This window comes from Drosophila albomicans, chromosome 2R (genome assembly GCF_009650485.2).
Source record: "Drosophila albomicans strain 15112-1751.03 chromosome 2R, ASM965048v2, whole genome shotgun sequence".
Classification (NCBI taxonomy): domain Eukaryota; kingdom Metazoa; phylum Arthropoda; class Insecta; order Diptera; family Drosophilidae; genus Drosophila; species Drosophila albomicans.
In genome coordinates, this window is record NC_047631.2 from 34,033,368 (window position 1) to 34,175,862 (window position 142,495).

At 40.8% G+C, this 142,495-nt stretch overlaps 14 protein-coding genes across 16 annotated transcripts in view; 7 read left to right on the forward strand and 7 right to left on the reverse strand.

Annotated features, from left to right (window-relative positions):
- Window positions 1-2,464: 2,464 nt before the first annotated feature.
- Window positions 2,465-76,390, forward strand: LOC117573899 (myb-like protein AA). Of its 3 annotated transcripts, none has more exons than XM_034257407.2 (4): window positions 2,465-3,860; window positions 59,465-59,548; window positions 73,284-73,772; window positions 74,340-76,390. In XM_034257407.2, the coding sequence occupies exons 3-4, from the start codon at window positions 73,365-73,367 to the stop codon at window positions 76,323-76,325; spliced, it is 2,394 nt and encodes a 797-aa protein (XP_034113298.1). In that variant the 5' UTR covers window positions 2,465-3,860; window positions 59,465-59,548; window positions 73,284-73,364; the 3' UTR covers window positions 76,326-76,390. The 3 variants fall into 3 exon arrangements, with proteins under 3 accessions (XP_034113298.1, XP_051863804.1, XP_051863803.1); XM_052007843.1 differs by lacking the exon at window positions 2,465-3,860 and adding an exon at window positions 52,524-52,579; XM_052007844.1 differs by lacking the exon at window positions 59,465-59,548.
- Window positions 76,391-79,772: 3,382 nt separating this feature from the next.
- On the reverse strand, window positions 79,773-81,592 carry LOC117574481 (uncharacterized). Its single transcript, XM_034258318.1, has 2 exons — window positions 81,161-81,592; window positions 79,773-81,101 (listed from the first exon to the last, which is right to left on the reverse strand). The coding sequence occupies exons 1-2, from the start codon at window positions 81,590-81,592 to the stop codon at window positions 79,773-79,775; spliced, it is 1,761 nt and encodes a 586-aa protein (XP_034114209.1).
- Window positions 81,593-82,309: 717 nt separating this feature from the next.
- Window positions 82,310-84,637, reverse strand: LOC117573900 (uncharacterized). Its single transcript, XM_034257408.2, has 2 exons — window positions 84,209-84,637; window positions 82,310-83,807 (listed from the first exon to the last, which is right to left on the reverse strand). Exons 1-2 carry the CDS (start codon window positions 84,635-84,637, stop codon window positions 82,491-82,493), a joined length of 1,746 nt encoding a protein of 581 aa, XP_034113299.1. The 3' UTR covers window positions 82,310-82,490.
- On the forward strand, window positions 83,792-84,200 carry LOC117573911 (PI-actitoxin-Afv2b). The gene is made up of 2 exons (XM_034257420.2): window positions 83,792-83,941; window positions 83,995-84,200. The coding sequence occupies exons 1-2, from the start codon at window positions 83,872-83,874 to the stop codon at window positions 84,174-84,176; spliced, it is 252 nt and encodes an 83-aa protein (XP_034113311.1). The 5' UTR covers window positions 83,792-83,871; the 3' UTR covers window positions 84,177-84,200.
- A 65-nt stretch (window positions 84,638-84,702) lies between the features above and the next one.
- LOC117573906 (tabinhibitin 2-like) lies at window positions 84,703-85,780 on the reverse strand. The gene is made up of 3 exons (XM_034257413.2): window positions 85,571-85,780; window positions 85,113-85,513; window positions 84,703-85,056 (listed from the first exon to the last, which is right to left on the reverse strand). Exons 1-3 carry the CDS (start codon window positions 85,763-85,765, stop codon window positions 84,765-84,767), a joined length of 888 nt encoding a protein of 295 aa, XP_034113304.1. The 5' UTR covers window positions 85,766-85,780; the 3' UTR covers window positions 84,703-84,764.
- Window positions 85,781-99,553: 13,773 nt separating this feature from the next.
- LOC117573905 (myb-like protein X) lies at window positions 99,554-100,883 on the forward strand. Its single transcript, XM_034257412.2, has 2 exons — window positions 99,554-99,676; window positions 99,733-100,883. Exons 1-2 carry the CDS (start codon window positions 99,589-99,591, stop codon window positions 100,599-100,601), a joined length of 957 nt encoding a protein of 318 aa, XP_034113303.1. The 5' UTR covers window positions 99,554-99,588; the 3' UTR covers window positions 100,602-100,883.
- A 3,556-nt stretch (window positions 100,884-104,439) lies between these two features.
- Window positions 104,440-113,959, forward strand: LOC117573897 (ankyrin repeat and SAM domain-containing protein 1A). Its single transcript, XM_034257405.2, has 12 exons — window positions 104,440-104,848; window positions 106,966-107,844; window positions 108,831-109,146; window positions 109,201-109,652; window positions 109,722-109,950; window positions 110,016-110,994; window positions 111,049-111,260; window positions 111,320-111,634; window positions 111,958-112,126; window positions 112,186-112,359; window positions 112,419-112,550; window positions 113,178-113,959. The coding sequence occupies exons 2-12, from the start codon at window positions 106,968-106,970 to the stop codon at window positions 113,331-113,333; spliced, it is 4,011 nt and encodes a 1,336-aa protein (XP_034113296.1). The 5' UTR covers window positions 104,440-104,848; window positions 106,966-106,967; the 3' UTR covers window positions 113,334-113,959.
- A 2,243-nt stretch (window positions 113,960-116,202) lies between these two features.
- On the reverse strand, window positions 116,203-116,714 carry LOC117573910 (kunitz-type serine protease inhibitor 2-like). Its single transcript, XM_034257418.2, has 2 exons — window positions 116,601-116,714; window positions 116,203-116,530 (listed from the first exon to the last, which is right to left on the reverse strand). Exons 1-2 carry the CDS (start codon window positions 116,701-116,703, stop codon window positions 116,349-116,351), a joined length of 285 nt encoding a protein of 94 aa, XP_034113309.1. The 5' UTR covers window positions 116,704-116,714; the 3' UTR covers window positions 116,203-116,348.
- Window positions 116,715-117,461: 747 nt separating this feature from the next.
- Window positions 117,462-117,895, reverse strand: LOC117573909 (kappaPI-stichotoxin-Shd2a-like). Its single transcript, XM_034257417.2, has 2 exons — window positions 117,742-117,895; window positions 117,462-117,673 (listed from the first exon to the last, which is right to left on the reverse strand). Exons 1-2 carry the CDS (start codon window positions 117,854-117,856, stop codon window positions 117,477-117,479), a joined length of 312 nt encoding a protein of 103 aa, XP_034113308.1. The 5' UTR covers window positions 117,857-117,895; the 3' UTR covers window positions 117,462-117,476.
- Window positions 117,896-133,400: 15,505 nt separating this feature from the next.
- On the reverse strand, window positions 133,401-134,692 carry LOC117573907 (40S ribosomal protein S3). The gene is made up of 2 exons (XM_034257415.2): window positions 134,525-134,692; window positions 133,401-134,269 (listed from the first exon to the last, which is right to left on the reverse strand). The coding sequence occupies exons 1-2, from the start codon at window positions 134,558-134,560 to the stop codon at window positions 133,565-133,567; spliced, it is 741 nt and encodes a 246-aa protein (XP_034113306.1). The 5' UTR covers window positions 134,561-134,692; the 3' UTR covers window positions 133,401-133,564.
- A 274-nt stretch (window positions 134,693-134,966) lies between these two features.
- LOC117573904 (E3 ubiquitin-protein transferase MAEA) lies at window positions 134,967-136,777 on the forward strand. Its single transcript, XM_034257411.2, has one exon. It carries the CDS (start codon window positions 135,084-135,086, stop codon window positions 136,266-136,268), a length of 1,185 nt encoding a protein of 394 aa, XP_034113302.1. The 5' UTR covers window positions 134,967-135,083; the 3' UTR covers window positions 136,269-136,777.
- A 132-nt stretch (window positions 136,778-136,909) lies between these two features.
- LOC117573908 (ras-related protein Rab-8A) lies at window positions 136,910-138,390 on the forward strand. Its single transcript, XM_034257416.2, has 4 exons — window positions 136,910-137,273; window positions 137,357-137,649; window positions 137,720-137,833; window positions 137,898-138,390. The coding sequence occupies exons 1-4, from the start codon at window positions 137,150-137,152 to the stop codon at window positions 138,006-138,008; spliced, it is 642 nt and encodes a 213-aa protein (XP_034113307.1). The 5' UTR covers window positions 136,910-137,149; the 3' UTR covers window positions 138,009-138,390.
- Window positions 138,391-138,588: 198 nt separating this feature from the next.
- Window positions 138,589-141,655, forward strand: LOC117573898 (serine/threonine-protein kinase Nek8). The gene is given in 8 exon segments (XM_034257406.2): window positions 138,589-139,333; window positions 139,473-139,611; window positions 139,670-139,953; window positions 140,006-140,173; window positions 140,232-140,910; window positions 140,975-141,160; window positions 141,222-141,454; window positions 141,514-141,655. Coding segments are annotated over 8 exon segments (2,532 nt in total). The 5' UTR covers window positions 138,589-138,632.
- An 18-nt stretch (window positions 141,656-141,673) lies between these two features.
- The window catches only part of LOC117573902 (zinc carboxypeptidase), a 1,475-nt gene continuing 653 nt past the window's right edge, over window positions 141,674-142,495 (reverse strand). The window contains exon 1 of the mRNA XM_034257410.1: window positions 141,674-142,495. This exon is cut by the window's right edge and continues 653 nt beyond it. Within this exon, the coding sequence (XP_034113301.1) occupies window positions 141,696-142,495 (800 nt within the window). The 3' untranslated portion in view covers window positions 141,674-141,695.

Consider the following 142,495-nt stretch of genomic DNA (forward strand, 5'->3'; position numbering starts at 1 on the left):
CAACCAAGCTGGAGCAGGAGCAACAACCACAGTCGCCGCCAGTCGACAGTCGTTTTACACTTGTCGCCGGCATTGACCAAAGTTGGCAATTGCCGCGCCACTTTTATGTGGTGGCCTCCGCCTGGGGAACAGCGGATGCATCAAAAACCTCGCTAGGTGCAAACGCCGCACGTCAATTGCTGTATTAGAAGACAGTCCCAGACCCAAGCACAGACACAGTCCAAGTCGAAGTCGAAGTCTCATTCGCAGTCCAATTCGAACTGCGATCCCAATCCCAAGACCCATCCCAGCAGCGACCAAACAAGTTGTCATTGGCGCGTTATTTATGACAATGTTCAGAGATGTTTCTGTTTCTGTTTCTGTTTTTATACCCTCCATCCATAGGGTCGAAGGGTATTATAACTTTGTGTATGCATCGGGCAGACGGATATTTTATTTACTAAGAAATACTTTTACATGGGCTGACAATCTGGTATATTTTGCACTCTATGGTAGTTTAAATGTGGTACTATATCAATATACCAAATATTACTTTTGGTATACAATCTTCAATCTAGTATTGGTTGTACTCTATGGTATATTTTGAATGTAGTACTATTTAATATACCAAATATTTCATTTAGTGTATTTTTAGTATTATTGCGGTATATCGTTTGGTATATTTTAAAATTTAAAACTGTGTATTTCAAACGTAGTCCTATATCAATGTACCAAATAGAATGTTTGGTATATTTTTAGTATTTTTGTGGTATATTAATTTGGTATATTTTAAATTTAAAATTACACATTTTATATTATAAATGGAATACAATCTTTGGTATATTTTTAGTATTTTCGGTATATTAATTCGGTATATTTTGAAATTAATACCGTACCGTTATGCTTTAATTCACAATGGGTAGCGGGTATCTCATAGTCGAGCTCACTCGCCTGTAGATTTCTTACTTGTTGTGTTTGTCTTGGTCTCAGTCGCAGTCTCAGTCTCAGCTCTCTTTCCCTTTGCTGCCCCCAAAAAACTGTTATGTTAATGCAAAGTTCGAGTCTGTCTTGCTTTCTACCACCCCTTGCAACAACAGCAACCACAACAGCAACAACAACAACAACTGACAGCGCTGCTGCATTCAAGTGTCCGTCAATTGGCATCGTTAATAGAGTTCGAGTTCGCGTTCGAGTTGCAATCGGAGTTGGAGTTGGAGTTCGTGCCGCTGACCAAATGCGGCGGGCGTGTGACAATTAAATTGTCAAGCGCAGGCCTTTGACATTGACGCGTGGCAAGTGTCAGCTTGTTGTTGCTGTTGTTGGTGTTGCGCGTTGCACGTTGCACGATGTGTTGTGGCATGTGCAACGCTTCGAAGGAAGGCGCACTTTTCAATTATGATTTTCATCAACAGCCAACTTCGAGCAACAGCTTTATTCGTTCTTTTTCGTTTCTCACAAGAAAATTGGCAATTCTTTTTACTTTTTTTTTTTGTTGTGTGCTGATAAATGAGCCTTGATATGATTCAGTTCGAACAAGTCGAAAGGCGTTGCGGCATTACCTGCGAAATTATGCCATAAACAAGAACAACAACCAAAATAAAAGTTTGAGCTTTTTGGCTAATAAAATTCACATAATTTTATTCAATTTCTTATCAGCCAAATGGCCACGAGGCTGCTTAAGTTCTCTCTCTCTCTCTTAACAGATCTTTGCTTTTGCTCTTCGGGTCGTTGAATCGTCGTGTCGCTCACGCTCTCTCTCTCTCTCGCTTCGACGACTGCGCAGTTGCTGCGCTGCCTTCCAGTGACGTCGCCGAAACCTCTTTTTATTGGTCAAAAGCTGATCGGCAACTGATAGCGCAGCTGTGTTGGAAATGAACCGCTAGGTCAGACAGCAGCGAGCTGGAACTGGAAAACTCACCAACGAAATTCAACAACGTCAACTCGAAGAGAGACGGAGAGAGAGCGAAACAAGCTGAGAGAGAATAGCGATCGTCGATAAACGAAGCAACGAACGACGCTGGCAGAGAGACTGAGACTGATCGCAGCCAGCTCAACAGGTTTTTTGCGTTTTAGCGGCTTTTTTTTTGCCGTTGCTCCGTTCGTATGTTCGGCTCCTCGGCTCAGAGCAGCGACTCAATCGTTGCCTGGCTGTTGCCTGTTTGTGGTTGCTGCTGTTGATGTTGTTGTTGTTGTTGTTGCTGGACTGTATTACTCGGTCAGTCGGTCTTTGAGAGGTTGTTGCTATTTTAGCCACTTTTTTTTTGCTTACTTTGCTGCGCTTCGTTGGTGTTTTGCAACTTGTTGTTGTTGCTGTTGTTGTTGTGACTGTTGCTGCTGCACCGGCAACAGCAACGGCAATTGCACTCAACGGCTGCCGCTGCTGTCGCTGCCTCAGCTGCTGTTGCTGCTGCGGCGACGACGACTTCGGCTCGAAGCTCGAGCTGCTTGCAATTTTCATCCTCTTGCAGTTTCTGTGCGACTTTCTTGCGGGACTGTTTAAACTTTTTGCGGGTTGCGCGCGTTGCAAACACAAAAAGCGAACAACTTGATTGTTTTTCCTCCTCTTCAACACACACACGAGTTTTGCGGAGTCGCGTGCGCGCGTTTCAATTGCGTTTTGCGTGCGTTTTGTGTGCGTTTTTTTGCGTTGCCGAGGGAAATACTCTTCATACTCGTATGCAAGCAGCTGCATCTGAGGCTTTGAAATCAGTTTTATGTTTAGCTGCTGCTCTAAGCCAAATCACTCATAAAAAATACTAAAAACAGCAACAGTAAAAAGCAATTCAAAGCTGCCATAAAATCAAAATGATCATCCAAGTATATGCATTCATTTTGTGTTGTATGTAATTAAATATGTATGTACATGGGATATGCCCTTCGTTAAGCTACCAAATGTACATAACACTCTATATATGCATATACATATACTATATATAAAGTTATATGTATAGAGTAGTATAATCAAAAGAGACAAACTCGTTTCCATCAACGGCAACGCGCAGTAACAAATATAAAACAAATTAAATTAAATTAATTTTAATTGCCGCCAAAAGATCACATAAAAAGCGTGCAGTTAAAAGAAAAATATCAGCAAATTAATTATATTGTATATAGAAAAACATGATGCGATAAAAAAGTTTACGATTTAAAAATAAAAAAAAGTTTATACACACAACAACAAAGCAGAAAACAACAGAAGCGATAACGCAACAGGCGCGCTCTAAACAAAAGACTTAGGCAACGAACTGGCTGCCGTTTTCTCGTGTTGCGAGTGTGTTGTGAGCCAGATAACGGTGCTTCGGTTCGGTTGATAGCAGCAACAACAACAAACAAAATGCAACAAGCAACAAACTAATTGACAAGTCAAATCCTGCCTGCCTGCCTGCCTCACTGTTGCAAGCTGGCAAACAGCTGGCATCAAACAAGGAAAAACACAAACAAAAACGAAACGAAACGAATCAAATCGAAAACGTAGTGAGGAGAAAAGCAAAACAATCGACGGACAACTCGTCGTCGTCTCCGTCTCCGTCATCGTCATCGTCGTGGCTTCAAATTCAACTTCAACTTTAATCAAATCACTGCCGAACGAACGAACGAACGACAATTGCAAGTGTGCCTCTTAATGTCTTGCCACAAAATAGCAAAGTAGAGAGAAAAAAAACCAAATAAATTTACATAAATATTTCACGTGCTGCTTTTTTGCAACATCCGTGTGTCCATAAAAACTTTCTGTGTGTTCTACGCAAATGTGAGTGCAAGTGTCTGTCTCCTAGAGAATACCTGCTAAATGCCATTGGCACAAAAGTTCAAATAATACTTCAAATAGAAAACAAATACAAAAGCAAAGGCAAAGAAAGAGAGTTTGCAGTGCGTTAATTGCGGTAAGTAATTGTTTTCAATTCGTTCAAAGTTATTATTTAGTTTTATGCGCCTTTAATTGCACTTTATGTGTGCAGCATCTCAGCATCTTAGCTCTTGACTTCAGATGCAAAATAGTCATTAAGAAGACAGCTTCGCAGATTCATCAATTAACAGGAGACGCAACAATTTCAATTACAATTAACAGACAGAAAACAGCTGCCACCAATCTGAGAGTTGTTATTGGTGCGTTCGCGTTCGGCTATAAAACCGTTAGTTAAAACTTTACCACAGCCATTAATTGCAGTGATTTCAGAGCCAAACAGAGAGAGACAGAGACAGAGAGAAAGAGACAAAACGGGCCACTTGGCTTTTAAGACTGACTATTTCCTAGCTTTATGTAAAACAAATCCAAAGAGCAACCGCAGCAGCTACTAACATACAATATAACAACCCGCGATTGGGGAGTACGCCATAATTACAAGTTCAGTTGAGCAATTTAAATAAAAACACTTCAACACTTTAACAATAGACGGAATCAACGTCGCCAGCAGCAACACCAACAGCAAACAGCTAAAGCTACAGCTGATTGTTAACTGTGATGCAATTTATTGGAAAAACGTTTTATTGCCATGCTTAATTGAAATTACATTTCAATATTTACACGCACAGCATGACTTATTTTTTTCAAATTGCAATCATTATTATTATTATTATAGAATTGTTTATTCTGTGACTTTCGTTTGGAAATTGGTTAAGCGGAAGTTATGTGTGATATTTCCCTGGCTATAGTTTGCATTCGTTTTTATTTTTTGTATGCTTCAAAGACAATTAAAATGCACTAATTAAAGCAAAGGCAAAAAAAAAAACGTAAAATTAATCAACATTAAGGAAATTACATAAAAATACAAAATTGCAAATAAATATGCAAAGAATTATTTAATTCTCACAATTGCGAAACGCAAGTCACGAGATTCCAGATCCAATTGGGCGTGTACACATAAAGCGAATTAAATTAAATTTATTGTCAGCAGCAGCATCAATAACACTAAGAACAGCAGCAACAGCAACAGCAACAGAAGCAACAACAACAAAAGTCGGCAATTGTTTAATTGCAATTGCTGACAAAGAAATTGCCGAGCGCGGCAAATGAGCTCAACAAGAAATGTGTTTTCTTGGTAACAGCCTCAGCCTCAGTCGGAGTCGGAGTTGTTAATTGTGGGCCGGACTGCGATGGATGAGTCAACAAGAAATTTCCTTAATAGCCGTCTGTCTGGCTGCATTTTGTTTTTGTTGCTGTTGTTACCGTTGTCAAGTTTTTCTCGCTATGCTTTTTTAATTAATACTTTTTTCTGTCGCTGCCATAATTTATTAACTTTTTTTCACTGCTGCTGCTGCTGCCGCTTTGTGTGCAATTATTGTGACTGATTCAAAGTGCTTCGCGCTACAAAGTAACGCGTTGCATTTGATTTGCTTTGCTTTGCCTGTAATTGTGCTCATTATGCCCGCTGCTTTTTTTTGTGTTTAGTTCGCGTCATTACACATGTTGTCTAGGCAGCAGACACACTGTCTGTCTGTCGGACTGTCTGTCATTTGCTGATCGTTTGCACACGTCCGTCAGTCAGAGTCAATCTTTCAGTCTGTGTTAGCTTTGATTTCCAGCTAAACGATGTTTTGCCCTTTTTGTCTATGTGTGTTTTATGAATCAATGACGCACTTTGGCTGACATTTGTTGCCAGCTTCTGATGTCATCGCCGTCATCGGCTGACAGCACTTTAAATGTCACGCAATGAATGCAGTTTACACACACACACGATTCTAAGCAGCGTTACTTCAAGTTTGCTGCCTAAGTCTTTTGTTTCGCCATTCAACGGAATTCCCGGAATATTTCGATTACGACAAGCAAACCAACTGTAATGAGCCATGCGCAAATATTTCGTCTATTATGCAACAAGCAACAAATCGATGAGCTAGCCAGAGTTGGTTGCTTGCTTGTTGGTTGGTTTCTTCGTTTTGTAGGCGCCAACACAATATGCATACATATTTTTTTTTATTTTGTTTGGCTCCTCTAAGCCAACTTCATGCCACAAATGTGAAGAGTTTTCACTAATTTCAAGTTGCTGCGAAACAAAACACGCGAGTGAAACAACAACAACAGCAAACAACAAACAGCAAACAATCAACGTTGCTGCATAAATAAAAGTAAATTTAATGACAAGCAAAATATTTCTTGTCATGCCTATCAGATTACAAGATTTCTATATGAACTCGCAGATGACGCGCCTGTCTGTCTGCATACGAGTGTCTGAGTGTGTGTGTGTCGTTAAAACATGATTACTGGCGCTCACACACAAACAGAGTGCGACGAAGACACAGACAGAACCGTTAGTGTCATTTGAATGTGGTTGTTGGGTTGTTCAGAGTGTGTTATGATGCCTTCAAGTTGTCCCAGTCCGGAGTCCGACTCCAAGTCCGAGTCCCAGGCGTCAGCAAAACGGCGACATTGAGATTTTGATAAAAACCACTTCAAAGAGAACGCTCCTCGACTCTTTCTGGTGGATGTGCAAATCGCAGTTGTTTCGCCGGAATACAAGTTAAGTCGAAGTCTTTGCTTGTGGTTGTTAATCACAGTTAGACTTTTACACTAATTAAGTACTTGCAACAGTTTCCCATGATGAAAATATTAGTGAGAAAAGCTCTCTAGGCTCCGATTGCGATTGCCAATCATAATCAATTTCACACAAACAACGCATGAAATTGCTAATTGTGGCGGAAGGGCCCAACCCTAGGCCTAAGCCCCAAAATGAGAGGCCGATTGAATGCCTTTAGCACCAAAAATCGACAATTAAAATCGTAGCGAATTCCCAAACAACAAAGAAAATTTAATTACACCGCATGTGGCGACCCTTGAAACACACAAATCGAACACCAAAACAAAAAAAAAGGGCAACAGTTTCGGGTCTGAGACCTTGATCGTCTGAGTCGTGTAATCAAGTGAGAAATTTCGTGGCCTAATGAATTTTTCTAGCCCATTTAATTTAGCTACAAGCCAGAAAATGGGCGTAGTATTTCTTATTAAAATCCAAATCGGAATCTGAATCAAACTCTTAATAATAATAATAATAATAATCGTGTAATGATGATGCCACCGCCATGGGATTCGAAAGGAGGTCGCAGGCTTTCCCAACATTAAATTGCTTTGCTCAAACTTCGAATGAATGAATGAATCAGAAAAGTAGAAAATCAGATGAGAATTAGACAAGTTTACGAACACTATAATTATCGATAAATACATGCAGATTGATAAGATGTGAATGCGAATGCGAATGCGCGAAATGATTAATAGATAATTGGCGAGCTTGTCGACATTAATTTACTGCATTTTGCGGATGTGCCAGCGACAGCTCTTAATTGTCAGCCGTGAAAAATTCGTGCAAATGCGGCTTCTCTATGTTCGTTAGCCAAATATGGCTTCATTTGCGAAACATCTTCGATTGGTTTCACTCACTTTGCATTCATAATTTGAGCGACGCAATTTTTATACCCGCTATAAAGCCTTTGCTATATTTCTTGTATTTGTATGGTATATTAATTTGGTATATTTTAAAGATTAGAATGTTTTATTTCAATATACCAAATATGTCCTTTGGTATAATTTTTAGTATTTCTGTGGTATATTGTTTTGGTGTATTTTAAAATTTAAAATGGTATGTTTGGAATGTAGTAATTCTAAATTTTAATTTGTGTATTTTGTATTTGTACGGTATATTTATTTGGTATATTTTAAAAACAAAAATGATATATTTCAATATACCAAATATATCCTTCGGTATATTTTTAGCATTTTATGGTATATTAATTTGGTATATTTAAAAAATAATAATGACGTATTTCAATATACCAAATATATTCTTTGGTATATTTTAAGTATTTTCTGGTATATTAATTTGGTATATTTTAAAATTTAAAATGGTATATTTCGAATGTAGTAATTCTAAATTAAAAATTGTGTATTTGGAATGTAGTATATACCAAATATAGACTCTGGTATAAATATAGAATTTTGGAATATTTAAAAAATTTGAAATGGTATATTTTAAATGTTGTAATATATCAATATACCAAACATATTTGGTATCTTGCCAGTATTGTTTTATATTATATTATTTTGGTATATTTTAAATTTAATACCACAGCGCTTTTTATTCACAATGCTAAGCTGGTATCTCACAGTCGATCACACTCAAACGCAGCTTTCTTACTTGTTAATTTAGTTATAAATTATTTATACTCGCAAACTTAACATATAGATGAATTTTGATAAACTCTTATCGATGGTTAGCCGATAGTCTAGGCTGTATACATAATTTTAAGCAAATATTTTAAAATGTTGTCTCGTTGAAACGTTGGGAAACAACGTGACAACGACAACGACGTCGCGATGTTGCGACTCTTGAAACATAAATCTTCATGTCAGCGTCGCAGAAGCAGCAACCAAAATAAAAATTCCTCAGCATATTATTGGTGACATCAATTAATTTAGCTTTGATGTGCAGCAGTTTCGAGTAAGATTAGTAGACTATGAGATACCCTCTATTTAGGCTGATATAACAAAGTATATCTCCATTGTTTTATGATGCCTTTTTAGCATGTTTTAATGTGCGCAGGGTATAAAAATCCATGCATACAAATTTCGAATTTCAGCTGCGATAGACAAAGACTATGAAAATTAAATCAAAAATTAGTTTTCTTTTCGTTTCGCTCATTGTTTTTGCTGCTTTGATTTTTTCTGTTTTTTTTTTCGTTGTTGGTTTTTGCAACGTTTTTGATTTGCATATTTCACGTAGGTGGTTCAATGAACTTGTTGCTTTGGTGGTGCGGGTCTCGATCTGTTGGGGGCGTCGCTTGATGAGGAGACAGCAACGACAACAACGACAGCGACGTCGAGCGACACTTCCCAGAGAGCTCGCCTACACGTAATTTGACAAATTTGCGAAAAGATTTGCATAAATCGAGAGTAGAAAACAAAAGGAAACCCAATCAGCAAATATGTAACAAACAAAACCCAATTATTTTAGGCTGTTGCTAATTTCTTTTATAGCCAGCGAAATACAATATGCTACTGCATCTGCATATAAACATTAATGATATGTCGAAAGATTGGGCTCAGCTTTTGGTTTATTTTTACTCAATACAATTCAGTTTATGGTATGCTTTTGGCCATTTCTATTAAAGCCTTTAAAGTTGCTAACGAGCCACCAACTGAGCAAAGAGTAGCAAACAGCATCCAATTGACTCGCTTTTTTCTTTGACTTTTAATTGCAATTGAGTTTCAACATGAGCTGCGTGCATTTGCGCAATGATTTGCAGATAGCACACAGACCATGGGAAGCAACCTGAGTCTAAGTCTGAGACTGAGTCTGAGTCGAGTTGAATTGGCTAATTGATAACGCCTCTTTAATTAATGCGCAAGAGATGCCGCTTAGCTTTGTCTGTGGCATTTGGCCAATGTGTTGAGCACTTGATACTTGAGGAAGGAAAGAGATAAGCGAGAGATTGACAAACGGGAAACGCTGTGACTGCTAAGTAGAGTGTAATTAGCATAGTTTAATCAGAGCTAGACGCTTATTAAATATATTTTTTTTGCTATATTTAAATGCACTTTAGTTGCTTAACCTTGGCTGTAACCTCATAAGCTTCTAGTTCAATTCTTGCTACGCACTTGCTACAAAGTAATCTAAAATGCTAATTAAGCTGCCGGCAATATTTCTGTTCTCGCTGCTTCGTTGTTATTAACGCATGCAAAACTTGTGTTACGTATACGCACCTTTGCCGTCGCTCCATTTGATTTTCGTGTTCGCATTCGCGTTTGAGTTTGCGTTCGCGCTGCGTGCATTAATTAATAAATGTCGTGATGTCGCTTTTGAAGTGTCTGTCATTATGAGATCAATTAATAGGAAAAAATTCTAGATCAAGGCGAAAATGTTCAAAAATGTCGCACACACACACACGCACACTCGGGACAAGCGTGCTGTTGTTGTTGTTATTGATCGACACGCAGTTGTTACATATTGCATATACGACATTTTCGCTGTCCTCCGCTAACATACTATACAACGAATTGTAGCGTGTGCCTCGCGACCCCTTTTCAGATACAGCTTCGATATATTCGATTTATGTTTTACGCTTTGTTTCACGAAACATCCATGACGTCATTATTTCGTATTACATCAGTCGTTAGTTAATGGTCAGCAACTCTAGAGAACTCATCAAGACACTACAACAAAATAAATGCAATTATTAATGGATCGCAATAAATTATACAAATTATTTATACTTTTAGCATTATTAGAGAAATTTATTTGTTATTTAAATGTACATAAAACAATAATTGAAATCACTTGCTTATTTCCAAGTTAAATTTCCATAAAATAATAATCATATCTACTTTAATTGAGTAATTTGAAGTAAATTTCTTATTTTCAAATTTCATTTCCATAAAAAAATAATAATCTTAATGTAATTACTTACTTATTTCTGAACTAAATCTCCATAAAATATAAATAATATTTTCTAAGAAAATAAATCTAATATATAAGAATATCTTACCTTTTTCTATATCTAATTTCCGTAAAATACTAATAATGTTTTCTTAGTAAATGCTTTTATTGTAATCACTTGCTTTATTCTCAATGTAATATCCATTAAATTGTAAAAATATTTCCTTAATTTAGTAAATGAGTTTTATCATATAACTTGCTAATTCCTAAATTAAATTCCCATTAAATTTTAATATTATTTTTCTCAATTTAGTAAATTCGTCTACCGAAATCACTCGTTTGTTTTTAGCAGTGTAATTGTTATTTATGAATTTCAATTTGGAAAATAAAACGCACTTTTTTTGGCATGTTTGGCTCGTGTTGTTGTTAGTTGTTAGTTTGCTATGAGTTGTTAGTTTGTTGTTAATGGTGCTGGTGTTTGTGTTTGTGTTGGTGTTGGTGGCTGTTATAATTAATGTTGTTGTTGATACGAAAATCGCTTTTGCTTCGGTTTGGGCTTTAGTTTCGGTCTCAGTTGCATTTGCTTTGATTTCATGTTACAAACTTGCTGTTTGCCGTTGCCGTTTGTTATGTTTTTTTTTTCTATCTCTCTGTTGTGTGTTGGTTGCACTTGTTGCTGTTGTAAGTGGCTGTTGTGCGTTGTGTTTAGTTTGTTGGCGGTTTTATGTTACACACAAATATTTGTGCTATTGACAAAAACAGCGCAAACTATGCGCACACACAAAATGAATTTGCCTTGCAAATCGCAAGCCGCAAATCGCGATTCGCAAACTAAAGCAACTTTATATAATAGTTGAACTTGATTTTAGTGTCGGTAAAACAAACATGCAAGGGGCGGGAGGTAGAGAGGGAGTCCAGGGGTTGGGTCGCTTGCCGGGGTCAACTATAAAACTGACGCTGTCCGAATGCAGCTGCGCTCAACGGACTGTGCGTGAGAACCGAGTCGAGTCGAGCAACAACAACAACCGCAACAACAACAACTGCTGCCTTATATATATCAAGATTTCAATTTTTGCATTTGTGTACTTGAAAATTGACGCCGCACGGCACGCACGCATTTGTTGCTGTTGCTGTTGCAGTTGCTGTTCGTCTAGCTGGTTAATAAATTTCGAGATACTTATCAATTAGCATACGAATTACATGCCTTGCAATCATAAATAATGCGTAAATTTTGCGCTGTTTGTTTATGAAAACTAAAATTAAGAGAGACCAACAAAACTACAAACAACAACAAAAAACGAAGCTGATGCATTAATGTTGATTTCTAAGCCAAGTTGTTGGGCCGCTTTTGAGAATTGTAATTTATATGCATTTCTACACAGTTTCGACTGTAGGTGCGTGTTTGATTTGTCTTTGATTAGGAACGACAAATAAACAACAAATCATGCAGCACGAAATGCTTGAATTAAATCGCGTTGCGTCGAATCGAATTCGAATCCGAATCTGAATCGCATTGAAATTGAATTGAACGCAATGAAACGAAAGACTTAGACAACGAACTCGGCACCAAGCAGAAGTTACAGTCCCGCCTCGCCTCATTGTTATGCTCGACACTTTTGCGCTATATTTACAAATTGGGCCAATAAAATGAACACCAAGACAGTGAGAGACTAGCAGCAGAACCAGATACCAGATACCAATAGCTGTACACCCCACGAAACAACAGTAACAACAATTCCAGAATTGTAAGACCATAAAAAGCAACCAAAACGGAAAACGGGCACATAACTAAAATCAACTCACAAACTGCTGATGAATTTTTATGCATGTTTATATGATGGTCATAAAACGGACTGCCTTACTGTTCCCACTTCCCTCCCTTCTCCTTACCCCATCCAGTTGTAGCCAGAAGTCAATGATTGTTTAATGAAACAACGAATAGTCTCTTGTCCAGCCATTAAAATAGCTAGCAAATAAATCAAATCCCAACTCGCCGAGCTACACTTGATTATAAGAGATTCGGCTTACAAATCCGCCCGCTTCGTTAGCAACACACTCAACAACAGCAACAACAAACCGACAACAACAACAACCGCAACCGGGCAACACCTGCTGTGCGTCCGCTAGAAACAAATAAATGTCAATGGCGCGTTAATCCCTGTGCCACAAATATAGCTCTCTAACGCAACGAAGATATCTCTCTTCATGCCAAAATGAATACGTTTGCCAAGGGATTAGCGTTTAGCTTGGGGATACCCTGAAAAACAGAAGAAAACAAGTAAGAAAGCTGCAGTCGAGTGTGCTCGACTGTGAGATACTCGCTACGCGTTATTAATAAAAGCTTAACAGTGCGGTGTTAGTTTTAAAATATACCAAATTAAAATACTGAAAAATATCAAAATACACGCAAGGCTATATTTGGTATATTAATATACTACAACAAAATATACCAAATTAATATACTAAAAAATACCACTACTGCTAAGATATATCAAACTAATATATTGAAAAAAAAAAAACATAATATACCCTAGGTTATATTTGGTATATCGATATATTAATACTAAGATATACCGAACTAATATACTGAAAATGTCAAAGTATATCGAAATACAAAAATATATATTGACGTGCTACATTACAAAATATACCAAATTAATATACTGGAAAATGTCAAAATATACCCAATGCTATATTTGGTATATTAATATACTACAACTAAAAATATAAAATTAATATGCCGAAAAAATACCGAAATACATGGTATATCGGTATACTATTGTACTTATAGTGGAAAAATGCTCAAATATACCGAATACTACATTTGTTATATCCATATGCTAATAATAAAATATACTGAAGGCTATATTTGGTAGACAGATATACTACCACTAAAATATAGCAAATTGTTACACTGAAAAAAATACCACTATTGCTCAAATATTTCAAATTAATATACTGGAAAAATACCGAAATAATCAAAAATCTATAATTGATACATCGATATCCTACTACATTCCAAATATACCATAGAGTAGCAAAAATCTTGACCAAACTTGATGTCTGCCTTTTATAATCTCTGAGAAACGAACGGGCGAACATGCCTATATTATCTCAGAGATGACTCCTTCTGCCTTGAGGCACAATGTTATAACACTCTTTTACCCTATGGGTAGCGGGTATAAAAAAATATGGATAGATGGCCAAGTGAGGCCATCGCTAATCTGACGGCGTGAGGCACGCGCTAAAACATTTAGAAATTGGTAAACGTTGATAAATCGAAAAGAAACGCTGGTGAAAAGAAACGAAAAATGACACTGTTATGCCACATAATACCTCCTCCTTGGGTCTCTGCTCCCGCAACATTCTCTGCCCCATGATTGTTTATTAAATACGATTGCGACTCGCACATATTTTATCTATTGCTCCAGATCTCGCACTGAATCTGTATCTGAATCGAAATTCAGTTCGATTGAAATTCGAATTGGAATTGGAATATCTGGCAAGCGATATTGTGTCTCTGCTGTCAGCCAACTTGACACTTTGGGCCATGATTTATGTATGGCGAGCATTTAACGTGCTGTGCGTAGTCTCTGTTTCGGCATTTGAAACAATGTGTTGAGGCAATTACGCCCACCTAACCAAAGCAATATCGAGCAGTACATTCATATTTAAGTTGGTTTTTCGATGGGAATTTGTCATATTGGCAAACGGAATTTCCCATACGCAAAAGAAATGTGTCAAAGCTTTTAATACGACGCTAATTAAAAGTCAATAAAGCAAAAAGGCAACAAACTACAAATCAGTCAGACACAACCAGTTGTCGACTCATCGCACATGATTGCAGTCGCTTCTCCCCTCTCTTCTCTCAGTCTGTCTGGCTGTCTGTTAACTGGCTACGGTAAGTGCTCCTAATTGGCCACCAATCTCGTCCTAAGCATTTTTTGTTGTTGTTGTTGCTTTTCGTTTTCGTTTCGTTAATTTGCGAAACTGACAAACGCTTAGCATCCGTCTAGCCTTATCTGGTCGCTATCTTTTGCAGTTCGCCTGGTCTCGTGGCTTTTATGATTTTTTAAATGTAAGTCACGCTTTTGGCAATTAAGTGCCCCCAACACCGAGCAGCAACACCAACACCAACACCGACTAAGCAACGACACCAACGATGGTCTAAAACCGCATCGACTGTGGCCGCCCTCCAACAGGTGCAGCCTCTCCCAACTGGGAGAGAGAGCAGAGAGGGGGTGTTGGCCATCTGATTGCACTCTGCTTTGACTCTGTTTGCCTGCCCGATTGTTTGGTCTTTCTTTGGTTGCTGCTGCTGCTGCTTTTCTGGCTGCTGCTGCTGTTGGTTGTTGTTGCCTCTGTGCTACGTTTTGGCGACATGCGCCGCATTTGCAATTATTTTGCGGCTCATTAAACTTTTAAACACGTCGCTCACGTAGTGACGCGTCTGTCAGACGGCTGCCATGTACTCCAGCCGCCTCATCTCCCCCTCTCTAGCGCCCTCGCGCTCGCTCATCGAGCTGCCTGTGAAAATGTCATAAAAATCTCTGGGGAGTTTTGCAGTTGGCTGCTGGCTGCTTTGATTTCTGTGCTGTTTTGCTTTTTCCCAACGCTTTGGCTTTGAGCGTTGCGAAATCACAAAAAAGATTTCTTTTTTATCGCACAACTTGCCTCTGCTTCTTGCCTGCCCCCCGTTGGGTTATTGTGCTTGCGGCCGTTTGATTGTTGGCAGCTTTTTATTTTATTTTACTTTATGATTATTATATTTTGTTGAAAATTGCCAGCATCTCGCTGCTCGGCCACCCCGTCACAGTTGACAGTCACACACACACACACAGACTTAGTTGTCGACGCACTAACAAAAGACTTAGGCAACAAACTCGATGTGTGTGTGTGTTGCTATAAATTGCCGCCGCTGTCAAATGCAATTAGCTGCAGTTTAATTGAAAAGCGTCCAATCGCCTCAAATGCCATTGCCCAAAAAATTGAAAAATCAAAATTGATAAATGCTTTTTCTGCACCGCATTCCACGGGACATTTCAATTAATTTTACTACTTCGCCGGCACTTTTCTCTTTCCTTTACGCATTGTTCGCCTGTGTGCCACTTTCTGGCCATGACAGGCAACAACAGCAGCAACAACGACAACGTTTCAATGTCGGCTTGCATTAAAGTGTCGTTCGTTTTCTGGTTCAAGTACGTTTGTGCGCAGATAAGTTGCCCCTCGCTTGCAACAAGCAACGGGCAACAGGCAACAGGCAAGAGTGCAACACGAGCAGATTCCAATTCATGGCCATTTGCATGGAAATCGCTCAGCATTGACTTCGACTTCGTCGTCGTCGACGTCGTTGTCGTCTTCCGTTGTCAATAACGATTTTCATCATCATCAGCATCATCCTGCCTCGTTGGCTGCCCCGGATTGTGGCACAGAATGTGAACCAGTTTAGTGCCACACTGCAGCACAGCAGCGCCATCTAGCGTGCAGCGTTTTCGCCAATCGCATTTTTGCGCGCTACTAATGAAATATATGCGAAAGCTGCCAGCTGGCTGCTGACTGTTGGCTGCTGACTGTTGGCTGCTGGCAGTAGACGATGCCTTCGCTGATATCAGCAAACGTCTTCAGTTTCATCGTCTCGCCTTCTTCTTTTATTATTGTAATTTTTGTGCCGCATCCACTCTGAGAGACACTCGCAATCGCAAACGGTTTTCGTTTTGTCCAAAACTATGCATAATTTATGAGTATCGTTTTGGGTTGCATCGCTTTATTATGCTAATTCCCCTAGTAATTTGTTCGCTTTTGGGCTCTCTGCCAGTCTTCTTGGGCTTAGTGTCACTATTAAGCGACTAATTAATTTGTTGCAGACGCTCAATATTATTCGCTCTCCGCTGTTCGTTGTTCGTTGTTTGTTGTTTGTTGTTCGTCGCTGTGGCGATTCAGCCACCACACAGATGCCATCAATTGATTAGCATTAGCCGGGCTAAGCATGAAGGTGCCAACAGTTCCATCAATCAATTAGTAGCCTAACCAAAGCAGCCGCTTGTCACTCTCTCACTCTCTTGAGTTGCTCTTGCTCTCGCGATGCCCCCACGCTGCACTAAATTTAAACCAAATGCATTTATTTTGTAATAGGCAAAGCCAAAAAACGGCAAATGTAAGACGAACTAAAAGTTACCAACGATGGAATACTCTGATATTGAATTCAACTACGTATAATTAATTTGGATTAAGAATTAAGAGATTAAACTTCACAGCTCAACTTATGTTAAGTCTCATAATAAGCGGAATACTCTTACATAAAAATTTGGAATTTAAATTATTAAGATACTAAACTAGAAACATTATGATAGGACTCCAATATATGTATTACTAATAAGCAGATCCTAAGTAATACATCAAATTGACAAATTAAATGTGTATTTTATCTTTAATTTGTTTTTAAGGGACCAAACTTCAATGTTTCCAGCGCAACTTATATATAGTGTTATCATAGAACTACTTAAGAAAAGAGCATGACCATATCGACAGCATTTGGAGACTGCAAATTCAATACTATCTACAGATTTTTCAACTGTAAAATACGTTTTCATAGCACTGAGAAATTATATTGCTGTTTTATAATTCACTTCAATTAAGAATTAAGATATGAGTTAAGAATTAAAATATTAAACTAGAGTGTTTCCTAGATAAATTTATGCATAGAATCATTATAATGGGACTCCAATTTATTACTAAAAGGCAGATTCCAATTAGCACATCATTATTTAAACATAAATTAAAGATGAAATACACATTTCATTTCTCAATTTGATTAGAAACATTATAATAGGACTCCAATTTAAGAATGATGTTTTACTTGGGATCTGTTTATTAGTAATAAATTGGAGTCCTATTATAATGTTTCTAATCAAATTGAGAAATGAAATGTGTATTTCATCTTTAATTATCGTTTAAGTAATTGAAATATCGAACTTCAATGTTTCCAGTGCAACTTATATATAATGTTATCATAGAACTATTTGAGAAAAGAGCTTAAGCATATCGACACCTTTTAGAGACTGCAAATTCAATACTATCTACAGCTTTTTCAACTGTGAAATACGTTTTCATAGAACTGAGAAATCATATTGCTGATTTATAATTCACTTCAATTAAGAATTAATATATTAAATTTCAGTATTTTCAGCTCAATTACTTTCAGTTTTTGTGTTATTATTATCGCTTCAAAACTTTCATATCACTTGTAACATTCTGAATTGTTTATAACTAATTTTACAGAAGAACTTAAAGTTTGAAGCGCAATATTTTCCTACCACTTTAAGAAAGAGTATCAGTGTATCGACAACTTGTAAGCTTTGCTCGATATTGCAACAATGTTGAGTCTATTGCTGACCACGTCGCTGTGTCTGGGCTGGCAACATAGATCTCAGACCATGGAGCAGCGTGTGTGCCCCCGCGAGAGGTCGTCCAGCCTCAGATCCGGCTTTGCGGTCGCTCGTTCTGTCTGTCCGTCTGTCTGTTTGACTTTAAGTTTGGCAAACTGTCGGTCGATCAGTCGGTCGGTCGGCCTTTTGAGTTATAAAGCGAGCAAACGTCGCACGTTGGAAATAGTTTAAAGCGCTTAATAATATGCAGTTTATTATTGTTATTGGCGTCGTTGTGGCACATAAAACTTGCAATTGGCATTATTAACGCCATAGGCTCTCCATTCAGAGTTTCTCGTTTTGCTTTGCTTTGGATTTGGCTTTCGGACTGATCTGGTCTGGACATGGGCGTGTGTGGGAATGCTCAAAACGATTGCAATATTTTGGCAACAACAAATGACGCTGATTGATTATGAAGCGGGGCCAAAGCTAATGCTCTAAAAAGCAACGCTTTACTCGTATGCCTGTTCACACCTGGCCAAAAAGCACATTAATGAACATTCAAATTAACTGCAACTCTAATTAACCAAAGATATACTATGTGTAGACACAAAAAAGTTAGTCACACTTGGCACGCAAACGAATTCAAAGTGTTATTTTGTCAATGAACAAGCATTTGCATGTTGAGGGGGAGGACAGCAAAGAGAAGTGAAGAGAGGGGGAATGGAGGGAGAATGGAAGGGAGGGGAACTAATTAAAAGCAAAGCATTTGCTAATAAAAATATTTTTTATATAATGGCTTTATAAAGTGCGTGATATGTTCCACTGGGGCGTAATAAACGAAACGTGAATTGAATAATGAAATTCATACGATTACGAATGCGAATACAACGAATACGAGTATGTGAATATTATTACTAGTCTAATGAGTGCACTCTGATAGATTCGCGTGACTCGTAGCTAAAGTTTTTCTGATTTTTTGATTTTTTGATTTCTTTTTGCCGCTGCTGCATGCAAAGTTTACACTTTTGATTATTTAATTACTCATTACTTAATTGTAAATATTGTTTTCTTCATTATATACTTTAGTATATAAATCAATGAAATTTCTTGCCTATTTTATTATGTTAGCGCGAAACAAGTTCTTCAAGTTTTAAATGTATTTTTTATGCTATAAATTGTTTCTTTTTTTTAAATATATTAATTGTATAGACATAGGTCTCTTTATCTTTGTAGAAGTTCTGGTTCTTTGCGACTGATGTTATCATTATTTATTTTAAAGTTGAACTTAGATTTAATGATATGCCTTGTACTGAAGTTGATTCAGAGCTTGCGTCCTTCAGTTTTCTGTTAGCTTTCTCTCAAGACACAAAATTATTATGCTTCGAGCTACAAAAAAAAAAGTTTCTTGACATCAAAAAAAATCAAAATGGAAATGAGTTGTTATTGCCAGTTGAAGCCTATCTTTATAAATTTCTTAATTTTTTGTAGACATATTTTTTTGTTTTGTTTTTTTTTTTTTTTTGGTTTCCGCGTTGTCAAATGTTTGCTTTGAGGTTTGCCGCCAACTGAGGCTGAGACAACACGGCGTATGCGCATTTTTAATTGCCTCAACATGTATTGCAGCGAAGATTGGCAAAGTTTTTTCGACTGCTTTTTTATTATCAAAGAGCTCTCTGAAGCACACGATGTTGCGGCAAATTGAAGCTGACATTTCTCGACTTGACTCAACTGCTTTTGGCTTTTGAGACTGCGCGTTGTTGGCGCGTTAATTTCAAATGGTTAGCCAAAAATGGTCGCGTTATGAATTATCAATATGGTGTGCCGCTGTTGCCGCCCTGGTGACATCGTCGCATTGCAACGTGCAACAAGAGACAGACACCGACACAGAATGTAAACCGTTGCAGCTCAGAGTTTTGAGTTTGAGTTTTGCGCAACGCAGGAAATTGTTGGCTTGACCAATGGCCAAGTTGGTTTGCTTGGACAACGACAACAGCAACAACAACAACAACGACAGCGGCAGCGGGTGCTCCATATACGGTCTAAATATTTGCTAAATCACACGCGCTCCACAGCTTCACAGACTCTGTGCCACAAGACAATACCACAGCAACAGTCCAGCAAACATTGTGATGTTGCTCCAGCTTCAGCTCTGGTCACGATTTTAACATTTTTGCGCATGCGCGCAGCGAGCACCCCAAAATTTTCGGCGTTGCCCATTAATTTTCATTGAAAACGTTTTCATATTTTGCCATAGTTGCTGTGCTGTTGTTGCTGTTGTTGTTGTTGCCACATTTTCGTATAGCACAACAATATTTTCATTGTAGTGTTTTGGCATATATTTATGTGCCGTAAAAAATGCGATCAAGATTGGACTGCGAGGACTGCAGCAGACACCAAACAACAAGGCGAGGTCGTAGTTGGGCAAAGGAACAACCACAAAAGACACGGCAGCAACCACAATAGACACGGCAACAACAACAACAAGCACATTGCTGTTCAACTTTGCACTTCAATTGCAGTTTCTAGTCGTTGTTATTACCGCTTTGGGGGCGCAGGCGTAAATTAATGGATTCATCGAACCAAACTAAGCCACAGAGAGAAGTCGAAGCCGAAGTCGAAGTCGATGTCGAAGTTGTATTTGAAGTTCAATGTTTGTGTTAACAACTTTACACCTATGCGAGAGGAGACAACGACAACAATAACGTAGGAAGCAAGGCAGCGTTTAATTGAATTTTATGTTGAATTTATCAATTAGAGAGTTTACCTTTTTAATTGAGGCATGTGGCGGGCCAAATTAGTGGCCAACAACAACGTTAGAGAGATGCCGAAACAAAGAACAGCCACAAATTGTCTTGGCCATTTTTCGGGGTGTGGACCTGGGCGCGTCCCCCCACTGACGCCAGACCAGAGAGTTTGCTAATGCTAATTATATGACTGAATCTCTCTCTTTGTCTATTTCTCTCTCTCAGGGCAAGGTTATGATTTGGACAGAACACAAGAAGCTGTGGTCGGCACTTCTTGAACATTGTTGCTGAAGCTGAGTCCGACTCTGACTGTGACTGTGATTATGTGGCAAAGCGGCCACGCCCATTTAATTGCCACCTAGCATTTGAGTTAACTAACTGTTCATAAATAGTTATGGCATACACGGACAGCGGCTGCGCCCACAAAGTTGCCACTGCATCAGCAGCAACGGTTGCTCGGGCAATTGCAGATCAGACCAAAAACTAAGACAACTCAGGCAAAGCCAAGCCTCGGTCCATTGTTAGCACAGTCGAGTACATTTATTTTCCCACTCATGGCAATGCTTTGTTTTTCCTTTTGTTGTTGTTGCTGCTGCTGCTGCTACAAAAAAATAGTTAGTTAATTTAGCGCATTTTGTTTAATTTTGGTGCTCCGAGTGCGGCTACCAATTTGATTTGCAGGCCAGGCCATTGATTGCTTTATTAAGCGTTAATTTGGCCAACGTCCTTGGGCCAAGTTAGTGCGCAATGTGGTTGGCAAGCAAAGGCTTCCGCATCTAACCTGAATCAGCTCGTGCTTGTCACATGCGTCGATGACTCAGAACCAAGCACACAGCTAATTGATCTATGCTAACTGAGGAGCATTTCCTTTGCCTGCGACCTACACAAATGTCATAGACAATAGCCAATAATAATCAGACTAATATCAACATGTAAGAAATGTAGAGTTGAGTGAGGTCGACTGCGAGATACCCGCTATCCAAATTGAATAATAGTTAAACAGTCATTCTTAAAATATACCAAATATAATACTGCAAAAATACGAAAAATATTTCAACGGATATATGTTATTTGGTATATTCACATAATACTACATTCAAAATATACCGTTTCGAAATTTAAAATATACCAAATTGTTATACCACAAAAATACTAAAAATATACTCTTGGTATATTTTATACCAACTATATATTATACCATTGGAACTTTTATTACTACTGTATTCAAAATATACCATTTTATAATTTAAAATATATTCAAATTACATACCACAAAAATACTAAAAATATACCAACGGATATATTTGGTATATTCACATAATGCTATATTCAAAATATGAGGTTTCGAAATTTAAAATATACTAAATTGTTATACCGCATAAATACACAAAATATACCAACGGCAATATTTGGTATATTGATATTGTACTACATTCAAAATATACTAATTCGAAATTTGAAGTATACCATTTTGTTATACCTCATAAATACTAAAAATATACCAAGGGCTGTATTGAGTGTATTTTTGTATTAAAAATATACAGTTTTACAATTTAACATGTACCAAATTATTATACAACAAAAATACTACAAATATACCAACGTCTATTTTTGGTATATTGATATAGTTGAATTAAAAATATACCAATTCAAAATTTGAAATATGCCAATTTGTTTTACCGCATAAATACTAAAAATATACCGAGGGCTATATTTGGTATATTTATATACTACTGTATTAAAAATATACAATTTTGAAATTTAAAATGTACCAAATTAATATACAACATAAATACTAAAAATATACCAACGGCTATTTTTAGTATATTGATATGGTAGTACATTCAAAATCACTTTAATACTAAAATTATACTAAAAACTATAATTGGTATATTGATAATGTACTAAATTCAAATACATCAGATATATACCAGATTGTCAGTTCTATGTGTAGCGAGTATAAAAATAATCAGACTAATAACAATGATTCAGACAGCTTAAAATATTCATTTACAATCATTAAAATGCTAAATATATAGATAGTATATTAAGTTTCCATTGAGTTTCTAGTTCCCATCGCCAGGGCACAAGCACAAGTTTGTGCGTTTTCCATTTCCCACTTTAATAAATTCGATATGCCAGGCTCCCAGGCATAAATCACACACTCTGAGAGAGACCCCACACTCAGGCTGAGGCAGTTCTCCCCACACTGTGTGAGTTACTTATGGCGCTGCCATTCATGCGTGGTCTCAGTGGCCCATTCAGAGGTGTCGCTGCTCAGATCGTTTATGCAAATATGCAACGCTCCACACAAAAGCCAAGTACGCCCAGCATGTCAGACTCATAGTCGGAGTCAGAGAGACGCAGTCAGTTGAAGTCAGAGTCAGAGTTAGAGTTAGAGTTAAAGTCAAAGTTAGAGCTGAGGCAGAGGGCGTTCATATTCATAGATCTAATTGCCCGCGTCGGGCCGTGAGATTCTTATGAGGCATTCAAATGCAAAAGCGGCCTCTGGGCATCTTAGCCACTCAGAGCTGCGAGCTGTGAGCTGTGAGCCATTGGGCTTATTGTTATGCAGAGCACAAACACACAGACAGACAAACAGACAGAGATTTTGGCTCACTTTGTGCGCACTTAAATGCAGCAGCCACTCGAGTGCTGAGTGCAGAGCGATCTTTGGCGATCTCTTCAAGTGGCATTAGCATAAATTAAACCACACTTGTTGTTGCCCCGATGCCAATCAGCCGCAAAACTCTGACTGACAGTTGGCCAATATTTATGAGCCAACAACAACACTAACAACAACAACAAGATATTTTTGTTGGCTTTGCATTACGCCTAATGCGTTGGACAATGGCTAGTTTAAAGATGCGTTAAATACATTTGTATATACACCTTATAAACAGATAGATCTTCTCTCCACCGAACATATTTATGAGCATCGAGTGTGTTTGGCTGGCTTTATGAAATCATCATCATCATCACCATCGGAGTCGTAACAAAAAGTGAATGGGTTTTATGCTGTACTTATGCAGCATTCATAATCCGTCAAGAGTCCCAGTCAGTCAGCAATTATGGCTTTAACACTGTGTGTTGGGTTTGGGCACATATCTTATTTTGTTTTTTTTTTTTGGTGGTTTATGAGTTGGGCTATGAACAACGAACGCCTTGGCCTGAACTGACTGCGATTTTATGGCCTACACGCATTTACAATCAGTTTAGAAAAGTGTTGACACTTTTTCAGTTTTCAGTTTTCTATAAACCCGACAGCATATCAATAAACGATCGTAAAGCTCTAATGGTCCACCAGCTATATGATAGAGAACCTGCTTACACGGGGTGTGTCATTTCCGCTTGAAAGGAACTCGCATTGTGAGCTGTGTGTGAAGCTGAAGAACCATAAAATGATGTGTTAGCCTCGTTCAGACTATCTGTTAAGCCCCTCACAAAGGAGACAACTGGCCAAAGCATTGTTGTAAGCTTAACTTATTTAATGGGGACTCTAGTTGTCTAGTCTATTGTACTTTAGAATCGATTCGCAATGAATGAGGCGCAAAAGTTGCCAAGTTTGCCGAGTTGCCAAAGTGAAATCGTCCATGAACTTCTTGGCCATAAAACCAAAGCCAAGTTATGCAGAAAATTAATTAAATTCGCTAGCTAGTGATGTGCCAAACATATGGATTACCTATAGATTAATATCGATCAAACATATAAGTTTGTTTACTTACATTCTGTTAAGTACATCAAATATGAATACTTATTTGTACATTCCAGGCATCAATTAATAACTTGTAAAAAATTTATTAAATTCTTCAGTTAGTGATGTATCAAAATATATCGATATATCGATCAAACATACAAGTTTGCTTATTAATACATTACACTTTATTAAGTTGTATCTTCGAGGCATCAATTTGTAAGTTCGCTTCAGTTATCTGGCTGCCAATCTTAGTTGGCTTTTATTAAATTGCCAACGCTTAGATAGCTTCCCATTTATTGCAGAGAGTTACACCTTTAAAGATTGCTTTTAATGCATTACTTTTTATTAACAATAAAATGTAACAAGCTGATAAATTTCGAGCTGTTACTTTTTGAATCACACTTTTTGCGCATAAAAACATTTTGAGCATTTGGCGATTTGCGATTTGTAGCCAACTAACTTAGCTCGGCGGTGTAAAGTGCTGTGGCTTTGGCGGTGTGTGTTTTTGCGACCAACCCGAAAAGCAATGGCAACAGAGCCAGAAAAAAAGTGCAGAAAACGATTTAGCCATTTTGCCATTTGGCCATTTTGGCAATTTGGTGCAATGCGAGCAACAAAAATGTTGAAATACTTTACAAAATACATGCAGCAAATGCGAAAACAAACGCAACAATAAATAAACGAGGGTTTTTATAGTTTTTCAATTGATTTTGGTGGCCTGCTATCCGGTGGGGCAGCTCGCTGTTCGATGCTTGTGGCATGCGTCGCAATAAATAAAATCGCGTACGCCGTATTATACAATATAATAAATCTGAAAAGAGTGTCTGCTATACAGCAGAGCAGAGCGCAACAAAAAAAAGTGGGCGTGCTGCTCTTGCTGCTGCTGCTGCTGCACTTGCGGCACATTAAAATGCCGCGCATGCGTGCCACACACTGTTGCATGCTGCCAGGATGTGGGCAGTGGGGCAAGCAAGTATTGTGCAATCCCCTCGACGACAAATTTTGCCCCAAACGGCCCAATAATTGCCCCACCCTACAGAGTGGTTCAATTGGGTTGATGGCGCGCCTTTTGGTTGCAGCTCAGCACGTTGTTAATTAAAATTCGATTTTCATTCATAATAAATGCACTTTAAATGCATGTTTTCTCGCACATTAAAAGCGCATAAATAAAAAATTAACACCCAAGTGTCCAGGCAGCCAAGTTGGTGTCTCAAACGCACACGCGCAGCCAGCACGCAGACTTGCCTCATCACTCATACGCAATGAAGACATTTATATGGCAACAGCAAAAGCAAAAGCAAAAGCTAAAACGTTTAGCGCCAGCTGCCGAGCAACGCATCTTCTGCCAAGTTGAGGCCTAGAAAGAGGCAGAGACACAATAGCTGGATGGCAGTGAAGTGGCGAGAAGGGATCAGCTATCGATGTGCCGCTTAGCTCCCTCTCGTTGGACGCCTCTGACTTGAGTTTGCCACTTCTCACGCACAGTCAGCCTTTGCATGAGTCGCAGTCTCAGTCGCTGTCTCAGCGGTTGCCTTCGTCGCGGCTTGCAACTTATCGTCAACGTTTTTTTTTCTAGCCACACGCAATGGGCGTAGTCAGGCACCTGTTCAAAGTGGTTGCTGACTGAAATCAGAGCAAGGCAAAAGCAAAAGCTGGCTACCTGCGTGTGTGTGTGTCTTGTGGCTAAGTCCGATGACAGCATCTTAGGCAGCGTTGCAGTTGGCTTTCTGCTGTTGCTGGCTGCTGTTGAACATGTTAATTCGCCGTGCGTTGCATAAAGAGCAAAACAAGGCAGCCGTTACAAGCTGCTCCTTATTTTATGTAATTGCCAACTAAACACTTTCAGCATCGCGATGATCATCGTCATCATCATCGATGTGCTGTTGCTGTTGTTGTTGTTGTTGTGCGTATTTATGTCTAATTAAAATAGCGCTGCATGCTTCGCATACCCAGAAGCTGCTGTTGCTATTTACTTGAACGAGTTATACTCTATTTACTGTGTGTGTGTGTGTTAATTATAACGTTTTAATGCTTAAACGTTTTGTGCAGTTTACAGTTCACTCTCGCGGCATTTCCTGCTCGGAGGCCACAGTCAAAGCCAATAATAAATCTATGCAAAACTTATTAAAAATCATATGACAAACTGTTCACAAGGCGTTTAATTATCGGTTCGTATCTGAGCCATTTCTGACTGCTGTTTTTACCTTAATAAGCCACGTTGCCTCAATTTGACTTAATTTGCGGGCGGCCACAGGGTCGTATGAGTAACATTTAATTGCACCAACAGCAACAGCAGCAGCAGCTTAACAAGAGGCAACACTTGAAAGAATTTTCGAACTGAAATTGCTCATTACGCGCTCATTTCGCAGAAGTGAAACAACAACTCCGAAAATGGTAGCCATAATAATAACAATAATAATAATTAAAAACCAATTTCTGAGCCAGCAATAATAAAACAACAAGAAACTGGGCTATAATCACACACATGCACGAATTAGTTTTACAAATTTGCTTAGTCAAGCGGCAATAAACGCGCCGTGAAATGGGCGCAGCTATTTGGCCCACGGCTGCCACACAAAAAAAAAGTGCCACACGGCTACGGCCAGAAAATATTATTGCGATTCATAATTTGGCAATAAAACGCTGAGGCCCGAAAATCGTAGCAGCACTTAAGCAGATGCCAAAACAAAACAAGACAACAATTGTGTCTGCATCTGAAACTGAAATCCTGCAACAGCAACTGCAACAACAACAACAGCAGCAACAACAACACAAATATAGTTGCTGCTGTTAAGCAACAATTAAGCAATTTTCATAATTACGAACAATGACCAATTTTTTGACACGCTCGCAAAGCGCGCAAAATTTTTTAACCAGCGGCAAATAGCGACGTTGTTGCAGTTGCAGTTGCAGCTTTGCTGTCGGCAGCATTTAGCATGTAAGCGCGAGAGTGTGTGTGTGAGTGAGTGTGTCTGTGTTTGGTGCATGCCTAATCAGAAATGCAAACAGTATATTAAATGCAACGAGCAGTAAATTTTAGTTAACAGAAAACTTAATACACTACGAAATAAAATAAAAGTACGAAAGCTACAGACGAGTATACTCGACAGTGAAATACCCGCTAAGTAAAAGCAAAAAACTGTGGAATTAATTTAAAAATATACCTAAAGGATACATGTTGTATATTGATTTGGTACTACATTTAAAATATACCAATTTACGTTTTAAAATATACTAAATTATTATAAGAATACTAAAAAATACAATTGAATACAAAAATATACCATACATTGATATTATATTATATTAAATATAAACCCCTTTAAATTGAATACTAAAAATATACCATATATTGATATTGTACCATATTTAAAATATACCGTTTTAAATTTCAGAATATACCGAATTAATATACCATAAAAATACTAAACGCATGTCAATGTCTATATTTGGTATATTGATATACCAAAATATACCATTGTCATAAGAATACTAAAAATATACCAAAGACTATATTTGGTATATTTATATTTCACTATATTAAATTGAATACTAAAAATATACCATATATTAATATTGTACTATATTCAAAATATACCGATTTAAATTTCAGAATATACCGAATTAATATACCATAAAATACTAAAAGTATATTTGGCATATTGATATACTAAAATATACCATTTTAAATTTCAAAATGTACCAAATTAATATACCATAAGAATACTAAAAATATAGGAAAGAGTATATTTGGTATATTGATATTTTGCTATATTAAAAATATGTCAAAGAGTACAAAATATACCTAAATGTCAGCCGAATAATCTACAAAACATTAATTATAGTCTCTTATAGTCTTTGGAATATTCATACGTACGGACAGGCAGACAGACGACTGTTGTCGAAGAAGAAGTGTCGAAGGAGCCTCCTTCTGCCTTTTACATAGATTTCCTTCAGGCACAAAGTTATAATACCCTTCTACCCTATTACTAACGGGTATAAAAAGAAATTGTAGATGAACAAGGCTATAAAGGATTTATATATAAGCAATGTATACATAATGGCAATTTATTGGCACTTATGGCATTTAAGTGGAGGCAATAATTAAGCACTTATTGCATTCGACTTCCAGCTGACAATAATCACGTGCTGCTTCAGGCGCTGCTGCTGTTGCTGTTGCTGTGGCTGCTGATTTTGTGGCCAATTGCTGCTGCGATTTATATAATCAGCAGCGACACAAAACGTAGCCAGACACACTGCATGTAATTTGCCATTGCTTTGGCCCAATCTAAAACAATTTGCGTTTCGTTTTTCGGCAACAACAATTGGCTGCAGCTGTGGCAGCGGCAGTTATGTTGCTCGTGTTGCAATTGCTGGCACCAAGAGCAAACTCGAGCTGCGGCTGCTGGGCGACATCCGAGACATCCCACCCACAATTAATGTATAATAATTGCAAATTAAAACCAGCGCGACTCAAATTGCAACAGGCAAAGCAACAGCAACAAAAAACTACTTGTAGCTAGAGAAAAAAAAGTGCAGCAAGTGTTGCAAAGTCGCAGAGTTGCAAGTCGCGATGCGGTTTTTTGTTGTCTGTTTTGCAGTTTTGTTTTTGCTGCTGTTGCTGCTGCTGTAGTCTCGTATTTGTTAAGAGTCGAGAGTCAAGATATTAAACAATAATTGTAACTGTAAAGTGAGCTTAACGTGAGTGCATCAAAGCATAATTTTCTTGCAACAGAGACGGCGACGACGACGTCGACGACGGGCGGCGCAGACTGTAACAATTCATTGAAGAAAAACACAGACACAGAGACAGAAGCAAGTCGCAAGCGAGTGAGTCTCTCAGTGTGACTGACAGACGGACGGACAGTCGGACGGGGCAGACAAACAGAGAGATAGAGAAGTCAAGAAACTCTGGCTGAGTACGTAAAAACATACCGCCTTATAATTAGAGCAGAAATTCTGACGTTTCTATTTCAATTTTCCAACAAACGCCACGCAAAACTGCCACGCCAAGTGACGTTTTGATTGAGTGATTGGCAACAAGTCAGAGAGTTGTAAGAGGTAGATGAGAGAGGAAGGAGGGGGGTGCCAGTGGTCGGTAGCCAACCAGGCAGCAAGTGTTGCCCACTGTGGTTGCCAGCTCTCTGCTTCGCCTCTGCTCCGATGTGGTTACAAATATCTGCATACCAAGCGAGCACTTGTGGCATGGCAATAACTGAATGAAAAATCATTTTTTTGTTGCTGCTCCTCTTGTGAAAGAAGGTATCCAGTTACCTTTGTCTTGCACTTTAAATCCGGGCAGGTAATTTAAGCACTAGAGAGAAATTTCAGTGCACACAAATGTGGTTGTAGGTCCACTTGTAGCAACATTTATAATTATCAACAGCGGCAATAGCAATTCGCAAAAAAAGAAAAAAACTGTTGCTAGTAGTAGGTTTTGATTACGTGCATTTATTGTTATTGTTGCTGTTGTTGTTGTTGTTGTAATTGTTGGGGGCACACCCACTTTTATGCCATACAAGTTTCAAGTGGTAATTGCTCCAATTTGAATACGTAATAAAAATCGAATGAGCAGCAAATCGATTAGCAATCTAACGCGCGCCCATTGTGTGGTCGATCGAATACTCGTTCCACAAACTCAGCTCCAACATCTATGTTATGTATCTAAGCACGAACCAGACGACCAGACGTTTGTCTACCGGATCGATCGCTTTGCGGATACTGTCCAGAGTGCTGCCTCGGCTGCTGCTGCTGCTGCTGCTGCTCAATGTGAAGGTCAGTAGGTGGCGGCCAGCAACTACAACAATCAATTAGACCCCCTCTGAAAAAAATGAGAAAAAACGGTAATATGCACTAGCATAACATACTATTTTCTGAGATTTCACATGACTCAGGATCGAAGAGAAAGGTGCACTCGTGCCTCGCTTGAGCTTGAGCTTGATCTTGCATTGATTTTGGTTTGGAATACAGCTGAGAAAGCTGTGTTCAATGTCCTTCAACACACATTTTGCTAATAACAACAGTTTTAACAAGTAAGAAAGCTACACTCGAATGTGCTCGACTGTGAAATACCCACTATACATTGTGAATAATATACCAAAGTAATATACCGCAAAATACTAAAATATTCTTTTTGGTATAGAGTGAAACCAGATTGTATTTTTCTTAAAATATACCAATTTAATATACCACAATATACTAAAAATGTACCAAAGACTATATTCGGTATATTGGGGTTGTACCACATTTAAAATATATCGTTTTAAATTCAAAATATACCAATTAATATACCATGAAAATACTAAAAATATACTACTTCTACACTGGAATGTGCTCGAGTGTGGAATACCCGCTTCCCATTTTGAATAAGAGCTAAACAGTGCGCTATTATTCTTAAAATATACCGAATTAATATACCACAAAAATACTAAAATACTCCATTTGGTATATTAAAATAATACTACTTTAAAATATACCATAGAGTGAGACCAGTTTGTATTTTTCTTAAAATATACTAAATTAATATACCACAAAATACTAAAAATGTACCAAAAACTATATTCGGTACATTGAGGTTGTACCACTTTAAAAATATACCATTTCAATTTCAAAATATGCCAATTAATATACCATGAAAATACTAAAAATATACTAAATTGTCAGACAAATCAACGAAAATCAAATTATAACCTCCTGTCTGATATAAAGTTATAATACCCTTCTACCCTATTAGTAGCGGGTATAAAAAGCAGCGGATAAACGTCGTCTTAGCTAATGGTGCTTCGGTTCGATCGAGTTGTAATTGTAATTGTTAATTGCTTTCTTTTGCTGTACAAAACGCTCTCTCGCCCACGACTCCATTGCTCCAATTTGATTTGTGGCAAGCATTTCAATCAGCCTCGGCTTCAGCTTCAAGCTTCAAGCTGACCAAAAATGTTTTGACAGTTTGCAGTTATTGTTTGATGCGCTGTCATGTGATGAGTTCATTAAGTGTACACAATAATTGAGCGTTAAACGAAAAACGTATAAAAATCTCCAACTTATGAATGGGCGTGCGTTTTGACAGTCCAAGAGATCGACTGATAGATTGACTGACTGACTGGCTGACTGACAGACTGACACTGATGGGACTACGACTACGCAGCAAGCTTCAGTTGCTTCAGCTTGAGCATTAGGCAAGTGAAATTGATACAACAACGAAAGTTGGCAAACCCAAAACCAAACTTCCTGCTTTACAGTTGAGTTGTGTATTGTATTTTATGTGCCGCTATCTAATTAAAACAAAGGCTTGTCTTGGCCTTGATAAGAACGATAGGCTCAAAAAAGCTTTTATGCAGCTTGCAGCTGCTGAGGTCGCTCCTTATTCGAAGGTGGCCCGTGGGGCAAGCAAAGCCGAAGTGGAAGTGGAGCGCATTTGTTGTATTGAATTGCCAAGTGAAATTACTGATATTTGATGCTATTAACACAAATCTCAAGTTGCCACAGAGTGTCGCTTATTGTTGTAACAGTGGCCATTTGCCGTCTAGTCTTAGTAAGCGGCATCTCTAGACTCTAGAGTCTAGAGTCTGGCGCCCCTCTTTGAGGTGGGCACAGCTCGAGACACAGCGCGTGGCAGATCGAATCGTATCGTATCGTATCGTATCGAATTGTCTCGGTCTCCGTGTGGTAAACTAAGCAACCACGCAGACCAAACCAAAGCAAAGCAAAGCGAAGTAAACAAGCAGCTAGACAAGCAGCCAGATGAAATAGATCCGCTTTAATATCGGTAATTAGGACCACACCTATTCGTCGATACTCAAAGTGATTTTTATTACAATCTGCGCTCTGTGGTTGTTGGTTTGTTCTGTTGTTTTATTAGCTGCCTTTGGCCAAAACTCGATTAGTTTCAATTTGTTGCTATTATTGATAGACTTGTGTATATTCTTATTGTGTTTTTAGTTTTTCTTTTGCATTTTATTGTCTTGGCTTTTTGCATATTTATGCCTCGCTATCTATATGTGTATATTTTATTTGCTCATAGATAGTTATTTCCACCGGAGTCTCGAATCTCGAGTCTCGAGTCTCAACCTCAACCTCAGCAATGCCATGCAATTACATGTCGTTTTTTTTTTGTTCAGCTGACCTTAAACTTGCCGCGCGGCTTTTGTTATGGGCAAATAGCGAGTTCAGAATGAAAATCAAAATAAATAAATAAATGCAGCGGTCAGCTTCAGCTTCAATGTGCAATTAGTTTTTACTATATAAGCCTTTGCTTTGTTGCTCTCTCATTCGCTCATTCTATGCAGCTGTTTATATGTATTTTACAATTAAATAAGGTATTTCAGTTATTAGGTATAGTTTATATCAATTCGTTGCAAATCGAAAATGCGGAACTATTTAAAGTTGTAATGATGAAATTCAATTTACACACAATTCATTGGGCATCCTTAAATTTTATGGCGATCATTAAGCAAACATAAAAGTTAATCAATAAAAGAAGGAAAGTCTCTGTCCTTTCATTCTCTTAAGTTAGCTAATTAGTTAGGGTATTCGCCAGTTGAGCACACTCCTCTGAGCTCAACTTGTGTTGAAAGTTTTTGTTTTATTTTTATTTTGTTTTTCAGTTCGTTTTTTTTCTCTTTTTGATTTGATAGCCAGGTGAGTGGAGCAGCAGGTGGTCTCACTGTTGCACCGCCGCCAAAAGCTAATTGTGTTTTTCTCACATTTGCAGTTAGGCAGCGCGTTTCCACGAGTTTCAGAGTTGCAGTCGAGCACATGTGAGCCAGATGCGAGTGCGCTTAAAACAAACACACAATAAATTGCCTCTGCACAGCATGAGTCCTTACCCACAAACTCAAGATAGAGAGAGAGAGAGACTCACTGCAACGCGGCGATTCTATTTCATTTTGCATGTTGTAAATTAAAGCAAGTTAGCTTTCACTTAACTCGAGGAAATCGTTAGGATTCAGCTATTAAATACTTGCACATAATTGGCTTTTGTGATGTTTACATCTTTTCGATAAGTTTTCATTCTCATTGAACAGCCAAAGTTCTCATTAGTGCCAAGCTAAATGGCTCGTTGACAGGCCAAGCAACTACCAGTGTTATAATCGGAGTTTATCTGCCATATCAGAACTACAGACAGTTGAGAAATTCTTGTGAGAAATTCAAATAAGATCCGAAACCAGTTTGAGAGCTGCAACTGGGAAAATGAATGAATGAAAACGTCATATATACAGATTTTCACTTTGCATGAAAAAGCAATGAAAGCAAAATTAAATCGCAATACAAAGTAGAGATAGAGAGAGAGATGAAGATGACAGTCAGACAGTCGGACAGTTGGACAGTTGAGCCTACACAGAATGGGAAAACTGAACTCATCACGGCGCACTCATGCAGATAAACAGTTAGGAAAAGCCATAGGAGTGCTCGCCAGGCAAAACTGGCAAGTGGATCACATGTGGACAGCGTTGACCGACTTGACCGAGTTAGTAGTCATCGCATCCGCCAGCTTCATATCAGTTTGCTAGGCAGCCAAACAAAAAAAGGAAGTATCAGCTACCCACAAATATGAGCATACTCCCCCTCTCGACCACGCCCCTTCCCCACACACACACAGTAGTCGACACGTGGAGGAATTTTTCGGATTGTTTTCTTTTTTGCTTCCGAGTCAATTGTGTTTGCCCCATGCAAACAAACAAACAAACAGCCAATCGACTGGCCAAATCGCAATGACACTGAGTCTCTCCGTCTCCATAGAGTCTAGCTTCAAGCTCTCTGTGCTCTGTGCTCGATGCCGCCAAGCAGTCTGCAGCCTGTTGACTATTATTGACTATTGGCTGTTCGCTGGCTGTTCACAGTTGACTGTTGACTGCTGACTGTTGACTGTTTTCAATACCATATTGGTGGCAACTAGCTGTAACATACATGAGCGGGCAGAGCAAACTCTAACATCGCTCTCGTCGTCGCTCCTATTAGTTTTAAATGCCACTGAGCAAACACTTTGAACTGCGACCAAAGCTACAGCTTAGGCCCAAAACTGAAATCAAATAAGGAGGAGCTGTTAAGCCCTCAGCAACGACAAGCTGAATACGCTGCCAAAAATATTTCAAAGGGAAATTTAAGAAAATTAATTGAATTAAATTAATATTTAAACGGAAAGAAGATTTCAAGAATAATCATAATAACTTTGGTAATATTTCAAATAAGTAAAGTGACAGCTAGCTAGTTGAGACAAATATTAGAATGTAATATTTAACACTCTTCTATGGGCAAGAACATCTACTTACTACGGGTCTTAGGTTTGGTTTGCTTTGGCTGACAATCTGGTATATTTTGAATATAGCATATATCAATATACTAAATATAAAATTAATAATGGGTAGGTAACAGTTGATCACACTCGACTCTAGCTTTCCTACTTGCTTTTTTTTGGATACATTCTTAGTATTAGATAAAGTATTTACGATTACTAGAGTTAATTAAATGGCATATCATAATTAAGTAAATAATAGTAATAATTTAGGTAGTTGTATATTTTAAATGGATTACTTTCAGTTAAATATTACAATACAATTGACCTCTAATATATTTGACATTCTCTTGAGTATTAGTAATGTTCGATCCCAAATATATTAGATATTTAATACCTTGATAAATCTGTTCATATAGCAAGTAGACCCATGTTTTCCCTTTACTTGGCTGAGCTCGGTTTGTTGATTCGAACGGTTTAATGCGTAGTGCAAATATGGCCACCGTTTCGACCACACACACACACACACACACAAACACACGCGCAGTTACACAAACACTCTCACATCAATTCAGACATGCAAACTCACACGTAGTCACTGAGTCAAGTGGGAGATTTAGTACTTGGTCACCGTTAGCAACTCGTGGCCATTGCTTTGCTAATTGCGCAGAAAGCAAACAGTTAATAATAGCAGCAGCTGCCAAGCAGCACCTGCTTATTGAGTGCTAATGTAAATTGTTGTCTAAAATGATTTTTTGTTACCAGAATTTCAGTAGTCGACGAAGAGGTTTTCACTTTTTTTTTTACTGCCATGGCGCACGTCATTCCAATAAGGAAATTATGCAAAACGCTGACAACAAAGAAAAAAATAATGAAATAAAAAAAGATAGATAAAAAAAGAGACAAAAAGCGAAAAGGTAAAATGCCAAACTTTTGGCTACTTTCTGCCATTTTTGGGGTTGCTGTTGTTTTGGCCATTGCTTCGGAAAGTTGTAAATTAATAGGCGAAAATACTGAGTGCAGTCAACACGTGAGACTCGAGTGTTCGCAACTGCCTTTTGACAATCAGTTAACGCCCATTGCGGGAACTTTCAGTCAAATGGCCGAAAATGGCGGCCGTAAATTGCCAATGGCCGTGCATTAAATGTGACGTTTTTGTTTTTTTTTTTTTCTTGGGCTGTTGCGGCACTTACAAAACAATAAACATTTATTTTACAATGCGACAGTGATTTGTGGCACTAACATTAACAACTATAACAACAGCTGCTGTTGCTGTTTACAATTTATGCAATTGCATTGGAAGTGGAAGTTGCAACTCTCAAGCTGAAAGATCGAGAACCAACTGGGCGCGACAATGCGGCAGTCAATTTTAATTATGTGTCCAAAAAATAATGACGACGTCAGGAGGGTTGCCCAAAAAAGGCGCAGGCAATCGGGAGATTCCAGTTTTAGGATACCCTGTAGAGGAAGGAACGGATGGAGAGGGTATTCACATTTGAGTTATCCAATTATCTGTCTTCACTTTGCTGGGCAAGTTGCTGTCGAGACGTGCTTGCTTGTTGCGGCTGTTGTGGCAGTTTGTCAGTTGCCTTTAACAGGCTGTAACCGAATCTGAATCGGAGTCGAAGTCGAAGTCGGAGACGGAGACAACTGCAACTAGATTGATTTTGTGTCTCGGTTTGTTTGCTTTGTTTGGCTTTCGGCTTTTGGCTTTCCGCTTTGCACTTGCTTTGCATTCGTGCCCCAAGTTGTGGCAATGTGGGCCAAGCAGGGGCACGGCTGCCATTTTGGGTGGGTGTTGGTGTCGGTGTCGGTGTCGGTGTTGGATTCAACACTTTCGCCAGCCAGCCAGCCAGCCACAGACAGATGAATCGACCGCAAATTGCATTGATTTGTGTGGGAACTTGGCGTCTATTTGATTTGATTAATCAAAGTGCAGGCACAGATTTCACCCGGTTTTATCGGTATCAATATCGAACTTAATGTTTCTTTGGCTATGACAGGAGCATGCGCTGCTTGGGTCGTGCCCAAGCACTGACTTTGTGTCGAACACGAATGCAAAAAAAAAACCAAAAATAAAGAGTGTGTGGTGCATGGGGCCAATAATTCACTCAGGCAGCGTAACGGTTTATTAGCATAAATAAAAATAAAATTGATATGTTTGAACTATTTCCTGCAGCAATGCGCGCTACAATTTTCGTACATGACAACCAACAAGCGACTGCAACAAGGCTGCAACAAGAACAACCTGCAGCCAAAAACGAGCTACAACTAATGCCAGTCTGTGTTCATGCAACAGCAACAGCAGCAGCAACAGCGAGTGCAACTGCAACTGCGGAATTGGTAGCCGGGCAACAAAATGTTGCGCTGTCAGCGGCGCATGCAAATGGCGTGGCCAGTCAGCTAGTCAGGCAGTCAGATAAGGAACCAGCAACTAAAAGAGTGCAAAAGAGTTGAGGGGAGGTGGGGGGGGAGAGAGAGGGGAGACATTGGCAGAAACATGCAGCGTATCTAATGGTTAGACACAAACCCAAGAGTTGCCACTTCATATGGTTAACAGCATTGAAAGTGCACAAAAAATCAAACTCAAACTACAGCGAGAATCACTATTTGCAATAGATTGATTGAAATTGCCTTAAATTTGAATTTACGCCACGCCCCACGCACCAGTTTTTATAAAGCACAGCGAATGACATGTCAATCTAGCAGGCATCAAACTAAACTCAGAGAGTGAGATGGCAAACATGTTTGTGGCACGCACGTTCGCTAGTCACGCCACGCCCTCCGCCTAGACGATTGGGCTGCTGCGATAAAGAAATCATTTATGCAAATTTTGAGTCGCCAGCTACCAGTTGTGTCAGTTTTTTATACCCGGTAACCATAAGGTAGAAGGGTTACCGACATTCTGGTATATTTTGCTCTCAATGGTATATATTGAGTGTACATACCAGCAATAGTTTTTGGTATATTTTTAGTAGTATAGCGTATGTTCAATATATGTACTAAAAATATAATTTAGTATATTTTAGTATTTTACAATATATTAATTTGGTATATTTCAAAAATAATACCGCCCAGTTTTGCTTTCATTAACAATGTGTAGCAGGTATATCACACTATGGTATATTGTGAATATACCAATATACCAAATATAGCCATTTGTTGTATTTTTGTGGTATATTAATTTGGTATATTTTAAAATTACTACCGCACAATGGTAGACTATAGTATATCAATTAAGCCATTAGTGTATTTTGGTATTTTTCAGTATATTAATTTGGTATATTTTAAAAATAATACCGCCCGGTTTTGCTTTCATTAACAATGTGTAGCAGGTATATCACACTATGGTATATTTTGTATATACCAATATACCAAATATAGCCAATTGCACATTTGTAGTATTTTTAAGGTATATAAATTTAGTATATTTTAAAATTACTACCACACAATGGTAGACTATAGTATGTAAATTTAGCCTCTGGTGTATTTTGGTATTTTTTCAGTATATTAATTTGGTATATTTTAAATGTATAGCAGATTTATATAACACACTATGTTATAGTATATTTTTAATATACTAATATAACAAATATAGCCTTATGTAAAGTTGTAGTATTTTTATGGTATATTAATTTGGTATATTTTAAATTTTTAAATTACTACCACACAATGGTATACTATAGTATGTAAAAAGTAGCCTTTGGTATATTTTAATCTTTTCACCATATTGCTTTGGTATATTTTAAAATGAATACTGCACTGTTTTGCCTTTATTTCCTAAGGGTAGCGGGTATATCACAGTCGAGCAAACTGTTGATTTCTTACATGTTTTTGAGTTCCCATCAGTCTTTGATTAGAGCACTTCAAATTTCTGAAAAAGAAATATGTGAAGCATGTCATTTGCATAATCAGTTGAAGCGATCGAGAACTGAGCCAAGTGGGTTAAAATGCAGGCGTTAACTGGACTAAACGCTGCGGTTGGCCAAAAACTGTTAATGACTCACTAAGCCCGAACTGTGAGCTCACAGGCTAATAGCAGGTCTGCCACAGCAGCGAGTCCAAACTCATTACAACTTCAATGTGTGTGGCCCGTGCGGCGAGCAAAGCTAAGCAAAGCAAAGCAAACAGTAACTAATATGCAGTTAACCCACAAATGCCAGTGCAAAAAAGCAACGTGTGCTATTATTAACATTTTACGAAACACAACATACAACAGCGCAGAAGAAAAGACTATCAAAGCTAACGGTCCGCGGTCTCTCAATACTCTGAACTCGGGAACGAACGAAATCGCACAATGCTGGCCATAAGCCATTCAAAGTGTAATTGATGATGGCAAAAGAGATCGATCATATTATGCGAGAGCGCTGGCGCGAGCGCATATCAATCATGGCCACGACAAACTATCCTACTACTCGTATGTATATCGTCTCTCCTTACAGCCAATGCGGCGTATGCGTAACGTGTCGCAACGGAGGCATCGCTACCTGCTGCTGACTGCTGCCCCAAAGCCACAAAAGTCAACATAAATATTAGCTAGAGTCGCCGAGGCAGTGGCAGCGGACATGACAGCGCCGCGTTAAATCTTTAACCCGTGCAAACACACACACACACTTACGAACACACGGTGCGTATGAGTAATGTTTTGGTTTAGAGCCAGCGAAGCTGCAAAACTGTAATAAGCCCCGACATTCCATTAAAACGAGTTATTCATATTAATTGGCCTTTTCATAGCTCAATATATTTCTTGTGGTCTCTTTTGGTCAATTGTTGCTGTAGGCGGCGAGCAACGATAGAGAGGAGGAGGGGGGAAGGAAAGAAGGGGGAAGGCAATCTGTTCTACTTTCCAGCGACTTTTTGATTCGCCTGTGAAGCGTGTCGAAGTCATCGTCGCTAGCTGAAATTGCCATAAGATTACGCAGCAAAACAGTTGACGCCCTTGCGTGCCGCAACCCAAAAGGGCGAAGGCCAGAGAGAGATGGCTAGAACATGAGTGCGACAGAGAGAGCAACACTCTTTCGGTCACTCTTGAAATTTGCAAATTAGCCCGGGGGCAAAAGCCGCGCGCGTTTGCTTCGATCTGCAGCAGCATCTAGACCCAATTTCATGCTGTCTCCCGGCGTGGCAAACTTTTTATTTGCTTTAAGATTTCTTTATTGCTGCTTTTGATTAATTTTTTGTCTGTTTTTTTGCGCTGTCTCTGTGTGAGTGTGTGTGTGTGTGAAGCTGATGCCAAAGCTTCCGTTGTTAAGCGATTTGATTTAAGACCGCTTTCTTAGCGTTTATTGTGAGCGAAGCGCAGAAACCCGAAGCATAACAAATTGGAGCAGAGGAGCTAAAAAACAAAACGGCAATGGCATGTGTTGTCCAATCTCAGCGCTTAGAGCTCAGAGAGCAGGCGGAAATAAATAAAGCAAGAAGACATTTGAGCTCAGCTTAGCTCAGCTGGTTTCAGCTTTCTTTTGGTTGAGATTATTTACGGCGCCAGCTGAGGCAGCTTGGCATCTCATGATGATGATGATAAGTATGCCAATCAATACCAACAAAAAAATAAAGGTATATCCATTTCCATTTCCATAGATATAGATATAGATGTATATTTAGATACACAAAGTTCGATGGCTTTCAATCTGCATAAATAAATCTTTTAAATGCATAATTAATCGCAACCGCAGCGGACTTAAATATCATTTATTGACGATAGCTGCGCAGATTACAAACTGGAGCAACTGCTCATCCAAAAACAGTTGGACAATAAATCTTTCGCGTCATCTCAAAATCAGAGCACTTGCAGGAAAAAACACACTTGAAATGTTTTCGGTTACTGTTTTTGTCGCTGCTTGTCTTACGACCTTCATTTCAAATGCAGAGCTCGCTTCGCCGCTGTCTGCAATTGAAATTGCAATTGCAAGAGGCAAAGAGAGAACCAGTTGTCGGCCTTGTTGCTGTTGTTGCTTGCAAAGCAAAGCAATGCAAAAAAAAAGAGCCGTTAAAGTTATTTTGCATCATTAGTATGATGTGTGCGCTTGTGTTGGTGTTGATTTCAGTGTGAGAGAATTACGAATGCGCATTCTGCTTGTGAGCTCACATATTTTTCAACGTTTAATATCCACCTTGACTTTGATAGGCCATAATGCCATAATGCCGCCACATGCATCGGACTCTCGCAAGTCTCTCAGCTCTCAGCCGGCTAGACTCGAACTCGAACTCGGGACCGGCAAACAGCATCATTGCTGTAAATTATCCGCTGTTAGTGACCCGGCGTGGCTGCATTGGCATATTTCAAGCGCTAAATGCATCATTAGGCCATTTGATTTACAGCCAAAGCCCAGCGAAAAGACACGTGTTCCGATTCGCTTACTATCGATAGTTTGACTTGACTTGGAAATCGCTATCGCTAGAAATTTGTTTTATGGGCAAATGTAAATGCAAATGGCAATCGATTGAGCCGCAAAGTATTCGCAGTATTCCGAGCTGCGAGCCAAACAATTTAATTAAACAATTTCGCCATTGCCATTAAATACATAAAATCAAATCAACGTTGCTTTTGGCCAGCAGCATTTGATCTTTTTTTTTTTTGGTCAAAACAAGATCGCAGCAAGTGGCACGCAATGCAGCAGCTGCAACATTTGGCTGCTGGCTGCTAGCTGTTGGCTGCTGACTGCTGAGATGGTGGCTACCTGATGCGTATCGAGCGGCATTTTACTTGAAGCGATTAAAATCGAACGCCTGCACAGTTACACATTTCGCCAAAGCTGCCTGCCAAGCTGCGCGTATCTTTTAATTCAATCATTTTTCTCACAGTTGGCGCATGAATCATGTGAATTGAGTTACATGAGATCATGCTCACATTGCGCATTCCGCAATGCGCAAAAGGGCGGTGAAAGGGGAGGGCGGGTGAGGCACGTTGCGCATGCGCCGTGTGGGCCGTGGCGATGGTTCATTAGAATAAGCAAACAAATACGAATACAAATACGAATACGCATACCAACAAAATACCATCGAAATACCGAAATTCGAAAATCCAATATTCCAATAGCGGTCAACAAGGCAATATGCGTGTGGAACACCCACAGCTTGGTAAACATTGACGCGCAGCAATTAGAGCCAAGCAGACGACAAGTGAGCTGTACTGGACCTCAGCTCAAGCTGAAGCCGAAGCTTAGACGAAATTCATGGACAGATAGATGGATGGATGGAGCACATTGTAGCCATTGGCTGTGTGCGTTTCTTATTTATGCGCTTGTTTGCCTTTTGAGACACTCGTCGATGCTCGATGCTGTCGATTGTCGATCGACGATTGCCGAATGTCATTGTCATTGATTTATGCCACTAATTGTTATTCATCACGCTGTAGGTGGCCCAGCAATCGAATCGAATGTGCCCATGTGTCATGTGGAATGGCTCTAGTCCTCCTCCTGGAGACTGACGAAACGATCGAAAAATACACAAAACTTGTTCTAGATCGCGTGTAGCCATCGCATTAATCAGTAGCTGTTGCCCCAAAAATCGTATCGCTTCCAATCAAATCAAATACTATATAATAAAATAATAAAAAATGGAAGAAAACAAGCATCTAATGATTTGTTTATGCCTCGGTAATGGGCTACCAACTTGGAGGCGATCGAGCGATCCAACGATGGATGAGCTTGCGTAGTTCGTTTCATTTTCAAGTCAAGTCCAAGTCAAGTCGAGCTCATTTTTATGACCGCCTACGCAAAATGTCGAACGATGTTGCCTCAGATTTGTCTCATGTCAGCATAAATTTGGCTTAATTGATTTTAAATTTGAGCATTTTTAATAGCCTGCAGCCCAATTTCCGACATGGTCAACTCACAACACATACACAAAGTTTTTGCTTAATGGAGGTGCATACCAAATAAGTCGAGCGAGAGAATCTCAATCTGAGGCTCCATCATTTTTGATTGAGCATGAATATGTATGCTAAAAATGCTAATGTTAATTAAATTAACGACCCTTAAAGATTTTATATAATTTATTTTCTCTCCCTGTCTCAGTCTCAGTCTCTGTCTCTGCATCTGTCTCACTTCATTTATGCTAATTGCTTCATTTAAATACTGCTTCATTCTCATGCATGTAAAATTTGATAAATGTTTTGCACTCAGCAAAATTCCAAATCGATCGACTAATTGGTTGTAACTCTGAGATAACATTCTACTGTTTTTGTGTTTGTTGAGTGTAGCTCATCCCATTCATACAATAAAATATAATTCATTGAGGCAACCTTCGAAATTGGTTTACCACTTAAAGCGAATCTGCTCTTTTTCTGCTGATAAGATAATCGAAAGTTTAAAAAAGATGAGTTCCCAGGCAAATTAAAAATTAAGTAGGTGATACCCTCTAAAAGTGGGAAGTTGCTGTTAATTTATTTGTTAAAATAACAATAGTAATAACAAGTATATAAAATATACAAAATACTGAAAATATACTAATAACAAGCAATAAATATAACAAACATATTTACTGAAAAATATTGAAATCAATATACTAAAAATATGCTAATAACAAATTTAATAATACCAAATGAATATACTGAAAATACACAAATAACAAGCAGGAAATATACCGAAATTATATACTGAAAAATATTGAAATATACCGAATTACCAATGGAAGAAAATAATACCAAATACCGAAAATATACTGAAATTCACTAATAGCACGTGCGAATTATATCAAATAAATATACTAATAACAAGCAAGAAATATTCCGAAATTATATACTGAAGAAATATTGAAATATACCTAATTTTCAATGAAAAAAAATAATACCAAATACCAAAAATATACTGAATAGCACGTGGGAATTATACCAAATAAATATACTGCAAAATATGAAAATTAGCCGAATACTAAATTTGGCATATCGATATACTGTAACATTCACATAATACCATAGTGTACAAAATATACCATATTGTCAATGAACGAAAATAAGACCGAACTACAACAGGCGCTTTTGCTAAATTTCGTTTTACTATTCATCATCATTTCATGCATGACATCAATACAAGGATATCTCCAACTATCAGGATTAAGTTAATGATGTAACTCCATTGTAAAGCTCACTCAATTGCAGGGTATGCAGGGAATGAAATAGTTTGTTGCCAAGCACGAGTTTGTAAACATGCTAATAAATTTTCAGTAGTTTATTTATTTACATATATAGTGTGTGTGTGTTTTTGTGGGTTTTATTTAATTTATATTTATTTATGTTGTATTTAAATGTCGTCGGCACTTCGTCGACATTTGGAACAGCAAATTATCAGGCAAATTGCGCCATAAATAAGCGAGGCAAAAATATTTTAAATTATTAACAACAACAGCAGCAGCATCAGCATCAGCAGCTCTCGGACAACAGCACTAAATAAATAATCAAACAACTTGAGATCGCATTTTGGGCAAGTCGAGAGGGGCTAATGGAGCAAGTGAGGGGGGCAGGAGGAGGAGGAGGGTTTGGGACCTGGGTCGAACAGATCGTCGCACGGTTAATGGCGCGAATTATTTACAGATTTTAATGTCAAGCCAATATTCGAGAGATTGCTGCGCCTTTGTGATTATGTGTGTGTGTGTGCTGAGCTGAGCTGCAATACTGTTAATACTGTTTTTTTTTTCTCTGGTTTTTTTGGCGGCAAAGGCGATTGCTTTTATTTAAAACAAATCGTAAATGTTTAAATGCCGCATAGTTTCAACTGGCTCCAAAAGAAGCCGACGCGTCGGTGTCGATGTCGATGTCAGATTCGGATTCGGATTCGAATTCAGATTTCAGTTTCGATGTTTGGTGTCGAATTGAGATTTGAGCAACTCGGGAGTCGGAACGGTGGCTATCAGTGGCAGTTGTTGTTGCTGCTTTTTTTGAGGTGTGTCCCAGGCACAGACTCGAGTCAGAGGCAGACATTATGAAAATAAACAAGAGAGCAAACCCATGTGTTGTAGCATTGAATGCGTTCAATATTGAATGTGGAGCAGTTTGATTTGAAAAGCCCAGTAAAGAAAACAACAATGAAATAACAAGCGCGGCCCAAAAAACCAACAATAAATTTATTTTTTCAAACTTGCTGCCGCTGCTGTCCGTTTGCCTGCTGTTGGCTACTTAAACAAACAGCGAGCTGGCATAATGAAAAATATAGCGGCATCGGGTTAAATAAACTTCTCCTTCTTTTTCTTTTTTCTTGAGATATTTTAATCATAATAATAGATAGACAACAGGCAGCAAAGCTGACAAAAGCCTTTGTTCAAATGTCAGAGTTAATAAAAGCGCAAAAATTTATTTTAAACGTTTTTTAATGACATCGCGCGAGGTGTGCGAGTGTGTTAGAGTATGTGTGTGTGTCTGTGTGTGACTTGAGCAATTTGAATGAGCCACGCATTTCATGTACCCCCGTCAATGACGACCAACAACAACGATCAACGACTGACTTAGTTACATGCCCCCTTTGCATTTCGAGAGTTGCCTTTGTTTCGACAGTTCTTTGAGTCGTTTTTTTTTCTTCTTTAAATTGGACGGCGTGAAGTCGCAACAGTAACAGCAACAGCAGAAGAAACTGAAACTGAATCTGAATCTGAATCCGAATCTGAAACCCAAAACCGACACCTACAACATGGCATCACGTACAAATTTCGTATGCACGATTTTGCACTATTTTGATATTTATCCAACACCTGCGCTCAAAATGAAGATGAAGTCGGGCTGGAGTTGGAGATGGAGTTGGAGTTGGAATCGGAGTTGCATAGAAACAAACAAGAGATTTACGTCTAGGTGAGATGAGTCTATGTTGCCATTGAATGATCACGCTGAACATGAAAAGCATGAAAGACACAACAACGACGACGTTTATTTGTAACTCTTCTAGAGCTCATGCCATATTCAAATCTCCTGCCAGAATTGACAACGCCAAGTCAGAGTCAGAGTCAGGCCAGCTGTGGCCTGTGGGCCTGAGAAACAGCATCTGCATCGGCATCTTCATCGGCGTCTTCAGCTGCTTTAGAGTTGCACATTGATATTTACGACTTGCAGCCAAGTTTGGCAGTCAACATAAAATACAGTTCAAAGTATTGCCAAAATAAATATGATGTAATTAATGGGCAAACGCTTACATTCCGACTTTGACTTAAGACTCAAGTTGCCATTGCCTAATGACACTTTTGCTGTGACAAGTCTGAGAGCGAGCTTCAAATACTCGAGAGTATTTGCTAATGCCAGGCAAATAGTTTTGACACTCGAAACTAGGCAAACATTCAACTCTGAATCTTGTGGTGAACAACATTTCCGTTATGATCAACCACCCGCTACCCACAAAGACACAAAGTCAATTTACAAAATGGAAATGAAAATGTAAAGAGAAGCTTGCAAAGTGTTGAAAGACGAAAACTTAATGCTCTTATTTTTAGCGGAGAAACATTTCTGCTTGCTATTTAAGTGAGAAGCTATAACTTAAGTAAACTCATTTTCTAGGTCAATGCTAATTTATCAAATTGCTAAGGAATTCCTAGGTATGATTGCATGTGGCAGTATTTTTTATGTGTGTGCATAAATCGTATTATTGTGTATTGCATCCAATGCACATTCTTGCGCGCCAAAAAGAGTGTCTATAACAAGTGAGAAAGCTTAAGGCGAGTGTACTCGACTGTGAAATACCCGCTACCCATTTTAAATTTGAAAATAAACGAAATTAATATACCGCAAAAATACTAAAAATACAAAGTATATAATTAGTATATTTTATATAGTACTTCATTAAAAATGTCATTTGGAATTTTAAAATAAACGAAATTAATATACCGCAAAAATACTACAAATATACCAAAGTGTATAATCGGTATATTTTATATAGTACTTCATTAAAAATATCATTTGAAATTTTAAAATATACCAAATTAATATACCACAAAAATACTGAAAATATACCAAGAGATATATTTGGTATATCGCTATCAAAATATACATTTTTAAATTCCTAAATATACTAAATTAATATACCACAAAAATATTAAAAATATACCAAATTATACAATCGGTATTTTTCATATAGTACTTCATTAAAAATAACATTTGAAATTTTAAAATATACCAAATTAATATACCACAAAATTACTAAAAAAAATATACCAGAATTTACATTTGGTATATTTATACTACTACATTAAAGATATACCAAAATCTATCCAAAATATACCGGATTGTGACAATATACAGAAATATATTATAAACAAAATATACCACATTCTCAGGGTAAGCAACTTAAACGGGATTGTCGTCACTTTTGTTCGCGTTGATCAAGTATATATATACTTTATGGGGTCGGAGATGCCTTCTTCTTTCTGTTGCATACATTTCCTGCATACACAAATTTATAATACCCTTCTACCCTATGGTTAGCGGGTATAAAAATGAAGTTTAGAAAACGGCATTTCATGGCTCAATGGCAAGCAGCTGAAGAACTAATAAACATCGACGCCATGTCCATGGACAGGTTGGAAACCACCAGCGGTCGGAGCAACCACAACACACACACACACAACACACAGACCAACTGCGGCTCATAAGCATTATGATTGCCTTCAATAAATTGCAAATAATTTCGACCTCATTTCGCTAGGCGTCGTCGTCGTCGTCGTCATTGTTGGTCTGGCACACGGTCATGGACGGTGTTCATATGGCCAATAGCCAAATGGCCGAATGTGGCCAAATGTGGCCGCCTCTTGCCACCCCCTGCTGGCGCATAATAACGCTGCGTGAATTAATTTTTGAGATATGGACAAGTCAGATCGCGGGCCAATTTTTAGCATTGAACTGGAACTAGACTCAAGCTGGAGTTGGAGTGCAGACCACGCACCGGTTGAACGCATTGCAATAAATTTACTTGGCTTTTATTTGAATGTTCGAGCACTTTTTAATTAAAATACAATCAAATGTCAAGTTTAGCCGGCTGTAGCGCCAGCTGCAAGCTACAAGCTACAAGCTGCATGCAAGTTGCAACAAGCTGCGTCCAAAGCAAACACTTGTCATCTTGACAGCCCAAACAAAGCGTGACTGACGTGCGGCTAAAGCGAGACAGAGGCAAAGGCAGAGAGTTAAACGGGCAAACTCACGCAGTAGGCCTAACGAGGGTCATTCAATGAGTTGGAGCTGGAGTTGGAGTTGCATAGACCCCCACACAGTGAGCGAGACTTTAAGACTGTGTTGCAGATGGAGTTGCAGTTGCTGTTGCTTTTGCTGTGGCTGTTGCTGTGGCCACTCCAGTGGATAATGTGGGCACATGTTTGGACTTGGCTGAAACTCGAGCTTTGGATATGTTGTTTGGGTAAATGCGCGCGCGTGCGTGGTGGCTAACAATTGAGAAACACTGTGCACTGTGAGTACACTGAGTACTGTAAGTCTTTGTCAGTGAGTTTTGGCTTTGTTTTGTCTGCTGCGTTGTTTTGTTTTGTTTTGCTTTTGCTTTGTTTGCTGTGTGTCTCTTGTGTCTCTTGTCTGTCTGTTTGTCTGTTGATAGTTTTGCGGCGATAAGCGCGACATGTCAGCGTCACTAAGGCAGGCAACGAGGCAGTGGCAACGGCCAGCTTTTTAGATTCGAGCACAATATATTTTGTCAGCTCAAATGGTGTACATAATAGCCCAGAGATAAGATAGTAATGGGCCGGTTAAGCGGCTCATAAATCATTGGCATGGAAATTGCTTTTCTATGATAGACAACTTGACTTGTTAGCGTTCGTTCGTTGTTAGCGGCAACTTCCGCAAGGCGAAACCTGCAAACTAAGCTATTTTAAGCAGTACTTTTCACTTTCCGCTAAACACTCGACATCCGCCCAGCACCACACAACGGTAACAGCCAAAGCAGCAGCAGCAACATCGACAACAGCAACAGCAACTCTGACAACGACAACGACAACCGCAACAAGAGCTTCGAGATCGGAGAGCATGGGGAAAAAGTTCATTTTCAAAGTAAATAAACGAAAATAAACTCATTTTCATACTCAACACGCCACAGCCACACAGTGTAATGAATGTGCAGCTTTTTGTGGTATGCGCTTCCTGCGCTGATTTCTATATACTCGCAGCCCAAGTACCTAGAAATATGCTGAGAAAATAACAAACTAATGCCTTGAAATGCCACGAAATATTTCCAGAACGGAAAAGGCCTTAAGCAGTTTTTTTTAACAATGAGCAATTTAAATTGGGATTCTGCTGCCCGCGAAAAAAAACTAGACCAATCAAACAATATTATGAAGGAATTTCAGAGCTATAAATATTTAATATCATTGTAAGCAGCCGATCAAAGTGTAATGTAAAAATGTAGTACAAGATTTAGTCTGAAAACTGTAATTGAAAAATGAAGAGTAAACCACCTTTACTCTTTAGCATGTACGAAAAGTTTCAAATAATTTATGGGAAATTATGCTGGAATTCAAATCATATTAATGAACCATAATTCAAACATTAAATATGAATATGAAAAGCTTTGACTATTCTCTATATTAGATAAGTCTAAAATCCATTATGAATATAAGTGCAATTGAAGATAGACATCTTAAAGATTGAGGGTTAATCATAATTCTGAAGTCAAATTGACTGCAAAGAAATATAAGCTAATTCCCTATTGCTCTTTAAGGTATCTGTTTATTTATGTTATATTATACATTACATTATTATTATATTTTCCTACAGATTTATTGTTAGATTAAGCCTGAACTTTCTTGCAATGCAAAAATAAGCTCCAAAGGCTCACCAACTATTCATAATTCTTATTTTAAATAGAATACTAAAATCCTTTAATCCCAAATGAATTGAAGTGCAATTGAATATAGACATCGTAAAGGTCAAGCGATGTTTATAATTCTTTTCTGATGAACCTTAGTTTCCTGTTGAATTAGACATTTTTGTTTCTCCTTAAACCATCTGCATAGTTTGCTTTTAGCATTACAGAGTAATCTCTAGTCGAGCACTACGAGTGCGCAGAATTCTTAGTTGTTTATTGATACATTTTTGTGTGTGTTTCGGCATTTTATGTGCGGCGGCGGCATGTCGTGCGGCAGCAACTGAGGTATACAAATTTCTTACACTGTAATATGATTGATTGCCCCGTTGACCTGGAAACGTAGCGTATACAGCGGCCGAACTAATAGTTACACTTAACAATGAGCCACAGTCAAAGTCAGAGTCAGACTCAGAAGATTGGAGAGCAGAGCAGAGCAGAGCCAAGTCGAACAAAATGGGTCAAGCGGGGCGGCAGACCAACCCAAAATATAACAGAAAGAAAGAAAAAGAGAAGCAAGTTGAGTGGGCGCTGCATGCCACAGCAAATGGACTTGCAAGGGGCAAGTGGCAAGTGTTTTCCAGGTAGCTCAACTCAGCTCCAGTTTTCGGTTGAAGTTGCAGGGCTGAGTCCATGACGTGGCGCTATTTGGCACAGTTGACGAAAGCGGCAAGTTAATGAGCTGCCTCCATTGTTATTCTTATTATTATTATAGCTACACTCATTTCTATTTTCAATTTCAATTTCACTTTTCTACACATATATCGTTTGTGCTGTACAATCTGAAGAGCTTCGTCTGACCGACTGACTGTCCAGGCAAAACAAAAGACAACACGAGTTGTTGACCAGCAAAAGTTGGGAAGCAGAATCGATGGTAATTAAAAAACCGTTAATATTGGAAACGCTCGTCGCAAGGTGTCAAATCAAACATAAAAGATATTATTAAGAATTCATAAAAAATACTCAAAATTGAAAAACATCTCTCTCTGTGTTTCGGTGAGAAAAAGAGCTGCGATTGCCGTTTAAATGCGCTGCTGTAAAATATCTGTAAGATGCAAATGAGTCGGAGTAAATGGATAGAGAGTAGACAACACACACACAGATGATCAGCGGAGATAGCCGCAGATATGACAAACTAATAAGCAGGGTAATGGCAATGCAACAACAATAACAATAACACAATGGAGCCCCCGTAAATGTAGCGTTAAGTGTTCAAAAGCCCAGCAAACGGCATTAAGCCATAAAAAAACGATATGGCCAAAAACGAAACGAAACTCGACAACCGAAAATCGAAACGGAAGATTGAGCTCAAAATGCATATTGATTGACGTTGAAATGTTTTAAATGGAGCAAAACTCTAACAGCCAAAAGCCAGGTGCAAGTGGTTGTCGTTGTTGCTGTTGCTGTTCGATGTTGTAGCTAATAAGTGGAAGTGAAATGAATTAGTGAACGCTTATGGGGGTCGCGACGTTTGCGGCACTCAAAGAACTGTTCAACGCAGTCAAAGCCAGAGTCAAAGCCAAAGGCTTTTAACAAATCCCCCCCAGTGCCCAATCGCTGCCTGGTGCCAGTTCCAGATCAATGGGCCATTGAAGCGACTCGTCACAACTTCGTTTTGGTTAGAGAGACGAAATCGTAAATTCGAAATCATTGACTAAAAGCTTTTGATAAATTATACGAAAGAGCGAAAGAGATGCACAAGACTGCGACTACATCAATGAACGTTAAATTGTATAAGAAATAGGAAGGAAAAAACACATCAAAAACTATCAATGGGGCAGCATAATTGTGTGAGAAAATATCGTGCTTATTGGAAAGTTTAGAGAGCAGGGCGTGTCCATAATGGAGGCCTTTCGAAATTCTAGAGGTCAAAAGGTATTTTTCTTAATTTCTCTCCAACTGTTTATATTTTTAGCAAACTCTGAAATTTGCACCGAATCCATTCACAAAAATCAAAAGCCCAATCATAAATTGTCCAATTTATGGGGCGCAACGCAACAAATGTTGACAGTTTTATAAATCTATATGCGAGAGCCCTATCTATGCAAATCCCCCCACAAAATGTTGTTACAAAGCTGTGTCTAAAAATAAACCATACTTTAAATTTAACAATAATAACAAAAACCCACTACAAATCAACGGAACAGAGAAGAAAAAAAAGAATCGAATCGAAATCGGAGGCGCACAATGAGAAATGCTACAGCCGAAAATGATTTCGGGGGGCAAACAAAAGACTTAGGCAACGAACAAACATAAAAATAATTGACAAATATATTATACATATATAAATCAGAATAGCTAATAGAGCGCGAAGAGCGCACAGCTAACTCTTAACAAAAACAACAACAGATCGAAACGTTTTCATTGATTTTTCGCTGGCTGCGACGTCGACGGAGACTGCGACGGCGACTGCGACGTTGGCGTCAACGTTAGCGTCCACGAAAAAAATAAAACCTAGGCAGCTTTTATTATCATTTACCGCTTGTCCACACAACAGCAACAACAACAATGAAACACACCAACAGCAGAGACTTTTATGTCTCGCTCTTCCAGTGTTGCCGTCATGCTCTCAGCTTAGCTTGCTGCTCGCTGCGATCGTTGCTGCTGCTGCTGCTGCGAGCCAGCAACTTCTTGGACTTGCTGGCCCGGGTCCGAGCCCGGCGAGATTTAGTTCAGTTTCAAGTGTTTGTGCGTTGCGTGCGCCACGAAGCGGAGAGCGGAGACTTTAATAGCGTTCGTTCGTTGTCATCGTTCGTTCGTTCGTTGTTCGTTGTTCGTTTTGGAATCAACTTCCGTAAACTTCCACTCGCTGTTCATTTTGCCGTCGGCCGACAAAACAAAGTCTCTCGATCACGATTGCTGCTCGTCGTGGGCGTCTCTCTCGGCAGCTCCTGTCGCCAATTTGCCGCGCAAAACCAAAAACGGAACCCAAACCCAAACGCAACGCAACGCGACGCAACGGAAGCCGTAACCGCAAACGGAAGTCGAGGCAGCGATAACGTTAACGATAATTAACGCGGGCAAAATTCAATTAATTTTCCAGAATTTTTAATGAGCTGAAAAAGCATACGAAATGAAAAGTGCAAGAATTATGTATGGCATTGTATGATAAGTTGATAATACTTCTACTTCTATGATTTGTGTGTGAGTGAGTCCAACAATTGAGAGCCATAAATAATTCCCATAATGGGTTGAGAGCCATGTGAGAAACTAATGCAAAAGTGTGAAGAAGCAGCAGCAGACAACAGAATTATTGTCTACGTTATCAATTTCTACATCTATATTTATATACATTAAGAGAGAGAAAGAGAGCGAAAAAAAAACAAAACAAAACAAATAGAAATAAAAATAACCTGGCCGCGATCACCTTTATATGGATTTATTAAGCTATTCAAATTGGATACAATTTCCTACAACTTTAAACTGGTGAGTGCAAGTTCGTTGCCCAAGTCTTTTGTTTGACGTCAGCGAACAAACAAAAACAACCACATACTCGAACCTGGGACGTTGTTGTTGTTGCCATAATCATGCCAAAAAAAAACACACAACTATAAATTTTCTATAGTTCGATATAATAAAATATTTTTTATATAAATAAAATGAGAAAGAAAAAAAGCAAATAATCAAATTTCAACGGCGTCTTATCGCCTGGGCATAAATTTGGATTTTATCTCCATCGTTTTGTAGCGATATAACACTACATCGAACGGATTGAAAATCTCTTTTGATGTGTGTTTAGCATGTTTCATTAATTTTAAATGCTCTTCCTTTGTTTCAGTTATGAGTTTACTCTTCAATGCTTATGTTTCGGCTATTGTCAAAAAGCGAATCTCGTTAGAAAGAGATTTATAGAAATCAAACGAGAAGAGAAATCGCCAAACTGCAAGTGTCGAGTATAGATCTGAATGTATACATATATATATTTTTGGCAAATATTAGTCACTCGGGCCTAGCTCACAATAATTATACACTAATTTAGCGTATAATTAGCTAATTAGAACTGCGCAGCAAAAGGCAAAGGCAAAGCCAAAGCCGAAAAATCTTCCGGCTACACCTTCTGTGCAAAAATGTTTGCGAAAATAGAAAAGACTAAAGCAAGCAGCTCCACAAAAAAGCAATTAATCAAATTTGTTCGCTTTGAGAGTTTCTGTAAATATTAATGGCTTCATAATTGAAAATTTTCGATGTCAAATTCGCAGGAGTTGTCTAATTTATCATTAGCCACAACTGTGCGATGAGATAAGACACTTACTCGAATAATTACTAACGCAAGAATTTATTTATTTATTTATGTTTCCAAGTTGATATTGATAGGGGCAAATGCCGAGCTGGTTATAAACTTTATTTATATGACAAGTAAATCAACTTGTAAAGATTTAATACACAGACAGCAGCTGCTTAATGCATACTCAATGAATACTAAGCAGATGCAATTATTTAAATTCAATTAAACCGAGAGTAGCTAAATCAATAATAATAATGCGGAATGCTATTTGAATCAATTTCAATTAAGATGCGCAATAAACATGCCAAAAAGTTTTCCATCTTATTAATTTTTGGGCACAGCTTTCACGATTTCTATTCGGTGTTGGCTAATCTCATCAATTTAAGATTGTCATCTTAATTATCTGTTGGGCCCATAAAATAACATAGAATGAGTTTTTCTCAAATTATAGCATACATTTGGCAAATCAAAAGTTGTTAAGCTTATGAAATCGAAACTGATTAATTTGCCCATTATGGATTTTTCTAATATTTAATATTAATAATTAATGCACGATACCCGTCGATGAGCGATGGTTTATGCTTGTCCCGTGCTTTTTAGCTGTATACGAGTATAACAACAAATACGCTATTAATGAGTGGACCGAGAGTATGTGTTAAAGCGCTAAAGGCGGCAAATATGCAAATTGCATCTTGGATGTTTGTTCAGTTTCGTTCATAATTTTCTATGAAAAATGTTGCTGTTGATGTTTTAGTTGTTGTTTTCTCACATAAATTTGCCGCAGGCGCAAAATTTCACTCAAATGAAACCGGAAGCGAGCTCGTCAAGTGGAATGGACTAAATGTGTGTGTCGGCTCGACCGTCCAAGCTTCCAAGATTGCTCTAACGGTGGCAGAAACGAACTGTCTAGAGTTTATCAGCTGGTGTGAGTACAACAATAGCTAAAGAAATTTTAATATTTATATACTTACTTACTTACAACGCACGAAACACGAAACACACATTTTGCACTCAGATTTTCTCACTTTCGCATGTCTGTCTTTTTTATTTTTTTCCACGCTCCTCATGTCAGACACTTTGTCAAAATAGCATTTGTTACGCTGCCAAAGCCAGTGCCAGACACCAACGCACTGGACAACAACAGCAACTTGAGGCAAAGTAATAACGAGCGTTATCCAAGCATCATCATTATCAACTTTTAACCATCGGTTTATGTTGTGTGCCACCGAAATGATTTAATTTTGACAGACCTTTTTTTTCCCCCCCTGTTTTTTCAAGTCTCTTTCTCGACTTTTATGTGTGGGAGTTTTTGGATTTTAATTTAAATTTTTTATTTGTCTATTTTGGTCATAATTTTTGTCGTCTTGTTGGCACGCATTGTTGCTGCTCCATTGCTCTCGTTGTTGTACTTGTTGTTGTTACTTTAATTTTATTTGATATGCATTACCAGCTTGGCTTTCGTCTTTGTTTATTTCTTCTACAACTTCTCCTTTTTGGCATTAAGTGCTTGTAAATTGGGTCAGTGGGAAGTTACACTTCAGTCGTCGTCGTCGTCGTCGTTGTCGACATTGTGGAGTAGCTTCGCTTGTTGCTGGCACACAGCAACACCAACAACAAGAGCATGTGTCATAAATTGTTACTCTGACGCTGAGAACTTTTGCCCGCTTTTGATTTTCGTTTCATTTATTTATTTACTTCATTTTCTATTGTTGATGCTTGAAGTGCAATTGTTGTTGCTGTACTGTAAACTTCATGCAATGTGCCCTTTGGGCTTCCTGCATTCCATTAAGTACACATGTTGTTGATTGACAAGTTCGTTGCCTAAGTCTTTTGTTTTTTATAGGGCAAAAGGGTCAGCTTTGGCGGATAAACTGGTATATTTTGGTATATTTTGAATGTAGTGCTATTTCGAAATACTAAATAAAACCTTTTGGTATTTTTGTGGTATATTAATTTGGTATATTTTCAAAATATATCAAAATTCCAAATAAAGCCTTTTGGTATTTTTGGTATATTAATTTGGTATATTTTCAAAATATATCAAAATACCAAATAAAGCCTTTTGGTATTTTTGTGGTATATTAATTTGGTATATTTTCATTTCATTTTAAATGATATATTTTGAATGTAGTAATATACCAATATATCAAATATAGCAGATGGTATATTTTCAGTATTTTTCGGTAGCAGGTATCTCAGAGTCGAGCACACTCGCCAATACCTTTCTTACTTGTTTTCTCATGAATATGAAACCTTCGGTTTATGCTTAATATCCTGAAGACAATGGGCGAGCTTTAAACGATTTGTATTCGATATATTAAAGAATTTATTGCATTTCTGCATTTAGTTGCAACTCATTCGCTATCCTTGGCTTTTGGCTTAGCTCGGTTTGGCTTGGCAATAATATTTACGAGTATGTGCCGCAACTAATACGTTTTTGCGCAAGTCTTTGCAATACTTGTTGCACCGACAAAACAAAACAACAAAAAGCTACAACAGAGCTACAGTCAGCAAAATCCATATCCACATCTTCACAATCATTGCTCGTCCGTTAGAGGCTGGCAGTCAGGCAGGCAGGCAGTCAGGAAGCAAAGCTGCAATGTGAAGTGACTTTGGCTGTCTGCTGTCTAGACATTCTTCGATTTTTCCTGCCAGCTGCAACAACATCAACACCAACCAAACAACGATGAGTAGAACAAGTGCAACAACGGAGGCAGCGTTCAACCTGCTGCAGAATATGCACTCGTATTCGTATTCGTATTCGTAGTGAGTACATCCATGAATGCATTTGCAGTGCTTTGCTTGATTTTTATTGACACAAGTCGTTAACGGACTGCCGACTGCTCACTGTCGGTTGTCGGTTGTCGACTATTCGCTGTTCGCTGTTCGCTTTTCGCTGTTGATTGTCGATTGTCGGTTGTCGGTTGTCTACTGCACGGCCTGGCACACATTTTGCATATTTTACGAGCTCGTGTTGTTGTCGTTGCATTCGTTGTAGTTGATGGGCCTAAACTGTAGTGAGTTGTGAGTAGCAGCGAGGCTTCAACTTCAACCGTGCTTGTGCAATGAGCTTTACTCGAAAATCTTTTGCATAATTACTGTGGAACGTTTTGATTTCGAATTCTATGTACTCTTCACCAGCTACCGCTCACAGACTCACAGATTGCGCGTTAAGTTGCCAGTTTTCATCAATACTCACCGTCTGACCCAGGGGACAGTTGACCCACTTGCTTAGAGCTTGAGTGCTGAGTGCGGTTTATGTAACAAATCAAGCCATGCTCACATAAATCAAGAACAGACATTAATGTACAGCATATGTTTCGAGTATGTATCGTCTGTCCAAATATATATAGATGGATAAATAAATCATGAAGACCCCCTGCCAAATGAGTTTTCACATAAGTACACGGCGATTTCGCTTGTTAACATTAATAATAACTTGTAATTTGCAGTTGTTGTTGAAAATCACTCTCAGCGAGGGCAGAGAAGAAGAAAAACTAATTACAACATTTTTCACATATGTAAACATTCATTCATAATATTAAACCACACACAAGCCAAGCCAAGACTCGACTCAACTCGACTCGAAGCCAGCATAATGTAAAACGGCGAGAAACTAAGAAACCCCGAAAAATATAAGGAAAAAAAAAACTATCCAAAAACGAAAAAAAAAACTGAAATGATTCAAAGACTCACTTTGAAGATCTTCCGCTTGGTTTCTCTCCGCTCTCAGTGTGTTGTTAATTTTTGTTCATTAAGTCTGAAAATGGCCAAGTTTAATGTTTGACTGAGGCACAAAATTAATTAAACATTTATCAAAATCAAAGCCGCATCGCAAGGCAATAAACGAGCATCTCCCAAAAAAAAAAAAAAAACGAAATATAAAACAAAAAAAAAAAATCAAGTCGAAAAGCAAAACTAAAATCCAACAAAAAAATTAGATGCCTGGGGATGCTGCGACCCCGGACTGTTGACATTTTGAACACGAGAGCAGCATTGAATTGTACTCATACTCATACTGTGTATTCATACTCCTACTCGCACTCGAACTTTGTTATTATGATCGTCATTGTGTTTTGGTCTTTGTATTAACTGCGTTTTATTTCTTTCGCAATTGCCTTGTTTTTATTACCTTATTAACTTGGCTAGTTAAAATTGAAATTGTAATTGAAATTGAAACTGAAACTGATGTTGCTGAAATTGAAATTGAAATTAAGACGAGTCCCACACGAAGTTCGAAGAAGAAGAAGAGAAAAGTAACTAACCTCTATTCACATGCCAACATACAGATCTCGGTCAGCCAAGAGTTGGCAATGGAAGTGGACATCGACATCCACATCCACATCGACATCAGTTGGCTGTCTCTTTTAAATGAAAAATGCTCGAAAATGAAATAAAAGTAACACAAAAACGCAGAAGAAGCACTCTGTATCGTTCTTCTTTATGTGGGGGCCTTCGTTTTTGCCTGTGGAGTCGCAGTCGAAGTTGGACATCGCCGGGCATATCGATGACTTGGCCCAGCACTTGAACTGCACTTGAGTGTTGTAAATATTTTTTAAAGCTGCCTTATTGTGTCAGGCGCTAAAGTTGAAACGAATATCAAATGCCCTCCACATACCATTTGAACGATAAGCAAGGCTTATTACTCGATGACGACGGCAGCTTTGAAGATTTCACTCGATTCACTTCAAGAGGACGTCACTCCGTCCGTCCGTCCGTCCGTTCGGGGTGGTCTCTCAGCTCATTTAATAATAACTTGAGTAGCATTCCATTTAACCATAAGCACAAGTGCGTTGTATTGAAATCGATTTCAATAATGATAATTATTACAGATTTCCCTTGCCATTGTGTTTTGTTACATGTCCTGACAAAGAAAGGAGTTTTTATACCCTCTTAACATAGGGTTGAAGGGTATTATTACTTTGTGACTCAAGGAAATGTATGTAACAGGCAGATGGAGGCATCTCCGACCCTATAAAGTATATATATTCTTAATACGTCCTCTACGTCTGTCTGTCCGTCCGTCCATTGGTATGAATACCCAGATCTCAGCGACTATAAGAGATAAATATATAATTTTTAGACAGCAAATGTTATGTTAGTAGCTTTGACTAACAATCTGGTATATTTTGCACTATATAGTATATTTATAGTATTTTTGGTATATTTTAAAATTAATACCGCACTGTTATGCAATCATTAAAAATAAGTAGCGTGTATCTCGCAGTCGAGCACACTCGACTGTAACTTTCTTACTTGTTCTTTCTTTTTGCAGAGCATAAAACTGTTGTGTATGTTTTTTGTTTCCTCACTTCGATATGCAGTTGGGACTGTAACTCTTATTTTTTTTCGGGGTTTGTTTTGGCTTTTTGGCAATTTGGGTTACATTGGCTGCTGTCTGAAAAATTATCTGGCACTTATATTCACGCTTAATTGGCATTTTTTATGAAACTCGAGCGTGCTGAAAACAACAAACAACAAACAACAAACAGCATCGAGAGACATTCGTGTGCTTCTGTGTTCCTTGTTTGTCCGACTGTCCGACGGTCCGACTGACAGTCCCGACCCGGCAATGACACTCGCACTCAAAATCAGAGGGACGAAAAATCAATTTAATGAGCAAAACATGCAATAAATTACAATGGCACAAGACGAAAACCATTTTGCAGCGCGGAGCGAAATTCCCTTTTGTCCCAATAATTTGTAATGGGAAATTGGGTCAAACAACAAGTTTTTGTGTGCTGAGCTGAGTTTGGCAGTTGCATAGGAAATGTGTGTGCTGAAATAAGAATGATTTTATTAAAATATTTATTCGTCGTTTAATGACGTCGACAACGCTTAAGAGAAGAGAGCAAACACAGATTATATGTGTATGTGTATTTGGGTAGAAGAAGAAGAGTTAATTTCTGAATTTTGCTAAATTGTCAAACCGGTTTTTTATTTGTGATTTGACCTTTTGTTTATTATTATTGTTTCTACCCTTTGGTTTGTTGTTCTTAATCTTTTTAATTATTTATTTTATATTTATGTTATATGTGCTGTCTTTGCCTTTTGCCTGGCTAATGTTTCTCTCTGTCTTGTTTCAGTGCGAATCCTATGCAATATGTCAGAGTCAGCACCTTAAGCTCTTTCACTTGGCATCGAAAACAACCTAAGCTAAGCAATAAAATGTAAGTTCATCTTTTGCGACATCAATTAGACATATACAGATTGTCCAAATTCCAAATTCCACATCCACATCCAAATCCGATATCCAAATTCCAAATTTAGTTCGAATTCCGGCTTAGAGTTCACGCTATCAGAATGATAGATGAGGCTGCTCTATAAACTGGTTGACCTGCTGCGTGTGGGGGTGTCTTGGGTATTTTTAGTTCACCACAGAGAGAGATAAGCATGTTTGAATCGATTTTAAATGCAAATCTCGCTATATGCTCACGCCACAAACTCGTATATTTTAATTAGTCTAATGCGTGTGGCTGCCTGCCTCTTGAAATCCTCTTGGATTTTTTTTTTATTGATTTCTATTTCGATGACGCGGTGCACCGCTGTGGCGAAAAAATACCAAACAAAAATTAACTTAAAAAGAAACTAGTTTCTTTGCTTAGCTCTTAACAAAATTTTGACTTATATTAATGGATGAGTCGTTGGTTGATTCTTGTGTCTCGGACGAACGGAACCGTGCATCATTGACAAATTGTTAGACAAAAGGCATTTGGAATGATATGGCTTAAGCCTCTTAAATGATAAATGGCTTTTGAATATGACTCGGATTACGCTGTGCGTACATCAGTTAAGAGTCAACACTTCGAGCTGCGAGCTGCTTCCGTCATGACAAAAACTCAATGAACCGAAATTGACAATCGAATGCTCGTTCAGTCGATGAATGAATACGAAACTATGGACTTAACGGAGCTACATAACTAATCACTGAGCTTACACACACACACACTGGGACGGACAAACAAGAGAAACAAGAAGCTAAGAAAACACCTGTTAGCGTTGAACTCATGCCCCAATGGGGTTCGTCTTTGGAGTCTTTGGCATCTTTGTCGCGTCGCAAGTGTTCAATAAATTTCCTCATGTGGTACATAAAAATTTGTCACATAAATTACAATTTGCATGGCTGTTTGCCTGTCCAACAACGAGCAGACTTGTCGCGAATGTTTCGCAATGGTTTTGGCCACACGACAACGTCGACGACGACGACGACGACCCTAATTGCCTTTGAGTGTGTGTCCCGAACTAACTGCTGTCAGGCATTAATTGTGCGTACAACTGGCAACAGCAGCAGCAACATCTCAATTTGCATGGTCAGCGAAAAGAAGAAGATGGGAGACCGTTAGAGCGCTTTTCGCATTCCCAAGCAATTAGTCGGGGGGCAAGCAATTCAATTGCCTATTGCCAATTGGCAAACATCTTCTGTAAGTCCGAACAAATCTTACAAATCTGCAAAATGGAGCGCACATAAATGTCTGCAATTAAAAGAGCATTGAAGTGAGGTGAGGATGAGGATGAGGACGAAGATGAGGCCTGGATTGCCTGACAGATTGACAGAGCAGCAGCTTTATTTACAGCTTAATCTGCTTTACTGCCTCGACTGCAAGATGAATGACTCTCTGGAGTTGCCCGCAGCGATAGGCTGATAAAAAGTGCACAGAAACTGAACTGAACTGAACTGCGGTAGAAAGTAATGCGAGTGACTTTCTTTTCTTTCGGCGCCTGTCAACGGCATCCCCCAGATAATAACATTCCTTAACGGGCTTATAAATCAATCCCATTGGCCAGCTGATAGATGACGACGAGTATTTCGTGGCTTGGAGTCTGCAGTCTCATCATTTTTTATTTGCGCGTGCGAATGGTTTATGCAAATAACACATATCGATTTCCCAGTTTCATAATTAAAACGCACGCAAAGCGGAAAATGTTTGCGGTACCTCGCGCAAACATTATGCAAACATCATGGCTAAAGATGCAGAAAACAACGACGCAAATACCCCCCAAAAAAAAAAAAAAGAAACTCAAAACTGAGACGTGGGCATTGTTGTTGCTGTTGGCTGTGAGGTTGATGTTGTTTTGAATATTAGTCAAGCTGCGCAGCGATTGGTCCACCGAATGTTGGCTCATTAGCATGTTAGGCACACGCCCCTCCGCAGCTCCACACAGCACACGCCTCTCTAGTAGGCCGAGCCTGAGCTTGGGTTGCGGCTGCGTCTGATAATGGCCAAGTATGAAACGGAGACGGAGTCGAAGTTGAATTGAGTTATCTGGCACAGATTGCAACTAAGTATTGCGACTCTCGCTGTTGCTGTTGTGCCAATAAATCAAAATTATTATCCGCACATTTGACTTTTTAAGGCACGTACTCGCCTGCCATCCATTTATGGCACACACTCATGTGATTTCATATGCATAGCTTGTGGTTCCTGGTCCAAAACGAACGAATCCGTTAGCCCGGCCGCGCTGAAACGGCCTTTGAAAGAATGCGACTCCCAACTCCCGACTCCCGGCCACTGCCAAAAAGAAAACAGTGGCGCTGTCTTATCTGCCGAACGCAATCTACAGACTCTTGCCCAGACTCTCCGCATTTGAATATGACGCACGAGTCAGCGGCAGAGTGTGTGTGTAGTATGGTCATATCATGCCATTGCATATCCAACTAGGGTGTGTGTCCAAGACATCGACTACGTCTGCGACTGCGACTACGACTGCCGCTGGCCACGTTCGGTTTTGACTTGTAGGGGCAAGCGCGATTTTCGATGTGCGATAAGAAATTTATAGTTTCGGTTTAAAAGACATTAGAGTGTAATATATTTAGAGCTGCGGCTTCACCCGAGTATCGTGCTCGTATCTAAAAGAGGCCTTTGTGTTGCTAAGGCAATGGCAGTGGGTGTGTAAGTAAACTGAACTGTAAACTGCAAGCTGAAAACTGCAAACTGCAAGCGTATACTAAATGTATGCAAATATTTGCATGCGCATTCCCCCGCACACGTATCATACAAAAGACTTAGGCAACGAACTCGCTCAGTCATCGGCCTGTCATAAAGCCAAGCCGCAGGCTAAAACCATGCAGTAACAAAGTAGTTGTAGTAGGGCTCACCTAGCACATGAAATCGAAGGTGGAATTCTTTAATCGACCAGTCGCATGCAATTACCACTAACGTGAACACACGTAATAAGAACCACCTGAAGTTCCATAATTATCGGTTTTGCGGTTGCACAACAGCGTGAACCAAACCCAACTATATATAGTTTTAGTTGTATTTGTATACCCGTTATCCATAGGGTAGAAGGGTATTATAAATGTATGTAACAGCCAGAAGAAGGCATCTCTGGCCCTAGTATGTATGTATATCCTAGATCAGAGTCAACAGCCAAAACAACATAGCCATGTCTTTCACTTCTTCTGTTGATTAACAAGTTCGTTGCCTAAGTCTTTTGTTTTTTATACTTACTACGGGGCTTAGTTGCTATGGCTGACAATTTTTAACTCTATGGAATATATTGAATGTAGTTCTATAACAATATACCAAACATACCAATTGGTATATTTTTAGTATTTTAGTGGTATATTAATTTAGTATATTTTAAAATTTAAAATGGTATGTTTTACATGTAGTACTATATCAATATACCAAATATACACATTGGTATATTTCTTAGTATTTTAGTAGTATATTAATTTAGTATATTTTAAAATTTAAAATGGTATGTTTACATGTAATACTATATCAATACCAAATATAGCATATGGTATGTTTTTAGTATTTTTGGGGTATATACATTTGTTATATTTTTTCGGGTATCTCACAGTCGAGCACACTCGATTTCTTACTTGTTTTCTATTACGAGTATTTTATAGATTTGTTATTAGTTTTAGACTATGCTTCAGAGAGAATATAGCTAGTCGCGACATTCCTTTGTTGCTTTCGTGAGTGATAAATAAATTGTTCCCATGCTTCGCACTCGATGCAGCATCTGCAGTCGGCAGTAGATTTACTACTTATAGACATGCTATAGTAGTTGGATATACTACTTATATGTAGTAGTAGCTCTTGCAAATTCATTTCTATGCAAATTTCTAGTTTCCCATTTCGGTTCTCTCGAAGTTTCACTTTCGGTTTGCGTTTTTGGGCTTTTGTCACATTTACTCTTCTGTTGTCTGTTTGCGTTTTCTTTTGTCTTTAGTTGAAATTGTGTTTTATATGGCAAAATGCAATTTGTGCAACTTGCAAACGCGACAAACAGCTTGGCTGGAGAAAGAGAAGAAGGGGAGGGAATGGAAGGGAACAACAAATAGCATCCTTTGCTTATACTATGTTATATTGAAAGTGAAGTCTCTTAGCATATTTGTTGTGTTTGTTTTTTGTCGTCGTTGTCGCTGTTGCTGTTGTTGTTGCTGTTTCTGCTGTTGTTTTACTCTGTAAAATTTGCATTTTTGTGCACAGCTGCTTTTTTGTGCTTTTCTTCACTTGCTGTAACAATTGTTGTTGTTGTCTTCTTTTGCATTAATTTTGGCTTCTTGTCGTCGTGGCTTATATGGCTGCCTGGATGCCGTTCGTTGGCCCGTTGCCCGCTGCCTGCTGGCTGTTTGCTGTTTGGTTGTTAGGTTTTTGGGCTTGAAGTCTGTAGGCTCATGTACACAGCATTTGTCGTTAGCAGGCACTGTTTGTGTTGCCACATTCTGCCATTCAGGCGCTTTGTAATTAATGGTTAATTAATTGAAACGAAGTAGCTGACAATCTTAATGATCCGTAATTTGTTATTATGGTAATTTATACAAGCAGCAACGGCAGCAGCAGCAACAACAGCAACAGCTAAGCCAACCAATGCCCACAACAACACAGCACAACACAACACCAACACAATGAAGACTTTGTTGTTGCTGTTGCTGTTGCTCTGCTGTTGTCTTGTAAGACATATGCGAGCACAAATAAAAATTCATTAGCTACTGAGCCATGGCTTTGGCTTTGGCTATATGGGTTTGACGACAGCGACAATTGTCTAATTGCAGTCACGAGCAATTTATGTAGTTTGTCTAAGCATGAGTTATACTTCAAAGCGTTATAGATGCCCATATACGTATGTATGTCTACTCGGTAGTCGACTACGTGCCGCAAGACGCCCACTACAAGTTGAGAAAATGCATCAACCTGGCGACTGGAATCAATCTGTCCCCCTTCCAGGAAGATGCGCACGACTGTCAAGCAACCACAACAGCAACAGCCACAGCAACAGCAGCTGCAACTGCAACATCAGCAGCAACGACAACAAAGAAGACGCCAAGAAATTTGCATCTTGACGAATTTAATGATGATGATGAAAACGACGCCACAAAAATTTTGATCGACCCACAAGACGAGGAAGACGATGAAGATGAAGCCAGGCCTCAAGGAGCCCACAGACAACACACGATATTTGCCAAAGAGAGACTCCGTTTCGGGTATGTGGGAGTGTTGCTGCTGTTGCTGTTGCTGCCGTCGTTGTTGCCGTTGGGTGAAACGGCAACAGCATCAAATTTATGAAGATGCTGTTTGGGTGGCATTGCGGAATGTTTGACGTTTGTCTGCCGCATGTCAAGTGTTGTGTGTTGTGTGTTTGCTGTGTGCCATTTGATGGGCAAGTGAAAATATTTTCATTGCACTTTGACATGACAGCAAACAAATTGCTAGACAAAATCGCATACACACGACACACACACACACCTACCTACAAAGTACAAAGCTTAACAGTTAAATGGCTTTAATGAATGGCAGCCTTCAAAACTGAATACATGGGATCGTCTAACTTCAACTCTTAGCGCCCACCCTTTTGTCTTAGCTTCGAGTTGGAGTTGGATGTGGAGTCGGAGTCGGAGTTGTAGCTTGTGCTGATTAGCCAGAATTCCTGGCGTGCTGTGCTCTGACCTGCTCTTTTGTTTGGCTGCCAAGTGGCGCCTGCAGCGATCACGTCACAGACACACCACACCAAAGCACCACCAGAGCAACCAAAGGCATAAAAGAGCTCTCTGGCTTTATTGTTACTATTTGCTTTTGATTGTTTGGCCAGACTCACGATTCCCTCGGTTTCAATGTCTTTTCAGCTCGTTTGCCAAAAATCAATATAGTTATCATGGCTCAACGTTCATTGTCTGTCTATCTGTCTGGCAGAGGCGTCTCTCTCTCTCTCTCTCTGTCTCGCTCGCATCTGAAACGTTTAAGTTATTATAAATATATGTTATTTGTTGTGATCTAACTGTGCATGCATTTTGAAAGCAGCAAATTAAGTTACTGCCCGACTAGATAGATAGACGTTAGACATAGACAGCTGTCAAAATTGTGGCTCGGCTCTTTGGGGTTAACGCCCACCCAGCCTAACAGACTAAGAAAAATCGAAAGAGCTGAAGAAAAAAAAACCAACAAACTCAATTAACATGTCACGTTTGGGCAATGAATGCAGTTTTTCGTTTGGTTTCTCATTATTATGTCGCCAGTCAAAAGCAATTGAAAGTAAAAACAGCATTAACAACATTAGCAGCAACAACAACAGCAACCAAATTCGTGCGCTACCGTTTTGCAATGGGCTAAGAACAGCAAGAAGGACAACAGCAACGATAACAGCAACAACAACAACAACAAGAACAACAAGAGCACACAAAAAAATTAACTTGTTAAAATGCAAATTTTTGACTTGGGGGTTTGCTCGGCTTTTCGCCTTTTGCGAACTTATTGCCGGGTTGGCATTGAGTCTGAATCTGAATCAGAGTCTTGAGTCTTGAGTCTTGAGACAGCCTTATTGATTTTGATTAATGTCTGCCGATTTCTAAAGCCACGAATTTGGGGCTGGGTATTGAAAAGTTCCAGCTAACTGGCTTTAATTAACACATTAATCACAAAGCTGTTGTTGCTGTTGTTGTTGTGGTTTGCTTGTCGGTTGCTGCGGGTGTTGCTGCTGTGAAAGCAACAGCAGCAGCAGCCACAATTTTCACCTGGATGCGAGAGAGATTCGAGTGTGTGGGGGTAGCATGAGATGGACATGTTCTGATACAAGTTTCCTAGCAAATTCGAAATTTATTATGCTCTCTTGCTGTGGCTGCATGCAGCACGCCAGCAACATCACTCCCAGAGGTAGCAGCAGCAGCAGCAGCAGCACCCACTAGCAATGCGAGTCTGGTTGGCCTTATTTGGCCGGCAAGTCTTTATGCAGATTTCTGTGGCACAACACACACACACACACACACACACACATGTGTGTGGGTGGCCACAAAGCGACACTTTCTACTCGCCAAGAGGCGAAGAGCAATTGGCGATTTGCATTTAATCAAGTCAAGAAAAGGAAACTGTTAAATAGTATTTTATGTTTTTGCATGCATTTTGATTGCTTTATGAGCGTTTGCGTTTCGTTGCGTTGCGTTCTCTTCGCGCACTGAACAAATTATTTTTACAGTCTGTCATAAAAAGCAACGGCAAACTAACTAAGACGTTGCACCTACAACAGCAGCAGCAGCAGCAGCAGCAACCATTGCAATTGGCGGGTTGACAGCGGCAAACGGACAACGAGCCAATCAGCAACATCTTCGTTGTTGGAGTTGGAGTTGCTTTTAAGGCTTTGTCATTAATCAAATCGAATTGAAATGCGCCGCGTGTACATCACACGACAATGTTGTTGCCATTGCTGTTGTGATGTTGTTGCTGTTCTTGCTGTTGTTGCTGGTTCAGCAGCTGAGTTTGGCGCTACCAACATGTAGCGCCCATTTGGAGTTTGCCATTTTTGCGCATTTTAATCATGCTTGTCTCGCCTGAAGTTATTTGGCTTTTTACGTTTCTTGCGTTTGCGTTTGCGTTTGCGTTTGCTTATGCCAAAAGATCTTCGAGCACTGATAAAGCGATGTCTTCGTCGCCAACGCCAAAGCCAATGCCAAGAGCTGAACAGTGGTCGAAATGATTAATACATCTTGATGCGATTTCGTTTGTAACGCAGGCCAATAAAAACGTTGCTTTTGATTGACAATGCCGGGCAGACGAAGTCCGGGAGTTTCTTTTAGATGATGTCCGTTGATTACTTCATTAGGCCTGCTTCGAAAGTTGTGTATCACGGGCTAGAAGAGGGGGAGAATCAATTATGCATTTGCATGCGATTGAAACATAAGTTCAACAGCTGCAAACTCAAAGCGAAGTGGCATCCGCTTATCAAGCAATCCTCTCCAGCTATTGGTCAATTGGTCAATTGGCCAACAGCAGCGACAGGCGAACACAACTGTTGCCGTTACGCGCTTTTAGCCGGTTAGGCCAGTAGCCTTTTGGCCAGCTTTCTGTTAACTACTTCGCTGCTTGCTGTTAGCTGCTGGCTGGTGGGCGATAATTATCTGCTTGAAAAATGATCGACTGGCTTATGGCTGCTTGCAGAGCGGCCTCACTTCGCTAACGATGGACATTTGCATCGCACACATGTGGCTGAAGAAAATAAATCAATAAATAGTTTTTCTGCAGCTGCACACATTATGCATCCATTTATGATGCGTTTTATGACGCCAAAAAGGTGGTAAAACCGAAGGTGTAAAACATCGATATTCTCAAAACTAATTTCTCTTTTTATACCCGCTACCCATAGGGTAAAAGGGTGTTATAACTTTGTGTCTTTGTTTCTTTTTCTGACAATCTGGAATATTTTTGTACTCTTTGGTATATTTTCAATGTAGATATAGTATATGAATATACAGATACAGCAATATATGTATCTATATATTTTTGTGTTATATTAATTTGGTGTATTTTGGGATTAATAAAATCTGGTATATCAATATATACATAGATATAGTATATATTTCAATATACCAAATATACCTTTCGATATATTTTGCGGTATAATTTGGGAATAATACTGCATTGTATAGTTTTTTTTCTCAATGTAGATATAGTATATGAATTTAAAGATACAGCAATAAATGTATGTATCTATATACCAAATATAGCTCTTGGTATATTTTAGTATTTTTGTGGTATATTAATTTGGTATATTTTGGGATTCATAAGATCTAGTATATCAATATATAGATAAAGTATAGTATTGATATAGTATTTTAATATACCAAATATAACTTTCGGTATATTATGCGGTATAATTTGGAAATAATACCGTATTATATAGTTTTTTTTAATGTAGATATAATATAAGAATATACAGATACAGCAATATATGTATCTATATACCAAATAAAGTTCTTGGTATATTTTAGTATTTTTGTGGTATATTAATTTGGTATATTTTTGGATTAATACGATCTGGTATATCAATATATAGATATAGTATAGTATTGATACAGTATTTTAATATACCAAATATAACTTTCGGTATATTTTGCGCATTGTATAGTTTTTTTTTAATGTAGATATTGTATATCAATATATAGATACAGCAACATATGTGTCTATATACCAAATATAGCTCTTGGTATATTTTAGTATTTTTGTGGTATATTAATTTGGAATATATTTTGGGACTAACAAGATCTAGTATATCACTATACATGTAGATATAGTATTTCAATATACCAAGTAGAACTTTCGGTATATTTTGCCGTATAATTTGGGAATAATACCATATTATATAGCTTTCATTCAAAATGTATACAGGGTATCCCACAGTTGAGCACACTCCTGCAGCTTTCTTACTTGTTAGTGCCAAAGATCACAGTCAGATAAGAGCTGGAAATATTATTATTATTGTTCTACTTTAAATTGATTTAACTAGAAGTAAATGTCAGGCCATAAACTTAAAATCGCTGCTGCTTTTTATCTAAATCGAATGTATCAATAAATACTGAGTATTATCGACAAATAGATGGCTCCATTTGAGCCAATCGAAGTGCAATTTGATTGGGCTACGTGAGTCAACTTGTTGCCGCTGTTGTTACCAATTCGCGTCTCTCTTTCGTCTGGATCAACAGGTTTCTTCCTCGCTTCGCCTCTCATTGTCTTTCTTTCTTGCTTTCTTGATGTCTTTGGCAATTTCGCTACAATTGTTGAATTATTTTAATTGATTGCACGATAGAGATAGAGAGAGAGAGAGATGAGTATTGAGTATCGAGTATCGAGGACTGGTTTTCATTCGATTATGTCTGCAAATGGCATCGAAAAATGCACGCATTTTGCCATGACTCTTGCCTATTGGTAATTGAAACTTGTTAGTGAAGACATTAAAAAATCGTTTAGCACGGAATTTAGGTTAAAAATGCGTGGAAATATCGTGAAAAAATCAAACAACATTTGACAAGAAAATGCGGCCAAAAGCAAACACAAAACAAAAGCAGGAGAAACAGAAGCAGACGAGCTTAAGCGTGTGATTTTCTTCAGGGAGGAGGAGCAGGAGGTGGGACAATGCTGGAGAAAATTGTGTAACCACAATATAAAAATTCCTGCACATAAACTAATCTCGACAACGTCAATGGATGTGACGATGACGATGACGATGACTGCGGCGGTGGCTTTTGACTACCGCATTTGATTTGTTTCTTCTTTGTATTTTTGACGCCCCGCTCTGTGTTTGCGGGTCACAAGATGAAGTTGGAGGTGGAGGTTGAGGCATGCTAATCATGTTCCTCGACCCGCGATGCACACCAAAGAAAATGTGCCGAAAATTTCATAATTTTCTTTTGATGGCGTACGCTTTGCATACTTCCATAAATCTTGCTGCCAATTTTCCCAATGCAATTTGCATGCCTAAAAAACAAAATAAAAACTTAAAACCAGCTTACGATCTTAACTTGTGTGTATGTAGAAAAAAAATATGCCAAAAAATCGTTTAATTAAAAAAATTATTGGCGCATTTTTATTTATGGCCCATAATCGAAAAGCAGCAACTCCTCCCCCTCGCTGTAAATCTAACAAAATTGAAAGCATCGCAAAACAAGTTGTTTGCTTAAACTGACATTCAATGTGTCGAATAATTAATACCCTTTCAACTTAACTGAATGTGATACTTTAATCTCTGAAGAGAATCTTTAAACAAATTTCAAAAATATGCTAATGTATTTTGGGAAAATATGATACTGCTTGATTAGGGTGTGTTAATTTGTTTATTGGGTTTAATACTTAATAAGCAAAACAATATTTATCTTGTTTGAAGTTATGATAATAGCCAATTGTATAAAAGAAATATGAGAACCATGAAAAGACTTTTAAAAGCAGATAATCGTCTTATGAAATGTAATCAATAATCATGCTTAAAATTCAGTCTTCTTTATGACTGAGCGCATATTCCCTTTCTCGTTTAGTGTATTCATCTAGCATGCTATCATGTTTTTTAAATGATGCCGCTGCAGGCTGTTTGTATTGGCCAAAATGCGCTAACAATTTCAGCGATTAGGATTGCAATTGCAATGCAGCATAAAGAAAAATAAACTGCAATCGCAATAACAGTTGCAGCTTCACTTGGAGTCGCGGTCCAAGTCGCTGTCGCTGTCTCAGTTGCTGGCACATGCATCTTCATCTTGCCACATGATGCATGTGCTGGGCACATGCACGTACATGATTGGCCGCCAGGCAGCAGGCAGCAGCATCGATCTGAGCAATGTTGCACGTTCCAGCCACGCGGCTGTGTGGCACAAAACTTTCTTTCGCCAGCCAACACACAAAACACAAATCACAATAATCGTAGTCAAATTAGACAATATTTGCGCCCCAAAACGTAGCTGATTATTATTTTATTTAATACGTTTTTTTATGGATTTCATTTCCATACCCCGCGCTCCCTCTCTAAAATATGTATAAAGTAATTTCTGAATTTAAACATCATGATTAACTAAACTACCGAGCAGCAGTCGCAGCAGACTGAAGTCCAGCCAAATAACTACAAATGATTACGCATTTGAGGCAAAAGCCGCAAAAGTTTTTTTTTTTTTTTTGGTGAAATTTCAGAGGCCTCTTTTTGCCTTCTTTGGCCCGGCCAGATGGATGAGCGATAAGCCATGGCAAAAGCACTGAAAACGAGCTCAAGAGTTAAGAGCCAGCTAAAGTGCAGACTGGTCAGATCGTCTTGGCCAAATGGCCTGCACTTGTTGTAGTTTCAGTTGCAGCAACAGCAGCAGCTTCGGCTCTAATGGGTCGTGTCTTTGCAGTTTCAGTTGTTGCTGTTGCTGCATTTTAATGCATTTGGAGATCAGGTGTTGATGCTGCAGTGGCTGCTGCTGCTGTTGCTTCGGTTGCAATGTTGACTCTCGCGGACTGCTGCCACATTGCTGTTGATTTCTGCGTAGATTGCGCTTAAATGCTCCTCGCAAACAGCATCTGAAATATTTATACCATGGCATTTTCTCTTCGCCCTTATCTAAACTATGCTAGAGAATACTTCCTCCTCTCTCTCTCTCTCTCTCTTGCCCTTCTTCTTTCGCTCGAAGTGTGTTGTATGCAAATTTGTTAAGTCATTTGTATTTGTGGTTCTCACGCTGCCACAACAGACCAAGCTATTTTTTTTCCTGGTTGCTAAATGAAATGGAACCTGCAAATCAATTGACAATTTGAACAGTTGCTCGTAGTTCTACTTGCCACACGATTGCGATACGTGAATGGTGAACAAGCGAGTCAAGCAAAGACAACAACAATCACAATCTGCAACTGCAACTGCTGTCAATACGATTTCGTTTTCGATGTCGATGTTAATGTCGATTCCGATTGCTGGCTGCATCGATATCAAACTCAAACTCAGACTCAGACTGACCACTCAACTCCCCCGCCAACCACTTTGGCTCTGACTCTGACTCGATGGCAATTGAACTGTTCTAAATGCCCGAGTTGTTCTGTTCGATTGGCGAAATCTATGCAAATGAAACAAAAATAAAACCACAAATAAAAACACCACAAAAATCGAAGCAGAAACCGAAAACTGAAACTGAAACAGCGTGTCAGGTTTATATATGTTAAAGCTATAGCCAAAGTCCAAGTGCGGCTTCAAGAGATTTACGAGCCGAGCACGCCAAATGTGTTTACACTTTGTCACCCTTCTGTCAGTTTGATTTATTTATTTGCAGATAGCCAGCAAAAAGCTGAGAAGGCTAAAAGTAGCTGGCCAAATTAAAATGCAAGTATTGCTGGAATGCACACAGCCAAACTGAGGCAATATCTGTGAGAGCGTGGCGAGAGGGGAGATGATGAGGGGAAGCCAATGTGAGGCAAGGCGAGGCAACAGCAACACCAAGTGCAAGAAATGGGCGAATGAATGAGTGATTGACTTATGCAGCCAGCTGACAAGTGGCTTAAATAAATTAATGTGAATGTGAATGTATTCGAGTATTCGCTATTCGCTATTCACATATTCGCCGAGTGTTTGAGTGTCCGTTCCGAGGCGTGGATGGTGCTTGAAATCAATGCACTCAGTTCGATTTCAGTTGAACATTCATACAACTAATGTGCTTCATATCACATTTCCCACTTCTGTTTTTTGTACTTTTGATATTGTTTCCGTCACTTGGAATGTTCTGCACAGATATTAGCTGTTATAATTTCAGTCTTTCATTATTAAAGGAGCTTCTTTCTGTCTTTACTTTTATTTAACAACGTTTTTTTGAATGACTTGTAATCTATCTTCTCACAGGCTAAATTTAATTTGTCTCATTTTCAACTTCTAAAATACTCCTCGTTAACTCCATAACTTCTCCTTCTTTCTTTTCAATTCGCATTCTTGATCATTTCTTTATACTTACAGATAATTAAACAACATTCCTATTTTAATATCGAATTACTTGAACAATTTCTTCTAGTCTTGCTAATTTGATTTCTCTCATTTTTTTACCACTCAAATATTCCTCGTTATTCTTAGCTTTAATGAAATGTTTATCCAAAGATTCTCTAAAATTTTCTTACCTTTCTTACTTATCTTTTTTCTTCCTTTTAATTCGCATTCTAAAAGTTCTTGATCATTTCTTTATACTTATAGCTAATTAAACAAAATTCATATTCCAATATCAAATCAAGAAGTCAAAGCATTTTGTTCGCACTGGAAATTCACGGACATCAAATGATTGGCACCGAGGAGATGTCCACATCGACTGGCATGGATATAAGTGAATCCTTTCGTGCCGAGGATCTCTCGAAGACGGACTTCTTCGACTTTGTCACAGCGCCTGACATGGGCATTGGCATCGGAGTCGGCGTTGGCGTCGGAGTCGATGTGGCAGCCTGCGTAGACCTGCAACAGCAGCAACATCATCAGCCACAGCACACACAACAGCCACAACACAGTCACAATCACAGCCAAGGACATCAGCCAAACACGTCACAAACGCCACAGCAGCAAAGAAATAACAACAACAACATGACGCACGATGTCACAGATGGAAGCGGAGGCGGGGCAGGGATTGTGGCAGTCAGCAATCGCAATGGCAGCACCAGCAATGGAGGCGATCCCACGTTACAGGGCTACGAGGTGGGTATCAAGAGTTCTTACAAAGCATTCTCAATAAAGTTATCTTCCAAAAAAAGATAATTAAAGGCTAATAAAATTTGGATTCTTAAAACAATGATTTCAAAAGCAGAATAGCGTACTTTCAATAAACAGTTTGAAGAGTTCTGTTAGTCACCTAACTCAAATCGATCATCTCTTTTATTCCGTCTGAATCAAATTTTATTCCTTAGTGAAAAATGTTGATCTTTTCTTGTTGTTTAAGACAACTTGCTTTCATTTCTATATGTTCTTTCCCTACTCCCTTGCCGTAATAAAATTTGGGAATCCTAAAACAATGATTTCAGAAGCAGAATAGCGTACTTTAATTAAAGATGTTGAATAGTTCTTGTTGTTCACCTAATTCAAATTCTTCTTCTTGTGTATTGTAAAATAAATAATATGCAATCGATAATCATTTTCGACTTAGAAATTTATGCACTTATTCCGTCCGAATCAAATTTTATTCCTTAGTGAAGAATGTTGCTCTTTTCTTGTTGTTAAAGACAACATGATATAATTTCTGTATGTTATTTCCCTACTCCCTTGCAGTTCTGGCACCAGGACAAGGACAACAGCCGCCTGGACTCGAGCTCGATATTCGAGGACCTCGATCGCTACTGCTGGCAACAGCAGCTGGTGACAGCGAGCGGCACGGGGAGCGTGAACACGAGCAGCGTTCGATGTAGCACCCAGCCCAGTCCCACCTCTCCGCAAGCACATCCCTTACAACAACACCAGCAGCAGCAACAGCAACAACACCAGCAGCAACATCAACACCAGCAACACCAGCAGCAGCAACAACAGCCCAATGCGAGCAGCTCGTCGAGTGCGGCGGGCAGCAGCAGCGATACCATCAGCAGCCTGGAGACAGCCGATGGCCAGATCTACACACTGACAGTATTAAACGGAGCCGAGCCCTGGCTGAAGCGGGAACCGGAGCAGCTGCCCAGCTCGCTTGATCTGGACAGTCTGCTAGGCAGCTTTCCGGGCTACATCAAGTCGGAGTATCCCTACGACGACAGCGGCTTCAGCACGGACGGCAAGGATGTGATTGTCAGTGGGGCAGACGCCAATGGTCTCAGCAGTATTTCGCAATCCCAATCGCAGCAATCTCAGCACGGACAGTCGCTACCCTCGCTGGTCACGGCCATCTCTCTGGCGGGTGGCGGCGGCGGAGGGGTGAACGATCTGGGCCAGCAGCTGGCGCAGTTCCAGAACAACAACAACGACTGGCACATGGCCGATCACAATGCGGAAGCGGAGCAGAACTCAGCGGAGTCGTTGCTACGCAGTGCACTTCAAGGCAAAGGCTATGCCAAGGGACTGCAGCACATGCAGAATGGCTTGAGTTTGCCCGTGGTGAAGGACGACGAGATGCGGCGACTGCTTTTCACGCCCGACGATGCTGCCGATGCGTTGGGATTCGCGGATTCGACGCTGAGCACGGCGCAGATGTTTGAGGATGCGCAGTCGATGGGCCAGGTGGGTGGCGGGGGCGTGATGTCTGCGTCGAATCATGGCCAGCACGGCGGCAACGCCACCAACATTATTGTGGATGACATGTTCCTGTCGCTGGAGAACGCCTTCAGCGATGATTTCGAGAAGCTCAAGCGGTTGGCCAACGAGGTGCAACAGTTCTGCAGCGGAGGCAACGGCACGCCCACGCCTGGAGACTACTCGAGCAGTGATGTGCTCATGCAAATCTCGCCCAGCGGCGCAGCAGCGAGCGCAGCAACAGCCCCGCAACTGCAGCCACTAGCCAATGCCCAGCAGCAGCCACAACAACAGCAGCAGCAACCGCCGCCGCAGCCACTGAAGCCAGAGGTATCGACGTCGACTGTGAGTCCAGCCGGAGCAGGAGGTCGCCTAGGAGGTGTGAGCAAGCCGAAGAAGCAGTACAAGCGCAGCAATAGCAGCATCAACAACAACAACAACCCGAGCGTGGCCAACAACAACAATAGCAAGGCGGCCAACGGCAACAGCAGCGTCTTAGGCGTCGTCATTGGAAATGGAGGCAGTTCCTCATCCAGTGGCAGCGCCAGCAGCAGCAGCAACAGTCCGCCCGCCAACTGCAATGCCAGCGGCGGCTCAGGCAGCTCGGGAGGAGGTAGCTCCGGAGGAGGCGGAGGACAGCGCAAGGAGCGTTCGCTGCACTACTGTTCGATCTGCTCGAAGGGATTCAAGGATAAGTACTCGGTGAATGTGCACATACGCACGCACACCGGCGAGAAGCCGTTCGCTTGCTCGCTGTGCGGCAAGAGTTTCCGACAGAAGGCGCATCTGGCCAAGCACTATCAGACGCACATGACCCAGAAGAATAACGGCAGCCTCATCAAAGGCAGCTCCTCGAAGCATCAGCGAGCTGGCGCCAATGCAGCCAACGCGGCTGCGAGCTTAGCTCAACAGCGACAGCTGAGTGCGGTGTCAAGTGCTGTGGCCACACCCAGTCTGATGAGTGCGGGCGTTGTGCTCAGCGGTCCCAATACCCCGCCCGGAGTGTTACCCCCGGCCAATGGGCTTCTGGCGAATCGGTAACGAACCCAACAAAGCGAAACCACACACAACCAACTATTTCTTGTTCCTTACTTACAAAAATACAAAAAAAAAACAAAATGAAAGAATAGACAAAAAACAAACTAAGATTACAACTCGAATACTCTTTGGGAACCAACTAAATCCCGCATCGATCATTGATGAATTCCTATCTCAGCTTTCTGTGCAATTCCTATAAAAAACACACACACACACTAGAAGCACTTCCAAATAAAATACTCAACTTTCAACACACACACACATACACAAATTAATTTTAAATGTGCCAAATTATAAGAAGAGAACATAAAGTAAAATGCAATCTTAAATATATAATCAATTAATTAACTAAAACTACTTATAAAGTAACAAGTTGAAACGAAGCTAAAAAGCAATTTTACGAGTGGTGATATCAAAATGAGGCCAAACGCTTCCTTGCAAACAAAACAAAACAAACACAAAACACAAAAGAATCAAACAAAACTCTATTAACTCACCCACATTTTATTATTGTTAAACCAATTAATTATAAAAATATCATATTTATGAATTAATGAATGTCTTCTTAGCCGCGTTTCCTGTATATTAAAAGTATTTCATTCATTTATAGTTGCTTTGCCCAAATTAGCATAAAGAAGATCGTCTGTGTAAATACAACTACTACTATTAAATATTTCAAACGAATTTGAACACTTCCTAAATTAAATTTAATCTCAACTTCGGCAAGTCGAAGATTAAATACTCTTGCAGTTGCTTCTTAATTGTTTTTCAATACAAATTAAATCTAAATTTGCATTCTTTTGTGAATCGCTGCAAGTGTATTCTTAGCACAAGTTGATAGATTTTAGAATTTATGGTTTATCTGCAAAGATTTCTTAAGTCGCTTAAGTATTGGCTACATAAATAAATAATACTCAAGTTACCCTCTGCTCTGCCAAGTGTTCAGGTACTTAAAAAAAGATCCATGAGATGCGTTTTTTGTTTATTTTACGCATTGCACTTGCCATTAATTTTGTATTTGTTAAAGAAATCATTCAAAATGAATATAATGAAAATATCCACAATGTTTCTTCTCACACTCTCAACACAAACAAAACGAATGTACTATAAAGAAAAGAATATATTAAGTATACGTATAAGTAAAACAAATTAAACGTAGAGTTAGATGTTAATGTATATGTTAATTAAACTGCCAATTATTATGTGATAGTTTTAATACAAATACTATGCAAATATATCTTTTGGTGTTTGGGTTATGTTACAGATATTACGATTAAACAAAATTGTTATACTTTTATGTACTTACTGTGAACTCTGCAATATTCTCTAATTTATTGAATTTAGTTTATGTACATAATAAACAAACTTGAACTTGGCGAACACGAAGACGATGACGAAGATACTCTAATTCAAAATTAAGCTCTTGTTTATACATAAATACTTTATATATATATATATATATATAATCGTACTTGCATTCATACTCCTAATGGCTAAGCAATGAAATTACACTTTTAGTTAAATGTTTGTTAGTTATTATTTATGCAAACCAACCACACACACAATGCTCTAGCAGCTACATAGATCTTACTCGCTAATTATCTAAGTATTTGCAAGCGATTCGATATACAGAAGAATAAAAGCGTTTTATTGACAATTCAATTACCTCTCTTCACACACTTTATAGCTGGCATATCTATTTCAAGCCAAGTCTGTGCTAATTAAACAGAGAGTCAGTCTGCAGATGGAGATGGGTCTTGGCTAGCCAAGATCATCAGGGGCATATAAATAATTTTCTCCAATAAAGGAAGCGCATGAAAGCGCATGCAGCTGTGCATGTCAACAACAACCACGACAACAGCAACAGCTATGGCAACAACCAAAGCAACAGCAACAGCAACAGGCGGCACTTGTCAGTCAAAATCAAAGTGTGCAGCTACTGCTGCATTAACAGCATCATCAGCGTTTTGTGCTGCCGCATACTTGCAGCTAGCAGCTTACAGCTTGCAGCTGGTGGCGGTGGCTGGGGTTGCAACCAAATGCGGCACGCATGCGCCAGCAGCCATCAGTGCAGATTAGAGAAAATGTTTTACTCGCAGCCGCACGGCTGCAACAACAACAACTTGACTGCGCAGTGAGCGGCAAAGTCATTTGAGATCGAAACATGTCGATTAGGGAATTTCAAGAGGCGCCAGTTACCAGCGCAGGTGTCTCACATCATCCGCATCGACGTCGTCGTCGTCGTCGTCATCGTCTTGGTTGTCGTGGCACCTTGGGGGAGCTACAACCAAAGTCGCCAGCCGAACAAGCATCTTAATTGCATTTGATGAACTTTGAGCCACAGACTCACTCGCTCGTTGCCTGGCCAAATGAATATTGTTTGCACAAAGGAAAACACACAGCAACAGCATCTCAATGGGCTTTTCTTGACAAATTAATATCTATCGTGATAACACATACTAGTCGAAGACTGAATACACTCAGTTACTCTTTAGTACCCCTCCTTCTTTTTGGCCTACGCCACAATAGTTACCTTAGCGTCACAGAGGAAGAAAGCACCGCCAGGAAGGCAAAGGAAGACATATAACAACAGCATCTCAATGGGCTTTTCTTGACAAATTAATATCTATGGTGATAACAGATACTAGTCGAAGACTGAATACACTCAGTTACTCTTTAGTCTTCCGCCTCTTTCGCAGCCAATGACACAAGTGCACACTTAGCCACACCTAGGAAGAAAGCACCGCCATGAAGGTAAAGGAAAACAAGTAAGAAAGTTACAGTCGAGTGTGCTCGACTGTGAGATACCCGCTACCCACTTTTAATTAAGGCAAAATGTTGCGGTATTATTTTCAAAATATACCAAAAATACCAAAAATTACTACAAATATACCAAATGGTATGTTTGTTATATCGATATAGTACACCATTCAAAATATACCATCGAATCAGGAATCATAACTACTATAGTAATTATTGTATGCACCAAAATTGGCAACTCTAGCTTTAAAATTACGCTTGTTATTCGATTTTTTTGATTTTCGGGGGCGGAAGTGGGCGTGTCAAAAATTTGAAACAAACTTGATCTGCGTGCAAACATAACAAATGCTATCGAAAAAAAAATTATAGCTCTATCTCTTATAGTCTCTAAGATATAGGTGTTCATACGGACAGACGGACAGACACACAGACGGACAGACGGACATGGCTATATCGTCTCGGCTATTGACGCTGATCAAGAATATATAAACTTTATAGGGTCGGAGATGCCTCCTTCTACCTGTTACATACATTTCCTGCCGGCACAAAGTTATAATACCCTTCTACCCTATGGGTAGCGGCTATAAACACAGTAACAACCGAGGGAACACATGCATCTCTCTAGGCTCTTCTTGACAAATGAATACCTACGCTGATAACAAAGACTAGACAAAGACTGAATACACTCAGTTACTGTTTATTCTTCCGCCTCCTTCGCAGCCAATTCCACAAGAGTTCGCTCAGCCACACGGAGGAAGAAAGCACCGCCATGAAAGCGAATCCATACCAAATGTATTGCAAATCCTGCAGCTGCATGGCGCGGAACTCTCTAGCCGGACTGAGATCGGTAAAGTGAAGTTCTCCCGACTCGACCAGCTCCATGAACGCACTCTGCGTATAATGCGAGGTTAGACCAGTGGCTGCCATGTCGAGTATCAAAGCTTTGAGTGGCTCCAGATAGATGGAGTTCTCTTGCACTGGGAATCCAAAGGGTATATTCTGAAAGAAGCAGAAATCGGTGCGCATGCGAAATAGCGGCTTGGTGAACGTCTTCTGCTGGGCATCGATCACCACCCACTTGGTAGTGGGCATCATGTAGCCATACTCCGTGTTAAACGAATCTCGCATGCTGATGTACGTGCTAAAATCGGGCTCCACATAGAACATGGGTGCGTACTTCCTTAGCGATGCCAGGCGAGCAACAAGCTCATTGTATTCCTCCGCCCAGGCAACGATCTTGAGGTGGGAAGCCAGCACATCGTCGAAGTTGCGGTAGGGCGCCTCCTTGGGCGAGCTGGTCACGTAGGCCGAGAAGTAGGAGTTGTACCAGGCGGTGAGCAGGAAGCCCAGCACACAGATCTGCACGTAGATGACGCGCACCACAATTGGTGCCCTCAGCACCTCGTAGAAGGACTGACCCAGTGCTCCCCTTAGGCTATTCTCGTGCATCACGTAGTCCATGAGCTGCACTCGATAGCCATGCTGTCGCAGCGCAGTGGAGAGCGTCAACGAGGTGAGCACCATGGTGGCCAGGGTCAGAAGAAAGGCAGCCAGCTCAAAGACGCGCACGTAGTACTCCGAGGGAGGAACATCCGCCTCGACGGGCAGCATGAGGCACCAGTGCATCTGCTCGATGGGATAGGCGAAGCCTCGCATAGTCAGACGAAAGGGAAAGGTAAGTGCTAAAGAGAGTTCCACGCTGCCGTTGTTCACAGCGTTCATCACATCCGTGGAGGGCGAAAAGGCGGTGGCATTGGCGGGGAAGGGCTCGACGAAGATGCAATTGTACTTCTGCTGGAAGTTCGCCATGTAGTGACCGACCACGCCCTTGTAAACAGCTTTGCCCTGCCTGTCGTAGTAGCCAATTATGCGGGGCGAAGAGCCACCGATGATGATGGAGAGTTCATAGCCATGCAGGTTTTGTAAACGTTGTGGAAAGATGATTGTGGATGGCTCAAAGATGCGCTCTTCGAGTTGAAAGCGAGGAAAGTGATTGTAGCTGTAGAAGTTTTGAGTCAACTGAAATGAAATACCAATCTAATATTTGAAATATTTATTATTAGTATAATCGAATTCACCTCAAAGTCCTCGAACAACACTAGAACATTGAGCAACTTCTGTCTCCAGCATTGCGTAAATAGTTTGTAAAGAAATGTCTCGTCCACTTCACCTTCCAGCACCACAAAAACCACTCGAGATGTGGTCATCGTACGCAAATTGGCCACCAGAGCCTTGAGCAAACCCCGATGGATATCCAAATCAGTGTTAATCATGTAGACCACTGACAACACTCTATTCGATTGCTTGCTGTAGAGGAAATAACTGACTCGCTCATCAAGCTGCAACACAGGCGTTTCTATTGCCTCCATTAGACTCCTGGCAAAGTCATTTCCTTGCTCATCCATCACAAAGCTGGCGTTGTGGTTTTTCATCAGCAACAAACACTCGAAATTGTCCTGTTTTTTAATGCTGCTCAACAGTTCCAACACTCCTGTGTTGTTCTGCCCCATTGTTGTGCAGAGGCAAAGGCAAAAGCAAATCACCAAGGACCAAGGACAGCCCATGTTGGACATCGAGGCACAACTGCAGGACTCTGACTAATGTGTTGCCTTTTTTAAAGGGTTGCTAATGAAAGCACAGCGTTGTCCAATTAGCCCTGTTGTATTGCGATGTTCAACAAGCGGCGCACAAAAACACGTCCCAAGAGATTACAAGAAATGTCCTTTTGTAATTGTAGCAGCTAATCAAATCGTACTTAAAAGCGTGCCAACAGCATGTCCCCTAATGAAAATTACCAATTAACTGGCCCATATCCTGGCACAGTACTCAATTCAAAGGGAATTTTCGATTCGTATTCAAAAACTGTCCGATATTTAGAACCGAAATTCAGAGTGTTGAATTGCGTAAAAACTTCAGGCCCAATTACAATGTCCTCAGGAACAATAAATTCCTATTCCAAAACGTTCCTTTAATGTTGTTTCATTACGAGACTTTTTTAGCTTAATTTTAAAAGGAATCAAAACCGTAATAGATATTGAGTGAGACTAACATTGCTAAATTCAGGACTTTCGGAACTTCTTAACTAGACGACTATAGCTAAGAGGTACAAGAGGCCAGAGGATTGACTGAATTTATGAGTTTAGATCAATAAAACTTTATTCATTTAATGTAGAAGGATTTAACGAAGTGTGATCAGCTTTAATAATATAAGTAATCATTGTGTTAAATTTACGTTTAACTTAAATTGCAGCTTTCATTAAATTCGATTATCCAGACAAGATCTGAAAAGTTTTGCAATTAATCAAAACGATTATTATCCGTTTGAAATTAATTACAGAATAAGATTATCTAGACTGCTTATTAAAGCAATTAAGTTTTCAATTAGCCACGAGGCATAGACTCTTCAAGTTAGACAAGAGGCAGATGATGTCCAAGTTTGGTTTTGCAGTAGAAGTGTAATTGCTCGAGCAGGAACACGATGAAAGCGAGGGTCATCATCAATGCGCCGGCGATTAAAATGTGGTGCAGATCCATCAGGTGCATGGCGCGGAACTCGTTTGACTCGCTAAGATCGGCCAGACTCAATTTGCCGGCAGTTATCATTTCACTAAACGCCATGTCACGCCAGTGGGCCATTAGGCCAGTGGCAGTCACCTCTCCGATGAGGCGTTCCAGAGGTTCGCGGAACACGGAGTTGGGCGCAATGGGAAAGGCAACCGGGATGCCGCGAAAGGCGCAGAGATCCTCACGAAAGGTGAACAGTGGCGAGGTGAAGACCTGCTGCTGTTGCTCGATGATGTTCCACTTCTCGTGGGGCATCATGTAGCCAAACTGGGTGTCAAAGGAGTCGCGCCTCTTGAGAAAACGCTCAAAGTCCGGCTCGATATTGAAGATGGCCTCGTAGCGTTGCATTTTCTCCGAGTACCTGATGAGCTGCTGGTACTCTGGATTCCAGATGACAATCTTGAAATGAGACTTTAAGATGTTGTCGAAACTTGAGAAGGGTTTCTCCCGAGGTCCGCTTGTGATGTAGGCGGAGAAGTAAGAGTTGTACCAGGCGGTGAGCAGAAAACCCAGCACACAGATTTGCAGATAAATGCCGCGCACAAAAATCGGTGCACGAAGCACTTCTTTAAAGGATTGTCCCAGTGCTCCTCTCAAGCAATTGTCGTGCAACAGAAATTCATCAGGCTGTACTCGATATCCATGTCGTCGCAAACCAACTGAGAGCAGGAAAGAAGTCAGTATTAGAGCGCTGAGAATGATGAGGAATGTATGGAAACCCAACACTCGGCTGTAGAGCTCGCTGTGCGGAACCAGGCCAGGCACAGGCATCATCAGGCACCAGTTAAGCAGCTCGAAGGGATACGTGTAGTTATTCGAAGGCTTCTCCGTGTAAATGGCAGCCAAAGCGAACTGCACTCTGAGCTGCTGTGCTGGCACCAAAGTGGATTCGTTCATGGGCAGCAGTTGCTCCAATCTGCAGTTGTACTTCACTTCGAAGCAGTGCATCAAGTGACCCACAAAGCCGCCATAGAAAAGTTCGTTATCTGAACGTCGATAGACGATGAGCCGAGGCGGAGAACCGCCCACTAAAGTTGGCAGTCGATACCCCTGAAGATCCTTTAAGCGAGGCAGCAGAATGGGATTAGTTGAGTTGTCGATGCGTCGCTCGTCAAGCTGAAATATGGGAAAAGGCGAGTAGCTATAAAGCAGTCCAGTTGCCTAGAAATAAATAAAGCAAAGTTCAATTGAAAATTGACTTACATCGAAATTAAAATTCAAAATCATGAAATTATTTCTCTGTCTGCTGTGCTGCTTTTTGGCCTTCTTGCTGGCCAACCCAGAGAAAACTGAAGGTAAGTCTTGAGCATGTAAAGTTTAGCAAGTTCTTTAGCTTCTTCCAGCTTAGAGCGATGCATGTTTAAGGCGGATGCCGGTCCGTGCAATGCCAAGATCACAATGTTTGCCCATGATCCCTTCGAAGGTGAGTGCATAGAGTTTCTATATGGCGGCTGTGGAGGCAACCCGAATCGCTTTCAAACAGAAGCCGAGTGTCGTAGTGCTTGCAATGTATCAGAAGTGTTCAAATAGAACTCTGCAATAAATCTGTAGTTGAAACTTACCTCAAAGTTGTCGTAAATAGCGATTGCATTAAGCAGCTGTTTGTGTTGCCAACACCATTGAAAGATTGCATCTACTTGCAGCTCCTTTTGCAGTATTAGCAGCAAAGGCGCTGTGCTCCACAATCCTAGATTTAAAGCCACAAATTCCAGCAAGCTCTCAGCTGGTGACTCAACAAAAACAATGCTCATCAAGTTGCTGGAGTGTAAAGTCTCTAATTCGTAGTTCACGTTCGAGATGTTATTAAGCACAATGAAGGGCAACCGCAGCTCTAACCAGAAAGAAGGCTGAGCTCTGGCAGAGTCGCCAACAATCAGTAGATAGTCGAGCTTTTGCTGTCGGTGAATTTGCTGCACCAGCTCAGGAAGAGACAAGCTCCAACTCCCTACAAGCACTGGCAATAGAAAACTAAAAGTGAGCAACTGCCTCATGATGCACTCGATTGAAGTGCCACACGAATTGAGGTCCCTTTATAGCCCGCAACTCGCTCGAGCTGCACGCCAACTGCACATTAGATAGTCGAGAGAGTCCACAAGGAATAGTTTATTGCACTTTACATTAAGGCTGCGAAAAACTGTAGGCGGGGGAGTCGAGCATCCTCATTTCAACGTAAGGTTCGTGATTGTTGTACTGCTCGCCGAGGGCACAAAGATTCTCGTAACTGTCGTCCTGCCTGGCACAGTGAGTGCCAGGAGGCGAGGATATGTTATAGATGGGCTTATCAATCATGAGATCGGTAGCAAAGGTGCAGACCAGGCGAAAGTTGTTCGAAAGACCTCTCACAAAGAAGATGCCGCTGCAGCCCACGTGACTGTTACGATCCGTCATCAGCAGCGCCACTTGGCGCATTCTATCAGAGATTGGAGGGTGATCAGATTGGAACTAATACTGTCTATCCATACACACTTTTTACTCAGACTCGTTGAGAGCTGCAGCACCATGCTCCTGGTGACAAATCGCGTATCCTCGAACCAAACTTTGATGGTTTCCTCTAGTAACATAGGGAGCAGGCTTGATCTGTAGACGCCCGCGAAGCTGACGCCATCGTAGATGCTGCTAATGGTCGTGTATTGTGGCGAGGACATGCATGGCTGTATTATGGTGGCACATTGAGCTACATAAATGGTGGCCAAGCTCTCCAACTCCTCAGACCAATCCATGCGCGCCATTCGCGCAGCGGGCAGCAGAGTTTTCGTGTATCCCGCAGCCACCTTGTTGCGGTAATTGTTGAGCAGATGCAGGATCTGCTGTTGATGGGGCGCCAGGTTAATCAGCTTGGTGCCTGGTAAGCACTCGCTGCTTAATTTCTGTAGAACGGAAGTATTCTAAAGTTCCAGCAGGTGTTTAGTATAAAGCAGACTTACCTTTAAATATTGGCATATTAAGTTGTTGGTGCCGCAGTGAGTTCCTCTGCAAAGTTCTTGATGCTTATCAGCCAAGGCATTAAAGGACATGCAGAGCACAAACAGCAGCTGTTGAGTGAGCAATTTACTCTCCACCAAGGACATGATAGCAACCTCTAGAGCAGCGTGTTCCTGACTAACAAGACTTGCTTCCATTTCTTCTACTTATAGCCAAGCAAAACAGTTGTCGAAGAACATCTAAGTGGAAATGTTATTTCAGCTAAAAAGTATTTACTCATTACTCATACAAACTTATTAATCAACTTTTATGCTAAATAGAAAGTGAAAAGCAGAAGTAGTTAGAGGGGATTCTTCATTAGGGTCGCAGCTGGGGCATTTTTACAGCCATGTGTCGTAAATATTGTTTTATTATTGTCACTTGAGGCAGTTAATCGCATTTAATTGTAAATTTCCCAAGTACAAGTTTATGGCGAGTGAGCACTTGTGGAGTCATAATGAGCTGTTCCAAAGCCACATCAAAGTCATAAGAAAAACTCAAATGAGGCAAAGATCTCGTTCATCTTCGAATGCTGCAAACAGTCAGACAGCAGACAGACAAACAGACAGATGATCACTCTTAATGATGCTGCAAGCGAGCAACAGCAAACAACTCTCATTAAATTTCAAGTATTTTTTATTTTGGTTATTACAAGTTTGGGGTGCACTTCACTCGATTTGGCAGATGCGTCAGCACTTGACCCGTCGTCGATGTCGTCGCTGTCGTTGTCATCGTTCATCGTCATCATCGTTCGAGTTGGACTCTCAGTCTCAGTCGCAGTCTCGAACTCCATCTTCGACTCTGTGTCCCATGCTTGTTAACCGCCAAATTGAGTTGACGTTGACGTAATGCCCCGCCACTCGAGTAGGTCTCACTTTTTGCTGTTACTGTTGCTATTACTGATGCTATTGCTGTGGCTGTTACTTTGTTGATGAAGTGCAGTATCTGAGGCCTCTGTTGTCGGTCAATTAGCTGCGCATATCACAAAGCCGAACAACAAAAACAGCAAAGTAACAGTGCCGCTATGGAAAGCCCACTATAACATGACAGTCCAACTTGCCAACTGACTACGACGGGGTCATGCAGACTCTTTAATTGGCATTGCTTGCGTATGCCACAGCAACAACAACCGCAACAATGACATCCAATTTTTGTGGATGCTCCCGAGAGTTCATTCTGAATGCATCTGCAAAATTCCCCAGCGAGCGGACTGCATATAATTTGTAATTGCCTTTACTATCTTATTATGGAAATTAACATTTTATACCCGCTACGCACAGGTAAAAGGGTATTATAACTTTGTGCTCTCAGGAAATTTACGTAACAGATAGAAAGAGGCTTCTCCGACCCTTTGGCTGATAATTTGGTATGTTTTGCACTCTATGGTATATTTGTAATGTAGTACTATATCAATATACCAAATTCTACAGTCGGTATATTTTTAGTATTTTATGGTGCATCAACTGTATGTAACAGGCAGATGAAGGCCTCTCCGACCCTTTGCTTTGGCTGACAATTTGGGATGTTTTGCCCTCTATGGTATATTTTTAATGTAGTAGTAGATCAATATACCAAATACTACAGTTGGTATATTTTTAGTATTTTATGGTGCATCAATTGGATATATTTTTAATTCAAAATGGTATATTTTTAATGTTGCACAATATCAATATACCAACTACTACAGTTGGTATATTTTTAGTATTTTATGGTACATCAATTGGATATATTTTTTAAATAATGTTGTACAATATCAATATACTAAATATAATCTTTGGTATATTATTAGTATTTTTGTGGTATATTAATTCGAAATATTTTCAAATTAATACCACTCTGATTTGCTTTCATTCACAATGGGTTCCGGGTATATCACAGCCGACTACACACAACTGTAGCTTTCTTAGTTGTTCAATTTAGCTACAAAGATTCCAATTTAATATTAATTAAATGCAAGTTCATTATTCTTTAGAACTTATTCCTCTCTTAGAGAAAAGTTTGAAGTAAATTCTACTTTATTCTGAAGACTTTTTTACACAATAATTCAAAGTTTCTCTTACCTCCCACTTGACCCCATAGTTCCAATAAATAAAACTCTATCTGTCTATCATCTATAATCTCTGCCACACTCAATCGTTTCTAATCTTTTGTGTTGCATAAACTCCGACAACGTTTCTCACTGATTTGAATCAATAATCAAATGCAGACAATAAATTAGCTTGAGCGGCGTTTCACGTGGTGGGCCAAGCCTTAATAAATAAATAGATTATTATTATTCTAATTATTATTTATTCGAATGCAGCAAAAAAGGCAAAGATCACAGAGAGATCACTGAGAGATCATGGACCACACTCCAGTTCTTCTGTATTTTTTTCTGTGTCACATTTGTGTATTTGTGTATTTGTTAGCAACTGAAGCCGTTTGTTTGTTTTGCTTTTGTTTGTCCAGTCATTGTCACAGTTTGTTCCCCAACCACTTCCCCTCACTCTTTTCGGTGGCACGCAGTTCGCAGTTCGGTCAGTGGTTAAGTGGTGCAACAGACAGACAACGGTGGCAACGGTAGCCTTTTTGGACAACAATGGAATTGTTGTCGGAAAAGCGAAAGAAATGGTGAAAATAGGAAAACTGCAAAAGGCCAAAAGTGGCCGCTGACAAAGTGTGTAGAGCAGCAGCGACAGCAGCTACTGCGAATGTATGTATATCGGTCGTATACGTTATATACATACTTTGTATGATAAATGGCATAGTTTAGAGCAAGTCAAGCACTCGAACTCAAACTCGGACTCGAATCAGGCGATTGTCCACCACAATGTAAATTTCAATGGTCCATTTTGGCGTGTGTTGCTTTGGCCTCTAAGTAAACCTTCTGTTGTTGTTTTGGTTGCTGTTGCTGTTGCTGCTGCTGCTGCTGCAGCTGCCCCCATTGGGGCAGTTAGTCGTATTTATGAAAGGGTCTCTCATAATTTACCACAAATATGGTCATAATTTTCGGCTTTTACTTTTCGGGCACAACACAGTTCGTCGTTGTCTGTTGTCTGCTAATGAAGCGGAGGCAATCATGAAACCGAAAACAAAAACCCTTCGAGCTGCCGCTTTTGCTGTTGCTGTTGCTAATTTCATTGGTCGCCCGATGGCCACTTGTTTGGCATCGTCTGCGTCTGTGGCAAGTGGCAACAATGGCAACTTGCCACAGCCAGCATCGTTTCCTAGCAATCAACTGCAAACGTGTCATTCGCCAGTGTCTGGCAGTTGCGGCAGTCTATAATCAACATCAACATTACGAAGCAGCAGCAGCCACTTGGTCGCCTACAATGTGGAGCAGCAACACTGTGTCCACTCTCGCCGATGTCCGGCTGCATCCTGGCCAGCTCTGGTCTGCTCTTGTCTTGGTTGTCTTGGAGTGGCCGGGGGGCGCAGCGTTAAGCCACGCTTCAATAAATGTCACTCCTCGAGCTTTGCATCTAAAAATTGATGACAATAATTTGTTGCATTTGCCCCAAGGGGGTGTGGCCAGGCAGAGACTGCAATCCGGCAATCGGCGGTAACAACAAATTGTCTTGGCAGACAGTTGGCTCTTAGCTGTCCCTGGCAGCGTTGGCGTTCCACATTGGACACGATGCGATGCCCGATGCCCGATGCCCGCCGATGCCCGCTGCCGTTTTCGACACAATTTATACAAAGTGTCGCAGTTTTTGGCGCTTTGCATTTGTTGCTGACAGCTTTGTGCCCCACCAGCCGCTTGCCACTTTACAGCACAGCAGCAGCAGCACCGTGTGGCACGCCCCAGTGTCAGCCCCTATGGCCGCACTTTGCTGCCGCAAACTTTTGCAGTAACAGCGGAAAAATGAAGCATAAATTTCGTCATTTTGTCGCAAGTCGTTTGTACTCGCTGTATACCCTAACCTTACCTAACCCAACCGAACACAAGTAAGAAAGCTACTATCGAGTGTGCTTGACTATGAGATACCTGCTACCCATTTTGAATGAAGGCAAAGCAGTGCGGTATTATTCTGAAAATATAAAAATAGTATACCACAAAAGGCTATATATGGTATGTCGTTGATATATTGAATATACTAAATAATATATCTCAAAAATACTAAAATACGCCGAATACTATATTTAGTATATCGTTTAAGTACGAAATGTACACAATTTTATACCACAAATAAACTAAAATACATGGTATGTCGTTTATATACTGAATATATTAAATAATATACCTCAAAAATACTAAAATATACCGAAGACTATATTTGGTATATCGTTGAAGTACAAAATGTACACAATTTTATACCACAAATATACTAAAATATACCGAAGGCTACATTAGTAAATATTTGAAGTACTAAATATACCCAATACCCAATACCCAATATTATATTGCCAAAATACTAAAATATACTCAAGGTTGTATTTGTTATATCGTTTCGAAATATAACATAGTTGTCATAGAACCCTACATACAATGTAGGTGTCAAAATATACCAGATTGTCAGCATAAGCAGCTAAAACCCAATATAAAAGATTCTAACCGCAATCGTAAATACGTTAGTTACTAATATCTGTACCATAATTCACGACTCTAGCTACCTCTTATATTCTCTGGAATATAGGTATTCATAAGGTTAGACAGACAGACAGGCGAACTGATGGCCATGGGATAAGGGATCGGAGATGCCTCCTTTTCCTGTTACATAAATTTTCTGCCGTCACAAAGTTATAATACCCTTCTATCCTATGGGTAGCGGGTATAACAAGACAACACAACACAAGACAAGAGACAAGTATATAGCAGAGTAGTAAGGTGGGGCAAGTTGCTGATTGCAAAGCGCTTTGCGAATTGTTTTCACAATTCTATGAAAATCAACAGCACCAACCGTAAACACATTTATTTATTTATCTGCTCGCCCAGTTGTTGTTGGTTGCAGTTGCAGTTGTTGTTGTTGTTATTGTTTCGCTTTGATTTGATTTCGATTGCACATTTTTCAATTTGATAAATTTATCGAGTCTGCACTCTCTGGCTCAGCGAAAAACAAATCACCTGCGATGCGAGTGAATGCGATAAGAGTGAATCGAAATTCAATACAAATTATAATGGGCTCTGGTCTGTTTGCCACTTCGGCTACTGCCACTGCCACTGCTGTGGTAAATGGCTTCAATTGCGACCTTTTGGCATTCGAACAGAAACATTTCGCTAATGAAACCGATACCTCAAGTGTCAGCATCGAGTGGAGTCTGTGGTCAGCTTGCAGCTTCTGGACAGTTAGCAGACGTTGCAACCACATTTGCCGCATTCTAAGCCAACTTATGGCGGTCATAAAAATGTTAAGCGCACAACATTTGCCACATTGCCACCTTTTTTTTAGTTTGCAAAGAGGAAGTGGAGCACGCACGTGGCAGTGGCAGTGGCAGTGGCAAGCAGAAATTGGATGCCACCATAAAGTGGTGTCCACAATCGCAGCTGCATATCATTAAGGGGGCAATCATAATTCTATGAGGTGAGAGGCTCTTGTCCGACCTTAAACTTGTTGCACTTCATCAAAAATAGTAGAATCGAACTTGAATTTCACAGCAATTAAATAAATGTATAAATGTTAATAATTCAATTATAGCTGATTGATTGTTTCGTTTAATTGTTTCATTATGTAGCAGACACATCGCACATTAATTACGAATAGTAAGTAATAACTGGATAAACTGCTGAAGTCAAGTCACACAGCTTGTGTGGAGTGTTTGCGTGGGCGTGCAGCGTCTGAATTACAACAATCAAAGCAACAACAATGTTAGCAACAACAACTGGACAACAACAGACATGAGCAACATGCGACGTGCGCTGGCTTGATGCCAATTTCGTGTGGATCCCAAGTTGCCAAGAGACTCAACCCCAGACAAAAATACCAATATGAATACGAATACGAGTATGAATACGAGTGCTGAGTGCTCGTACTCGTAGTCGTACTCACATGCATGTGAACGTGTTTAAACAAATACAATTTGCAATTATATGGCAAGCAAATCAAGTAGAAATCAGCATGCGATTTCCACCTGTGACCGGCGTCATAATTCGTGGCTGTGTTTTTGGTCATAAATCTAACGATTTACAATTATTTTTGTTTTGTTTTCTTTTTGGCTGCCAAGGGAGAAGAGAGATGGGGAGAGAGAGAGAAGGAGTTGAATGCATTTCGTGGCACAGCGGGCAGCTGCAATAACATGCACATGCTGCACGTATGGGGCAACAACTGCAACAGCAACACACAACAGCAACCACAACTATGGCAACTATATAGCGAGTGCTCCTAATGGCCATTATGGTCATTTCGTTATCACTGCCAAACAACAAGGAAACGCCGCTGTCTCTCGCTCTTTCTCCCGCTTCTCTCTTTGTGAATCGTCATAAATTTACATAGATTTCGCAATGTAAAACTGCTAAAATTATTTATGATGACGCTAACGAGCGACGACAGGTGACGCTGAAGCCAAAAGACAAAGTCTGACGTTGTCTGGCAACACATCGCTACGCACAACTCTTTCTCTACCTCTCTCCCTCTCTCTCTATCTCTTTGTGGTGATAACACAGTGCGTGGCAGCAAATTGATTTTGTGGCGCCGCCTGCCCCAACTCTATAGCTCCAACTCCAGTCAGGCGTGCCTCGGGCAACGCATCGCATCGCAGCTTGTCCATATTATGCAAAAGACAAGTGAAAATTTACGTTAAGCGGCGACGTCAGCGCTTTGTATTGATATAAATACTATATAGAGAGGGATTAGCTTCTACTCCAAACACACAGCAGACTGTTAGCTGTAATTAAAAGTGAAATTATTTGGCCGAGGGGTTCCAACGGGTTTCCGTCTGCAACTCCAACTCCGACTCGAACTCCAACTCTAACTGCAATACGCTCTGTGATTGATGGATGAGTTTGAGTTTGTCATGCAAATTTCAGCAGGCTGCACGGCATGTGTGTTGCATGTGGCACGTTGCCCGTTGCCTGTTTGTTCGTCGCTCTGATGATGTTGTCTTGATCTCTCAAACGGCCTAACGAGCGTGGCGCGTGGTCGTCAATGTCTCTAACTCCAACTGCAACTTCGTCACCGACTCTACCTCAGTCTCTACTTCAATGTGTTGTCTTGCTCTTTCTATTGCCATATTCTGATATCATAAATATAAAGCTGTTTTTTTATTAAAAATTGCAACGCAACGCGAACGTAAACGCAATCGGGGGCTGCATTGGCATGTGTGTGGCATAAATATAAATTGCAGCCCGCTGGAATTTTAATGACAGCCTTTGGAAATTAATCTAACGCGGCTGCGAGCAGCGAGTACTTGGCACCTCTTCTCTCCTCGTTTGCCTTCCCTTCGCTTAGCTTCGCTTCCATTCCTGTATCGATCAGTGCATAACATCGTTGTCAAACTAGTTTCAAAAGTGTCGCAGCTGTAGTTGATATTGTTGTTGCTAGTGTGGTTGTTGCTGTTGCTGTTGTTGATTGTTAAGTGATTTGGGCCCAGCACTCGATCAGAGATGCGAAAGAAACACAAATTTAGCGGGAAAACTAAGCGAGAGAGAGAGATGCTTATCAAAGGAGCGCACCATAAAAATAAAGATGCCACCGGCAGCAGCAGCAATCACAACGACAACAGCAACAGCTGTGGTGGCTTTCACTTGCAGCATGCCACATTTGCATGAAAATGGCGCGCCAATTTTGCGCAATTAATCGCATAGCCCAGTCCGATCTGAGACCGCCCCCGTCCCAAGCGAGTCATTTGCATTTCGACTTAATTAAAACAGTGGGTGGTGCTGGCAAAGCAACATTGCTGCGGCACTAGGTTACCGATTGCAGGCGTAGGCCTCGACTCGACTTCGCTTTCTTTGCCAATTTCACTGGGGCAATTGGAATTGATGTGGAAATTCCATGGCACATCTGCCGTCTGGCTCATAACTTAAGCCTAGGCAAATATCGATGGAAGTGAAACACTCAGAGTGAGATCAACTGCAGGGTAAGCTGACAGTGAGTGATGAAGTACGCGCCCAGCTAATAGATTGACCATCCATAATGCGTCAATTGACTGAGTCGACAATTGACAATTGACAATTGGCAATTGCTTTGCAGCCGCAGAACGAATCGCGAATCGAAGCTTCAACGGTTTCTTTTGTGTTTTTGAGCACACAAAAAGTTGTCAATTGATTTTATGCACTATTTCGATTGACCTCAAGTTGTTGTCTTGGCCATTCGAGTGCTTGGAGCAACGGTAGCAACAAAGCAACAAAGCAGCTGAGCAACAACAGTCGCAGCCGGTGCAAAATGAAACGAATTAACAATTTGATGTAACTGTGATTTTGTTGTTGTCCGCCTTCTTTTTTTTTCTCTCTGTTTCTGTTTTTGTTTTGGCCACAATCGCAGCCACAGCAACAGCCGCAGCCGCACACGCCCTCAACAAAACGAATTCAAAAGAAATGCTTATCGTGCTTCACAGAAACCCAGCAACAACAACAGCAACAACAGCAACACAAACATGAAATTGAAAATGCCAAACGCTAAAAGACAACTAGACGATCAGAGAGAGACTCCCCCTCAATGCCCCTGCTGTCCATAGCAAAACTGTAACGAAACTCGATTGAACCCGCCATGGGTGGCTCCAATTGCCAAGTTGCCAAGTTGCCAGTTGCCCAGAGCAATGGGCAATGAGCGAGACGGCAACAGCAACACTGGACCTGGGACATGGACAATAACATGTACGAAAAATTTCATTGCTGGTGTGCTTTTTGCTCTATGCTCTAGGCCACGATTCGGCAGGCAAGCCAAAAGCCAAAAGCAACGCAAGCAGCAACCACAGCTGAAATTTCAGCCCAAATATCGCTGGCGGGCGTTTTGACCATGGCACATGCAGCAGCTGCAGGCTGCAGGCTGCAGACCACAACCCAGCCCAGGCCCAAGTGCAAGAGACATCCTCCAAGAGCAACACAGCCGTACAACAACAACAGCAGCAACAACGACAACGACAGCAGCAACAACGACAAAAGCCCGAAAAAATAATTAATATGCCTCAAACAAAAAATAAAGAAACCGGGCTGCCTTTATGACAGGCGACAAGGGCAGGGTTCGAGGCAACAACAAAAGCAGCAACAGCAACTGAGATCTTTGGGGATGCAGCTGCACTTGGACGCTGGCCGCCGGCAACAGCAGCAACAGCAACAACAGCAGCAGCAACAGCAGTTTAACTAACGGCTTCTGTGCTTGTTGTGCTGCCGTTTCCGCATCTCGGTGTCGCCTCAGAATGTGCACGATTTTCCTTCAGATTCAATTTCAAGTGCAGCAGCAGCAGCAACTGTTGCAACAGCAGCAACAGCAGAGGCAAGCGCCGCTATTAAGTCGACGACAACAACAAGCAATAACCCTAACCGACAGAGCCGCCAGCGCCGTGTGCCTGTTTGCCACTGTCTGCCGCTTCTTGCCGAGATTTCTATCTTTGATCTCTTACTCCACATGCAGCAGCAGCAACAGCAGCAGCCAGAGCAGCAACTGCTGCTGTCTGCTTGTTAAATTGCTCATTTAAACCATAACGAAACGAGCGAGCGGTTGGCTTGACTTTGCTTTGGCTGCTTGGCTGGATGGTTGGGCATGGCATCGCATCGCCTTGCATCGCAGCATGTGCCGCCGGCTGCACTTCCTAGAACTTTGCTGCGATCAGCCACTTGCTGCTGCTGTTGCTGCTTCGCTCCCTATGCGGTGCCCAGGTTAGCTGCAATTTGCCCAATGGCATTCATGCCGTTAGCACTTTTAATTAGCATACGGCGGAAATTAGTTTGCCGACTTTATGTGACATCCAGCGGTGGCGCAGCCAATACAGCCCCCTTCCAACTCCGTGCCACACTCCTTGCCACAGGCTGCATGGAGTACTTGCACCTCTCTAGAGAGACTTGTTCGACCGCGTGTTCGTGGCTCCATCAAATGCCCATGATCTGCGTCATCTGTGTCAAGACTTCTAAGCGGCGTCCACATAAATTATGATCTATGGAATTTATCGCAGACACCACACGATAACGAGCATTGTCTGATCGAGCTTCCCAGGCCAGGCCAGCCCAAGTCAGACCAGACCAGCCGCAGATCGAACATCGACAAGCGCAATTACATTTGATATTTTTATGGCATTTACTTGAATGTTGCTGTCGTTGTTGTCGCTGTCGCCGTTGCTGTTGTTATTGCTGTTGCTGTTGCTGTGCCTGACGGGGATCAGCATAACAAACATTGAAGGAATTTGATTATTACATTGTACTTTTACATCGACACTCTAACTGTTATAGGGAAAGGTTCAATAGCAATAAATACATTCCTTAAAGCAAACAAATAAATATTCGGCATATCAGTAAAATACAAAAGTAGATTCTGAGTTTAAAAAACTTTTGTAGACTTTGGTATATTTTAGTGTTTTGTATTAGAGGTGGAGAACTATCGATGGCACTATCGGGACTATCGATGGTTGGCCACCATCTACAAGCTATCGATAGCGGCACACACTCTCGATAGTAGTCAATCGCTATCGTCGATAGTGGTTGATATTTTTTTCCTACCTGCAGCCTCCGTAGAGTCGGAAAGGGTTTTCAGCAAAGCAGAACAAATCATTTCAATCAGGCGTTGGTTATTGGTTGAAATAAATATATAAATAGCAGTTAAGGTAAACCTAAAAAATAAAAAATCATATTATTCGAATAATAATTATTTATTATTATCAGCTAAAGATTGGAAAACCAATTTCATACTCTCATATTTTAAATAAATATGGATTATTTCAAAAACTAATTAAATTATTTTCTTTTACTGCACTATCGACAACTATCGACGATAGATTTTCCTTTCGATAGTCGATAGTTTATGGAAACTATCAAGCACTATTGATGGCGCAGACAATCGATAGTTCTCCACCTCTATTTTGTATATATACAGTATATAGATTTGATATATTTCACTTCCATTTAAAATGGGTAACGGGTATCTCAAAGTCGAGCACACTCGATGTAGCTTTCTTTCTTGTTTGCTTTTCATGCTTAAAGAAATCAACATAGATAAACATAAAGATAACTTCAAATGTACCAAACTAAGATAGTTTATAACGAATTGAATATTACTTTGCTTAAACTCATTCCCTCAACATTTCTATGTTGTATTCGTAAAGAAATAATTGTGCATATCCTTTGATAAATACAGCTATTAACATGGTTTACATTATGGCAATCGATTGGCGCACAGGAGTCTGTGGCACAGCGCATAACAATGTATTTCATCGATAATCTGATATTCAAATGCAGATACAACTTGCACAGCTGAGAGACTCGGAATGGCTTTTGCTGTGGTTTGTTGCTGTGGTTGTTGCTGTGGTTGATGCTGTGGCTGGTCGCACGCCAAATTGATGTCACAAAACCAAATCATAAATCAGGCAAATTATAGTTATTATTGCATAGCACATGAATAAACATATAAGAGAAATATACTTTTATGTGCACGGCGACAGTTTAAGCGAGAGAGAGAGAAAGGGGGGAGACGGAGAGAGATGTCGATAGACGTGAGCTGGTAGAACAAGCGCCGCCGCTAAATCTAGCTAGGAAAAAGGCCATAAATCATAATGCGATACTCGTCGTATTATTGCCAGCGGCTGCTGCATTCGAAGTGGCAGCAGAGAGGGGCGGAGAGGGGAAGGAGGGGGCTTGGGCATCGTCCATGCTTGACTGGACAATCATAATAATCACAGTCACAACGGCAGGCCGGTTGCTGCTGCAACAACAACAACAACAGCAACCACAGCGGCAACAGCAACTGACAACGGGCAACAAAAGCTACTTACTATGTCTATGTCAAGCCGATATGCGACTGATAAAAACCTGTGCAGAAAACAATCAGAGATTGCGAATACACTAACTGGGGCAGGGTTGATTCAAGAGGGCAACAAAGTTGAGCGAGTTTAAATGTATCCCAATTAAGTAGCAATTAGTATGACATAAATCAAACTTCTTCTTACTATGTTATCTACTCTTTCTATTTATTAAATTCCATGAATTACATAGTCCAGCTTAAACTATTAAAGTTAGTAACAAGCACACTTTAGAGAGTATTAAATTGTCGTCACGTGTGTGCTTCAAATGTTGCCAGCTTGTTATTCATTGTTTTTGTTGCGTCTCTTTTTGTCTCTCTCTCGCTGCATTTCGCTGGCAAAGCAGCAGGAAAATTGACAATTGCGCACCTGCTTCATTTTCTTCTTCTCTTAGAAAGCGGCAACTGCAGCATCAGCGGCAACAATGCCACTGCCACAGTCGCCTGTTTAATGGCACTTAACGGGCAACATGCTCACTGTGTAGCAGTAAACTTTGCCTCATTGCAAAAGAAAACTTTCCAAAAAAAATCCGAAAACTGCCAACTGCAGTTTTGCAGACTGCAGTTTGCTAAATCGAATCCAATTCCGATTCAAATAGTTACGTATATTCGTTTCGGCCCTAAAATCAAAAGGAGCTATTCACAAATGTTGGAAATATTTATGAATATGTTACATATTTATGAGTGTTTCATATAATCTAATTGTATGCTAATCGAGTGGGCCGAAAATAAATCTGTGTGTGCCACAGACACAACGGGGCCCAAAATGAATTATGACTCCAAGCCTTGCCCCCTGTGGCAGCTGCGGCATGCAGCATGCGGCATCTTTTGTTCGCTTTATTTTTTTCAGCTGGCGCTCATTTGAAATTACCAAGTCTATGTCTAAGCATGTCCTGCATGTCGGTTTGGGCCAATTAAGCGAGCCACAAAATCAAATTCTATTCTGGCCAGCAGCCAGATCAATGAGTTTAGCATGCGGATGATGATGAAGTTGTTTTGATAACGTAAATAAAATAAAGCCCTGCCTCACATAAAACGTGCTCAATTTATCGAAATCGGTGCAGAACCGAGGAGAGAGAGGGGGAGAGAGAGGGGACACTTTGCATGGCCCCAAGATAAACATCATAAATGCATTGAAATGTCATTGCCAACTGTTGCTATCTGCTTGCCAGCTACCTTTCGAGTCGTTTGCCTTCTTAAAACTGCCCAAAAACGAGGCAGTCAAGCGATGGCGATAATAATGATTGCTGGGCTTGGTCTTGGGCCAACATTACCAGCAGCAGCAGCAGCCACAGCAGCGGCAGCAGCAACATCAGTTGCGACAGCAGCAACAAGTGCCGTTACTCTTGATGCAATTACGAGTCAACCTGCAATTGCCGAAGCTTAATTAGAAACTCATACGAGAACGCGAACAACTCCGAGTTCGACTTTGAGTTCGAGTTCGAGTGCTCGCTTTGAGGGCAAACAGAACTCTGGACCTGATCTACTCTCAACTCGCTCACTCACTCACTCACTTAGTCAGTCATTCAATCAGTGAAGTCAGCTAGCCAGTTGGACTGATGATTATTTATCACCGTCGTGAGTCGTGCGACAATGACGAGACGGGCCAACAATGAGGGATCCCAGCAGGCCACTTGCACAGTGATTCACTCGAGTTCAACTTTAACTATTTTGCAATTAATGAAGCGAAAAGAAAGTATGAAATAATCATCCCAAAGATACTCTGCATCCCAACGAAAATGGGTTCCTTTGATCAGATCAAATCAGTTATGAACTGCAATCGAGTTTGCAATCACTGTGCATCATTAGCAACATTTTGTCTGGCTGAGATGTAAGCAAGTGTCTGATGGCAACATGTCCAAGTCAATCATTCAATACATCAGAACCTATAGATTATGGAGCAACTGACATACCGTGAGTCTGGGAATTGAGGCTCAGCTCGTAAAGGGAAATGGGTAAATGCTTCCGATCGGTAAACTTTTATGGTTATTTTATTGGCTGTTTAGTTATAGCCTCAGTCAACTTGTTAATTATATGACCAGACTTTCCGAAGAATGCGAGCTGAAAAGCTAGTTGAGAAGCTTGAACCCCAAATCAGTTGTGATTTAACCTCCGGAGAAATGAGGTGCGTTTTGTTCTGTATTATTCTGACTCTCTACGTGGGAGTTAGAGGTGATTCGTTTAAGCGAAAGGCATTTGTCAGGCAGCGTGAGTCCAAAGGATAATTATTCCCTGAGTTGAGCTAAAGTGCACTCCTTTTGTAGCGAAATGCTTGTACTTGGTGGATCCGGGACCTTGTCACGGCAAATTTCAGGTCTATGGCTTCGATCCCTTCGCCAACATTTGCAGCTTATTCACATACGGCGGTTGCGGAGGAAATCCGAATCGATTCGGCGATTATTCGCACTGCTCGAGGGATTGTCTTGTGAGGGCGAAGGAAACTGAACCTGACGATTCGTATGGCGAGGAAATCGAGGAAGAGGAAGAGGAGGAAGAGGAGGATTACGAGGAGGAAGACGAAGAGGAAGACAAAGATAAAGGAGACGAGAAAGAAAAAGAAAAAGAAAAGGAAGATGAAGACAAAGACAAAGGGGATCATACCGACGAAAAGAAAGACGACTCGAAAGAAGTCTCAGAGAAGGAAAAAGAAGAGAAAAACGAAGAAAAAGAAGACGAAGGCAAGGATGAGGATGATGACGACCTCGCAAAAGAAAACACAGACGAAAAAAAGGAAAAAGAAAAACAAAAGACAGATGAAGATGAAGACGAAGACAAGGACAAAGGTGATTATACCGACGAGTACAAGGACGACTCTTTCGAGTCTCCTTTCGGAGACCAAAGCAAAATTAGAAATAAACAAAAACCAAAAAAAAAGAAAGGCCAAGCTGAAGATGATGATTTTGACAACAATGACGAATTTGATGATTTTGATTCTAGTAATGAACAGAACACAAAATTAAGAAATGGTTACAGTAAACAACTGAAGACAAATGATAAAAATATGGAATATGGAAACGACAATCACGTTAACGATCCATCAAAGCGACGTAAAGGGATACAAAATATTGTAGAATTCATTCAACAACATCAAGGCAATGCCAAAAACAATGAAAAAAGCACAGAAAAACAATGAAAAACTTTCTTAAGTATAGTTGGAAGTAAAAAATATACTGTAGAAAATCAAATAACAAAAATAGATAACAAATAATTGTCAACTTTCAATTAGTAAATTTGCTTATTCCTTTGGTTTAAGCTTTGTTCAAACACAAAATTAAGACGAACGATGAAATAAAAAGGAATAAACTTATAAAAAGTGCGCTTTAAAGAAAGTTGAGCTAAAGTAAAAGTTAGAAACAATATGTATAAAGAATAAATATTAAAATAGATTAAAGTAATAAATGAATATTTATTAAAATCTTGATAAGCAAAGAACTCGTTTAGTGCGGAAGTTGGTTTTAAGAGCTCACACACCACACCCCCAGCACCAGCCCAGAAATGGCAACAACTACAACAGCAACATGTTGCATAGCTAATGCAGCGGAACTAAACAATTAACGCCCCGAAACTGTATGTGAATTAAGCCAACTTACGGGCATGATCCGCTAGAGAATATTTAGCTATTTCGTATCGCACATTCTAATGACTTTATTATGAGCAATGTACAGGGCAACAGCCATAAGTTGTTGCCGTTGCTCTGGTTGCTGTTGCTCTGGTTGCTCTGGTTGTTGCTGCACCCAGCTGGAAATGACGTCAGGGGTGCGCCCATAGTCAGAGTCAGAGTCGGAGTCAGAGACGTCGTCGGCTTAGAGCCTTTTAAGTGTGCCGTAAACTGAAATGAATACGAGTGAGTACCCGAAGAGAGGGCAGGCCACAAGTTGTATATCAGTTGACTTTGCCTGCCTTTGACAATTATTTATGGTAATAAATAGAATCGCGGGCACAACTCGCAAGTTTGCAAGTTGCCACTAAATCTCTGGAGACCCAAACTCAATTCTCAACTCTCAGCACACATAATGCGCCTCTAATTGCCGCACTCTGCCAACGAAATTTCTATACAACAAAAATTTACGATCAGCTATGCAAATGTTGCGATTGGCAATTGGCAATTACCACTTCAAGTTGGGCATATTGAAACGTCATTGAGTGCAACTGGCAATTTAAAGCGTGCAATTTATAAAGCCAACAGTCGACTCGTCTTACTATCCGTCTTTCTGTCCGTCCGTCTGTCTGTCTGTCAGTCCGTCTGTCTGTCTGTCCGTTCGTCCAGTTCATTGTCAGCCAAACAAATGGCCAATGTCTCATTAATGCCACACAATGGAGGCAGCCAGCGGCGGCTGCGACGTCCCGCTGCGTCCAAAATATGCAACATTCATCAATCACACTGCAGCCAAGTCGTCTGTCTTTCGGTCTTCGGTTTGTCCAACTGCTGGCCAGGAATGAGAATGAGTTCACGCGCTGCACTTGAGGTCGAATTGAGCGCCAACTGCGGACTCTAGCTGTGTTTTGCTGTTCGCTGTTCGTTGTTTTGGGCCTCAGATTGATTTGCTTTGGCGCATTTTCAAGTCAATTACACATATTTGTGGCATTTGTGGCACTCGAATGTGAATGCGAACAAGCATGCGGTGGGTCGCCCAAAGCACTCGTAGGTGTTGGCCGTCTGTCTGTTTCGCTATGTTTTGCTATTTGCTATTCCTATTCCGTCAGTCTGTCTGTCTTTATTCTGTGCTGCATGCCACAACACAACAACAAACTGAGCTGCATGTGTCCGCCCACAACGGCGCTGGTCAAACAGCGCCACAAGTGAGTCACGTTGCCAGTCATGCGAACCATAATTCATGTCCAATGGCAACCGCGGTGCGATGACTGTGTGACATTTACTATAAAGGGGGCCCATCGAAGGGTTAACGTGTCACGCTTATCATCATCAACAGCTGTTCACCTACTCGTAAAAAGCTGCACACGCCCCACCAAAAAGCTGCGCTCGCAACGCCCCAGCAAAGTTGATAAGAAAGCTTTATGCTTCTCGCGATGCACACAAACAATACAACGCGGCGCATGTGTAATGAGAGAGCGCAGAGAGAGAGAGAGAGAGAGAGAGCAAAGCGAAGCGAAGAGCGAAGAGAGCGACCAAGTGAGAGTGAGAGTGCGGGTGAGAGAGCGCGCGCGCATTGATAAGCTTCAAGCTCAATGCTCCGCACTCAACACTCAACAAACGTAAAGCACAGATTGAAAAGCAAATAACAACAGCTTAGGTATTAGCTGTAAGATAAAGTGCTAGACTACGAGATACCTTCTAATGTATAGTTAAATTGTGTATAGTTAAATTGTTTACCATTTTATATAATACTACAAATATTTCGTTTAAATAAATTAAGATAGTACACCAAAAGATATCCAGTAATTCGCTCTCTATTTAAGTTATTTATTATTTTTTGTAATATTAGAAATATTTCGAATTATAGATGATGTAATTTTATTAAAATTAGTAAAACATAGTAAAGGTGGTAGCACCACAAGATACCCTGTAATAAATTACCTAGTTGAAGTATTCATTATTTTATACAATACTAGAAATGTTAAATGTTGCAAATGGTATAAAAAATGAAAATGATTAAATGAGAAATAGAATAATAAACTACGAGATACTCTATAATGCATTAAGTCATTAACAACTTTATGAAATACTTGTATTAATCCATATTACATATAATCTAAACAGCTATGAATGAATAAAATAAACAAAATAGTATACCTCGAGATACCCTGTAATGGATTTGGCAACCTAATACAATGTTTTAGTACTCATTCGGTTATTTACTACTTTATCCAATGTTTCATTTGATATACATAAATATAAATGAATAACATACAAAATTAAAAAGTTAACCATGCGATATTCTCTAAAGCAATACCTAGTTAAGTTAGTTAGATAATGCAATGTTTTAGTATTTATTACATTTTTTTGTTCTATATGCAATTGATTCATGTCACAGATGATAGAAGTGAATATAAATTAATAAGTAAGAAACAAAATACATACAGTAATGGTAACCTAATGCAATATTTTAGTATTCAAGTTATTTATTCCCTTATGAAAATAATACTATAGAAGTAAATATATTGATATTTCGTTCAATTAGCAAATTTTAATGTCTGTCTTAATTTATAGTCACGATAAAGTAAATGAAACGACTTTTGCCTGGATTCCGATGCATTTAGCACGGGTTTATAAATAACATTGCGACTATATCATATATACAACGATTTGCAGCGATCTGTAGAATTCTTTGGCATGCATCAGCGAGAGATTGACGACGCTCGGCGCCAGATAGTTTTGTATCTTTAGAATGTCAGTGGTGCAACTAAGGCGTGTTCCCTTTGCCACATTCTTTGTCCATGATGACAACTAAGTGAAAAGTTGATACTATTTTTACAACAACGTGTCTCGCACTCTCTCTCCCTCTATCTGACTCGCTGAGAGTGTCAGTTTTGCACATGAAAATACGTAAACAAAAGCATACTATAGCGTAAATAAACACAAATGAAGCAGACAGCAGCTATTCTCTGTCTGCCACACTCTCTCCCGCCGCTCTCTCTTCTATCTTTGTCATCTCTCGGTGGACGCTCTTTGGCCCGCATGGAGAAGCGACAGCAGAAGCAAAACAATCAAGTGAAAGCGCTGAGCAAAGCAAAAGCAAAGCGTAGCCGAAACTTATTGTTTCGTATTTGTATCTACAACTTTCATTGGCTCCCATTTCGCCTTCGCCCAGCAGATACAGATACTAGCGTACTACGAGTACGTTGCACAAGAGCAAAGTGCACGGCGCATGGAGCACGGAGAATGGAGCGTGAAACACGGAGAGCGAGCTGAGTGCGTGTGTGTGTGAAATATGTGGCAGAATTTCTTACGGAACTGCTGCTGTGGCTGACATAGGCCGAGGCCCAGAGTCCCATACGAGACTGACAGCGTCGCAGTTACAGTCGCAGTCAGCAGTCAGTATCGAGCTGGAGTCTCGAGCGTAGTCAGTGTCGTCAGTTGTCGTCAGTCGGAGCCAAAACGCGGGCGTAGCAAATTCATTTCGTAAATGGAAATGTGCTGGAGACGTCAAACGGAGACGCAACGCGAAGGGGAACGGGAACGGCAAAGAGAGACGCAGACGGCGCGCGGCAAGCGAATGAAATGAAATTTATTAAATTAAAAAAGAAGACGTGAATACGTTAACGTTCAACGAACGAACGGAAGTGAAAAGTTACAAGCACGCACACACACAAATACGTATAGCAAATACAACAACAACGACAACTACAAAATAGTTATACAAATAAATATAGTTAAGAAAAAAAAAAAAGAAAAGAGTGAACTCAACGCAAAAAAAAAAGGTAACTAAACACGAATTGTTCACTTGCAGTCAGAAAATGTATCTGTGAAGTAGCTCCCAGAGTGAATGTGTGTGTGTGTGTGTATCTGTGTGTGTGTGTATATGGAAGTACACGCCTTTCGAGTGCAGCAGCAGCACTCAGAGCAGAGTCACAAGCGAAAAAAGTGTGAATAACAAACGAGCTATCAAATTGCCTTTGCACAACAACTTTTCTCAAACAATTTTCATCAATTTCCCGGCTCGAATTTAACAAATGGATGAACAAACAGGAAATGCGTCCCAGACAAACTGTCGTCTGGGAAATTGAACCGACTTTCCCATATGTACACACGCTTCATCCATCCGCCCGTCCGTCCGTCCGTCCGTCTGTCTGTCCGTCTGGCTATTTGCCAACAGCGAAACAGTCACAGACTTACATCCTCTTCTACATCCTCCGCCTTCTCATCATCTTCCTCAAGCGCAGGAGCATTCACTTTGCTTGGCGTCGCGAGCGGGTCAATATCCTTTGACCCAATTATGTTGGACACTATAAATTCATAAGCGTGAAGCCAGCCAATTGACATGCTTCTTCTGCTCTGACTGTGGCTTGTTGTGGTTGTCGCTCTTTCTGTTCTGACAGCGTCAATTCGTTTATAATGTGCTTCAATTTCCGTTGCCTTTGTATTTGGCTTTCTTTGCATAGACAAACAGTTGCCTTTCCTCCCGCTCCACTCAGAGTTTTGCATGCAAAAAATGTCACATTCAGGAGGTGGCAAAGGGAATGGGAAAGGAAGAGGGAAAGAGGTGAAGGCAGTCCTTGGTGGATGGTGGGCGCGGCAGGACACAAGTCACAGTCGCAATCAGAGTCACAGTCACACTTGCTCTCTCTCTCTCTCTACCTCTCTCTCTCTCAGTTTGTGGAGTAACGCACACTCTCAATGAAACTCGCTCTCTCTCTCTCTCTGCAGTTCTCGCAAACCTTCTCTCGGTTGCCCTAAGGACGTGCCTAACCTACCTTTTGTTGAATCCTGTAGTAGCACAATAAGAGTGCGACTCCTCTGAGTGTGTGTGCGTGTGTGTGTGTGTGGGGAAGTTGGCGCGTGTGCGTTCAAGAAGGGTGTACGTGAGTAAGGGCGCGTGTGTAAGCAGGTGATTATCTGTTGCAGTCTTGTATTTATCTCATTGAAGTCCAAGTGACAAGCGGACAGACAGACGGACAGACGGACAAGCTGCCTCATGAACAGACAGCATGCTTTCAGTTTTAGGTCCCCATTGAGCGATATCAAATGGCAGCCACCACCCGCTAAACGGTACAATGGGGAGCATTAAGTCATCAAAATTTAATTCACTTCAAGTTCATTGCATTTGCTTGGGAAATTCTAGTTTACACTTATTACATAAATCAAGAAAACGCTGATAAATGAAAGTCTAATTGCCACTTATTGCATTAACGTTCACATAAAGAAAATGCTATTAAGGTGCTAAATTCAAATTTGAATTGAATAGTGTTCCGGAGTTGCATATATCTCGAATTAAGTAAACCTTTGTTAAGTTAATTCTTTTTCTTTAAATTATTTACTTTCATTTACATTTATTAGAAAAGTATAGCCAATAATCTTTCACTTCTAAGGATTTCTGCTACTGCACTAAATCTGTCACACTTATTGGGAATGTCAACCCTTCAACTCCAGTGCCTACTCTCAATTATTTGGCAGCTTTGGCCCATGGTAGGCGCCAAAGATGCTCACAGATAATTCCGGCGTAGACTCGTAAAAAGCACTTCATCAGCGGCAGACTCAGAGGCACTTCAGCCTCAGCCTCTGCCTCTGCCTTTGCCTCCCACCCACAGGACCTTTTACGCCTGGCCGGGTGTCTTATTGTGTGATTTTTTCTGCTGTTATTCCCTTCGAACGAGAGATAGGAAGCAGGCATTGGAAGCATTGAATGTGTGTGAGGGATGTCGCTGCAAAAGTCATTAGGGCTAAAAGGCGACCCAAGCTAAAAAGCCACAAAGCCAACGGCGTTTTAATGAAGCACACTTCGCAGTCATAATTCGTTTTGAGCAAAATCAACTCGCCTTTCAAAGGCGATTAAATCACTTTCTAAGAGCTGCCATTAATGGTCTCAACGCATTTGCAGACATGGGCAAGGATCAGGAGTTTCTGGAGGCAGCGCGCAATGGCAACATCAGCCACATCGAGAAGGTGCTCTCGCAAAAGGGCAAGCGAGCCGGTCCCTTGGCAAGCCTGCGACGCACTGGCGTCAATGTGCAGGACAGCGGAGGATATTCCGCGCTGCATCATGCCTGCCTCAATGGACACGAGGATATTGTGAGACTGCTGCTCGCCCACGAAGCTTCTACGAATCTGCCCGACTCGCGGGGATCTTCTCCGTTGCATCTGGCTGCCTGGGCAGGCGAGACGGACATTGTTCGGCTGCTGCTCACGCAACCTTATCGTCCGGCCAACGCCAATCTGCAGACCATTGAGCAGGAGACGCCGTTGCACTGTGCCGCACAGCATGGACACACGGGAGCTTTGGCTTTGCTGCTCTCCCACGATGCGGATCCCAATATGCGCAACTCTCGCGGTGAGACGCCGCTTGATCTCGCTGCCCAGTACGGACGTCTGCAGGCTGTGCAAATGTTGATTCGTGCGCATCCCGAACTGATCTCGCATCTCAGCACAGCGGCTGTGGAGAGTGCGACGCCTTCGCCGTCGTCGCCATCGTCGCCCAGTCGCCACATCTTTCCGCACACCTGCCTGCATCTGGCCAGTCGCAATGGCCACAAGAATGTGGTCGATGTGCTGCTCGCCGCTGGCGTCTCTGTGAATCTTCTGACGCCCTCGGGCACTGCGCTCCATGAGGCAGCGCTGTGTGGCAAGGAGAATGTTGTACGTACTCTTCTTCGTGCTGGCATCGATCTGTCTGCCACCGACAACGAGGGACGCACAGCTCTGGATATACTACGAGAGTTTCCACCACACGTGACTAAGCACATAATCGCAGTGATTAACAGTACGTATGCGTAATATATACAAACTTCATTGTCTTAAATAGAGGAATATTAAAAAGATCGCTAGAAGACATTTCATATTCTTCTATAAAGTAGTTCGTTATATTAAAATAGCTTTAAAATAGATAAAAGTAAAATTGCTCATTCCATATACTACATCAACATTACGTATACGTAATATGAAAACTATTAAGTAATGTCATAGTAAACATATAAAACGAAATGCAAGTATGTATAAAGACAGATTAGTTATGAAGTTATATAAATCTAATTGCATATTCCAAATCCAACAAAAGTCAACATTGCGTATACTTAACGTTAACAAACTCAACTCATTATATAATGCAGTATTTTCATGCAGATCAATTAAACAACATCAGAGTCACTATTTAACTTAATTCTCAGCGATTTATTTTCTGAAAATAGTATTCAAGCACACCAACATTGCGTATACATAATGGAACCACAAAGTAAACTTAGAATATAAAATAAAGAGAAGTATTTTCCACAGATCAGTTAATCAATTTCAGCAGTTACTATTCAGCTTAATTCACAGTGATTCATATTATTAATATATAATTCAAGTACACCCACATTGCGTATACGTAATGAAGCGAACGAAGTAAGTTCATAATGAACAGATAAAAAAATGTTTGTAGAACAACTTTAATTCACATAACAATCAGAGCAATTATAATTCTGAAGAACTACTATCAGAAAACAACACGCACTTGCATGCGATTATTTCCCATAAAATGCTGACACATCTGTCAGATCGGAACTCTGAGCGCTGATTACACTAGTTGACTTATATATGATTTATATGTATATGTAATCTATTGGCACAGCTTTAATGACCACTCTCTGTGGTCACAGTCCAGATGTGTCATTTTATATAACTGTTTGACATTGCGTATACGCAATAATCGCAGTGCATAAGCGTTTCACTGCAATCCAATATAAATACATGCAACTCTTCTCTTGATAGATTTTCGTCACCAAATGGAGACAGATGACGGTGACGAAGTCATCTATCGCCAACACTCAAGCTCGGGGCGTGGCAGCCAGGGCGGCAACCAGCCGCAATCACAACAGCACAACAGCTACAATCATTATCACTTCAACTCCAACAATCACTTGCTGAACCACTCACACTCGATGCAACAGTCCGGCTACAGCAAGCAGAGACTTAGCGCTGGGAATGGAGCTCATTACAATGGCGGTAAGTCGCTGGACAGCGCTCTCCAGCCCGAGGACAGATTCTATCAGGAACTCAATGCGCATTCGCCGCTGCACATACAAAAGTGAGTTCAGAATAATGATTTCTATTCACTTTACTAAACTTTTTTGTCTTGCAGTGACATTGGCGGTGGCTACAGCGTGAGTCCTTCGTCCTCGCTGAGCAGCTTCGAGCCAGCCTCTGTGTCGCCGCGTTCCCGCTGCTCTACCGGAACAGGAACAGGCAATCAGCCGCTGCAGATGAGCACCTTTGCACCCAGCGGACCTCCTAAGAAGCCGCCACGTCGCAATCTTTCAGTGTCGCCAACGCACGCTGGACCTGGGCAGCAATTCAGCTACAGCTCGCCATCGAGTCAGGGCACAGCGCAGGGTCAGGGACAAGGTCAACAGCAGCGACGACGTCCGCCACCCACCGACAGCCCGTATTCGCATCAGAGTCACGGCAGCGTTGGCGGCATGAGCTTCGACGAGACGCAGCTGAGGGAGCGACAGCGCAGCGATCGACTCTACGCCAGCGCCAGACAGAGCACGCGATCAGCGGTGACGGGTGGCATGAATCTCAGTTCCAGCAGTGAGTAATCTTTGTACTCTCTCTCTATTTATATTAGTCATTTAATCCCTTTCCTTCTCTTCCCCTTAGATGACATGCTGGATCGTCAGTGCAGCAGCTCGGAGCTGAACAGCGAGACAAGCGTGCAGAACTCGAGTGGAGAATCTCCTGCTCCCACCACCAACTCGATGAAGCGTCCGATTCCAGCGCAGCGCAGCGCCTCAACCAAGCTGTCCAAGGAGCTGCTCAAGTCCTGCGAGAATGCTACACTCAAATCGTATAATCCCAATCGCAAACTCAAACGCAATCGCAACAGCTGGTGAGTACCGAATCTTTCAATCTTCTCTGTTGATCCTTAGTTCAATTCTTCTCTCTCTCTCAAAGCTCACTAAATGTGGCGGATAAATCAGAGGTCGGCGAGCAGAACTGTGATCCTAAGCAGCAAATCCCGAGCAGTCCCACGCACTACAAGCAACCACCGACCCCGGATCATCCGCCTCCCAGCTCCAGCCAGGCGGAGCGCACCATTCACGAGCGCATTCGTCCGCTGAGCCAGGAGTACAAACGTCGTTCGGCACTGCTGCAACTGCAGGCGGCGCAGCAGCTGATGATCGAGACGGGCTCATCGCCATCGAAGCTGTTGCCCACCCTGAGCACACCAGGCTATGATTACGATGACACGGTGACCGTGGTGCCTCGCTGTCCGGCTCCCTCGTCGGGCTCCTTGAGCTCCAGCATCTCGTGCTCGGATCACAGTCTCTCGCTATCCACGGACTACGTGGAGGAGTTTGTCAGCGATGTGCCATTCGCTGGTTTACTAAAGGGAGCCACGCAGACGCACAAGGGGCAGGAACAGACGCAGCAGGAGGTGCCTCGTATCATGCGTCCACCCATCGCCACCAAACCTCAGGTGCCGGAGCGCAAATTTGTGAAGCCGCCGACGACGCCGACGCAGCAGAGTGCGGAGATTAAGCTGGAGACGAATGGCAATGCGAATGGTCCGACTAAAGTGGCCAGTGAGAAGTCGCCGGCGAAGTCAGCAGCCAGATCTCCAGCGAGATCTCCTGGCAAGTCGCCAGCAAAGTCTCCGATCAGCGGACAGTCGATAGCGCGCAACTCGCTGAATCTGCTGAGTCCGTTCAATGCGGAGGAGGCGCGGAAGAAGATCTCCGAGATCATTGAGAACTTTGGCAGCGGCATTCTCAACACCAACATCACGCCCACCCACGATATTGAGCTGGACTTTGAGGATCTCGAGGTGCTGCCCGAGCGTCGCGAGTTGGCCGTCAGACTGCGTAATGCAGGATTGTTGCACTTGGAGCGGATTCTCTTTGAGAACGGTTACGATAACTACAAGTTTGTGGTAAGTGAGAAGTCTTCAACCTCCTTGACTGAGTTTTCACCGAGATCCTTCTAGCGCAATGTGTTCGAGGAGCCGGACATTCCGCTGCTTCACATTCCGGAACGCGATGCCGCCAAGCTGCTGCGTTTTGTAGAGACTTTACCGCCAGCGGAGTTTCTGCCTCAGGTGCCCCTGAAAACACAGCAGGAGAACAAACAACAAGGCGTGGCCAGCCTGCAGCAGTGGCTGCACAGCATCTCTTTACCCGAGTACCTCGAGTTCTTCAAGTGAGTTCAGCCATCGGAATCAATACTCTTAACGCTCCTAACCACATCTCTTCCCTTAGCAAACATTTGTACAACACCATCGAGAGCGTGTGCGGCGTGTGGGATGTGGAACTGCAAACGGTGCTGGAGATCAACAAGCTGGGACATCGACGACGCATCCTGCAATCCCTGGCTTACATTCGCCAGATGCGCGAGTCCAAGTCGCAGAAAACGCCGCTGGCCGAGAACAACGAAACTAACAAGATGACAACGAATGGCAACAAGGAGGCGACTTCAGTTGCACCTGCTTCGAGCTCCGGTAACCATCAAGCACCTACAGCAAACACAAATGCGTTGCCACATCGCAACTCCATCACAGGGTACCGCAAGAATCGGTGAGTTGATGACGAAAATACAAATTCACTTCTATTCATATTAGCCAAACTTTCGTTCCTTCATTCTTTTGGCAAATAATAGGAATTCATGAATTTATGAATTATATTTTTTCTCAAAATTCCATCAGTGAATTACATTGGAGGTCTTCTTCTAATCCACTAAAAACCAACATTATATTTTCCTTATTACCTTGTCAAATGAAACTGAATTCCTAATCCTCATACCTCTATAGAGGTAATGCGAAATGTCGCAATGAAATGCAGGCAAATGACAGTAGATTTTGAACAATTTAGTAACCTCCCTAATTTTCTCTTTTAAACAGCCCTGCTCCACCACCTCCCTTGGCTGCGGTGCAGAAGACGGCAACTGCCCCGCTGCAGATACGTGCTCCCTCGGAGCTGCTGCTGGGATTGCCTGCCAGCATGCGCTCCACTCAATGGCGTCACTCGGCGCAAACTCTCCTCAACGAGAACATCAAATACGAGGTTCAGGTGAGTCTAAGAAGCAATTCTTCCATTTAAACACACTTAAATACTCCTCAACTTGACAGTACCTCGGCTCAACGGTTGTGAAAGAACTGCGTGGCACCGAGTCCACCAAGAAGTCCATACAGAAGCTGAAGGCCTGCTCCGGCGAGGGACAAGAAGAGATTGCCAAGCAGGGCGCGCCACTCACGCTGGCCATTTGCCACCGCGGCGTGGAGTTCATCGATGTGGCAAGCAAGGTTGGTTGCAACAAAACAGCAATTAAGAAAATTCCCTACTAATCTCTCTTCGATTGCAGCGCATTATTTGCGAGCACGAAATACAGAACATCAACTGTGCCTGCCAGGACTCCGAGGATCTGCGGCACTTTGCCTACATCACCAAGGAGCTGGACATGCACTATTGCCACGTGTTCCTGGTGCCTAGTACGGTAAGTGAAGAGAAGTTTACTCTCTTTAAAGAGACCTCATCATTGTTATACCCGCTACCCATAGGGTAGAAGAGTATTATAACTTTGTGCCGGCAGGAAATGTATGTAACAGATAGAAGGAGGCATCTCTGACCCTATAAAGTATAGATATTCTTGATCAGCGTTAACAGCCTAGACGATATAGCCATGTCCGTCTGTCCGTCCGTCCGTATGAACACTTAGATCTCAGAGACTATAGAAGATAGAGCTATAATCTTTTTTCGACAGCATTTGTTATGTTTGCACGCAGATCAAGTTTGTTTCAAATTTTTGCCACGCCCACTTCCGCCCCCGCAAATCAAAAAAATCGAATAACATGCGTAATTTTAAAGCTAGAGTTGGTATATATAATAATAACTATAGTAGTTATGATTCCTGAGAATTTGGTTGCGATCAGATAGCTGACAATCTGGCACATTGTGTCGTCTGTGGTATATTTTGAATGGTGTACTATATCGACATACCAAACATACCATTTGGTATATTTTTAGTATTTGTTAGTATTTTCGGTATATTTTGAAAATGATACCGCAATATTTTGCCTTTATTAAAACTGTAAATTTCTTACTTGTCATTGTTTTACTTTAGGACTTGGCCAGCGAGATCATCCTCACTTTAGGTCAGGCCTTTGAGGTGGCCTATCAGCTGGCATTAAGGGATGGCATCGCCACAACCCCCGCCCTTCTCCTCGACAACGGTATGCTCCAGGGCGAATTCTGCGGCGCTGGCGGTGGCAGCAAATAGAGCCACGAGCTGGCCACCGCCGAGGCCCAACAACAACAGAAACAACAACAATTGCTGGCCAGCCAGACTTTGGCCAACAGATCGATTGCTAGGAGTCGCAGTCACAGTCGGAGTCGCAGTCTGTGCGCCAAACTCTTTTGCTTGACCAACTACGGAGCGCTGTTCAAGCTCTAGTCGGAGCAGCTTCTAATGATAATCCTTGTATCCTAGTCTCCTAGTCCTTGCGCATTTGACTTTTATACAGAGTTTTTATTATTTATTTGTAACGATCAAAACGAACAAAGACTTTTAAAGGCACAATTTTTTAAATGACGTGAAATGACATGAACTCCCAGTCAATCATGAAGCATCATCAATCATCAATCATTTGAAGCGCAAATAATGCATTTAATCTTCGCAATTGCATTTAATTATACTTGATAATATTGTATGAATGTTTTAGACAATTTTAGCTATATCCGACTAACTATCGAATCGAAAGAAATTTATTATAAAAATATTGACAAATTACGAGTATGGGCATATTGGCATATAAACAATTTTATTGATGTTGACGAATCGGAAATTAATTGCTGCGTTTCGAAAGCAATGGAAAATTCATATCGATATATCGAATAAATATTTATATATAAATGTATACTATTAATGAGAAATATTACAAATTGGCTATATACAAGCGAGAAGTGAACGAAGGAAGCACAATTATTCAACGTGTTGTTATATAATTTTAAATAAATCAAACATACATTTAACACAAAAATCTACAAAATATATTATATATCTATGTAAATCGAATGCTAAACTCTAATCAAAGTAAAATACAACGCAAGCGAAAGTTATAAGCAAATTGTGCTTACAAAATAAACTATCAATAATTCGAGGCATCTTCTAGAAAAGTTTTCAAATGTTTTAAGCTAGTCCTTTAGTTGTTTTTTCTTGGTAATTAATTTGAGGCAAAGCCTTGTTGTTGTTTGTCATTTGTTTTAACTCATAATTATTGATTAACTTATCATAATTTATTTCAATTCTCGAAATTTTCTATCGATGTGTGCAAATGCTTTAAATGTTAGCCTGCTTTATGGTACAAGAAATGTTCATAATAAGAAGTACCTATCCATAAGAAGAAGAAGAACAAATAAATTGACTAATAATACTATGTAATTGTGCATTCTCTGCAAAGTTTGTTATTCGCATAAACTATATCTATACAAACCCCAAACATACGATAAATATATATAACATTTACCCAGACAGGCTAGCGCATAACTAATGAAATTTAATAGCAAACTATGCATAAATAAATATAGCAAAATCGAACAAAAACCCCAACAACAACAACACAAATACAAATGAATGAAAAAAAGATATAAAAAATAAACATGTTTACCGAAAAAATTAAAAAAAAAAAACAAAAAAGAAAAATAAAACCTAAATGGAAACCTGTAAACCTGATTTGTCTTCGTCAAATTGCATAAACAAGTTTATCAAAAATATACTACAACCCAATAAATGAAAAAAACAATTTAAATAAACTTTAAACACACAAAACTAACAAGAAGAAGAAGAAGGAGGAGGAGAAGAAGAACAAATACGATTACTATTACTAAATAAATGCATAAATAAATTCAAGTTGTCTGTAATTAAATGTCTCGCTATCTCTATCTCTTTGACACTAGCTATCTTCTGCTCCATCTGCAACTCTGCAACTCTAATATGCCACAGACCGGGGTCAGTGCTGCAGTTAAACGCCTCATGTCAATTAGGCCGCACTTTCCCACAGGCCTCTGCCATAACTTGCAACGTTCCATCTGCAGCTCCATCTGCAACTCGGACTCCGAGTCGAGTACAGAACGCAGATCATTTACACAAATTGACCGCAAGCCGGTTTTTTTTCTCTCTTGGAGTGCGTCTTGTTGGTTTTTATAAGGCTAAATGCGTTAAGCATTTGATCATACGAATATTAATTGGCAAACACCAAAGCGCAGAGCTCCAGGCCTCGCAACGTCGAGTTGGACTCTCGCTAATGTTGCCAGCAATAAGTTGCGGCGTGCGTCAAATGTTGCCAAGCGACAACACGATAGCGCAATAGTTGGCAACGCGACTGCGAATGGCAATGGAAATGGGGAATGTGGAAGAGTGAGAGGGATGGATGGATGGACATGCGAGAGATGTCTGGTTGTTTGATGCGAGCAGCCAGAATGACGACGAGTGTGTGATGCTGCCGCCTCTTGCGTTTCGTTTAACGGTTTAAATTATTTCTGTGCAACTCGCTAGCGTGCACACAGCTTATCACAATTTCATTATTACAAGTACTATTATTATTATTACGCTTTCCTATGCTATAAATTCAAAGAGTGAGACAGAGACGGAGATAGCACACTTGTAATTGAAATTGCGTGACTTTATTCTTTGATTTCGCATTGCCGAATAACGAAAGCCAATTGCCAATTGTCTGAGGGAAGCTCACTCGAAAGCTTTCACAGCTGACAACGTTACACACATATTTCTGTGTATACACATTTCGACACACACCGACACACGCACACATGCATCGCACGAAACTTTCGGCGAGCTTTCGCTTTGACTGCCAGCAACACACAAACAAACAAGCGACGCTGTCGTCGATGCTGTGCCCCTGTTACGAGAGTGAGCAAGCAGCGCAATGTTTGCCCAGCCCTTGTGAAAACGAGCAAAAATACGAGCACAAATAAATGTGTATCCATAATTGAGCGAGACAGCAAGCATTCGCTGTGCTGCTCTTCACGTGTCATCGAAAGCTATTGCCGTCAGCGTCAGCGTCGCCGCCGCCCTCCCCCCTTGCTGCGTGTGCTGCGCGCCTGCTGGAAATTGTACCAAAAATCGCCGTTCGTCAATAAAATCGCGCATCTGGCGAGTCGCCGAAACGCTAGCGATTCCCCCAATCTCTCTGTGCAACTCACTCGCTCTGCTCATGGGGGAAGTGCTTTATTCACAATATCGTTATGGCACTTGTATATTTGTATCGTATTTGTATAGCTAATATCCCAATATTCTTTCCCTGCAAAAGTTAATGCAGTGGTCCTCGTCGTAGAATCGATTGCGATTCCCACCACAATTCGAGTGAACAAATATCTCACAGCGATTGTGCCTGGGGTGGAAATACCACAGTTCCGTGTGACCTTTGCAATGACCGTACTCTGGCTTGGCATTGCAGATGCCTGCAAATACGAGTACGGGTTGACTTTAAAGTGGAAGAACGTAGGAGAGCGTTACAGTATTAAGACTCACGTGCTCGTAGCATTAAGTTGATTGCGTATTCCTTTTCATTCGACCGAACGCATATCAGGGACAACGCCCACATGCACAATACTATACCCAAGAGCTCTTTCATTTCGAACTGAATTTAGGAACTGCGTATTTTCCGCTTCGACAGTTTTCTTATATACCGCGAAATTAGAGGTAATGGAAATGTGTTTCCTAATCAGCAAATCAACTCATTAGAACACTTACAACTTTCGCTTTTAGTTAGAAAACAAAAACTTAAAAGTTTGTAGAGGTAATTGCTTATATATTTGCTAAAGAATACCATTTGACTTTAAAGTGTCAATGAACCATCTGAATAGGCAATATTTGGTATATTGATATACTACTACTTTCAAAATATACCATAGAATACCAAATATAGCTATACAGTGTGATAGACTGTGAAATACCCGTTGGACATTTTCATGAGAAGCAAAACAAGTTCGAAAAAATACTAAAATATACCTAAGGCAATATTTGATATAGAGATATACTACTACATTCAAAATATACCATAGAATACCAAATACAGCTAATGTTGAGTGTAATAGACTGTGAAATACCCGTTAAACATTTTGCATAAAACTATGTTTGTATATCTTATCATTACTATTTTGATTATATACATATGTATTTACAAAAGATTAAAAATGTATCTTTCTTTGAAGTGTGAATGAACCATCTGAAAATCTTTTTCGGAATTAAGCAATCTTTCGCTTTGCATAAAACTATCTATCTATCTTTAATGTATCTATAAGCCATCTGAATAATTTTTTCAAATTAAACAATCTTTATACTTATCTACAACTATATCTTTAATCATTTATATCTTAAAAGTTTTTAATATCATTACTATTTTAATTATACTTTTTTCTTTAATTGTTCCATTGCCGATGAAACACAATAGTCCTCGCACTCTTCTTTGGAGAAGAAGCGATTGGTGTTGCCCCCGCAGTTGGAGTAGGTAAACGTACTGCACTGTTTTTTATAAATGTCATAATACCACATTTTGCGGTGACCTCCGCACTTGCCATACTTGGCTCTCTTCAGACACACAGCTAGAGAAGTAAATCAGGCAATAAGAAAAGTTTATAAGGTTATCCATAACATATCCTAACTAATTCACCTTTTCGTACAATATCCCAGCGCAGGGAAACATCCGGGACATCGTCCTGAGCAATGATTAAGCAAGGAAAGCTGACCAATAGGATAACCAGGAGCAAAGCAAACAAGCGCGACATTCTTGGAGAAGTTATTGTTATAGAAAGAAAGAATTAAACTGAATAAATTCGCAATTGCAACTTGAATTTATAGCAAGTTTAATATTCATTCAGTACTATCTTGAGTCAATCCCCGTTGCTGACAACTGTTTTTAAAAGAGATTCTGATAGAGAAAACAATTGTTGGCCACAAAACACCTACGATTAATGAGCGATGTTTAATGAGTCTGGCCATTGCTCAATCTGTAATTACAAGACAAAATTACGAGTATATTCGTTTTTTCAATATTTGTATTCACAGTCGACCGGTTGAGCAGTTAGTTAGTTAGTTTCAAGTGAGCAAGCGAATTCAATTAAATTTCTCAATAAATTACAAGTGCAAAAACGCATGCACTCGAAGAAAAGCAAATATAATAAATGGAAATAGATTAAATGCGTAAATTTAGTGAGATGTTTGTACATTATTTGCACATTTTAAAAATGGGAAATTAGATTTATGATATAAAATGAATTTTGTGGGTGATCCAATTTATCTCAGTGCATTGACTTGACTTCGAGTACAGTTCAGTGCTGTGCTGCATACTTAGATGCATGAAGAGTGCAAGCTGTGTGAACTGGTCCGCTGTGTAAACCGGTACTTAGTACACAACGAAACGGACGGGGAGTATTACGCAATCTCTCTCAGGCACTCAGGCGCACATCACACACGCATACCATGGCATTACACATACGCCGAGTGGGACAAACATACATAGAGAGACATGTCTCTCGCATTTTTCATCTCTCGCAACGAAATCGAAAACTCAACGAAAACATCGGAAAATCGAAATTCTAGATCAAGGCCAATCCACACACACTCGCACACACTCACTTCAATGTTTATCAAAGTGCAAACACACGCAACATGCGTAAAAAATAAATAAACTGAAACTTGTTTGCCATTTGGAGGAGGATGCTTGGCCAAGTCGACTGCTTGACTGTCTGGCCAGACGCCAGCGAAAACTGGGCCAAAAGGAAGCACTGTCAATTGCATTGAATAAATTGCAATCTAAATCAATTTTGTCATTTAACAATTTGCATTTGGAAATTACAAGACAAAACACTTAGCAGCACTTACTCGATGCTGACAGGGCCACAGGCTTGGAGTCCGACTCCGACTTCGACTCCGTCAGCGACTTTTGGGGCGGCAACCCCAATTGCCAGTCCACAAAAAAAAAAAAAAAAAAAACGATATATGAGTGCGAGTTGAAGGTTCCACAGAAGCATTAGCGAATATTACAAAAATAATAATAAATATTCATAGCAATTTATGCATCAGCTTTAAATTTATGTGCCTCAAGCCAAAGGTTAATAATACAGTAAAAAATATCAAGCAAAAGTGATTGTAGGAGGAGTTGAAACTGAAATTGAGCCATAATTCCATTAACTTAATACTTTTTTAATGTTCAATGCAAATTTCAAATGCAATTGTGAAGAGCATTAAAATAGTTATTTGGCCATTTAAGGTCTGAGGCAAGTGCAACATCGTGTGCAGCACGAAGTCAAGGCCAAAGGGAAGATCTGATCGAGGTGGAGATAACATTTTTGGATAGGCAGCGAATTAATGGTTTAACGCTTTCGGCTGTCGATTTCCGACTGTCGACTCTCGACTATCAACTATCGACTGTCGAATGTCGCACGCAAATGAAACACTGGAATATTTTGCAATTATTGCTAATAAAAATGTTTATAGCTAATGCCGATGTCGATGTCGATGGCGATGGCGATGCTGATGCCCATTGGCCGATGACTTCTGCTGGGGCGATATGAATCACCATAAATCCAAGTGAGGTATAAATATTTATCGTGATTTTATAATCATGCCAACCAAATTGCCTTGCATGCTCCGCAGCAACCACAGCAATAGCAACAGCAACCACAACATTTGGCATGCGTGAGAATCGCACGCAGAGCAACTGACCAATGGCCACATTTTCTTTTTTTATGGCAGGCAAATTTAGCAGACACTGTGACGGTGACTGCGACTGCGACTCTGATTTGAATGGCGCAGATAAAAAAGGTCGCGCGGTCTTAGAAAGTGGGTTAATTAAGCAAGCAGGAGACCAACAACCAACGAGGAGAACAAAAACACTTCGATGGACCTCACAGTGCTCCAATAAAACATAACGCATTGGAATGCCCAAAAACTTGACCTCAAATGCCGACTGTCCGACAATCGAAAGAAGGAGCAACAAGCTGAGGACTGAGGACTGAGGACGAGGACGCTGCTCGCGCACACGTCACGGTTAATTGGGCATTCAAATGTCAAGTTCAATTTTGGGCTACATTAGCGTTACCTATAAAAGGGCCGTTCCTCTCTGCGCCGCATAAAATGAGATTTATTATTGCATTTGCCGTTGCCTGTTGCCTGTTGGTTGTTGTCGGTGGCATGCAGCATGCCTGCTGCCTGTTGAATGCGACTGCATAAATTGCTTTTGGGGCACGGTTGCAACTGCCACTGCAACTGCAACTGTGCAACTGTGCAACTGGTGGCAATGGTCCAGTGATCAGCGGACCGCAAAAACAATTGGCCAAAAGAGCCACCCGATAGCCACTCGTTTGGCATTTAACTTTTGAATAATTTGGCCAGCCCAAAAGGTAGCATAAATTGGAATATCATTATTAGCCTAATGATACCTCCTCCCCTTCGCCTTCCCCTTCCTTACTCGTGCCACAAACCACATCCTAATGCACTTTATTAATCTTGCCCCTTATGACATTGACGCGCCACATCCGATTTATGTGCACAGCCATAAAAGGAGCTCAAGTGCAACTGGTTAATACTCTAGCCGAGGGATGCACAGTTAAGTCATCAATTGTGGAATGCACTTAGGAAATATCTACACAGAAAGAAAAAACAGTGATGAAATCGGGAATGAAATTTGTAAGATTATAATATGTCAAAACTGATGAAGGTTTATTCTTAAATCAAGATCAAAATTCTATACAAATTCTAGATGGCTCAATCTTGAAATTCAAGATTATAATCTTGTTTCAAGAATGGAAAAATACCAAAATTGAACCAGGAAAGCGAAGTCTTAAATCAAAATCAAGCAATCTTAAATTATAGCACTCTAACTATAACATTTTTTTTATATATGATTTGCGGAATCTCTTACTAAACCAACAGCAATAACATCAGAAATTAGGTGCCAATTTTAATGGAAAGGAAATCCAAAATTTCAGGAAACAAGAACAAAATACTTTTTTTTAAAATCGAAAAGTTCTTAAATCAAAATTAACAATTTACTTTTCAATCTAGAATAAAACATTCTTGAAGCAAGATTTTTATACATTTAAAATAAGATGTGCTTAATCTTAATATCCAAATTTAGCATAAAAATCTTAGTTTAAGATTTTCTTAACCTAAAAATCTTATTTAAAGATTTCTTCGTTTCAATCCACATTTTTTCTCTCTGTGTACTCAATACTTGAGTATGTTTTGTCTATCAGTAAACTTTTATGCTCAGCCATCAAATGCTTGCTCAAATCTATGACTCTCATTAAAACTATTAGCAAGGGTATTAAAACTTCGACACGCTTGCAGAGCATTGATTTAGTTTTGTGTGGTTTATCAGACGAATGGTAATCGGACTCTGGTTTTCATTTTTGTTTGGGTGCCAACAAGAAAAATATCTACAATTGGTGCAATCAACTTGAGCTGCTTTTAACTAAATCTATTTAAGTATCAATTAAATTGTGCAGCATTTTAATATTTTAAGTGCAATCAAGTAATGAAAAAAAAAACAACAACAGCAACTAGTATCGAATGGCACAGCCACAAAAAAATAGTTGCAGCAACGTGTGGCAGCAACTGTTGCTGCTGCTGCTTGGGGTAGCATAAATCAACGATAAGAAAATTAAAAGCCATAAATTTGCAATTAATTTTTAATTTGTGCAAATTGATTAGCATCAGCAGCAGCAACCAAATGCCAATAAACAATTTTATGAAATAAATCAACAGGCAGTTCGGCTGTTTGATAAGCATTTCCGGTATAGTTGCTCAGATCGGAGAAGTGCAATTCACCCTTTGGCATTATAAAGTTGCCATTTCCCATGGCGATCAACGCTAAACAAATTCGTCCAGCTAAAGACTTGGAAGAGTGCAATCTGTAGACAAAATGCCCCCAGCTACAACCTACGCAGTGTGGTCAATAAATAAGCAAGAAAGCAAGCAAGCAAGAAAGTGTGAAGAAGGTCTCTCAGAGATCTCTCTGGGCAATCTCCTCTTGGCCTCTTGTTGGCCTGCCAACCTGCAAAACCAATAACATAAGGCAAACTCTTGACCCAGCGCAGAGGTTGTTGCTGTGGTTGCTGCTGTCCAATGAGCATTATAAGCTGTGATTAATTATGCTGACATTAAATCGGCTAATAGAAATATATCTCGTTGCGATGAAAATAATGTTGACGTGATTGTAATTGAAGTTGCTGTTGCTGTTGCTGTTTACTTCAATGTTGCTGTTGCTGTTGCTAGAATAAGTGTTGCCTTTAACCCTGCTCGAAAATTGCCTTTTCACCGCTGCTGCGCTGAGTTTATTGCAAATTTGTTTGTTTGACCATTTCATGTTAACTGATGGGGAAAATTTGTGAAAAGCGCTTAGGAAAACGCATTTTGACAGAGTGCATAAATCACATTGATAATTGGCAACTGCTTTCACGCCAGCAACAACAGCAGAAATAGAAAGAGGAAGACGAAGATGTGGCCACTTTGGAAGGAAAGTTCTGTGCAACAATTAAACAGAAATTTGCGGCAAATATAATTAACTGCGCGTACTACTCGGCGTATAAGTTATTTGCCACGCATCATCAACGTATTTAAATCAATTACAAACTGCAATTTGTAGCTCTGCCTTGGCATGCGTTTCCATTACAGATGACACTGTTCTCTAGCAATCTTGTTGTTGGTGTTGCTATTGCTGTTGCTGTTGTTGTTGCTGTTGCTGTGGTCGTGTTAAGTACGCGCGAATTAATGTGTTGCCCGAGTCAGTACATCTTGAAAGTCATCTGCAGCGGTTGTCGTTGCTGTGGTTGCTGCTGCTGTTGTTGCTCTGGCTGCTAAATTGCTAGACAAGTCAAGAATTTAACAGCCAAAGCGCCGCCTCAGTTTCAGTCTCGCAGTCTCGCAGTCTCTGTCGCAGTCTCAATCCCAGTTCAAGTCGCTGTTGAGGCGACGCCGCGTAATTTACGTCGATTTGATGTTTCCAACATAAATTTATAGCGCGCACATTTTTACCCAGCGATTTGTTGCCAGCCTGCCGCCTTCAGTTGCGGAATTGATGATGTTGCTGCTGTTGTGGTTGCTGTGGCTGTTGCTGTTGCTGTGGCGTGCTTTGATTTCACAGAGCAGCAACAGACAAAAATGTCGCAATAGCACAATAATGAAAAAGCAAGAAAAATCATGTTGGCATGTGGCTGTTGCTGTTGCTGTGGTTGCTGCTCTTCTCGTTGGCAACATTTTTGCCAGCGATTTGCTTTTTATTGACTGAAGAGGCCGCCAGTTTGGAGCTGTTGCAGCTGAAGGAGGCTGTTGGGGTCTTTGAAGAGGCGCCTGCGTGTATGAAATATGGTGTTGCTCACGTTGTTGCTGTTGGTTGCTGCTGCATGTTTGTTGCCCGACATGACATGTTCGAGGAGCAGGAAGTCGTTTTGCGTTTTGCCACATTTATGAGTTACGCTTTGGCCGCGTGTTGCAAGCAAACCTCGCATGCAATGTGCCACTTATGGCTGCTGCTCTGGCTGCTGGCTCAGTGCTGCTGTTGCTGTTGTTTAATTATGTGCAACTTGTTTGCAGTCTTAGGCAGCAAATGATGTCATTAGTACGAACGCTGTCTAACTCTCTGGCCCCACAGTGCAAAGGTAAGACACGCACAATCAAATTAAGAAATTAAGTGGCAACATTTAGCAACAGAGCTAGAGCGTTTGCAACATGTTGCCAATGCTGCCAATGCTGCTGCTGCTGCTGCTGCTGCTGGCCGACAAATTGCTGCTGGCCCCGCGGCCAACACGCCGATCTAATTGCAAGTGGAAAATTGTTCGTAAATTCTATTTTTCAGTTAACAACACAGCAGCAAAAAGACGCCCAAGGGCGGAAGCATGTTCGATACAAAATGATGCATGTTGCAGCCACAGTTGCTGCTGTCGGTGGGTGCCGTTGCTGCTGCTGCTGCTGCTGACTGTTGCCTAGCCCAATTATAAGGCACCTGCAATTGACAATACGTGGCCAAGTGGAGCGACCGCATGATTTATGCGGCAAACCATTTAAAGTCCACGGCGGTTCCATAAACAAATTGTCGCCAAGCGCTCTAAATGGAGCTCTGCCTCGATGGCTGCTGGCTGCTGGCTGCACCATGAAATTGAGCTGTAATTGAATTGCACTCAGGATACGAAATGCTCGCAATGCTTTTTGGCCATCTTGCAATTTATTGCGCCGCATTTCAATTTCACAATTAAAACACATTGCCAAGCTCTCGAGCTCTCAGAGCCACGTCATTAGTTTTTGGCCAAACAAATATGGTCATTGTCTCAGTCTCTGAGTGTGTGTGTGTGTGTGTGTGTCATGGATATTGCCACATATCGCATGCGACTTTGTTACGATTTCAAACATTTAACAGTTGTTTTAGTCAAACAGCCTGCAACATGCCGCATGTTCGCCCAGCCCGAGGCCGCTGCTGTTGCTGCTGCTTTGGTTGCTGCTACCTTGCTTGGCTGTTGATAATTTGTAAGCTGCAACTTTGTTGCCATTGCTGCTGTCGCTGCTGCTGTCGCTGCCAGTGTCGAGTGCCTGTTGCTGTCCAAATTGCCAATGCAACCAATATGTATCTTAATCAAAGTGCCAACCACAGCAGCAGCAGCAGCAACCACAGCAACATGCAACAACTAACAACTCTCTGCTGGCAGCTGATAATGGCCAAAGTCATCCACAGCTCCACATCAATGAGCTCAAATTGGACATAATGATTTTCATAATTCAAATTTGCTTTTCATTCGCACATCAGGTGTAAGCAGCAGCTGGCTGACTTGTCTGCCATGAGAACCACATCGATATGTCGACCTGTTCGTATCAGATCAAGTGGAATTTTATTTGCATATGTTTCAGGTTGAGATCAGGTTGAAAAATCGGTCAATTGAGCTGCTCCTTATGAAAAATTTCCCCTTTTCAAACACGAATGGAAACAGCACATTTTGTGCTAAGATTATGTGTTGTATTTTATTCCAACTATATTGCTTTTCTTTTTCGTAATGACAACATTCTGTGTAAACTTTCGAATGCTATTATTGATTTTTATCTTCTCATTTCAACTAACTTCGGTTCATCTCAACTTCTAAATATAATTTCTCTTTCAATCATAACATTCTTTTCATAAGTGTTACAGCTACTAAGAATAATTCATGTGTCTTATAGTTCATATATTACATTTAGTTTTCCTTCCCCAATTTTTTATCTTCTCATTTCATCTAACTTTGGTTCATCTCAACTTCTAAACATATTTCCCTTTCAATCATAACATTCTTTGCATAAGTGTTTTAACTACTAGGAATTATTCATGTATCTACTAATGTAGTTCATATATTTAATTTAGTTTCCCTTCCCTAATTTTTTATCTTCTCATTTCTTCTAACTTCTCATTTGTTCATCACAACTTCTAAACATATGTTATTTCCCTTTCAAGCATAACATTCTTTTCATAAGTGTTTCAGCTACTAATAATAATTGTGTCTTATAGTTCATATATTACATTTAATTTTCCTTCCCTAATTCTTCCAAATCTCTGCTTCAATTCTTCCAAAATTCCTCAGCAGATTTCCATTTGCCTAAGACTTAATTTCGAGTGTTTTCACTAGTAACAAACTTTGGCTGACTTTGCCGTTTGCCCAATTTGGAATCATTTCTGACTGCACATAAAACAAACAACAACATAGATCGGGGATGGGGGATTGGGGATCGGCGATCGATGTTCGGTGATCGGTTTGGTGATCAGTGTGCAGTTTAGTGATCTGGCTGCCACCCGGCGTTGCAGCAATGGGTGCAGACCACGGGGCAAAGCAAATATCATTGTCAAATGCGCTTTTAATTGATGTAGACAGCGCCCGTACAGATTGGACAGCAGCACTGGACACGCTGGACACCCGACTGGACACCATGTGGACGACAACCGAGCTGTGGCTGTTGCTGTTGCTGTGGCTTGAGCTCAACTGACAAGCGCACATTAGCAATAAAATATCTAATTGGCGTCTCTTAAGCAACAACAACAACAAAAAGCAACTTTAACCAACATACAATAATAGAGCCAAGTCAAAGAAAAATGAAATTTCATTAAACGAATCGAGTCGAGAAGATAGGAGAGAAGAGAGGAGAGAAGCGAAGAGGAGAAAAGAGGTAAGTCGACTGGAGTTCAGAGACGTAATCGAGACTTTTGTTTGGAGATTTGTTTTTCGGTTTGTTTTTTTTGCGGGGCCTGTTACAATTTATGGGCTGTGATTTATGCCAGCAACTAAAATTTATTTCATTTTTAATGAGTAATTTACACAAAATTGCATTAATTTGCGCGCCCAAAGCAAAACACATGCCACATGCCACACGGCTACAAGCAAACACGCCTCAACGATGGCGACAACTCGTGGCAAATTTCTGACATTTCCTTGATTTATAAATCAAATCGCAGCGAATTGAATTCAATTCGAATCGAATCGAATTGAATTGATTTGAGTTGAACAAAGAAATTGAACGATCTTGGCATTAATCTTAATGCAATGTTCAATTAATGCAATCGGTAATGAGATCAGTCTCATTAACTTGTTTCTTTTGCTTAATTTGAATTTAATTTCCAAATGCCAAACGATTGTTGCCAATACTTGGAGCAACGTGTTGCCAATTAGGCGCCACATGCTGTGTGCTGTGTGCTGTGTGTGCCACTGTGCCACGCAGTGTTGCAACGATTTCCATATGCGCAGCAGATGTTGCCCCAAAATGGTCGCAGATCAAGCGCAGACGCCCTGAGACAAGCTCTTTAAAAACCGACAGCGACTGCGACTACAACTCAGATTGAGATTGAGATGATTTAATGTCGCCTCGGCTGACTTGACCATAAATGCACCGTTTAAATTAATATGTACGAGCGTCACCTAATGAAGCTGCCAGCCGGAAAGACACACAAACAACACGGACGGACAGACGCACAGACAGACGGACGGACAGATGCAACGTGACCAACACGGCTTGACGGTATTTTTGGAATTTTTACAACAGCTCAGTCCTCGACTGAGCCAACTCCTCAGTCTCAGTCCTATGAGCCGAGTCGACCCATAGCCAAAAGCCAACCCACTTGCCATTTTCCATTAGCAATAAAATAGACAAGAGGAAAAGCTAAATTGAATATATTGAAGTTTAAATACGCTTTTCATTTGAGGAAGATTTATGAGCGTTGTTTTATGGTTTGTTTACTGTACTCTCTGATATATTGTGAATATACCAAATATAGCCTTTGGTATATTTTAGCGTTTTTTGTAGTACTCTATGGTATATTTCGAATGTAGTACCGTATCAAAATACCAAATACCCTTTGGTATATTTTAATGTTTTTTTGTAGTACTCTAAGGTATATTTTGAATGCCATACTATATCAATATACCAAATATAACCCTTGTCATACTTTAGTATACTTGCAATATATCAATATACCAAACATAACGTTTGGTAAATTTTAGTATTTTTGTGGTATATTAATTTGGTATAGTTAAGAAAATATCGCACTACTTTTATTCACAATATCATTATACTTTTGGTATATTTTAGTATTTTTGAGGTATCTTAGGATATTTGCAATACTCAATAGTATATTTTGAATGTCACACTATATCAATATACCAAATATAACCCTTGTCATACTTTAGTATATTTGCAATACTTCAATATACCAAATATACCGTTTGGTAAATTTTAGAATTTTTGTGGTATATTAATTTGGCACAGTTTAAGAAAATATCGCAATTCTTTTATTCAAAAGAATTGGTGGTAGATCATTATACTTTTGGTATATGTTAGTATTTTTGAAGTATATTAATCCGGTATATTTTAAGATAAATACGGCACTGTTTTGTTTTTATTCAAAATAGGTAGCGGGAATCTCACAACACTTGACTGTAGATTTGTTAGTTGCTTTATTATTATATAAAACACATTCAATTGTAACAATTTAAGATGTATGTTATTATCCTAATAGTGTTACAAGGAAAATATAAAGCATGTGACCAAAATCTGTTTAGCTTGAGTTGTGAACAATCAGAGGAGTTTCATTTCACAACTCAGTTGCTAAAGATTCTTATTAAGAATTTACCATAAGTGTTGTAGTTAGCCGACTATAAGAAGTAAGTGTACAGAATTTTATATCTCAACAAACATGTGGATGGACAGAAAGACGGACAGCTGCTTTTGTCAATGAGTTGCACACTTTACTAAGAAACAGTTGTAACCTAGGGAAAGAGTATCACGAGGGGAAGAAAATAGTGCGAATGCGAGTAGTTTTAAATTATGGTAAAACACCTAGGCCATGATTTATAGTTGTTGTAAATAAAGAAATTAAAATGCTTTTATGGTCAATAGCATTCGTTCGTTGGTTCGTTTGTTGCTGATCGCAGCTTCTGTTTGGCCAGTCGAACGTGGCGAGTACTCGCATTCGCACTCACACTCGCACTCACACTCATAGTTGCACTCGTATTTGTTGCTGCGAATGAGAAGGCCAAATTAATTGCCAAAAAGTATTGATAAGATTATGCTGTGGCTGTGCTTTGTGGCAGGCAACACCCCCGCCTGTGGCAGCGGGCACAAAGTGTCCTTAATTAAAATTTGTTGCATGCTACCTGCTGCCTGCTGCATGAGTACTCGTACTTGTGGCAATATTGTTGCAGCACCATGTTGCCAATATTAATGCGCCACTGTAATTGGTTTCTCAAGTCCAAGTCACGTTAAGACTATTACGAGAAATGCATTTTGGCTGCAGCAGCGCTGTTGCATAACTCCATTTGTTGCTGCCGCTGCTGTTGTTGCTGCTGCTGCTGCTGTTCGTGTGTTTGACGAGCAGGTTTAAGGCTCGCTGATTGCCGCTGAGAAAGACGCCGCCAACATCGAACGTCGAACGCTGAACGCCGACGCCATTTGTAACTATTTTTCTGTTGCAATAAATTAACACTAAAAGCTCATCGTTAACAACTAGCCCAACATGCCGCATCCACGGGGCATGCGACAAATTTACAAACACACACACATACATGCCATATGCGTGCTGTGCTTCGATGGCATTTATGTAAAAAGTGCACCTGTAATTGGTTTTGTGCGTCTGCAACATTTATGCCAAACATTGCAACGATGCAACGTTGCACACAAACACACACACACACACACACAGCGTTGCAGCTTGCCCCAGTCTCAATTTGGCTGGCTTCTGCCACTAAAAGCTTAGAACAAGCTCGTTAAACCTTTTGCAGTTCGCTTTGCGCTATAAATTCTGACAAAAATGTGGCTAATGATGTGTTATGAAAAGGCATAAGACTTCCATAAATCGTGGCAGCAATCTAGAGATGCAACATCGCAATGCCACAACGCAATGCATCTTGCAACACACTCGCCGCTGCCCAGGGGGATGCATCGCGTCGCGTTGCAATCCCATTGCGTACACGTAAATAAAGTTGCATAAACTGTCCAAACATCTATTTCAATTCAAATTAATCAAGTGAGCTTAAATTGACTTGCCACAAATTCCAGTTAAGATATTCAATTTCTTTTGAGTTGTTCGTTTAATATGATGATCACTCTTACAAGTCACTTTCCACAACTTTTTTAGATAAATGCTTATTGAAATTTGATAATTATGGTATTCCATTTACAGGCAGTCATGATAATTAATTTCCTTTAAAATAGTCTAATATTTTGAACATTACTTTTAGAGACTACTTTTGCAATAACATTTTTAGATGAAGAACTATATGAATTTACACATTTTATAGTGAATCGATAAAACTTTTTGGAGAGTAAGACTTTTCTAGTTATGATCAAATGATCAATGTCTTTTCAGTTTAAACACTAAAAGAATCTCTCAGTTAGTGAAATTCCACATGAACAAATTATTCGAGAAACATTTCTGTATGTAAAAGTTTTATACTTATGATATGATCACATGATAAATGTGTTCAATTAATGAATTTATTAATTGCATAGTGAAGCGAGTAACCTCGACGCTAGTTACCTAATTATTATCTATCTTTTCAATTTCAGTACTTAGAGAATATCAAAGAGTTGTAAGTAAAATTCCACACTTCTGTAAGTAAAAGTTTTGTACTTAAGATCACAAGATCAGTCTTTATTTAAATAATTATTTTTTGAATTTAGTAATTTTATTAACAGTCGGGAAACCTTTTCGTAGAGTAACACTATTCTAATGATGAACATATGATCAACAGCTTTTCAATTTGAGCACTGAATTTCTATTTCTGTAAGTAAAAGTGTTTGCAAATATGATCACATGATCAAAGTCTTCATTTCAATTTAGTAATTTCATAGTGAATGGAGAAAGCTTTTCGTAAAGTAACTTAATTCTAGTTAGTAAAATTCCACATGAAAAAATAATGGAATTAGATAACTTTGTTACTCAGTTGCAGTTGTAATGATCAATGATCAACGATCAAGGAATTCAATAATAAAGTTGTAAGCTAAACGATGTTGATTTAATGCTCAAGGGACTGATCCGCAGGCGACAGCAGATGAGTCAGGAGAGTGTCCCACAGGTTGAAGTGGAAAGATGGCACTGAAGGAGTAGGCGAGTGACTCGTGCAGATGCTTGGAAGATGCGCGCGTGCCTGGCCAGAAGCTCACAATTATGCTGGCCACACACACAGAAGAGAAGGCAACGTGAGAAAGAGAGAGAGAGCAATCTGTAATCGGTGCTGAGATCTTTCCCACGAATGCTTCTATCGGGGAATAGTAAAATGCGTTTTGAGAACTTTGCAGATAAGCGCAGCGCATTTTGTGCATTGTTGCAATCCTTTAGAGAGAGATTGGACTATGCTGCCCCTCACTTTCTCTGTGAGGATCAGGAGAGGTCGGCAATTAGCCCAGGCAAAGTGGCAAAGGCAACTTTTGCGGAGCAGTGCAACCAACCAACGAACGATCATGACTCTTGCTTTTGGAGCAGCAGCGGCAACTGATGATGATAAATGTGTCGCCTGATCTCTGGCAGTTCACATGAAAAACACATTACGCGCCAGCGTTTCTTAATGTTCAATAATGATGGAAAAATCATGACACAAACCTCACAATATAATGTTGATAAATCAAAGCAAATACGAGCGACGTCGCTCACAGAAATCACAGAAATTGTTGTTGTTGTTGTTGCAATACCCTTTCAGAGCACGAGGAATATTTTGCGAGTAGTTTGAAAAGAACTCCTGGGACTGTCATAAAGCATTGCTCTAAGTGGCATCCATTATTATAGGGCATCCACTTTTCGATACATATTAACTATATATGCGACGGGCCTTTCGTTTCTCTCGGTGCTCGTGGTGTTGACATGGCCAGAACCGAGGCAAGCAGGCAGCCAAGTTATGAACCTGCGACGTGTATATCAGCCACATGCATGTGGCACGTAGCACATGCAGCACACCAGCAACAACAGCAACACGTTGCTGCCACCGCCGCAGACTTGTTGACGGCGGCTTTTGTCTTGGCTGGCTTATTATACCCTGTACAACAAGCAGCCAAAAAGGGGAGTAACAGCTCACAGATCAGAGAAGTGATTAGAAGGAGATATTCAATAATTGTCATAAGAGGCAGCTATCTTAAAAATGCATCTGACTCATTAAATTTGACACAGACATTTGGTCAGTGATGCTAAAGATGCAATGAATGTTAATTAACTTAAATAAAATATAATTTTATGACACATTGGATTGTTATCTCTAATTTGCAGCTAAGTATATAGGCAATTAAGCGCATTTTAGTGGCCAGGTTTTAATGAAATCAACAATTTATACGATGTCCAACAACTACAAGATTTATACATGAAAGAAACTATAGTTTTATATTGAATTGGTATTTCAAATATGCAACTAAAGGTAGAGGCACTTAAGCACATTATACTGTAACAACATTTAGTAGTAATGAGCTTTTAATGAAGCTAACAATGAAGACGAATTCCAATATGTACAAGAGTTAGAATTTATCAAAATATGTTTAAGATATGTTAACTTGTGATTTGGATGTGTTTATTTAACAAACTTGAAGAAGAGGGTATTGGCTAGTCGATCAACTGTGCAGCTGCATGATTGCATGTATTGTTGTCGCTGTTATCGTTGTTATTGTTGCTGTTGTTGTTGCTGTTTAAGCCATTAAAATATATAGTTAGTGTTATTGCTGTCAATATGAGAGGTTGCTTGTGGCTGCTGCTGTGAGGAGAGAGATAAAGGGGGGAAAACCAACCAGATAGGTGAAAACAACAACAAAGCACATGTCAGAGCTTGGCTTGTTAATAATGTTGCTGCTGGCAATGTTGCTGTTGCTCTGGCTGATCGCTATTGCTGTTGCTGTTGTAGTTACTGTTGCCGAGATGATATTGATGTTAGCATAATCACGATCTAATTTATTTACAAATTGTGTTGAAATCATACGTTCGAAGTCGTGTTTGAAATAGTTAAAAGTTCTTTATGATTTATGTGCGCGTTGAAATGCCAAAATGTGTGCTCAGAAATTTCTCACAGTCCTCGCCGATAAGCTGTTGGCCTAATTGATTGCCGTTGTCCAGATCCAGAGAGGAGGCAGCATCTGATTCCATGGTGCTCTTCCCTGAGTTATGTCCAGGAACCGCTTTGGCGCACTAATTTAGATTTATGGCTGCAATTGTAACTACTTCGAAGCTTGATGCGTGATGCCGCCGCCAAGACTTCAAGTCTAAGTCTAAGTCTCAGCTAAGCCACCCGGCAATGCAACTGGGCAGCGGTTGCATGTGGCCCATTTGTCATGGGGCATCGCTCGATCGTGCAGCAAGTGAGAAGGGAATAACCAGCAAAAGTATCTGCATTAATCTCTTCTCTCTCAGTTCGCATATAATGTTGATAAATTAGTTGATTGTTGATTTCACGCACCAGCGCAATTGATGCAAGTAGTTGTTGCATCCACTCCATGTCACTGTGCCACAAGCACAACAGAGAAGCATCCAGCAAATAAACATATCAACATGATAAATATGCGACCCATAAGCGATCCCAGTTATCGGACAATGTCCAACTCGAAGGGGCTACACGCAAAGCGAAGGACAAGCGCATAAATCAGTTGCGGCTTTTTAATCGCTGATTTCCGCTTCACTGGAAATGCAACAAGAAATGCAAGAAGGAGGCCAAAAGGAACATCGCCAAACAGGTTTGAAGAGATGCAACTGATGATATCAAGCAACTGATGGAGCAGCCCTCGAAATACACTGCACAAAACGAGACATCAATGAGGATGATGATGATGGCGATGGCGAGTGTCGCAGCTGAGGTGTTTACTAAATATTATTACATTTGTTTATTAAAATCCACACACATTTGCATTGATGATTTTGTCTGTTTCTCTTGTTTTTGTTGTTGTTGTTTTGTATTTAGCGCATTGCTGCTGAGCTGATGTTGTTTGTTGCTCTTTTCAGTTAACAGTAGTAAAACTTAAGTTTACAGAACCTTAGCCTCAGACAGATCGTCCAGGGGCTTGTTGGTTGGGGGAATCTTGTACTCCGTCTCGGGGGTCTCGTAGATCTTCTCCTCCTTGGGCTCCACAACGGAAACGTTGTCGGGCAGTGGCTTCTTGGGGCCAATCTTGTTCTTGGGATCATAAGGCAACATGATCTTGACCTTGATACCAAGCACGCCCTGGCGCAGCAGCACGTGACGTGTGGCAGTCTCGACGTAGTCGTTGCATGGATCACCGGAGTGGATCATCAGACCATCGACGAACTTCATCGACTTGGCACGCTGACCACGCAGCTTGCCGGACACAACAACCTCGCAGCCCTTGGCGCCAGACTCCATGATGAAGCGCAGCACACCGTAGCAGGCACGACGGACGGCCAGACCTCCAGTGAGCTTGTAACGCAGCGACTCAGCCTGAGCGATGGCGCACAGACCACGAGTGGCGACCTTCTCGGCGTAAAGCTCGATACGGCCAGTCTCGAAGTTGAAACGCTTCTGCACCATGGCGGTGAGCTCGCGAATGCGACGACCCTTCTCGCCCAAAACCTGCTGGGTCTTGGTGGCCATGATGATGATCTCAGTGCGGGAGGGGGTCACACGCACCTCAACACCGGAGTAACCATCCTCAGCGAGCTCGCGAGTCAGGAACTCGTTCAATTCCGCCTTGAAGATACCGTCGGAGACGAACTGAAAATTGCGAAAGGATAATATAAGGTTAGTTCACATTCACCACATTAAAACACAGCACTTGCTCAACACATTGTTGTTGTCACCAAACTGGAAGGCGTGAAGCGGGTGCTCCGCAGTTTGAGGTTAACTTTGTCTCGACATCGCATTTTGCACAAACAACGCCGATTTCTCACACAACTTGATGCACTAACAACACGTACCGATGCGATGCACCGTTCTAACAAATTTCCAATGCAATTTTCGCTTATTTACCTTACGTTTCTTCGAAATTGTGAGGTTCATGTTCATTTCATACGACTCGCACGGAACGTGGTCAAAAAGAAAGAAAGACACCACCCTGCTTAACCGATAACATGGCTGTCACGCCACTGCACTGCTTTACCATCGACAGGGTTGCTCGCCAGTATATCGATAGTTGAATATCGATATGACTGCATTGTATGCTCATTTAGAGCACTTCAACCCGCTGAAATGAGCCACTAAATTTCATTAAATTATTCAATAAAAATTAAACAATATTAACCAGCTCTGAAAACTATTACTAACTTACCGTAAATAAAATGCGTTTATTACACATTAATCGATTACTGGCGCTTCCAAATCATCCGTGCCTGGACTTAAAATGAACCAAATTTGACCGAATGACCAGCTGGCATATGGTAAACAAATACAAAGTATCGCTAATGCACTCAATCGATAAGTGCATCGATAATTTCACAGCTGTAGAACAAAGCAGCAAGCAATTGCGTCTCATTATTGAAAACGAAAATAAATTGTAACAACCAAACGAAACGATTAAACTACAAGCAAAATGTCCGAAATAAAGGCGTTGGAACACGCCACATTAAAAGTGCCATATGAAATACTCAACAAACGCTTTCGCTCAGCACAAAAGATAATCGACCGTGAAGTTGACCAGGTGATGAACGTCTCGCGACAAGTGGAAAAAGCCTTGGACGCTGATCAGCCTCCCATTCTATCGGATGTGACCAAACTGATGGGCAATGTGGCCCAGAAGCTGCAAGTGCTCAAGCGCAAGGCAGATGAAAGTATCACCGACGAATTGAGCGTCACACAGATTTGCAAACGTAAGTTGGAGCACCTCAAGGGCATCATGCCTCAATCTCGCAGCTCGGGCGAAGTTTGCCAGGGTTCGGTGGATCAATGGAAGCGCATACGGTTGGATCGTCTGGTCATCGAGCATCTGTTGCGCATGGGTTACTACGAGACTGCTGAAGAGCTGGCCGCCAGATCGGATGTGCGCCACTTGACCAATTTGGACATCTTCCAGACATCGCGCGAAGTGGAAGACGACTTAGCCAATCACAGCACCACGAAATGTGTGCTCTGGTGCATTGACAACAAGTCAAAACTGCGCAAAATCAACTCGACCATTGAATTTAGTCTGCGTGTGCAGGAATTCATTGAGCTTGTGCGTCAGAATCAACGCTTCGAGGCCGTCAAGCATTCCAGACGCTACTTCCCGGCCTACGAGAAGACACAGTTGAATGAGATATGCCATGTGATGGCACTGCTCGCGTATCCCGCCGATACGCAACTGGAGCACTGCAAGAAATACATGGATCCCAAGCGCTGGGAGCAACTCGTGCTGGACTTTCGCCATGAGAACTATCGCCTGTTCCAGCTGTCGAATACCTCGGTCTTCTCAGCAGCTGTGCAGGCGGGCTTATCGGCACTGAAGACGCCACAATGCTACTCTCAGACCTGCCGCAATCTCAATTGTCCCGTCTGCCAGGAGGATCTGAACCGGATTGCGCTCAAGTTGCCATACTCGCACTGTGTGCAGAGTCGACTCATCTGTCGCGTCACCGGGCTGCCACTCAACGAGCACAATCAGCCAATGATGCTGCCCAATGGGCAGATCTATGGCCAGCAGGCAATCAGGAAGATAACCAAAGAGGATGGCACCACCACCTGCCCGGTGACCAATGTGAAGTTCACGAAACCCAAGATCGAGAAGGTGTTTATCATGTAAGCGGAGTCCAGGACTGAATTCCGCTGCTGCACTTTGTTTAATCAAACCAATCAATCATTACGACTATTATTATTATAATTACAAAGTATGTTAAGCAAGAAGAGAGTCGACGATACACGATATATTTCTTTGGATGATTACGATCTATACAGATCATAATACTATGATACATCTCTGTATTGTATGTAGTTCTTAAGTTTTTGGCGCTTCAAACTGTGAACTGCGCATTTGAATTTCGATTACGATTGTCTGTAGTTGTTGACTCCACATTTGTTGTTGTTGATACTTGGATTCAAGTCTCTTTCGACGCTGCGCCGTCGCCATTCTATTGATTTTTCGTCAGCAGCAGAGCAGAAGCTGAAGCTGAAACTGAACCAGAAGCAGCAGTTGGAGCAGTTGTCGTTGTTGATTCACGTTGTGTGGCAGGCGGACGACGACGACGTTATTAAATTGCTCGACAAAGTGGAAACAACAAATATATCATCAATATAAATAAATAAGTAAGCGAATGTGAGACGGTGTCTGCCTTTTATTTCGAAAAAGATACAGAGAACATGCATTGGAAGCTGTGAAATATGCCTTGTGTATATATCGAATGCGATTGCAATATGCAGGCTCAGCTTTAGCTACAGCGAAAACAGCTGCAACATAATAATAATAATAACAACAACAACAACAAACAGATACACAAACAACCCCCACGGCCAAAAAAAAACCCAAACGAAAACCCTCCACCACCACCACCATCATCATCAACAGCAGCAGCAGTAATTCAACCCGACTTCTCGACTCTCCTCTCCGAGCAACAAACAAAAGCGAAAAGCTAAAGCAATTTGAAACCCGCTCCAAACTGAGCTGGTAATACGTCTCGATACGTCAATATGGCATTGGACTTTGTGGCCACCTACAAGGTGCTCGTTCTAGGCGACTCCAATGTGGGCAAGACTTGCATCGTGCACAGATATTGCGATGAGAAATACTACGACACATACATCTCCACCATAGGTAAGTGGATCAAAGCTGTTTATATATACTATATTCTATATTCTTTTGGCATCTCTTATCTGGCTTCTCTTTTGTCTTCTTAGGCATCGACTTTAAACAGAAACTCATCAATCTCGATGGTGTGCCCATAAAACTGCAGATCTGGGACACAGCTGGACAGGAACGCTTTCGGACATTAACCACAGCCTATTATCGCGGCGCCATGGGCATTCTGCTCATGTACGACGTGACCAATCTGGAAAGCTACAACAATTTGTCCTACTGGTTGCGCAACATCCAGGAGAATGCCTCGCCAGACGTTGTCAAAGTGCTGGCGGGCAACAAATGCGAATGCTCAACGACACAACGCATGGTCGACAAGGAGAGAGGTGAAAAGGTGAGTCAGTCTCATAAAATATTCAATGAATACATTTGCTAATTATAAATTGTTGTTGTTGCTTCTGCAGATTGCCGAGAACTTTGATATGCCATTCTTCGAAGTCTCATGCAAGTCAAACATCAACATTGAGGACGCCTTTCTGTCCCTGGCCCGCAAAATACGCGAGCAGCGTGAGAGACGAGTAAGTAGAGAACACATTACACAGGATTGCATTTATTATATGTACGACATTCTCTATTCGAAAGGGCGACAACTTTGACAACGATGAGAAGCAGGACAAGAAGTCACCCGGCTCCAATGGCCTGGGCACCTTCAGCTTGGGCAGCCTCTCTGGGGATAATCGCTGCACCTGTTAGTTTGGCCAGACTCAACGATCGATTACAATTATAGACCGCGAAATGCATGAAAAGTCAATGTGAACAGGAAAAAGAGGAGGGAGAGGGAGAGAGAAATGTATCTAGATACAGATTGTGCATTTTTAAGATAGTCCAAGTATAGCATAAATATTTTAGCATACTCTCGTGCAGATATAAATACATGATAGTCGCCTCTCTGATTTCCATATTGTAACAACTCGATAAGCTAAGAACAAACACACACATACACTCATACACACACACATACAACACACTCACTCGTATATATATAATGTATTAATTATAATAACTATACTATAAATATGTATTGTACATTATGGTTTAGCTATCTGAATGTAAGCCGCCTGTAACAAACGATTCGATTCAGTTACAATTACAAACTTTTAAAGTACTCCGACTGGGTTGCACTTCACTTCCGGCTGATCAATTATAGAACAAGTAATTACCATTATCTCTCGAAATGTTATTCAAACGGCTGCCAATCAAACTGGCAACTAGCTGTCAATTAGCTGCCTAGCAACCACCGCTGACCACAACGATGACTCCTCCAATGCGACGACCAAAATAGATAGTTTAGCTGCAGTTCGATTTTTGGTGGCGGTCATGAAGCAGTTCCGCAACAAGGCCAACTCCTTGCCCATCTTCAATGGTCGCATAACAGACACCACTACGCTGACCACCACCTCACTCCAGCTGCCTCTGGCTGGGGCTCAAAAAAAGTGCGGCGCTCGCAAGCTAGCTACTCGGGTACTGCCCTCAGTGTTCACCATAACAGACGGACAAACTACGGCAGCTGCACCGAGCACATCTCTTGCAGAGGCCATGTCTAGCAGCCATTTGTCGCCGCAGTCGCCGGAGCAACAGTCAGAGCTTCAGCAGCTGTCTGTGCCCAAAGAAGCGCTCAACATAGCCGGCACGGAGTTGGCCAACTATGAGAAGGTGCGCGTCGTAGGTCAGGGCTCCTTTGGCATTGCCATTCTCTACAGACGCAAGTTCGATGGCCATCACATCGTGTTCAAACAGATCAATCTGAGTGAATTATCGCCCCCGGGTCGCGATCTGGCCATGAACGAGGTGGAGGTCTTCTCGAAGCTACATCATCCCAACATTGTCAGCTATCTGGGCAGCTTCATCAAAGACAACACGTTGCTCATTGAAATGGAGTACGCCGATGGTGGCACCTTGGCTCACATAATTGCTGAGCGTCAGGGAAAGCAACACTTCCCAGAGCGCTACATCATTGCTGTATTTGAGCAGATCTCCAGCGCCATCAACTACATGCACTCGGAGAACATACTGCATCGGTAAGGAGTCCGTTGGGGTTCAACTACAATGACTACTTTGTACAAAGTTTACAACGTTATTTGATTTCTTCCAAAAGAAGTATCAAAGTTAGTTGAAGAATAAGTTTAGAGTCACCCTAACTGAGCTTCCATTCCTCAGTGATCTTAAAACGGCCAATGTTTTCCTCAACAAGCGTGGCATCGTCAAGATCGGTGACTTTGGCATCTCCAAGATCATGAACACCAAGATACATGCACAGACTGTGTTGGGTACGCCTTACTACTTCAGTCCCGAAATGGTAAGTGGAAGGATCTCATTGTTGAGATCTACTCTCTACAGGATTGTCTTGGTTGCAGTGTGAGGGCAAGGAGTACGACAACAAGAGCGACATCTGGGCATTGGGATGCATTCTGGGTGAGTTGTGCTGTCTTAAGAAGACCTTTGCCGCCTCCAATCTATCCGAGCTGGTTACCAAGATCATGGCCGGTTCCTACACCCCGGTGCCTAATGGCTACACCTCGGGTCTGCGCAGCCTAATGGCCAATCTGCTTCAGGTGGAAGCCTCTCGACGTCCTACGGCGTCTGAGGTGCTGGTGTATTGGATACCGCTGATCTTTCGCAGTCTAGGCAAAAACAAGGGGTAAGCCCGTGGCTTCGATCACCAAGATGTTGCTTAATTACCTCCTCCTCAGCTATTCATATGAGGACGGTCTCGGTGGCAATGCCAGTCTGCTCTCGGCTCCCACCTCGCTCTTCACTAGCTGTAGTAATTTGGCCATGGAGCTGCCCACAGCCCAAACCGAGACCAGGAAACTGATGAGCGCTGAGACTGTGGCACCCAATGAGATCATTGAGAAGCGGTAAGTTTTTTATTCGCACTTTTCAATCGTATTATATATCAGCTTCTCTCCCGCACAGTTCTGTGCTCTACCAGCTTAAGTCCTTTGGCAACAGCTTCAGCATGAGTCCGATTCAGCTGCCGCCTAAGGCAGTCATCGTCTGCGTCACCATGAGCGAGTCTCACTTTGTAGTCATCAACGATGATGGATCCGCTTACGCCTGGGGCGAAGGAATCCACGGCCAGCTGGGCCTAACCTCACTGGAAACCTGGAAGCACTATCCGGGATTGGTGCAGAGTGTGCGGAACTATCATCTGGTTAGCGCATGTGCTGGCGAAGGCTTCACTGTTTTCCTCACGCAGTCGGGCAATCTGCTGAGCTGCGGCAGTAACATGCATTATGCCTTGGGCCACGAGGAGCAGAAGAACTACTACAGTCCCAAGTTGGTGGCCAAGTTGGCTGATGTCCGCATTGAACAGATTGCCGCTGGACTACATCATGTCATCGCTCTGAGCCGCGAGGGCGCCGTCTATGTCTGGGGCACCAGTATTCATGGTGCTCTCGGTCTGGGTAACTATCAGCAACAGCTAAAGCACCCGCAGAAGGTGCTGCTGTCCCATGTGAAGAGCAAGCCCTTAAGGATCTACTGCGGGCCGGACACTTCTGCTGTGCTTTTTACTAATGGGGAACTGCACGCCTGTGGTAACAACAACTACAACAAGCTGGGTTTCAGCCGTCCCGCTAAGATCACAGCATTCGTAAGTCGTGACTGCAGCTTATAAACTTGGATCGCGTTTTCTAACCAAACTGCTCTGTCAACAGAAAAAGATTCAACTGCCCCACAAGGTACTGAAAGCCAGTTTCTCGTCCAGCCACTCTGTGTTTCTCGTCGAGGGAGGTTACGTCTACACCATGGGCAGAAATAAGGAAGGTCAGCGTGGCATACGGCACTGCAATGCCGTGGAGCAGCCGACTCTCGTGGAATCCATGCGTGCGCGCTATATTGTGGTTGGTTGTCTAACAATTTAATCAATAATCCCCGACTAGAAATGTCGCTCTTCATTCACAGAATGCCAACTGCAATGATCAGTGCACCATTGTAGCCTCCGAGGACAATATCATCACGGTGTGGGGCACTCGCAATGGACTGCCCGAGATCGGGTCTAGCAACAGCGGTCTAGGGCTTGAGGTCTGCACACCGAATGCGGAGCTGGAACTGGGCAACAACACGGCTGCCTTCACCAACTTCTTGGCCTCCGTCTACAAGTCCGAGCTGATTACAGAGCCCATCGACATTTTGGCGTAAGTATCCCTATCGAATTTACCTTGTCTTCAACTATTATTCACAATTCTTCCTACAGTTTGTACTCCTCCAAGGATCAATGCGAACGTGGCTACTATGTCCAGGTGACGGATATCTTTCCCCTAGCCCACAGCGTGCTTGTCATGGTGGACACCACCACGCCGCTTATTTCCTCTTACGAGGGATAATTCCCCGCATAATTCATGTATCTGCAATCATTATTAAAGGCTCTGTTGTAATTTATTGATAATATCCACGCTTGGCAGCCTCGTCGAGAATTGTCTGAACCGCTGCAAAGGCCTCTCGAGCAGTTGGTTCTATTTCCTTGGCCGACAAGATAAACAGCTCTTCGCTCTCCGGAGGTCCGCGAAGCTCAAAGGTGAAGGTAATGGGTATCTTTAGCTGTCCATGCGCCCAGTCCTTGGAGCCTCCACTCGAGGGATAGATGGTCTCATAGATGCTGCCACTCTTGTAGACGCGTCCACTTATCTCCTTAATGCGATCCGATGCCTTCTGACCAATCTCCTTGAGATCCGAATAGTTCTCCACACGTTCCGCCGAATGACCATAGGGAAACATGATCAGTTGGGAGTAACTATGGAGTGCCAGATAAGTGCGAACGCGATCTGACTCAGCTCGTGCCTCGAGAAATTGAATTATGCGTTGGGTTTCCACTTCACTGGCGGCCGATGGACCTGAGAAATCATAATGACAGGGGTTGCCACTGGCTCCTGTGCTGTTCCAGCTCAATGGAAAGTTACGATTTAAGTCCACACCACGACAGATGCCAAAGAGATTGCGATTCTTGCGCCACATGCGATCCCCATTGAAAGTGTATTGATACCCATCTGGATTCACCGCGGGAAAGATAAACCAATTGTGAGAGCGTGCCAAGGATTTCACTGCAGGATCAGTGGCGTGGAGCAACTGATCGATGAAGTAGGTGGCCGTCGCAGGAGCAATCCATTCGCGGGCATGGATGCCGCTCTCGACGAACACACTGGTGACGTTTTCCAAACCAAAGGCTATGCGCACTCCCT

Coding starts and splice junctions, on each gene's coding strand:
- LOC117573899 (XM_034257407.2), top strand. CDS start 73,365: ATGATTGGCACCGAGGAGATGTCCACATCGACTGGCATGGATATAAGT. Junction 73,773..74,339: donor CCACGTTACAGGGCTACGAG/GTGGGTATCAAG, acceptor ACTCCCTTGCAG/TTCTGGCACCAGGACAAGGA.
- LOC117574481 (XM_034258318.1), bottom strand. CDS start 81,592: ATGGGGCAGAACAACACAGGAGTGTTGGAACTGTTGAGCAGCATTAAA. Junction 81,102..81,160: donor TGTTGTTCGAGGACTTTGAG/GTGAATTCGATT, acceptor ATTTCATTTCAG/TTGACTCAAAACTTCTACAG.
- LOC117573911 (XM_034257420.2), top strand. CDS start 83,872: ATGAAATTATTTCTCTGTCTGCTGTGCTGCTTTTTGGCCTTCTTGCTG. Junction 83,942..83,994: donor CAACCCAGAGAAAACTGAAG/GTAAGTCTTGAG, acceptor CTTCCAGCTTAG/AGCGATGCATGTTTAAGGCG.
- LOC117573900 (XM_034257408.2), bottom strand. CDS start 84,637: ATGAGGCAGTTGCTCACTTTTAGTTTTCTATTGCCAGTGCTTGTAGGG. Junction 83,808..84,208: donor CTATTTACGACAACTTTGAG/GTAAGTTTCAAC, acceptor ATTTATTTCTAG/GCAACTGGACTGCTTTATAG.
- LOC117573906 (XM_034257413.2), bottom strand. CDS start 85,765: ATGGAAGCAAGTCTTGTTAGTCAGGAACACGCTGCTCTAGAGGTTGCT. Junction 85,514..85,570: donor TAATATGCCAATATTTAAAG/GTAAGTCTGCTT, acceptor TCCGTTCTACAG/AAATTAAGCAGCGAGTGCTT. Junction 85,057..85,112: donor TCAACGAGTCTGAGTAAAAA/GTGTGTATGGAT, acceptor AATCTCTGATAG/AATGCGCCAAGTGGCGCTGC.
- LOC117573905 (XM_034257412.2), top strand. CDS start 99,589: ATGAGGTGCGTTTTGTTCTGTATTATTCTGACTCTCTACGTGGGAGTT. Junction 99,677..99,732: donor AAAGGCATTTGTCAGGCAGC/GTGAGTCCAAAG, acceptor CTCCTTTTGTAG/CGAAATGCTTGTACTTGGTG.
- LOC117573897 (XM_034257405.2), top strand. CDS start 106,968: ATGGGCAAGGATCAGGAGTTTCTGGAGGCAGCGCGCAATGGCAACATC. Junction 110,995..111,048: donor ACGATAACTACAAGTTTGTG/GTAAGTGAGAAG, acceptor AGATCCTTCTAG/CGCAATGTGTTCGAGGAGCC. Junction 112,551..113,177: donor TGTTCCTGGTGCCTAGTACG/GTAAGTGAAGAG, acceptor GTTTTACTTTAG/GACTTGGCCAGCGAGATCAT.
- LOC117573910 (XM_034257418.2), bottom strand. CDS start 116,703: ATGAAAGAGCTCTTGGGTATAGTATTGTGCATGTGGGCGTTGTCCCTG. Junction 116,531..116,600: donor CAACTTAATGCTACGAGCAC/GTGAGTCTTAAT, acceptor TCGTATTTGCAG/GCATCTGCAATGCCAAGCCA.
- LOC117573909 (XM_034257417.2), bottom strand. CDS start 117,856: ATGTCGCGCTTGTTTGCTTTGCTCCTGGTTATCCTATTGGTCAGCTTT. Junction 117,674..117,741: donor CTGGGATATTGTACGAAAAG/GTGAATTAGTTA, acceptor TTACTTCTCTAG/CTGTGTGTCTGAAGAGAGCC.
- LOC117573907 (XM_034257415.2), bottom strand. CDS start 134,560: ATGAACATGAACCTCACAATTTCGAAGAAACGTAAG. Junction 134,270..134,524: donor CAATTTCGAAGAAACGTAAG/GTAAATAAGCGA, acceptor CGCAATTTTCAG/TTCGTCTCCGACGGTATCTT.
- LOC117573904 (XM_034257411.2), top strand. CDS start 135,084: ATGTCCGAAATAAAGGCGTTGGAACACGCCACATTAAAAGTGCCATAT.
- LOC117573908 (XM_034257416.2), top strand. CDS start 137,150: ATGGCATTGGACTTTGTGGCCACCTACAAGGTGCTCGTTCTAGGCGAC. Junction 137,650..137,719: donor ACAAGGAGAGAGGTGAAAAG/GTGAGTCAGTCT, acceptor TTGCTTCTGCAG/ATTGCCGAGAACTTTGATAT. Junction 137,834..137,897: donor GCGAGCAGCGTGAGAGACGA/GTAAGTAGAGAA, acceptor TCTATTCGAAAG/GGCGACAACTTTGACAACGA.